Source organism: Ascaphus truei, chromosome 20 (assembly GCF_040206685.1).
Source record: "Ascaphus truei isolate aAscTru1 chromosome 20, aAscTru1.hap1, whole genome shotgun sequence".
Lineage (NCBI taxonomy): Eukaryota > Metazoa > Chordata > Amphibia > Anura > Ascaphidae > Ascaphus > Ascaphus truei.
The window spans coordinates 8,605,090-8,747,037 of NC_134502.1; the positions used below are offsets into that span (position 1 = coordinate 8,605,090).

At 43.8% G+C, this 141,948-nt stretch overlaps 2 protein-coding genes, 2 long non-coding RNA genes and 41 other non-coding genes across 47 annotated transcripts in view; 29 read left to right on the forward strand and 16 right to left on the reverse strand.

Annotated features, from left to right (window-relative positions):
- LOC142471339 (uncharacterized) overlaps nt 1–820 on the forward strand; it is a 60,696-nt gene extending 59,876 nt beyond the window's left edge. The window contains exon 2 of the long non-coding RNA XR_012789408.1: nt 1–820. This exon is cut by the window's left edge and continues 959 nt beyond it. This is a non-coding gene — a long non-coding RNA (uncharacterized LOC142471339).
- Nucleotides 821–11,270: 10,450 nt separating this feature from the next.
- On the reverse strand, nt 11,271–28,903 carry LOC142471281 (zinc finger protein 90-like). Of its 2 annotated transcripts, XM_075578110.1 has the most exons (6): nt 28,501–28,903; nt 24,526–24,578; nt 18,804–18,836; nt 17,755–17,881; nt 17,341–17,454; nt 11,271–13,177 (listed from the first exon to the last, which is right to left on the reverse strand). In XM_075578110.1, the coding sequence occupies exons 3-6, from the start codon at nt 18,804–18,806 to the stop codon at nt 12,147–12,149; spliced, it is 1,275 nt and encodes a 424-aa protein (XP_075434225.1). In that variant the 5' UTR covers nt 18,807–18,836; nt 24,526–24,578; nt 28,501–28,903; the 3' UTR covers nt 11,271–12,146. The 2 variants fall into 2 exon arrangements, with proteins under 2 accessions (XP_075434225.1, XP_075434223.1); XM_075578108.1 differs by lacking the exons at nt 24,526–24,578; nt 28,501–28,903 and adding an exon at nt 22,224–22,745.
- Nucleotides 28,904–31,477: 2,574 nt separating this feature from the next.
- TRNAR-CCU (transfer RNA arginine (anticodon CCU)) lies at nt 31,478–31,550 on the forward strand. Its single transcript has one exon. It is a non-coding gene; the product is annotated as a tRNA-Arg (tRNA).
- Nucleotides 31,551–34,246: 2,696 nt separating this feature from the next.
- On the forward strand, nt 34,247–34,319 carry TRNAR-CCU (transfer RNA arginine (anticodon CCU)). Its single transcript has one exon. It is a non-coding gene; the product is annotated as a tRNA-Arg (tRNA).
- A 2,146-nt stretch (nt 34,320–36,465) lies between these two features.
- TRNAG-UCC (transfer RNA glycine (anticodon UCC)) lies at nt 36,466–36,537 on the reverse strand. Its single transcript has one exon. It is a non-coding gene; the product is annotated as a tRNA-Gly (tRNA).
- Nucleotides 36,538–36,697: 160 nt separating this feature from the next.
- Nucleotides 36,698–36,770, forward strand: TRNAR-CCU (transfer RNA arginine (anticodon CCU)). Its single transcript has one exon. It is a non-coding gene; the product is annotated as a tRNA-Arg (tRNA).
- A 2,147-nt stretch (nt 36,771–38,917) lies between these two features.
- TRNAG-UCC (transfer RNA glycine (anticodon UCC)) lies at nt 38,918–38,989 on the reverse strand. The gene has a single exon. It is a non-coding gene; the product is annotated as a tRNA-Gly (tRNA).
- Nucleotides 38,990–39,149: 160 nt separating this feature from the next.
- On the forward strand, nt 39,150–39,222 carry TRNAR-CCU (transfer RNA arginine (anticodon CCU)). The gene has a single exon. It is a non-coding gene; the product is annotated as a tRNA-Arg (tRNA).
- Nucleotides 39,223–41,601: 2,379 nt separating this feature from the next.
- On the forward strand, nt 41,602–41,674 carry TRNAR-CCU (transfer RNA arginine (anticodon CCU)). The gene has a single exon. It is a non-coding gene; the product is annotated as a tRNA-Arg (tRNA).
- Nucleotides 41,675–43,820: 2,146 nt separating this feature from the next.
- Nucleotides 43,821–43,892, reverse strand: TRNAG-UCC (transfer RNA glycine (anticodon UCC)). The gene has a single exon. It is a non-coding gene; the product is annotated as a tRNA-Gly (tRNA).
- Nucleotides 43,893–44,052: 160 nt separating this feature from the next.
- Nucleotides 44,053–44,125, forward strand: TRNAR-CCU (transfer RNA arginine (anticodon CCU)). Its single transcript has one exon. It is a non-coding gene; the product is annotated as a tRNA-Arg (tRNA).
- Nucleotides 44,126–46,271: 2,146 nt separating this feature from the next.
- On the reverse strand, nt 46,272–46,343 carry TRNAG-UCC (transfer RNA glycine (anticodon UCC)). Its single transcript has one exon. It is a non-coding gene; the product is annotated as a tRNA-Gly (tRNA).
- Nucleotides 46,344–46,503: 160 nt separating this feature from the next.
- Nucleotides 46,504–46,576, forward strand: TRNAR-CCU (transfer RNA arginine (anticodon CCU)). The gene has a single exon. It is a non-coding gene; the product is annotated as a tRNA-Arg (tRNA).
- A 2,146-nt stretch (nt 46,577–48,722) lies between these two features.
- Nucleotides 48,723–48,794, reverse strand: TRNAG-UCC (transfer RNA glycine (anticodon UCC)). The gene has a single exon. It is a non-coding gene; the product is annotated as a tRNA-Gly (tRNA).
- A 160-nt stretch (nt 48,795–48,954) lies between these two features.
- On the forward strand, nt 48,955–49,027 carry TRNAR-CCU (transfer RNA arginine (anticodon CCU)). Its single transcript has one exon. It is a non-coding gene; the product is annotated as a tRNA-Arg (tRNA).
- Nucleotides 49,028–51,404: 2,377 nt separating this feature from the next.
- Nucleotides 51,405–51,477, forward strand: TRNAR-CCU (transfer RNA arginine (anticodon CCU)). The gene has a single exon. It is a non-coding gene; the product is annotated as a tRNA-Arg (tRNA).
- A 2,133-nt stretch (nt 51,478–53,610) lies between these two features.
- On the reverse strand, nt 53,611–53,682 carry TRNAG-UCC (transfer RNA glycine (anticodon UCC)). Its single transcript has one exon. It is a non-coding gene; the product is annotated as a tRNA-Gly (tRNA).
- Nucleotides 53,683–53,842: 160 nt separating this feature from the next.
- Nucleotides 53,843–53,915, forward strand: TRNAR-CCU (transfer RNA arginine (anticodon CCU)). Its single transcript has one exon. It is a non-coding gene; the product is annotated as a tRNA-Arg (tRNA).
- Nucleotides 53,916–56,629: 2,714 nt separating this feature from the next.
- On the reverse strand, nt 56,630–56,701 carry TRNAE-UUC (transfer RNA glutamic acid (anticodon UUC)). The gene has a single exon. It is a non-coding gene; the product is annotated as a tRNA-Glu (tRNA).
- A 160-nt stretch (nt 56,702–56,861) lies between these two features.
- Nucleotides 56,862–56,934, forward strand: TRNAR-CCU (transfer RNA arginine (anticodon CCU)). The gene has a single exon. It is a non-coding gene; the product is annotated as a tRNA-Arg (tRNA).
- A 2,149-nt stretch (nt 56,935–59,083) lies between these two features.
- Nucleotides 59,084–59,155, reverse strand: TRNAG-UCC (transfer RNA glycine (anticodon UCC)). The gene has a single exon. It is a non-coding gene; the product is annotated as a tRNA-Gly (tRNA).
- A 173-nt stretch (nt 59,156–59,328) lies between these two features.
- TRNAR-CCU (transfer RNA arginine (anticodon CCU)) lies at nt 59,329–59,401 on the forward strand. The gene has a single exon. It is a non-coding gene; the product is annotated as a tRNA-Arg (tRNA).
- Nucleotides 59,402–61,778: 2,377 nt separating this feature from the next.
- On the forward strand, nt 61,779–61,851 carry TRNAR-CCU (transfer RNA arginine (anticodon CCU)). Its single transcript has one exon. It is a non-coding gene; the product is annotated as a tRNA-Arg (tRNA).
- Nucleotides 61,852–63,998: 2,147 nt separating this feature from the next.
- TRNAG-UCC (transfer RNA glycine (anticodon UCC)) lies at nt 63,999–64,070 on the reverse strand. Its single transcript has one exon. It is a non-coding gene; the product is annotated as a tRNA-Gly (tRNA).
- Nucleotides 64,071–64,230: 160 nt separating this feature from the next.
- TRNAR-CCU (transfer RNA arginine (anticodon CCU)) lies at nt 64,231–64,303 on the forward strand. Its single transcript has one exon. It is a non-coding gene; the product is annotated as a tRNA-Arg (tRNA).
- A 2,378-nt stretch (nt 64,304–66,681) lies between these two features.
- On the forward strand, nt 66,682–66,754 carry TRNAR-CCU (transfer RNA arginine (anticodon CCU)). Its single transcript has one exon. It is a non-coding gene; the product is annotated as a tRNA-Arg (tRNA).
- Nucleotides 66,755–69,133: 2,379 nt separating this feature from the next.
- TRNAR-CCU (transfer RNA arginine (anticodon CCU)) lies at nt 69,134–69,206 on the forward strand. The gene has a single exon. It is a non-coding gene; the product is annotated as a tRNA-Arg (tRNA).
- Nucleotides 69,207–71,584: 2,378 nt separating this feature from the next.
- TRNAR-CCU (transfer RNA arginine (anticodon CCU)) lies at nt 71,585–71,657 on the forward strand. Its single transcript has one exon. It is a non-coding gene; the product is annotated as a tRNA-Arg (tRNA).
- Nucleotides 71,658–74,036: 2,379 nt separating this feature from the next.
- Nucleotides 74,037–74,109, forward strand: TRNAR-CCU (transfer RNA arginine (anticodon CCU)). Its single transcript has one exon. It is a non-coding gene; the product is annotated as a tRNA-Arg (tRNA).
- A 1,996-nt stretch (nt 74,110–76,105) lies between these two features.
- LOC142471332 (uncharacterized) lies at nt 76,106–84,685 on the forward strand. The gene is made up of 4 exons (XR_012789401.1): nt 76,106–76,858; nt 79,119–79,283; nt 81,570–81,734; nt 84,021–84,685. It is a non-coding gene; the product is annotated as an uncharacterized LOC142471332 (long non-coding RNA).
- On the reverse strand, nt 76,256–76,327 carry TRNAG-UCC (transfer RNA glycine (anticodon UCC)). Its single transcript has one exon. It is a non-coding gene; the product is annotated as a tRNA-Gly (tRNA).
- Nucleotides 76,488–76,560, forward strand: TRNAR-CCU (transfer RNA arginine (anticodon CCU)). The gene has a single exon. It is a non-coding gene; the product is annotated as a tRNA-Arg (tRNA).
- TRNAG-UCC (transfer RNA glycine (anticodon UCC)) lies at nt 78,707–78,778 on the reverse strand. Its single transcript has one exon. It is a non-coding gene; the product is annotated as a tRNA-Gly (tRNA).
- On the forward strand, nt 78,913–78,985 carry TRNAR-CCU (transfer RNA arginine (anticodon CCU)). The gene has a single exon. It is a non-coding gene; the product is annotated as a tRNA-Arg (tRNA).
- Nucleotides 81,132–81,203, reverse strand: TRNAG-UCC (transfer RNA glycine (anticodon UCC)). The gene has a single exon. It is a non-coding gene; the product is annotated as a tRNA-Gly (tRNA).
- On the forward strand, nt 81,364–81,436 carry TRNAR-CCU (transfer RNA arginine (anticodon CCU)). Its single transcript has one exon. It is a non-coding gene; the product is annotated as a tRNA-Arg (tRNA).
- TRNAG-UCC (transfer RNA glycine (anticodon UCC)) lies at nt 83,583–83,654 on the reverse strand. The gene has a single exon. It is a non-coding gene; the product is annotated as a tRNA-Gly (tRNA).
- TRNAR-CCU (transfer RNA arginine (anticodon CCU)) lies at nt 83,815–83,887 on the forward strand. The gene has a single exon. It is a non-coding gene; the product is annotated as a tRNA-Arg (tRNA).
- A 1,580-nt stretch (nt 84,686–86,265) lies between the features above and the next one.
- On the forward strand, nt 86,266–86,338 carry TRNAR-CCU (transfer RNA arginine (anticodon CCU)). Its single transcript has one exon. It is a non-coding gene; the product is annotated as a tRNA-Arg (tRNA).
- A 2,119-nt stretch (nt 86,339–88,457) lies between these two features.
- On the reverse strand, nt 88,458–88,529 carry TRNAG-UCC (transfer RNA glycine (anticodon UCC)). Its single transcript has one exon. It is a non-coding gene; the product is annotated as a tRNA-Gly (tRNA).
- A 173-nt stretch (nt 88,530–88,702) lies between these two features.
- On the forward strand, nt 88,703–88,775 carry TRNAR-CCU (transfer RNA arginine (anticodon CCU)). The gene has a single exon. It is a non-coding gene; the product is annotated as a tRNA-Arg (tRNA).
- Nucleotides 88,776–90,903: 2,128 nt separating this feature from the next.
- TRNAG-UCC (transfer RNA glycine (anticodon UCC)) lies at nt 90,904–90,975 on the reverse strand. The gene has a single exon. It is a non-coding gene; the product is annotated as a tRNA-Gly (tRNA).
- Nucleotides 90,976–91,161: 186 nt separating this feature from the next.
- Nucleotides 91,162–91,234, forward strand: TRNAR-CCU (transfer RNA arginine (anticodon CCU)). The gene has a single exon. It is a non-coding gene; the product is annotated as a tRNA-Arg (tRNA).
- Nucleotides 91,235–92,597: 1,363 nt separating this feature from the next.
- Nucleotides 92,598–92,670, forward strand: TRNAR-CCU (transfer RNA arginine (anticodon CCU)). Its single transcript has one exon. It is a non-coding gene; the product is annotated as a tRNA-Arg (tRNA).
- Nucleotides 92,671–126,004: 33,334 nt separating this feature from the next.
- LOC142471299 (olfactory receptor 6F1-like) lies at nt 126,005–141,684 on the forward strand. Of its 2 annotated transcripts, XM_075578132.1 has the most exons (3): nt 126,005–126,186; nt 137,868–137,964; nt 140,329–141,684. In XM_075578132.1, exons 2-3 carry the CDS (start codon nt 137,900–137,902, stop codon nt 141,311–141,313), a joined length of 1,050 nt encoding a protein of 349 aa, XP_075434247.1. In that variant the 5' UTR covers nt 126,005–126,186; nt 137,868–137,899; the 3' UTR covers nt 141,314–141,684. The 2 variants fall into 2 exon arrangements, with proteins under 2 accessions (XP_075434247.1, XP_075434248.1); XM_075578133.1 differs by lacking the exons at nt 126,005–126,186; nt 137,868–137,964 and adding an exon at nt 138,920–139,596.
- The last annotated feature ends 264 nt before the right edge of the window (nt 141,685–141,948 follow it).

A 141,948-nucleotide genomic window follows, 5' to 3' on the forward strand; every position in this document is an offset into this window, starting at 1 on the left:
CATTAATAATAGTTTGATATTTCTTAATAAAAATGTTTGTTAACTTTTTTATTCAGAAATATAAAAATATTATGTTTGAGGAAGACTCGCCTTGTTACTGAAACATGTTTATTTTTTTTCCTAACTTGGATTTAAAAAGGCAGCGTGTGCTGGGCACGCGCATAGTTAGTGCAACTACTTTGTCTTTTGTCACAGAAACTGTATTTGTGATGGTGAGGTTTCTAATTAAAAATCTAAACACAATTTCAGTTCCAAAACACAAAGACGTTTCAATGTGTGCTTTAGCTATTTGTACGTCTATATTTATAGTCAATGAATTCCTTGTGTTAGTCAGTGTGTGTGTGTGTGTGTGTGTGTGTGTGTGTGTGTGTGTGTTCTCTCTCTGTCCTTCCGCCCCCCTCACCCGCTCTCTCCTGACACCCCCCGGTGGAGCTGTGGACACTGGGGGCTCTGTCTGAGTCTCAGGAGCAGCCCCACAATGAAGGTACATGGCTGGAGCAGCCCCCACTCTTCACCCCGGCAGAGCTGCGGACACGGCTGTTTGTCCTGCTGCAGCCAGCCCCCCGGAGCTATGGGGCCACGTGTGTGTGCACACTATATCGGTGTTGCTGTATGTGCGATTCCGTCATTGTGTCGCTTCCAACTGTGTTTGTGTGTCTGTTATTAATTAATGATGTACCAGTATGTCACCCGCCAATTACTAATGACCTTCCAATTTGTATATTTCACTCCTCAATAACTGAAATGTAAAAAATATGACCATGTTAATTAACGGTACAAACTTTAATTCAAAACTGCAAATAAAACATCATAACAACAATTTTTAATAACTTTTGAAATACAACATTTAAACTGTTAACATAAAACATTATTATTAGCACCAAAAATCAATAGATTGTTACTGTGAAGCCTCAAACTCTTCAAGTGTCTCGTTTACCAGTTGTTGGAATTTTAGATGGAATCTCATTTTAGATTTTGTGTCTAAAGGCGTAATGTAAGGAAGAAAGCTTTTAAAAAAATCTATTCATCAATTGGTGCATAAAACCACATTTCTGCTCTATTTCGACCATTTGACGTCTCAAGTCATTGCTCCTTCTTGCTTTCTTGGACACGGGTTCTGGGGACACCACACGCTCAGGTTGAGGTTCAGCAGCATCTTCCACAAACGACAACTCCAGTATTGTGTCCTCATGGCTCCCTGCTTCCTCAAGGTTGGACTGTGTTTTCGCAGGCAGCATATGGTCCTTCAAAAACCTGCATGTTCATGAAGTAGGGCCACATTGATGTGACTTCAAAGGTGCTTGGCCCGGGGTCCTGCGAGCATGGTACCTTCACCTTTTTAAGTTCCCTACGGTACGCATCACGCAGGTTTTTCCACTTCTTTTAATTACATCTGCTAAAAAACAAACCAGAAATCAGTACGTTAATTTACATTTTTACTATTGACATATATGCATTAATACACAAGTGGGTGATTGCAAGTACGCTAGGACTGGGAAATGTGGACACTAAATAAGGGGCGTGTTGCACACACATACACACATGCCCATGCGGACACAAACAGGGCGTGTTGCACATTCGCCAGCACAGGGATATTGTGCACGCAATAGGGGGTTAAATAAATAAATATATTATGGCAATATATTAAAATACAATATTAGAACTTAAATGATATACAAATATAAAATACTAACTTTTTATGTTAAAAATCAGCCCTATCTCCTTCCGGCAACATGTAGTTCCCGCTGGGCATCTTCCTCTCCCCCCCCCCCCCGGCAACATGTAGTCCCCGCTGGGCATCTTCCTTCCCCCCCCCCGGCAACATGTAGTCCCCGCTGGGCATCTTCCTTCCCCCCCCGGCAACATGTAGTCCCCGCTGGGCATCTTCCTTCACCCCCCCCCGGCAACATGTAGTCCCCGCTGGGTATCTTCCTCTCTCCCCCCCCCCCCGGCAACATGTAGTCCCCGCTGGGCATCTTCCTCTCTCCCCCCCCCCCCCGGCAACATGTAGTCCCCGCTGGGCATCTTCCTCTCTCCCCCCCCCGGCAACATGTAGTCCCCGCTGGGCATCTTCCTCTCTCCCCCCCCCCCCCCGGCAACATGTAGTCCCCGCTGGGCATCTTCCTCTCCCCCCCCCCGGCAACATGTAGTCCCCGCTGGGCATCTTCCTCTCCCCCCCCCCCGGCAACATGTAGTCCCCGCTGGGCATCTTCCTCTCCCCCCCCCCGGCAACATGTAGTCCCCGCTGGGCATCTTCCTTCACCACCCCCCCCGGCAACATGTAGTCCCCGCTGGGCATCTTCCTTCACCCCCCCCCCGGCAACATGTAGTCCCCGCTGGGCATCTTCCTTCACCCTCCCCGGCAAGATGTAGTCCCCGCTGGGCATCTTCCTTCACCCCCCCCCCAGCAACATGTAGTCCCCGCTGGGCATCTTCCTTCACCCCCCCCCCCCCGGCAACATGTAGTCCCCGCTGGGCATCTTCCTCTCTCCCCCCCCCCGGCAACATGTAGTCCCCGCTGGGCATCTTCCTCTCTCCCCCCCCCGGCAACATGTAGTCCCCGCTGGGCATCTTCCTTCTCCCCCCCCTGGCAACATGTAGTCCCCGCTGGGCATCTTCCTTATCCCCCCCCCCGGCAACATGTAGTCCCCGTTGTGCATCTTCCTTCACCCCCCCCCCCCGGCAACATGTAGTCCCCGCTGGGCATCTTCCTCTCCCCCCCCCCCGGCAACATGTAGTCCCCGCTGGGCATCTTCCTTCACCACCCCCCCCGGCAACATGTAGTCCCCGCTGGGCATCTTCCTTCACCCCCCCCCCCCGGCAACATGTAGTCCCCGCTGGGCATCTTCCTTCACCCCCCCCGGCAAGATGTAGTCCCCGCTGGGCATCTTCCTTCACCACCCCCCCCGGCAACATGTAGTCCCCGCTGGGCATCTTCCTTCACCCCCCCCCCCGGCAACATGTAGTCCCCGCTGGGCATCTTCCTTCACCCTCCCCGGCAAGATGTAGTCCCCGCTGGGCATCTTCCTCTCTCCCCCCCCCCCCGGCAACATGTAGTCCCCGCTGGGCATCTTCCTCTCTCCCCCCCCCCGGCAACATGTAGTCCCCGCTGGGCATCTTCCTCTCTCCTCCCCCCCCCCGGCAACATGTAGTCCCCGCTGGGCATCTTCCTCTCTCCCCCCCCCGGCAACATGTAGTCCCCGCTGGGCATCTTCCTCTCCCCCCCCCCGGCAACATGTAGTCCCCGCTGGGCATCTTCCTCTCCCCCCCCCCCGGCAACATGTAGTCCCCGCTGGGCATCTTCCTCTCCCCCCCCCGGCAACATGTAGTCCCCGCTGGGCATCTTCCTTCACCACCCCCCCCGGCAACATGTAGTCCCCGCTGGGCATCTTCCTTCACCCCCCCCCCCGGCAACATGTAGTCCCCGCTGGGCATCTTCCTTCACCCTCCCCGGCAAGATGTAGTCCCCGCTGGGCATCTTCCTTCACCCCCCCCCAGCAACATGTAGTCCCCGCTGGGCATCTTCCTTCACCCCCCCCCCCGGCAACATGTAGTCCCCGCTGGGCATCTTCCTCTCTCCCCCCCCCCGGCAACATGTAGTCCCCGCTGGGCATCTTCCTCTCTCCCCCCCCCGGCAACATGTAGTCCCCGCTGGGCATCTTCCTTCTCCCCCCCCTGGCAACATGTAGTCCCCGCTGGGCATCTTCCTTATCCCCCCCCCCGGCAACATGTAGTCCCCGTTGGGCATCTTCCTTCACCCCCCCCCCCCCGGCAACATGTAGTCCCCGCTGGGCATCTTCCTCTCCCCCCCCCCGGCAACATGTAGTCCCCGCTGGGCATCTTCCTTCACCACCCCCCCCGGCAACATGTAGTCCCCGCTGGGCATCTTCCTTCACCCCCCCCCCCGGCAACATGTAGTCCCCGCTGGGCATCTTCCTTCACCCCCCCCGGCAAGATGTAGTCCCCGCTGGGCATCTTCCTTCACCCCCCCCCCAGCAACATGTAGTCCACTCTGGGCATCTTCTTCACCCCCCCCCCCCTGGCAACATGTAGTCCCGCTGGGCATCTTCCTTCACCCCCCCCGGCAACATGTAGTCCCCGCTGGGCATCTTCCTTCACCCCCCACCCCCCCCCCGGCAACATGTAGTCCCCGCTGGGCATCTTCCTTCACCCCCCACCAGATCTTTCCACCGTAGCACTTTGTCATGCGTTATGTTCATTCCCTTTTGGATCGCAGTAGGCGGCTGGGACAGCCTGCGACTGGCATCCCAATGAGTTTGCCACCCTTAATTCTGAGAAGGCCACTTGGTCGTTGACGATGGCGGCAGTGCCTACACATAGCTCGCACTCCTGGTCCTGAGAGTTCTTCCCATTCCTCATCATCTTGAGTAGCAATTAGCCCTGGCCGTTGGGCGAGGGCGTCATCCCCGACATTCAAGGGTCCCGGCTTATACTTCAGGGAGAAGCGGTAATTGTTCAGAGCGGCCAGCCATCGGTGTCCTGCTGCATCCAATTTGGCCGAGGTATTGATGTACGTGAGGGGATTGTTATCCATCCTTACCTCAAACGTCACCCCGTAAAGGTAATCGTGGAGCTTCTCGGTGATCACCCACTTGAGAGCCAGGAACTCCAACTTGTGGATGGGGTATCTCTGTTCACTGGGTGTCAGACTGCGACTGATGTAGGCGACAGGCCGAAGGCCCTCGGGGTGCTTCTGGTGCAGGATGGCACCTAGTCCGTTGAGACTGGCATCCACATGCAGATCAGCATACGCAAGCACCGGCGCTTCGGTCAGACATTTCTTCAATTTCAGGAAGGCCTGTTCACACTCAGACGTCCATTTATCACCAAAGGGTTGGCGGGGGGATATGGCCTTCCTTCCGGGCTCTTCGGGGGTATATCTTCAACAGATTGTTCAGGGGTATAGCTCTACTGGAGTACCCTTCCACAAAGCGACGGTAATACCCACAGAACCCCAGGAAGGATCGTAGTTCTGTGACATTCTCGGGATGCGGCCAGTTCACGACCGCTTCTACTTTGGCCGGGTCGGTGGCGATCCCTTGAGCAGACACGATGTGCCCCACGTAGGTCACCGAGGTGTGATAAAACCGGCACTTGTCTAGGGACAATTTCAACCCTTCCTTCCCAAGACGGTCTATCACTTTAAGCAGCCTTTCTTCATGCTCTTCCAGAGTTCTTCCGAAGACAATGATGTCATCCAGGTAGACGAGACACTCCCGAGGGTTCATGTCCCCGATAGTCTTTTCCATCAGTCGTTGGAAGGTAGCAGAGGCCCCACATATACCTTGGGGCATACGTGTAAATTGGTAGAACCCCAGGGGACAGACGAAGGCTGTTTTCTCCTGATCCTCTGCATTCATAGGTACCTGATAGTACCCAGATCGTAGATCGAGCACGCTGAACCATTGGCTTCTGTTCAGAGCATTCAGGATCTCTTCAATGCGAGGAAGGTTGTACTGATCCGGTATCGTACGATTGTTCAGGGTTCGATAGTCGACACACAGTCGTACGGATCCGTTCTTTTTCCTCACCACCACTATGGGAGAGGCGTAAGGGCTCTGTGACTCCATCAAAATCCCAGCGGTCTCCATTTCCTGCATGACGTTCCTCACATCGTGCACATCCCGCGGGGCGATGCGACGAGAACGTTCCCGGAATGGGGTGGCATCACTCAGTCAAATGGCATGTTGGGCGTTGCGACTGCACCCCACATCCATCTCACTCGTGGAGAACACAGTCCGTCGTTTATTCAACTGGGTTGTCAGCCGCTCTTTTCACTCAGTGGGCAATGTCGACTCTCCGAAGTTGAAGTTCAGATCGACTAAGCGCTCATTCACTGCCGCCGTATTCACCTGGGGCGTTGTTTCCACAGGGCTGACCGGATATAGGTTACCCAGACTCTGGTCGGCATCAAGTTCCATCGGGAAGGGGGAGATGTTCTGCACATACACGTAGGTTCGTAGAGGGATTTTAGTCGTCCACTCCCTCACCTCGGGTAGTACTCTATACCCTCTCTGAACTTCTTCCTCAGGGGTACTCTCCAGAGAAAAAAGCTGATCGCTCTCATCTCGTTCGGGATAACAGCACCAGACGGCCATCCGTTGCACTCCCCCTGGTAATATGGTCGTCAGTCCGCGTTGACGATTGTAGAGATCCCCGTGACGCTCCAGGGCATATACACGGTTGCACTCCTCTCGTAGGACGGGATCTAGGAGAGAATTGGCCAGCGGCAACTCGTTGGTCTCTTTCAGGTACGCTCTGATTACCGCTTGTACTATATCAGTGTTGGTTCCAAAGATGATCGGATACTTGCTCTGGTCTTGGGGCTCGGGGCATACCATTGCCGCTACATGCATGGGGTGTTTCTAGCCAGTGTTCAGTTGGAGTATTTCCAATTGAACCCTTACAATCCCATCGATGGGGTAGTCTTCATTACTTAACCCCTAACTTTCATATGGTCGGCCGCCCTCAGGGGGCAGTGTCTGAGGTGCTGGTCATAGAACTTGCGTATATGATGATCACTTGTGATCCCGTGTCCAGTAGGGCCTATGCATAGATCCCCTTCCAGTACAACAGGCATGATGGCCGCGGGGCTTACTTGACTGTAAGCTTCCCTTGGTGAGGTGTCCTCACCGGGGTCGGCGTCAGAAGGGGCATCTTTGGTTCCAGGAGGGGGTTCTGAGTCAGACTCGGCCGTTTGTACTCAGCATACCATTGACCGGGCGGGATTTCTTCTATCGGAGGATTTTTCTCCGGAGGGTTCCCCCTCCCTCTCCAGACAATCGTTGGAGAAGTGGCCCTTCTTCCCGCAGTTATAGCAAACTACGTCGCGGCGTTCAGGACGATCCTTGTACGTGGAAGGTGGTATGTCGGCGGGTTTTGGCTTGTACACCTTGGACGGGGCGGCAGGCTCTTCCTTCTTTTCCATAGCGCACTTTCCCTTTGAGACGGAGGGGCTCTTGGGTTTTGCGGGGGAGTGTAACAACGCATGTGCCTCTTCACTTTTCATCTGGCGCAGCAACCCGGGAACGTAGGGGGACTCCCGTCCGTTATTTTGCTGCGGAGCATATTAGCTATGGGATGAGTGGGGCTTGATCCCCGCAGGTACTGTTCACGAAGAGCTTCATCCATCCCTGAGGCAGAAATCAGCTTACGGTTGAGTAGAAGTCCCAAGACCAGTTGCAGTCGGTGTATAAAGGCCGACAAGTCCTCTCCCTCCTTCTGATAGAGATTGTAGTACTTCGTTCAGATCGCTCCTTTATCTTCTGCCAGTCCGTACGCTTCCAGCAGGAATTCCACCATCTCCAACACTGTCAACTCTGGATGTTGGTCCCTGTGGATGGTTACAATGGTAGAAGCGGAGGCCTGAGACACTCCATGATGCACTGCCATTTTATTGTGTCAGTGCACGACCATTCTTCTACGACTTTTAATGCGTTCTCCCTCCAAATGTCTATCCCTTCCTCCCCTTGAGGTATTGGAAGTACTCCCGAGAAGGCTTTGAGTTTCTGGTAGCTTTGAGACTGGGAGGCCATGGTGATGGCTTCTACGAATTGGGGTAGCATCACCCCCATTGCGGAACCTTCATTAGTTACCCTCTCTCTGATAGGCCGGGAGTTCGCCTTGCGGGGTGCGGTGTCTGGTGGAGAGGGCGGACTGTCAGCCCAACTAGGGGCTCCCGTGAGAGCGCTTGGGGTAAAGGAGACTTTGAGTGGGGGACGGTCAACCCGGTTTGGGGTACTTGACACTGGTGCAGTCGGTGTCCAAGTACTGGTGGATGGTTCATCTGGAGCCAGGGGGGAACCCTTGGTGAAAACATCTCCCGTATTACTGGTAAGTCCGAGTATATAAGGGGGTAGCCTTCTGGCGGGCACTCGGGAGCTACTAGAGTGTTCGGGGCCGTCTCTTGGCATATGTCCCGCCCCACCGTGAATAGTATGGCGCTCCAATAAAAATTAGGGTCGAACACCCTGCCCCGGTACCATACTTTATTTGACCCTAGGAGCTCCCTCAGCGAGTCCCGGATGTAAGTCTCTGCTACTAATGCTGGAACGTTCCCTACAGCCACGACGTAACTAGGGGGCTCCAGGACGGAGATGGCCCAAGCATGGACCTCTTGACGTGAGGGAATCACCATGTTGCTGATCTCTTATGATACTGATTTGAATAGGGCACCCCAGGTCTGATCTCTCAGCAGCGCCTCCAAATGTAACGGGTATTCCCCCATACAATCTCATATAATGTGTGTGTGCGGGGAACATAGTGTTACCAGGTGTGGTGCTTTACCTGTTAGGCTCACAGGGGGCCTAAGCCTCTGCCACGGGGAGCCTGGGGCACGACTAATAATGATAGGAGTAACCTCGTACTCGGTGCAGCGCCTCCACCTGCGATGGCTCCCACTCGAGGGGGAGTGATCCTCGCAGGACAATATATATATCACACAACAGCATGTAATATAACCAATGACTTTACTTGGGAGCATAGAACGTATTTGCATATAATATCAACAGGTGTCCCTCCCGAGAGGAGACACTGACTACTGCGTCTCGCAGGACGCTATCCCCCTTTCACCGGGTGATCCCACCCCGTGTCCAGTAACCCCACACAATATCCCGCACTCTACAGAGAGAGGATACGTGTGACTGCGCAGTCACTATAAAGCTAATAGGATTGTTGGTGCACTTGTTGTTACGGATTACCTGCCGAGCACTCCAGTGTTCGGGCCTGCAACTGGCTTCACAAAGGATCCGATGAGAGAAGACACCGGAACCACCATCCAGGGCGATCCCACCCGGATGACTGCTGCAGCCGCAGCGGAGGTCTGAGCCCAAACCTCAGAATGGAAACGCAGCGGTCGCTGTGTCCCTAACTTCCTCTGGATACTGATAAGGGGCAGGGTCCCTAATCTGGGGCCTGTCCCTACAACACTCAGCTACTGTGACTCAGGGCTATCTGGGGCCTAGGGGGCTGCTGGCCTAGTGCAGGGGGTTACTGACTCCTGCACCCTACCTCCTTCCCCTAGCTGCTCCGGTCACCAACTAAACAACGTGCTGCAAGCCTGTGAAATGTATCAATTCTCCCTTGCAGGGAGATGCTGTGGCCCTATTGGCTCCCTGGCATCACGTGGGGTATACAGAGGCTCATGGGATATGTAGTCCCTTCCAAGAGCCCTCTTCCTATTGGCCAGGCCGTTCGCGCTATCACCGCGCATGCGCGAGCTGTCTGTGGGCTCCGGCGCTTCTGGCTCCTGCGCATGCGCAACACAACTCGCAATGGCAGTGCCCTGCACCGCGAGCCGCCGGGACCGCAGCAACGCAACCACGGCCCTAGCAACGGGCCGCGCGTGTCCCCAGCATGCGGCCTGCACGCAACCTGATGCTCCGCTCTCTTCCCCTAGCCGAGAAGGGGCGTACACGTGTACCCGCGCTCGGCCGCAGTGAGTGACAGAAGGGGGAGGGGGGGGGGGTCCGCTTTGCCGAGAGGACCTGGCTACAAGTATTATAGTCCATATAAATAATTTCTGTGCAAAATAGCTGAAACTTGATGGTCTAGAATTTCTTATGTGTTAACGCCTTGGAAACAGTTGTATATACAGAGCCTGATGGAGGTAATTAGAATGCAGGAATAATTGCAGCGATGGAGATTTTTATGAACTGCGATGTAAGGAATGGATGATAATTAAATGTAGGCAATGTTGATGCTGCCTAGGGAAAATATGGTTGGTATTCCCGCCGGGACCAATATATACACAGATTTTGTTCACGGACTCCCGACAGTAAGGACACCAACCTCCTCCGTCGGATCCGGTTTTGCACTAGAGTCTGCTTACGCGTCTGCAGATTTCTCCCAAGTGTAGAGTTACTCTGTGCATGGTTACCTTTTTCTCCTCTGCGTTCTGTTGCGTTATACTCACACCTCAGTAGTTTCCCGCAGCTGCCACTTAATGCTCCATTCTTGCTATTCCTCAACTCCGTCTGCAATTGAATTAGACCCCCGATGGTATTTTCAGACTCCTCACCAAGAGATGCTCCCAATCCGTCTGTTATGATTGTGCTCGCCACAAACCGGGACCGGACCGCGGGGCTGAGGTGGGGTTATATAATTACCGACCTTAGTCCGCACAGACTGATCCGGAGTGTGCAGTTCGTAGTCGTACGTAGCAGGGTCAGGAGTGGAGAAGGCAGCATCGTCGTTATTCAAGCAGGAGTTCAGCAACAGGTAGTCAGGAGTTCCCCGCTTCAGCTTAGGAGCGTGAGCGCGGGAGTGACCTCTTCGTGAGGAGCGGCCTCGGCCCATGACGCCGGTCTCAGCAGGGGGAGACAGCAGGCTGGCCGAAGTACACCGCAGGGCAGCGTCGGGAAACCAACGCTTCAGCACAGAAATCAGGAACGGGCCCCTACATGGAACTAGCAGGCGGCCTCAGGAAACAACGCTTCAGCAGAGAAGTCAGGAACGGGCCCCCGCATGGAACTAGCAGGCGGCCTCAGGAAACAACGCTTCAGCAGAGAAGTCAGGAATGGGCCCCCGCATGGAATTAGCAGGCGGCCTCAGGAACTAGGGACAAGAGCCAGAAAGGTTAGTACACCAGGATACAAGCCAGGGTGGCTTGTGGCAGAGACAGTAACGTGTCCAGGGTAGGAAATTATGCTCGGCACTGTTTCAGTGCCAACGCCCAGGATATAAAGGGTGGAGATCCAATCACAGGAGGAGGGTGTGTGAGTATTCCTCCAATGATGGAGCACAGGGCAGAAGCTGCAATGAGAAGTAGCACATGTGCCATTGATTGCCAGAGGAAGCTTTTGCAGCTCCAGAAGTCTGCAAAAGCTATAATCAAAGCCAGGAGTGGATTCCTTACACCGTCCCGTTCCTAGCACGGATTCACCGGACAGGTAGAGCGTCTTCAACTCGGTGATCTGTTTGGGCTCCACACGTGGACAAACAGGAAATGTTTCCAATCCATCCTGCTCTTAGCACCGATACACTAGGCCTGTATAGCGTCTCCTCCTCTGTGATCTGTTTTGGCGCCAAGCGCGGACAAGCTGGTATGTAGATGTAGTGCGGGTGCTCACAGATCTGTAAGTCACATGTGTCCCACCCTACGCGTTTCACCACAGGTTGGCTTCATCATGGGTATAATTACTGCTATGTGGAACTCCCTTTTATACTGAACATGTTGATTCCTAATTGGTTAAAAATTCTCGGACCAACTTCACTAAATAAAACCTTTATTCCTTATTTTATAACATTAACTTTTTAACTGTAATTTTATCCTCCTTTATGTGTGTCACATAATACAAAAAACATGCTCGAACAATTATTAAACATATTATACTCATCATTACTGTATGCAATTGTTATCATCGGATTGTATATTATTAATACAAATTCACAGTCACTTTATATAACTGTAACTATCTATATTAATACATTTGTGTATAGCATCAAATTTGTAGAGGAATACATTTTAGCATGTATGATTTCAAAAGTTTGTTAATATGTTTAATATTTAGGAGCACTCCACTGCCATCTAGTTGAATAAACGTGAACAACACATCATTAAACTGGGAAAACAGAAAACAGCCTGGATTGTAAATTGCTATATTGACTAAATATTGTAGGCATTAATTAAAAATTCTCCTTCAAAGCATACAAATAGGATACATGTATGTGCAAATCTATGATTCTAGTATGTGATTATCGCAATAAAGATGTGAAACAGAAATAATGCATATGAAAATATTACTCATACTAAATATTTTGTATCCCAAGTTGTAATATTACATTTACCATATATAGATAACAGTAAAGGCAGCTAGCCAAGATCAGTTATAAGCCTTCAAATGATACTGGTTTATAACTAACTTTCTAGAGACAGTCTAATAACAGTAGAAATATGAAAATAGAAATTCTTGATTGTCAGCAGAGTTATAATAATAGACATTATTTCAACTTGAGAATAAATGTAAAGAAATCCAGTCAAACTCAATATTGTGCCCCAGAGGGGCCAGGGTTGTTTTTATGTTTCCATAACAGTTAAGATTTTTTTTTTTTACGAAAATAAAACCAATAATTGTCTGAGTGGTATATTACAAAGTAAACTTGTGTGAGCAAAACATTGTCGACATTTAGAGCAAACATCGTTTTTCTCCTGTGTGAATTCTCTGATGTTTAACAAGACATAACTTATAAGCAAAACATTTCCCACATTCAGAACACACAAATGGTCTTTCTCCTGTGTGTATTATCTGATGTGTAACAAGAGTAGACTTCAGGGTAAAACATTTCCCACACTCAGAACATATAAATGGTCTTTCTCCTGTGTGAATTTTCTGATGTCTAACAAGATCAGAGTTCTGGGTAAAACATTTCCCACATTCAGAACATACAAATGGTCTTTCTCCTGTGTGAATTTTCTGATGTCTAACAAGAGTAGGGTTCTGGGTAAAACATTTCCCACATTCAGAACATACAGGTCTTTCTCCTGTGTGATTTCTCTGATGTTTAACAAGATATGACTTATAAGCAAAACATTTCCCACATTCAGAACATGCACATGGTCTTTCTCCTGTGTGAATTTTCTGATGTCTGACAAGAGTAGAGTTACATGTGAAACATTTCCCACATTGAGAACATGCAAATGGTCTTTCTCCTGTGTGACTTCTCTGATGTGTAACAAGATGAGAGTTAAATGTGAAACATTTCTCACATTCAGAACATACAAAGGGTCTTTCTCCTGTGTGTATCCTCTGATGTGTAACAAGAGCAGAGTTACATGTGAAACATTTCCCACATTCGGAACATACAAATGGTTTTTCTTTTACTGACAAGTTCTTGTGAACGTTCCCTGCATTCATGTTTCCTTTGTTACACGTTGTAATAGGAGTAGATGCATATTCTGTCCCTGTATGTTCTCTGATGGTATAAATGTGGGAGTCTGGGAGATTTCCTTCTTCCTGTGAGGTTGATTCCTTAACCATAATGCTCACAGTTTCTCTCAGACTCTGGTTTGGTATATCTTGACTAATGTGATTTGCTCCGTGATACATTTGGGTAACACTGGTATCTTCCATTACACTGGTATCTTCCATTACACAATCTGGTGAACAGAGCAAAATGTGACATCCTTCAGGGGAATTCCTGCTCACGAATCCATCAGCTGGGGAAAAATATTGGAGTAAAGAAAAGCATTAACATCCAACATAAAAATGATTTTCAAACGGCAGATTTAGTTTAAGGCCGAGTCCACGCTGCCCTGAGCTCGCTCATGTTTGAGAGCGGTGACATCACCAGCTCTCCAAGCATGAGCGATAGGCTGTCCTGCAACTTTTTCGAGCAGGAGCGGGGGTGTGTGGCTATTAGGGGAGGTGGCGTGTCATTGGCTGAATAGGGGCTGTGTGTGTGTGTCCATTTTCTCTCTACCCCCATTGCTCTCTACCCCCCCATTGCTCTCTCTCTCTCCCCCTTCCACCCTCTCTCTCCCCCCCATTGCTCTCTCTCTCTTTCCCCCTTCCACCCTCTCTCTCCCCCTTCCCTCCTCTCTCTCTTTCCTCCTCTCGTTTCTCTCCCCCCTTGCTCTCCCTTCCCCCTCCCGTTTCTCTCCCCCTTGCTCTCCCTTCCCCTCTCTCCATTCTCCCCCCCTCTCCTTTCTCCCCCTATCTCTTTTCCCCCCCTTCTCTCCTTCCCCCCTCACTTCGTTTGCCCCCCCACCACACCACTTTGTTTGCCCCACTACCACACCACCACTTTGTTTGCCCCCCCCACACCACACAAATCCATTTTGCTCCCCCCACCACACCAGTCCATTTTGCCCCCCCACACCACACCAGTCCATTTTGTCCCCCCAACACCGATCCATTTATCCCCCCCCACCACACCAGTCCATTTCCCCCACACCACACCAGTCCCTTTTGCCCCCCCCCACCACACCAGTCCATTTCCCCCCCCGCCCCACACTACACCAGTTCGTTTTGCCCCCCCACCACACCAGTCCGTTTTGCCCCCCTCCCCGCCCCACACCACACCAGTCCATTTCCCCCCCCCACACCACACCAGTCCGTTTTGCACCCATTACCACACCAGTCCATTCCCCCCCCCACACCACACCAGTCCATTCCCCCCCACCCCCACACACCAGTCCATTCCCCCTCATCCCCCCCCCACCACACACCACACCAGTCCATTTCCCCCCCCACACCAGTCCGTTTTGCCCCCCTCCCCACACCACACCACACCAGTCCGTTTTGCCCCCCCACACCAGTCCGTTTTGCCCCCCTCCCCACACCACACCAGTCCGTTTTGCCCTACCACACCAGTCCATTTTGCCCCTCCCACCCCACACCAGACCGTTTTGCCGCACACCACACCGGTCCGTTTTGCCCCCCCACACCAGTCCGTTTTGTCCCCCCACACCACACTAGTCCGTTTCCCCCCCCGCACATCACACCAGTCTGTTTTGCCCCCCACACCAGTCCGTTTTGCCCCCCCCCACCCCACACCAGTCCGTTTTGCCCCCCCCCCCACACACCACACCAGTCCATTTTGACCACCCCACAACACAGCAGTCCGTTTTGCCCCCCCACCACACCAGTCCATTTTGCCCCCCTCCCCACACCACATCAGTCCGTTTTGCCCCCCATCACACCATACCAGTCCGTTTCCCCCCCCCCCCCACACCACAGCAGTCCGTTTTGCTCCACCACACCAGTCCATTTTGCCCATCCCATCCCACACCAGACCGTTTTGACGCATACCACACCAGTCCGTTTTGCCCCCCCCACACCAGTCCGTTTTGCCCCCCCACACCACACCAGTCCGTTCCCCCCCCCCACATCACACCAGTCCGTTTTGCCCCCCACACCAGTCTGTTTTGCCCCCCCACCCCCCACCAATTCCGTTTTGCCCCCCCCCCCCACACCAGTCCGTTCCCCCCCCCACCAGTCCATTTTGCCCCCCCCCCCACACCACACCAGTCCGTTTTGCCCCCCCCCACACCACAGCAGTCCGTTTTGCCACCACACACCACAACAGTCCATTTTGCCCCCCCCCCATACCACACCAGTCTGTTTTGCCCTCCCCCACCCCCCCACACAACACCAGTCCATTACCCCCCCATACCACACCAGTCCGTTTCACCCCCCCCCCCTCCACAAAACCAGTCCGTTTGGCCTTCCCCCCACACCACATTAGTCCGTTTTGCCCCCCCCCACACCACAGCAGTCCGTTTTGCCCCCCCCCCCCCACACCATACCAGTCCGTTTTGCCCCCCCCCCCACACCACAGCAGTCCGTTTTGCCCCCCCCCCACACCATACCTGTCCGTTTTGCCCCCCCCACACACCACACAAGCCTGTTTGACCCCCCTCACCACAACAGTCCAATGTTTGTGTTTGGTGTAGTGACAGGGCATTAGAACACGCCCTCTCTCTACCCATTGGTCAGAGCAGGGTCATGTCCCTGCTCTGAGCCTGAAAGTATCTCTCCAGTGTCTCCTCAAGCACAAAGCTTGGGAGAGCGTGCGGGCACACGCATGAGCGCCCACGCACAGCGCGAGCGTGAGGATTCCCATTCACAGAGGTATGCGCGCTAAGCGCCAAGCGCATAGCGAGCTCAGTGCCAGCTGGGACTCAGCCTAAGAATGTAAAGAGACAGGATACACATGGCAAGATGTGTAACAAATTGCGTATTCAGTAAATGTTTCCAATTAGAAGTGCAGAAAAGCATCCAAAATTGCAATAAACTTAATTTGTGAGGATATTGCCTCCCAGAGAGAGATAGATAGATAGATATATATCTATCTCGCTGGTAGGCAATATCCTCACAAATCAAATATATATACAGAGGCGGCACACTTTATTCTAACTCGGCTCGAGCCGCGCTCGTTTTTTTCCCTCTGCGTGCCGCGCTTCATCGGGAGCGTGCGCGCATGGCGCGCGTGCCCAGGGCTCCCCGAGGGAGCCCTGGGTTCCTCTAATGTGGGGGATGGCAGTGGGGGGCTCCGGGGGACCCAGTGGACCCGGAGAGGGGAGGGCGGTGCCTCGATCGGAGGACCGATCCTCCGAGGCTCCGGCGCGCGCACGGGACCGGTATCTGTCGCGGCCGGCGCGCGCACGGGACCGGTATCTGTCGCGGCCAAGACCGGGCAAATGTTAGAATAAACTCGGCCGCGACAGTATATATACATATATACATACATATATAAAATCAGGAAGCGTGTACCACATACATTTCCACTTTATTATGGGAAAGGTAAAGTTACAAAAGGACATTAGAAATTGATAGATATACTAATTTGTGATCAAGTTTCTTTTTTTTATGAAATATGCTATATAATTATTGTTCCTAGAGCACGCACCACTTGTAAGGAATCGGGGGAACACGTCCCTTGCGACATGTTCCCTCCTTACCTGCCACTGCTGCTGCCTCCGTTCCGGTCCCTGGTCATGTGCGCACCCCCGCTCTAATTACAGAGCGCGTGCACACCCGCAGCTCTTCAGGGCGTGCCACGGAGCTCGAATCCGCCCCCCGGATGTGTCGCGCCTCCCTCACGCGCGGCACGCACACGTGACGACGTGCACCGATACCCAGCTGCGAGTCAACACTGCTAAGTGCCCCTTGTCTCCTGCAGCCTATAATAGCCTCCGCAGAGGCCGCGCCTCCGCTCCTCCTCCCTCCCTACTGGTTCCTGTTTCCTTTAAATACCTGGATCAGTCATTCAGTCCTTGCTCAGTCATTCAGTCCTTGCTCAGTCATTCAGTCCTTGCTCAGTCATTCAGTCCTTGCTCAGTCATTCAGTCCTTGCTCAGTCATTCAGTCCTTGCTCAGTCATTCAGTCCTTGCTCAGTCATTCAGTCCTTGCTCAGTCATTCAGTCCTTGCTCAGTCATTCAGTCCTTGCTCAGCCTTGTTGCTTCCACGTCAGTTGTGCCTTGCCTTCTCCAGTCTTGTTTTGCAGATTAACCTCTTGTGTACCGACCCGGCTTGTAAGTGAACCCCTCTGGATAGTAACCTCGGTTTACCCTCGACTACGGCTCCTTCTCCAACCCTCAATCACGGAACCACGGACTTTGACAATTCTGATATCTACAATCCCAGACCACTTCTTAATGGACTTCTACGATTCTGCTCTCCAACCCAAGGACCCAGCAAGTGTACGGATTAACCCGCTCTCTGCCACCCAGACCGGCAACGCGAAACAATCCGCCTTCCAGGCACGCCTCCGCTGCTGTGAGTGCGTGGTTTCCTACCTTCCCACCTCAGTGCCGGGGTCTTAACTTGTTTGTGGGTAGCGCAAGCGTTACACCACTAAAGTATAAATTACTCACCAGTGCTGATATCTGTAGGACTTTCCTTCTCCTTATACTGCTGGGGACCCCTTAAATATGGCTCTTCTCCGCGCTCAATCATTGATACAATCTCAGGCGTCACATTGACACATCCTGTATATGTCAGGGGAGACACGTATATATTTAATGTGTTTGCACCATAGAAAATTCTTATTCCCATTATCTGCTGTATTATTGTGTCACGGTATTACTGCTGTGCAGTGCTATGTTATATAAAGATATACAGTCAGTTCCTGTAGTTTTGGAAATCAAATTACACACACACACACACACACACACACACACACACACACACACACACACACACACACACACACACACACACACACACACACACACACACACACACACACACACACACACACACACACACACACACACACACTTTCTTACCTAGAGAGCAGAGAGTCTGGTAATTCTCCATCATCACATCCTTGTAAAGTTCCTTCTGTTCTTCTGTTAAATAATCCCACTCGTCCTTGGAGAAGTAAATTGCAACTTTATCAAACTCAACTGGTTCCTGAAAAAGAGAATTCTCCAATTGTTGTTGTTTGTTTGTCAGGAGGAACAAAATCATCAGAGCAGCCTCTGGCATTTCTGAGAGCCTCTTAATGTTCAATAAAGTGTCTTGTGGCATCACTCAGACTCTGCAATCAGTACATAGTGTATTCCCTGCTATATTACATTATCTGTCCTACTATTAGGGGAGTATCTTTTACAGTATGTTACTAAACAGTTATAATGTGAGGCTAAAATATAAAGTAGCATCAACAACAGAATCAGTCTGTATAAAAGCTTATTATTACTACATAATGATCCGTTGTAAGTTGTACATAAATATATGAAAAAACAGTTTACAGAGAAAAATGAATAGAAATATAACAGATATAAAACGGCACAATTTCTGTGCACTTTTGTCTTCTCGTTTTGCATTTTTGATGCTAAATTGTACATTGCTGATTAAATTCTCCCGTTCATTTATTTATGTGAAACATTCATCATTTTGTACTTGCTGGGAGATTATAGTAGGAATGAATGGTCAATTATTGGTTACCTAAAGGCCAATAAAATTGACTGAAATCATTATCCATCAACCTTGCTTTTTTTATCTGTCGATTCTTCTACCTATTAAGTCAATATGTTTGGAAGTTTCAAATGTTTCTCCAAAATCATGTTATTATATGTTGCACAAATCAGATCTCTGAGTAAACACTGATTAATATTTCATTTGCAACAAAATAAGTGAATATAACATTGAAACTATATTGTACAGCAGGAAAATTAACATGAATCAAACATATAAAAATAAACAAGTAAACGTAATTAGTACAAGTTAATTGAAATGCAATCTAACAAACAAGTCGTGCGAAATAAATCTCAATATAAATACAACATCAAAGTATGAATTGTATAAAGTGATATATATTTAGCTAAATACTCACCATCGGGAGCTGGTTCTGGAGCTGGTTCAGGAGCTGGAAGACAAAGGGACATGTTGTAGAAAGATGATCACAAACACACTGATAAGAACTGTATCAGCTCCTGCCTTTTATACCATGACCTGCTGTGTTCTGGTCCCTCCGCCACCTCCTCTGTCCAATAGGGAGCTCTGGTGAAGATCCCTGACCAATCAGAACATTGGAATTGGCCACACTTATTTATATTATACACTGTGATTATTATATGTCCTGCTCTTGACGCCTTAATAGTGTTAGTTGTGTGAGGGAGAGGATAACATTGTGACAATTAATGCTATTCTCACCTAATGATTCAGGACATACAGGATATGTAAGGATTATTTGCACAATAACTGTACAGCTGAGTGTTACGGTGAAACAAGATGGGGGGGGGGGGGGGTGACCTGCCGACTGTGTCACTGTGCATCTGTCACACTCAGTCTGACACACACACATGCACACTCTCTCTGAAACACACACACACACACACACAATGTGGATTGAGAGTAGGGAGGGCTCTGAATAGCTCCGCCCCTCTTAATAGCTCCGCCCCCGGTCACTATCTAGCCCTGCTGCAATTCTCACCCGGCCGGTGCCTCCCGGTCTCCCATCTCCCCTCACTGAGAATCAGGTCATTCACCTCTGTGCACACAGGTGCATGCGGGGGGGACAGGGCACTATAGGCACCCGCTAGTTCCATCCCTGCACTGACTACAATGTTATATATAGAAGTAGTGCGAGTGTATATATAGAGTTTACACTAAGAACTGATAGAACAAACGTCCCAGATGGGGCGATTGGATCAGTGAAAAAAACCCTATTGAACAGCACTCAATCACATAATGTAAGTGTAAAAGTATATTGTAAGGTTCGAGCTAAGATGTCCATAATGTGATATGATGATAATACTAAAAACACTTTTAATAGTAGAAAAAAATAAAACACAGGGTGTTAAATATACCCAAACAGGCAATTAAGCTACAACTAATTGAAGCTTAAACCTAAAAAGGTAGGATGATGACTGAGGCAGGTAAGCCTATCAAAAATAGAACTTGAGCCTACTAAGAGGAAGAGAGTTCCTAAGCAAACTCCCCCCTCCCACGACCACTCTACAACTGGAAACTATATTAAATTGTAAACAGGAACCACAAATAGTGTGTATAGATCAGTACATGGTAACTGTGGGTCACTGCAAACGAGTGCACAGCATGTGCTGTACATATACAGACCAACCCACCAAATACTTGACATATGTATAGGTGGGGACTGATAGTTGTAATCAGTAATGACAAAATCTGTATACTTACAGTATAGGGCAAATAGTGTCCAAGATGTAGTGAACTCTAAGCACACAAAAATAATGATAATGCTAGTGTGATATCCCTGAATAGATAACCAGGAAAAGAGAGATCCATATATAGGCATTAACAAAGTACAATACTTGCATTATGGTGATCTCTCAAAGAAGCGCCTACACATGCTCCCTATGTAGTGCCCATAAGGACGGCCGTTTCGCATAGGCGCTTTGTCCATACAGAGTGTAAGCTCTGTGGGACAGTAACTCTCTCACACTGATTAGACTGTTATATATACAGTAGAGGCAACGCTTATTCTAACATTTGCCTTAAACTAGCCGGGTTACATTCTGGGTATGTGCTGGGTATGTTCTGGGCTAGTTTGAGGCACGTTTAAGGCATTTCTGCATTGACTAACGACCCATAGGATTAACACAGCAGGGATCCCTGGCAGTCCAATTCAGTTTGAATGGGACTGCCAGGGACCCCCGCTGTTAATCTGATAGGCCATTAATCAATGCAGAAATGCTGGGGCTAGTTTAAGGAAATGTATTCAGAATGTACCTGGGTCTTTTGGGGAATTGCCACTGGTTTTTGTTAGAATAATCGCTGCCTCTACTGTACAAGTAGTTTGCGTGTATATACAGTGTAAGCACTGTGGGATAGTAACTCTCTCACACTGATAACAATGTTATATATAGAAGTAGTGTGAGTGTATATATAGAGTGTAAGCTCTGCGGGGCAGTAACTATCTCACACTGATAACAATGTTATATATAGAAGTATTGTGAGTGTATATATAGAATGTAAACTCTGCGGGTCAGTAACTCTCACACTGATTACAATGTTATATGCAGAAGTAGTGTGAGTGTATATATAGCAGTGATTCCCACCCTTTTTTGTTTGGAGGAACCCTTTAAGTATTTCATGAAATGTCGGGGAACCCCTATCTGGAAGACACATTTTCGACAGTGGTAAATCACAAAATCGACGTGTAAAGCAGTAGGGGTAATAAATAATAATGAACTCGTACTTTTGAATAAACAATGTGTACATATTTTGTAATGATTTTGGTTTAAACATCACCCCCCCCTTGCATCTCTCAAAACCCCCATGGATCGATCCCTCTCCCTCCTTTCTCCTCTCCCCCCTTCTCTCTCCTCTCCCTCTCTCCCTTCTCTCCTCTCCATCCTTCTCTCTCCTCTCACTCTCTCCCTCCTCCTCTCCCCCTCATCTTCCTTTCACCCTCCTTCTGACACTCTCTCTCTCACACACGCTCTCCCTTCTCGCGCTCTCTCCCTCCTCGTACTCTCTACCTCCTTGCCCTCTCTCTACCTTCTCGCGCTCTCTCTCTCTCCTCGCGCTCTCTCCCTTCTCGTGCTCTCTCCCTCCTCGCACTCTCTCTCCCTCCTTGCGCTCTCCCTCCTCGCGCTCTCTCTCCCTCATCGCACACTCTCTCCCTCCTCGCGCTCTCTCTCCCTCCTCACACACACATGCAAACAGCGTTTACAGCAGAAGCTGTAGCTCAAATGCAAAGTTACAGCCGACACCACGGATCACCCTCTCCCCCTTCCCCCGGTGCAGCAGTGAGTGCGGGCGGCCAGGCGGAACCCCTGCCACTGCTTCGCGGAGCCCCGGTTAAGAATCACTGATATATAGAGTGTAAGCTCTGTGGGATAGTAACTCTATCACCCTGATTACAATGTTATATATAGAAGCAGTGTAGTGTGTATATCTGTATATATATATAACTGAAACTGTTGTTTGTGAGTCCCTGTAGACCATTTGATTGGTCCGTTGGTCTGCCCCCCACGGCTCATTGGACGGTGTGTTTGGCCCCCCCGTGTGTCCCGCCCCCCCACGCTACACTGCGTGTCCCTCTGAGCGGGAGACAAACGCAGTGCAGCCACAGATTCTCCTCCTCACCTAGCGCTGCCAGCCGCTGCAATCCCCCAGCTCACACCCTACACCCAGCCCGCCACCTCACCTCCATCCGCACCCCCGGCGGATCAGTCCCTCACCCCGCCACCTCACATACACCCGCCCCGCCATCAGTCCCTATCACCGCCGCCTCCAACCTACACCCGGGCCGCCGCATCACCGCACTCACGCTGTCCTGCCCGCCGCCTCTCTCCATGCACGCCATTCTCCCAGTCAGGATCTGGATTGGCAATTCATTCAGGCATCAGGTAACAAGTAGTTGTAGTCACGAAGACTCCACGAAAACACAAACGAAGACAATGGGTATAGGGTTTACACTGGTTTATATGGGATTCCAGCCCTATACATTCACAGAGAGTGTCATGCATTGGACATCAATTACCTCCACCCAACGACCCTTTGCCAGCTAACGTGGGAAGCATTGTTAGATCATGCCCCAGTTAGTTGGTACATGCGCACATCTGGCCCTTGGGGTCTCATTTCTTTAGCCCCACACAAAACTCATGGCGCCTAAAAGTCTACCAGACTTGTATCTGGTCAGGAAATCCTTTGTCTGTAAGTGTGAATCACAGCACTTACAGACCCCTCAAGCCCTGCGTTTCTCCGCCCTAATCTATACAACCAGAGTGGTTGAGTCTTTGATCAGGGGGTCTGTTGTAGACAAATGGGTCGCCCCCCTGAGCATTAACATTACACAGAGCCAGTGACTTTCCGGGCTCTTATACCAGCCTTGCAAAACAGTATATTCTTTAATATCTACACATATTAAAATAATCCATTCGACTGGACTGAGTGGGTTGATAGTTGCCGGACCCTCATGCCGGAGGGGACTCTCCATGGTGGCCAAGTTTCAGCTCGCTGTGACCCACCGAACCGGAGATACACACTTACACACTTACAGGTTTAAAAGCACATTTTCCAAAGAGGCTTTTTTCTACCATGCAAGTCAATGGCAGAAACCCCAAATTTACAATTACCTTGACTCCGTTATGTTGCCCCGAGAGGGTCGGTATTTGCCATGCAATCCTGCCAGAATTAGGACTACATGGTGGCCGAATCTCAGCCCTCTAGGTTGAACAGAACCGGAGTTATGGGTTCAGGGTGCTCATTCCGACTTAGGGGTCTATGCACTAAGCAGCGGAAAAATGCATTAGCCAGGTTTTGAATTCTCCATGTTTTTGGAGTGTTAACCTCGCTGTATGCAGGAAGGGCTTAATCCCTGGTGAATTAATGCGCCACCACCATTTAAAATAATGGCGAATAACCTGTGACTAACCTGGCGAGAAGCTGTCAAGAAGCCGTCCCCTGCCAAGATGTGTTTGCAGCAGAGAGAGATCCGCTGCTCTCTCGGCGCAAACATTGGCACATTAAAAATTATTTTAAATACAATTTTATTCATAGTGTACATGTGCAGGGGGTCTCCGGAGCTGAATCGCATTGGTTTCAGGTCCGGGGACCCCCTGCTTCCTGAGATACAGGCCCCTTTATGAGGTGCCGGTATCCCTCTGCATTTAAATGTCCTGATCACGTGACCGCGGAATGTAAACAAAGCAGAGGGATACCGGCACCCCCTAAAGGGGCCTGTATCTCGGGAAGCAGGGGGTTCCCAGACCTAAAACCAAAGCGGTTCAGCTCCGGAGACCCTCTGCACATCTACAGTATGAATAAAACACAGATATCAATAAACACTCATTCCTTACCTTTGCGGCTATGTGCTATGGTAACGAAGCAGCATGAATGTATTTTTAATAATATTGTACAGTGAGCAGGGGGTCCCCTGAGCTGAACCGCATTGCTTTGTGGACCAGGGACCCCCTGCTTCCTGAATTACAGGCCCCGGTATGTGTCATCGGGTGGCAGTGTCGCCGCCATCTTTATAGCCTCACATGGTACGGTAGCCAACCAGAGCGTGGGAAATACATCCCAACTCTGATTGGCTCTAGTACCATGTGACAGGCTTTCAATGACGTCACATCCGTTCTCCCCCAAGCCTGTGTCACATGGTCTACTAGAGCCAATCAGAGTAGGGATGTAGTTCCCACGCTCTGATTGGCTACCGTACCATGTGAGGCCGGCCATGTTTTTTTTCATGGCATCATCTTAAAGGCAATTGAAGCACAGCCATTCTGATTGGCTGTGCTTTCATTGCCTTTAAATTGACGTCATAATTTTTTTTTGTTCGGCCAAATTCACATGTTTTTCACGGCCCAATCAGGACCGTGGGAAACATTTGAGCAAAATGTGACATCATAGGCCTATAAAAGCCTATGTCACCTCATTTTGAAGCTAGTCGCCGAGGAGGGAACATCTCCCATCCTAAGTAGAGAAGAAGGGCGTGGCCTAAGAAGACGGAAGAAGCCGGAGAAGACCCCAAAAGAAGAAAAGAAGACCCCAAGACAGACGGGAAGGATTACAAATAGAAGAACAAGACACCGTTATGGATTGTAAGGGTTTTTTATTTTATGGTTTACCTGTGGATTGGTTCCTGTGCTTCCGGGCCGCCTGGATTTCGGTGAGTGGACATCTAATGGTGAGTGAACAAAAGAAAAGTTTATTATTTTTACTTTTACAGGTTTTTTTGATTTTTCATTCATGTCTTTTATTTTTTCAGTCCCATTTAATGCCCGTGAATGTAGCTATGTACCTATCTATATACATACATTCACGGACACTGAATGGGTGTATTATATGTGATTTTTGTATGGAAATGCATTGTTTTTTATGCTGTATTATTGCCCCTGTATTTTATGTATATCTATCTATATGGATAGACATACAGGGATAATAATTGATTGGTTTGCTAATGTTTATGTTCTTTTCATGTATGGCTAATGTATGTATCAGCTTTATTTTGTCATTGTTCTGAATAATGTAATTTGTATTTAGTTACAGGTTAATTGTAATGGCTTCTTTATGGTACTTAGATTAGAATGATGGTTGTTACTTTAAATTAGAATTGTTTTGGCAATGGTTTGGCTTTAGGAATTGAATAGGGAATTGTATAATTCAATTGTATTGTATTATAATTGTTTGAGGAAATGGATTAATTGATTGATGCTAATTGTATTGATGTTGCTTAGTTTATATTGGATTCTCCTGATGGCATTGCTGGTTAACCACCCGAGGTCCCTGAGACACCTGTGGGTCTGACCCGGGGCTCCCAGACATCCGCAGGCCTACTGTGGGGACCCAATTGTGGCCCACAGTGACCCGCGGAGACCACCTGGGGGCCATGGCGCTTGGTGGGACCCACCAACAGGCCTCCAGAACCTGTATGAAACAAGTTGCTAGTACCCTGTAGGTCTGACACGTCAGGCCCGCCAGGGACTCGCATGGGGCTGGGGTATGAACCCCGTATGTAAAAGAATAAATCATGTATTTATGGGGGGGCACAGGGGGTGGGTAATGTATTTAATAAATAAAATAATGTTTATTGTGGGTCTGTGTATTGTTTTAATTGTGGGTACTGGGGGTGGGGGGAGGGGGTATTGGCCCCAAGGGTATGTGGGTAGGCCTCCCTTGTGGGTAGTGGGTGAGGGTGGTTAGGCCTCACGGGGTGGGGGGTTAGTGGGGGAGGGTATCTAGGCTTCCCGAGTGGTGGGTGAGGGCGGGTTAACCCCTTAATGACTGTACCGGTTAATAACCGCTATGGTGAGTAAGGGGTTAGGGGACATTACTTTGGATGTTTTTATTCTTGTTTCTGTTTTGCAGCAGCGGAGGGGGCATTAGCAGGATGAAGATGAGGATAGCCTTCATCGTGGCAGCCGGGCAAGGGTGAGTGCTATATGTATTTAATGTATTTTTTGTTCTGTATGTATCTAAAATGGGCACATTCACTGATATCCATTTGTGGATAATAGTAATTGTGCCCATTACTATACTGTATGTGCATATATGTGTATGTTAGGGGGGTATAGGGGTTGTTGGGGTAATTTTATATATATATATATATATATAGATATATATAGATATATTTATTTATTTATATTTATTTATTTATTTAGTGTGGGACTGTTGTGTGTGTTTTCTTTTTATTGTAGGTAGCGGGGGTGGGTGAAAGGGGTATTTAGCCCTTGTTGTTTGTTTAGGGCTTGCGGGTGGGTAGCGGGAGGGCTTAACCCCTTCATGACCGTAGCGGTATTAACCGCTAAGGTCGTGAAGGGGTTAAGTGCACCCGCAACCCCCCCGCAAGCCCTAAACAAACAACAAGGACCAAATACCCCCTTCACCCACCCCTGCTACACACAAAAACCTGGCACGGCGGCTTAACCCCTTCATTGCCTTAGCGGTTAGCCGCTAAGGTAATGAAGTGGCCTTTAAATGCATTTTTCCTGCCTCGGATGCATGCCGGGGGGGTCCGGTGCTGGTATTAATCGTATCAGCTCCGGAGACCCCCGGCATCAATCACAGCCAGGAAAAAGGCCTGAATTTTTTCTAAGTGCCGATCCGTCGCTCATCCGCAGCCTCTCAGCATCAACTTGCCTACTTTTTGTGATGTGCCGGATTCGCCAGAAAAACGCCATTCTAGAGTGGCGAATAGTGGCGCAAAACTACTCGCCACTACTAGAATTGAGCGTGGCGGAAAAAATGGGAAGTTGAGGCGAAAAGTGCCTTTTCGCCCGCGCCGATGGCAGGAAAAAAAAAACGCCAAACACATTGGCGGTTTTTTTGCTTTTCGCCTAGTTTTTTATATATATATATATATATATATATATATATATATATATATATATATCTTATATATATATATATATATATATATATATATCTTAACCCTGGCTGTGCTCAAAGCTGTGACCCAGTATATATATAATGCAAATATACTGTATACTCATTTGCATTTCTTAGGCAGGTCTGCAACCCCGCCTTTCACCGTTATCACCCAGCACACAGCACTTCCACTGCAGCAAGGGATTCTGGGAAATGACATGCAAATGAGCACACAGTGCCACTTTTTGCTTCAAAAACCATTTTATACATGGTTCCCTATAGGCTTAAGCTTGCTGTAGGGTCACAGCTTTGAGCACAGCCAGAGTTAAGATGCATAGCCAGAAAACCCACCCACAGACAGCTGTATCGACCTTAATGGGTCTCATCAGTGTGGGGTTGGTTAACTGGCTATGCAATGAAGTGAAAGGATGGGGTTTACCATACTGAGTTAAGTTATGGTGAGTAAAAAAAGTGACAAAAACCTTCCACAGCAAAGCATATAGCAAATGCAAATATACTTTATGCTCATTTGCATGTCTTAGGCAGGTCTGCAACCCCGCCTTTCACCATTATATATATATGTATATATAAAAACATTTTTGAAACTTAAAGTTTTATTGGGTTTACACAGACTATCCAGATAACATCTCGTTTTTTGAAATTAACAAATAATATCCAATGACCGCAACCCTTCAAAATCTCTGTGGGGAGGGGGGGTAGTAAAGCGGGGAGGGGGGGTAGTAAAGCGGGGAGGGCAAATGTTCTCTTTTATCTTTTGGTCCATGTCTTCAATGTTTTATCTTTCCCTTGTTGCCATCTTGTGCCTTATCCTCTCCCGTGCGGTCTCGAACACCTATTATCGCCACTAGGGTCGGGTATAGACCTCCTAATCTTCTATCTCTTTTTAGACTGTTAATGTAATATTGTTGGAATGAACATACTGTAGAAATTGATGACATGTGGATGACATTGACTGGGGGGGGGGTCTCTGGAGATGAGGGTGTTGATGATGTGCAGAATCTATTCCGTCTCCATTTTGTCTGTCTTTGTCTCACAAGTCTCTGTCTTACTGTGTGTCTCACACTGTGTTCCTGCAATCATTCACATGTGAAAGAATGTGTATGCTGCAAGTGTATCAGGTTGGCTACCAGGAGACTCAAGGACAAAATCGGCCTATGGCTCAATGCCCAGAAATGAGGAGGAAGCTCGTATTCTGCAGCATATTCAGACTCAGAGATACAGATGTATCCTAATATACCGTGTCCATTGAAAAGAAAGATAAAATCACCCGGCTCTCTTGTGAAAAAGCTAATAATGATAAACAATGTATATAATAATAAATAAAAATATCTAAAGTGTATAGTGAAAATATTACCATATGTATACAATAAAGTGGTAATAATGGTTATAAGACAGCTTTAAGAGAAAGCTCTCTATCTGTGCTCGGAAAAGAGCTTACATCATGTAGTGTATCCAAATGTAACATCACACCCACATTAATAACAGGTAATAAGCCTTTATAATGCCTTGCTTGAAGAATCAGTCAGGTGATTCTCCGATTAGAGGGAGGGATGAGTCAAAATTACACATCTAGGTTGACCAAACTATTGAAATGAAATGAACAGCAGGACCCCAGTTACTGTAGCAACTTCATGTACATCAGAGCCCCTCCCCTGGAGCGAGACTGAGGAGCAGTAAAGTACTGTAATGACACCCAGATAAAGGAAAGTACTCACATGTAGCCACTGATCCTGTAGTCTGCGTGCAGCTGCGAGATAGATACTGAGGGTAATGCCCAAGGAAAGGACGTGCAGGCAGAGCACAGCTTGTAGGTAGTGAGAGCAAAACCAGGTGCGACGGTGGCGGGGTCAGTTTAGCAATAAAAATAGCTTCTTTATGAAAGATCTAACACAGTTACATGGCGCTGTGAAGAGGTGCTCTGATGCGTTTCAGGCTCCCCGCCCTTTATCAAAGAGTATAATACTTCTTAATCAAGTGCCGGTATAAGAAGGGAGCCCCCTGCTGCGCGTCCCGTCCACATCGTGACATCACGAAGGTAAAAGCCAATGGGAGGAACGAAGGGGGCGGATGCACCACACACACCAATCAACCCCGCGGCGACGGAGTCTCAGACAGGCACAGGCACCACAAACACAATCTCAGACAGTGAAGAGTATTAGGCAACAACAAGGGGGGAGAGGAGGGGAGAGAAGGTGAGGGAGAGGGGATGAGGGGGGAGAGGAGAGGGGGAAGAGAGAGGGAGGATTGAAGGGGGGGAGAGGGGAGCGGTTCCTGAGATCATCAGCCCTTTGATGCAGCGATCTGAAAGCATTTTACTGATGTGCCTGTTATTTCTGCTACATTGTAAGCAGCCTCTGTTGCTTGCGCAATAATTTTGCTCATAAACGTACTTCACCATATTGGTATTTTTTTCATTAATAGGTATATCTCGTGGTGGAATTCGAATATAGGACTTGTTCCCGTATTTATCCTTCAGGTGTTGTGTATCTATGCACCTGTATCTCTGATTTGCGCCTTTGGGGTATTTTTTGTATTTTGTATTCTCTTTGGGGTGGTGTACACCCATTACATTGGCAGCACTCATAGACATCATTGCAACACTATTTTAAATCAGTTTTGCGCACCTTGCAAATTTTTTCTTTTTATATATATATATATATATATATATATATATATATATATATACATGTGTGTCAAATGACATCGCGTTACTATGGCAACTCAAAGCCATGTGACATTCACGGCGTCATTTGATGCTTCGATTCGCAAGGAGGAGGAAGGCGGCAGCAAGGAGGCGTCTGATCATATATATAGCAAGCATAAACACACACAGCTAAACTTATGCAGCCCCTGCAAGCTCAGATTCCAAAACCAGCACTGCTAAAGCTAACCCAGGCCCTCATTCTCTCCCGTCTCGACTATTGTAACCTCCTGCTGTCTGGCCTTCCTGCCTCTCACCTGTCTCCCCTACAATCTGTAACTGTGCTCTGTATATATTGTATTCTCTCCCGTCTCCTGTAACCTCCTGCTGTCCGGCCTTCCTGCCTCTCACCCGTCTCCCCTACAATCTGTAACTGTGCTCTGTGTATATTGTATTCTCTCCCCTCTCATGTAACCTCCTGCTGTCCGGCCTTCCTGCCACTCACCCGTCTCCCCTACAATCTGTAACTGTACTCTGTATATATTGTATTCTCTCTCGTCTCCTGTAACCTCCTGCTGTCTGGCCTTCCTGCCTCTCACCTGTCTCCCCTCCAATCTGTAACTGTACTCTGTATATATTGTATTCTCTCCCGTCTCCTGTAACCTCCTGCTGTCCGGCCTTCCTGCCTCTCACATGTCTCCCCTACAATCTGTAACTGTGCTCTGTATATATTGTATTCTCTCCCGTCTCCTGTAACCTCCTGCTGTCCGGCCTTCCTGCCTCTCACCTGTCTCCCCTACAATCTGTAACTGTGCTCAATATATATAGTATTCTCTCCCGCCTCCTGTAACCTCCTGCTGTCTGGTCTTCCTGCCTCTCACCTGTCTCCCCTACAATCTGTAACTGTACTCTGTATATATTGTATTCTCTCCCGTCTCCTTATCAAGAAACTCTATCTTTCTCTGTTGAATTACCCAGATACAATTACCATTTCCCCACACGATAAAATGTTATGACATGTGACTTCCACGGCGTCATTTGATGCTGCAATTCGCAAGGAGGAGGAAGGCGGCAGCAAGGAGGCGTCTGATCATATATATAGCAAGCATAAACACACACAGCTAAACTTACGCAGCCCCTGCAAGCTCAGATTCCAAAACCAGCACTGCTAAAGCTAACCCAGGCCCTCATTCTCTCCCGTCTCGACTATTGTAACCTCCTGCTGTCTAGCCTTCCTGCCTCTCACCTGTCTCCCCTACAATTTGTAACTGTGCTCTGTATATATTGTATTCTCTCCCGTCTCCTGTAACCTCCTGCTGTCCGGCCTTCCTGCCTCTCACCCGTCTCCCCTACAATCTGTAACTGTGCTCTGTGTATATTGTATTCTCTCCCCTCTCATGTGACCTCCTGCTGTCCGGCCTTCCTGCCTCTCACCCGTCTTCCCTACAACCTGCAACTGGGCTCTGTATATATCGTATTCTCTCCTGTCTCCTGTAACCTCCTGCTGTCCGGCCTTCCTGCCTCTCACCCGTCTCCCCTACAATCTGTAACTGTACTCTGTATATATCGTATTCTCTCTCGTCTCCTGTAACCTCCTGCTGTCTGGCCTTCCTGCCTCTCACCTGTCTCCCCTCCAATCTGTAACTGTACTCTGTATATATTGTATTCTCTCCCGTCTCCTGTAACCTCCTGCTGTCCGGCCTTCCTGCCTCTCACATGTCTCCCCTACAATCTGTAACTGTGCTCTGTATATATTGTATTCTCTCCCGTCTCCTGTAACCTCCTGCTGTCCGGCCTTCCTGCCTCTCACCTGTCTCCCCTACAATCTGTAACTGTGCTCAATATATATAGTATTCTCTCCCGCCTCCTGTAACCTCCTGCTGTCTGGTCTTCCTGCCTCTCACCTGTCTCCCCTACAATCTGTAACTGTACTCTGTATATATTGTATTCTCTCCCGTCTCCTTATCAAGAAACTCTATCTTTCTCTGTTGAATTACCCAGATACAATTACCATTTCCCCACACGATAAAATGTTATGACATGTGACTTAAGCCCCAGTGGCCTAATGGATAAGGCACTGGCCTCCTAAGCCAGGGATTGTGGGTTCAAGTCCCATCTGGGGTGGTTATATTTCATCCGCAAAACGTTAGTTTTTATTTCAAAACATATTCAGTCCAGTGTTACTTATCATGAATAAATTAGGCAACAATTCCAAATGTTTTCATACAGACCAAGCAATGTGACGTATTTTACCCAGGTACAGACAGGATTGCGGGATCTTATTCACGACATCATGTAGCTTCTCGTTGCCACGTCAACGCGACGCCATTTGACGCAGCGTGGCCATTTTAACTGGAGCTGCAGGGGGTAAAGATGAATTTGTAGGAGAAGACTGGGAGACGCCGGGGGACTCTGTCGCAGGTAAACAGTCGACAGCGGACAAAATGCAGTCGCCCGTGACAACCGATCTAGTGCATTTATCGACCCCTGGCTATAGGTAACCAAGGAAACCTTAAACATGTCATGCACATTGCTCTGGGGAGTTCCTAACACAGCCTACAGGAACACTCATGCACCATTCGCATCACATTCCAAAAAAATTATAAAAACTAAATGCCAAGATATCATTCTAAAGCAAAGAATTCTCACTGAAGAAATCTGATGCCCTGTTATACACTTTTTTCAATGTTTCCACTTCTTGAGTCATTTCTTTCTACTTTTATCGGTGTATACGTTCTTTTCATAGTACATATTAAAAATAGTTGAAGAACAATACACAATAAAGCCTCACAAAGTACAATGATTAAAGGATGCATGGGGAAAAAAATACCCAATACTGACACACTGTAACAGATTTTTTTAAACTTTGCCCCCCAAGCTGAACCTGTCATTACTGACCATTCATGTTCTATCTTTTTAAATTTACCCTTTACCTATTGAGAAACAATTTCTCCTTCTTTTAATTGTTTTTGTAAAACTGGAAGTCAACCTTCTTCTTTCTTAATTTTTACACATAGGAAATTATTCTTTCACTATTTCATTGTTCTCAATACGACCTAAAATGAAGTGTGATTATGAAAGCATGAGTGATAAATAATCTTGGCCTGGTGTGGTAAACAAATTAATTTAGAATTCAAATATAAACAAGCAATAAATTTTACATGTTCAAATCTTGCCGGAATGGTGTAAAAAAAAAAATCAGGACTTTGGAGATTATAAACTAATAAATGAGTATTGCTAATGAGTATTCCTAGCACTGTCTTAGGAAGTAAAACTCGTTCATTTCCTAGTATGGGTATTAAAGAATTAGTTGTACATACATCATTTTTACATCCCAACCACTTATTTACCCATAAATCTGTATGATTTAGAACAAATACACATTTTTCTGGCAAACTTTGTCGTATTCCTAGGATGTCATACACCCTTGTACTTTTTTCCCAATAGTAATAGAAATAATAGATTTTTTGTTCTTTTTCCTAAAAAGTGAAAACATATTTAGTCCCATAGGTGATTCTTTGCTTTAAAACACAATATTTTGACATATTTAGAGCCCAGCTGACTACATACAGGCATACCCCACATTAACGTACACAATGGGACCGGAGCATGTATGTAAAGCGAAAATGTACTTAAAGTGAAGCACTACCTTTTTTCCACTTATCGATGCATGTTCTGTACTGCAATCATCATATACGTGCAGAACTGATGTAAATAACGCATGTGTAACAGGCTCTATAGTCTCCCTGCTTGTGCACAGCTTCGGTAAAGGTAGGGAACCGGTATAGCTGATCAGGACGTGCTGACATGCGTGAGCTGCCGTTTGACTATTGGGCCATATGTACTTAGTCGCGAGTGTACTTAAAGTGAATGTCCTTAAACCGGGGTATGCCTGTATACTGGATATATAATGCAACAGTGCCACCATGTAGGTATTGTTACCAATATTGTCCTGGAACAGGATTGCATATTTTCTGTATTTTTTTCTCGGCTCTCACACTGTCAGCTCTCCCCAGGGAAGTTACATCTTTTTTCCAAGCTCTGAAGAAACCAGAGCTGTGTATATTGCAACATAGTTGTTACAAGTAATCCCCTTTACACAGCCTCTAGTCAGTTGCCCTGGCAACCTCCCAATGCTCATATTTGAGTATGTTTTAGTCCTCTCCCCCTGCTTTATCTGCATATTGTTATGCCCCTTAGTGTGTTTCTGTCTGACAGGAAAGTGTGCTCCCTCTTTTCAACAAGCAGCCAAAGTGAGTAGACACATCTTCCACTGCTCCCTCAGAAAGGAAATCCTTTTAACCTTCCCCTCAGAGAGGCACTTCCACATAGCAGGACACCTTCCTCTCATCAAGCAATTCTCCTCACAAGGGACATCCACTATTACATTCCACATACAAGAACTTATATACTCCTCTTATAACTGTTATAACTCCCTCAATAATGTTGAAGAAAACAGAAGTGTGCTTTAAAAGGGGACGAGTTAAGCTACAGTACATGGACTTACTCATATGCCACATATGAGCCTGGGTCCAGAATAGATATCCTTCTATTTTTCAATAAAACACTTTTTTTGCTAAATAAAACTTGCGTTGGCCGGGAATCGAACCCGGGTCAACTGCTTGGAAGGCAGCTATGCTCGCCACTATACCACCAACGCATAGTGCTGTATTCTGTAGTGCAGCAATACAGTGCTGGAATATAGTGCAGGAATATAGTGCTGGACTATTTATCCAGAAACTCTATCTTTCTCTGTTGAATTACCCAGATACAATTACCATTACCCCACACGATACAATGTTATAAGACATGCGACATAAGCCCCAGTGGCCTAATGGATAAGGCACTGGCCTCCTAAGCCAGGGATTGTGGGTTCAAGTCCCATCTGGGGTGGTTATATTTCATCCGCAAAACGTTAGTTTTTATTTCAAAACATATTCAGTCCGGTGTTAGTTATCATTAATAAATTAGGCAACAATTCCAAATGTTTTCATACAGACCAAGCAATCTGACGTATTTTACCCAGGTACAGACAGGATTGCGGGATCTATTTCACGACACCATGCAGCTTCTCGTTGCCACGTCAACGCGACGTCATTTGAAGCAGCGTGGCCATTTTAACTGGAGCTGCAGGGGGAAAAGATGAATTTGTAGGAGAAAACTGGGAGACGCTGGGGGATTCTGCCGCAGGTAAGCAGTCGACAACGGACAAAATGCAGTCGCCCATGACAACCGGTCGAGTGCATTTGTCGACCCCTGGCTATAGGTAACCAAGGAAACCTTAAACAGGTCATGCACATTGCTCTGGGGAGTTCCTAACACAGCCTACAGGAACACTCATGCACCATTCGCATCACATTCCAAAAAAATTATAAAAACTAAATGCCAAGATATCATTCTAAAGCAAAGAATTCTCACTGAAGAAATCTGATGCCCTGTTATACACTTTTGTCAATGTTTCCACTTCTTGAGTCATTTCTTTCTACTTTTATCGGTGTATACGTTCTTTTCATAGTACATATTAAAAATAGTTGAAGAACAATACACAATAAAGCCTCACAAAGTACAATGATTAAAGGATGCATGGGAAAAAAAATACCCAATACTGACACATTGTAACAGATTTTTTTAAACTTTGCCCCCCAAGCTGAACCTGTCATTACTGACCATTCATGTTCTATCTTTTTAAATGTACCCTTTTCCTATTGAGAAACAATTTCTCCTTCTTTAAATTGTTTTTGTAAAACTGGAAGTCAACCTTCTTCTTTCTTAATTTCTTACACATAGGAAATTATTCTTTCACTATTTCATTATTTTCAATACGACCTAAAATGAAGTGTGATTATGAAAGCATGAGTGATAAATAATCTTGGCCTGGTGTGGTAAACAAATTAATTTAGAATTCAAATATAAACAAGCAATACATTTTACATGTTCAAATCTTGCCAGAATGCTGTAAAAAAAAAAAATCAGGACATTGGAGATTATAAACTAATAAATGAGTATTGCTAATGAGTATTCCTAGCACTGTCATAGGAAGTAAAACTCGTTCATTTCCTAGTATGGGTATTAAAGAATTAGTTGTACATACATCATTTTTACATCCCAACCACTTATTTACCCATAAATCTGTATGATTTAGAACAAATACACATTTTTCTGGCAAACTTTGTCGTATTCCTAGGATGTCATACACCCTTGTACTTTTTTCCCAATAGTAATAGAAATAATAGATTTTTTGTTCTTTTTCCTAAAAAGTGAAAACATATTTAGTCCCATAGGTGATTCTTTGCTTTAAAACACAATATTTTGACATATTTAGAGCCCAGCTGACTACATACACTGGATATATAATGCAACAGTGCCACCATGTGGTAGGTATTGTTACCAATATTGTCCTGGAACAGGATTGCATATTTTCTGTATATTTTTCTCGGCTCTCACACTGTCAGCTCTCCCCAGGGAAGTTACATGTTTTTTCCAAGCCCTGAAGAAGCCAGAGCTGTGTATATTGCAACATAGTTGTTACAAGTAATCCCCTTTACACAGCCTCTAGTCAGTTGCCCTGGCAACCTCCCAATGCTCATATTTGAGTATGTTTTAGTCCTCTCCCCCTGCTTTATCTGCATATTGTTATGCCCCTTAGTGTGTTCCTGTCTGACAGGAAAGTGTGCTCCCTCTTTTCAACAAGCAGTCAAAGTGAGTAGACACATCTTCCACTGCTCCCTCAGAAAGGAAATCCTTTTAACCTTCCCCTCAGAGAGGCACTTCCACATAGCAGGACACCTTCCTCTCATCAAGCAATTCTCCTCACAAGGGACATCCACTATTACATTCCATATACAAGAACTTATATACTCCTCTTATAACTGTTATACTGTAACTCCCTCAATAAAGTTGAAGAAAACAGAAGTGTGCTTTAAAAGGGGACGAGTTAAGCTACAGTACATGGACTTACTCATATGCCACATATGAGCCTGGGTCCAGAATAGATATCCTTCTATTTTTCAATAAAACACTTTTTTTGCTAAATAAAACTTGCGTTGGCCGGGAATCGAACCCGGGTCAACTGCTTGGAAGGCAGCTATGCTCACCACTATACCACCAACGCATAGTGCTGTATTCTGTAGTGCAGCAATACAGTGCTGGAATATAGTGCAGGAATATAGTGCTGGACTATTTATCCAGAAACTCTATCTTTCTGTGTTGAATTACCCAGATACAATTACCATTACCCCACACGATACAATGTTATAAGACATGCGACATAAGCCCCAGTGGCCTAATGGATAAGGCACTGGCCTCCTAAGCCAGGGATTGTGGGTTCAAGTCCCATCTGGGGTGGTTATATTTCATCCGCAAAACGTTAGTTTTTATTTCAAAACATATTCAGTCCGGTGTTAGTTATCATTAATAAATTAGGCAACAATTCCAAATGTTTTCATACAGACCAAGCAATCTGACGTATTTTACCCAGGTACAGACAGGATTGCGGGATCTATTTCACGACATCATGCAGCTTCTCGTTGCCACGTCAACGCGACGTCATTTGAAGCAGCGTGGCCATTTTAACTGGAGCTGCAGGGGGAAAAGATGAATTTGTAGGAGAAAACTGGGAGACGCCGGGGGATTCTGCCGCAGGTAAGCAGTCGACAGCGGACAAAATGCAGTCGCCCATGACAACCGGTCGAGTGCATTTGTCGACCCCTGGCTATAGGTAACCAAGGAAACCTTAAACAGGTCATGCACATTGCTCTGGGGAGTTCCTAACACAGCCTACAGGAACACTCATGCACCATTCGCATCACATTCCAAAAAAATTATAAAAACTAAATGCCAAGATATCATTCTAAAGCAAAGAATTCTCACTTAAAGAAATCTGATGCCCTGTTATACACTTTTGTCAATGTTTCCACTTCTTGAGTAATTTCTTTCTACTTTTATCGGTGTATACGTTCTTTTCATAGTGCATATTAAAAATAGTTGAAGAACAATACACAATAAAGCCTCACAAAGTACAATGATTAAAGGATGCATGGGGAAAAAAATACCCAATACTGACACATTGTAACAGATTTTTTTAAACTTTGCCCCCCAAGCTGAACCTGTCATTACTGACCATTCATGTTCTATCTTTTTAAATGTACCCTTTTCCTATTGAGAAACAATTTCTCCTTCTTTAAATTGTTTTTGTAAAACTGGAAGTCAACCTTCTTCTTTCTTAATTTCTTACACATAGGAAATTATTCTTTCACTATTTCATTATTTTCAATACGACCTAAAATGAAGTGTGATTATGAAAGCATGAGTGATAAATAATCTTGGCCTGGTGTGGTAAACAAATTAATTTAGAATTCAAATATAAACAAGCAATACATTTTACATGTTCAAATCTTGCCAGAATGGTGTAAAAAAAAAAAATCAGGACATTGGAGATTATAAACTAATAAATGAGTATTGCTAATGAGTATTCCTAGCACTGTCATAGGAAGTAAAACTCGTTCATTTCCTAGTATGGGTATTAAAGAATTAGTTGTACATACATCATTTTTACATCCCAACCACTTATTTACCCATAAATCTGTATGATTTAGAACAAATACACATTTTTCTGGCAAACTTTGTCGTATTCCTAGGATGTCATACACCCTTGTACTTTTTTCCCAATAGTAATAGAAATAATAGATTTTTTGTTCTTTTTCCTAAAAAGTGAAAACATATTTAGTCCCATAGGTGATTCTTTGCTTTAAAACACAATATTTTGACATATTTAGAGCCCAGCTGACTACATACACTGGATATATAATGCAACAGTGCCACCATGGGGTAGGTATTGTTACCAATATTGTCCTGGAACAGGATTGCATATTTTCTGTATATTTTTCTCGGCTCTCACACTGTCAGCTCTCCCCAGGGAAGTTACATGTTTTTTCCAAGCCCTGAAGAAGCCAGAGCTGTGTATATTGCAACATAGTTGTTACAAGTAATCCCCTTTACACAGCCTCTAGTCAGTTGCCCTGGCAACCTCCCAATGCTCATATTTGAGTATGTTTTAGTCCTCTCCCCCTGCTTTATCTGCATATTGTTATGCCCCTTAGTGTGTTCCTGTCTGACAGGAAAGTGTGCTCCCTCTTTTCAACAAGCAGCCAAAGTGAGTAGACACATCTTCCACTGCTCCCTCAGAAAGGAAATCCTTTTAACCTTCCCCTCAGAGAGGCACTTCCACATAGCAGGACACCTTCCTCTCATCAAGCAATTCTCCTCACAAGGGACATCCACTATTACATTCCATATACAAGAACTTATATACTCCTCTTATAACTGTTATACTGTAACTCCCTCAATAAAGTTGAAGAAAACAGAAGTGTGCTTTAAAAGGGGACGAGTTAAGCTACAGTACATGGACTTACTCATATGCCACATATGAGCCTGGGTCCAGAATAGATATCCTTCTATTTTTCAATAAAACACTTTTTTTGCTAAATAAAACTTGCGTTGGCCGGGAATCGAACCCGGGTCAACTGCTTGGAAGGCAGCTATGCTCACCACTATACCACCAACGCATAGTGCTGTATTCTGTAGTGCAGCAATACAGTGCTGGAATATAGTGCAGGAATATAGTGCTGGACTATTTATCCAGAAACTCTATCTTTCTGTGTTGAATTACCCAGATACAATTACCATTACCCCACACGATACAATGTTATAAGACATGCGACATAAGCCCCAGTGGCCTAATGGATAAGGCACTGGCCTCCTAAGCCAGGGATTGTGGGTTCAAGTCCCATCTGGGGTGGTTATATTTCATCCGCAAAACGTTAGTTTTTATTTCAAAACATATTCAGTCCGGTGTTAGTTATCATTAATAAATTAGGCAACAATTCCAAATGTTTTCATACAGACCAAGCAATCTGACGTATTTTACCCAGGTACAGACAGGATTGCGGGATCTATTTCACGACATCATGCAGCTTCTCGTTGCCACGTCAACGCGACGTCATTTGAAGCAGCGTGGCCATTTTAACTGGAGCTGCAGGGGGAAAAGATGAATTTGTAGGAGAAAACTGGGAGACGCCGGGGGATTCTGCCGCAGGTAAGCAGTCGACAGCGGACAAAATGCAGTCGCCCATGACAACCGGTCGAGTGCATTTGTCGACCCCTGGCTATAGGTAACCAAGGAAACCTTAAACAGGTCATGCACATTGCTCTGGGGAGTTCCTAACACAGCCTACAGGAACACTCATGCACCATTCGCATCACATTCCAAAAAAATTATAAAAACTAAATGCCAAGATATCATTCTAAAGCAAAGAATTCTCACTTAAAGAAATCTGATGCCCTGTTATACACTTTTGTCAATGTTTCCACTTCTTGAGTAATTTCTTTCTACTTTTATCGGTGTATACGTTCTTTTCATAGTGCATATTAAAAATAGTTGAAGAACAATACACAATAAAGCCTCACAAAGTACAATGATTAAAGGATGCATGGGGAAAAAAATACCCAATACTGACACATTGTAACAGATTTTTTTAAACTTTGCCCCCCAAGCTGAACCTGTCATTACTGACCATTCATGTTCTATCTTTTTAAATGTACCCTTTTCCTATTGAGAAACAATTTCTCCTTCTTTAAATTGTTTTTGTAAAACTGGAAGTCAACCTTCTTCTTTCTTAATTTCTTACACATAGGAAATTATTCTTTCACTATTTCATTATTTTCAATACGACCTAAAATGAAGTGTGATTATGAAAGCATGAGTGATAAATAATCTTGGCCTGGTGTGGTAAACAAATTAATTTAGAATTCAAATATAAACAAGCAATACATTTTACATGTTCAAATCTTGCCAGAATGGTGTAAAAAAAAAAAATCAGGACATTGGAGATTATAAACTAATAAATGAGTATTGCTAATGAGTATTCCTAGCACTGTCATAGGAAGTAAAACTCGTTCATTTCCTAGTATGGGTATTAAAGAATTAGTTGTACATACATCATTTTTACATCCCAACCACTTATTTACCCATAAATCTGTATGATTTAGAACAAATACACATTTTTCTGGCAAACTTTGTCGTATTCCTAGGATGTCATACACCCTTGTACTTTTTTCCCAATAGTAATAGAAATAATAGATTTTTTGTTCTTTTTCCTAAAAAGTGAAAACATATTTAGTCCCATAGGTGATTCTTTGCTTTAAAACACAATATTTTGACATATTTAGAGCCCAGCTGACTACATACACTGGATATATAATGCAACAGTGCCACCATGGGGTAGGTATTGTTACCAATATTGTCCTGGAACAGGATTGCATATTTTCTGTATATTTTTCTCGGCTCTCACACTGTCAGCTCTCCCCAGGGAAGTTACATGTTTTTTCCAAGCCCTGAAGAAGCCAGAGCTGTGTATATTGCAACATAGTTGTTACAAGTAATCCCCTTTACACAGCCTCTAGTCAGTTGCCCTGGCAACCTCCCAATGCTCATATTTGAGTATGTTTTAGTCCTCTCCCCCTGCTTTATCTGCATATTGTTATGCCCCTTAGTGTGTTCCTGTCTGACAGGAAAGTGTGCTCCCTCTTTTCAACAAGCAGCCAAAGTGAGTAGACACATCTTCCACTGCTCCCTCAGAAAGGAAATCCTTTTAACCTTCCCCTCAGAGAGGCACTTCCACATAGCAGGACACCTTCCTCTCATCAAGCAATTCTCCTCACAAGGGACATCCACTATTACATTCCATATACAAGAACTTATATACTCCTCTTATAACTGTTATACTGTAACTCCCTCAATAAAGTTGAAGAAAACAGAAGTGTGCTTTAAAAGGGGACGAGTTAAGCTACAGTACATGGACTTACTCATATGCCACATATGAGCCTGGGTCCAGAATAGATATCCTTCTATTTTTCAATAAAACACTTTTTTTGCTAAATAAAACTTGCGTTGGCCGGGAATCAAACCCGGGTCAACTGCTTGGAAGGCAGCTATGCTCACCACTATACCACCAACGCATAGTGCTGTATTCTGTAGTGCAGCAATACAGTGCTGGAATATAGTGCAGGAATATAGTGCTGGACTATTTATCCAGAAACTCTATCTTTCTCTGTTGAATTACCCAGATACAATTACCATTACCCCACACAATACAATGTTATAAGACATGCGACATAAGCCCTAGTGGCCTAATGGATAAGGCACTGGCCTCCTAAGCCAGGGATTGTGGGTTCAAGTCCCATCTGGGGTGGTTATATTTCATCCGCAAAACGTTAGTTTTTATTTCAAAACATATTCAGTCCGGTGTTAGTTATCATTAATAAATTAGGCAACAATTCCAAATGTTTTCATACAGACCAAGCAATCTGACGTATTTTACCCAGGTACAGACAGGATTGCGGGATCTATTTCACGACATCATGCAGCTTCTCGTTGCCACGTCAACGCGACGTCATTTGAAGCAGCGTGGCCATTTTAACTGGAGCTGCAGGGGGAAAAGATGAATTTGTAGGAGAAAACTGGGAGACGCCGGGGGATTCTGCCGCAGGTAAGCAGTCGACAGCGGACAAAATGCAGTCGCCCATGACAACCGGTCGAGTGCATTTGTCGACCCCTGGCTATAGGTAACCAAGGAAACCTTAAACAGGTCATGCACATTGCTCTTGGGAGTTCCTAACACAGCTTACAGGAACACTCATGCACCATTCGCATCACATTCCAAAAAAATTATAAAAACTAAATGCCAAGATATCATTCTAAAGCAAAGAATTCTCACTGAAGAAATCTGATGCCCTGTTATACACTTTTGTCAATGTTTCCACTTCTTGAGTCATTTCTTTCTACTTTTATCGGTGTATACGTTCTTTTCATAGTACATATTAAAAATAGTTGAAGAACAATACACAATAAAGCCTCACAAAGTACAATGATTAAAGGATGCATGGGAAAAAAAATACCCAATACTGACACATTGTAACAGATTTTTTTAAACTTTGCCCCCCAAGCTGAACCTGTCATTACTGACCATTCATGTTCTATCTTTTTAAATGTACCCTTTTCCTATTGAGAAACAATTTCTCCTTCTTTAAATTGTTTTTGTAAAACTGGAAGTCAACCTTCTTCTTTCTTAATTTCTTACACATAGGAAATTATTCTTTCACTATTTCATTATTTTCAATACGACCTAAAATGAAGTGTGATTATGAAAGCATGAGTGATAAATAATCTTGGCCTGGTGTGGTAAACAAATTAATTTAGAATTCAAATATAAACAAGCAATACATTTTACATGTTCAAATCTTGCCAGAATGGTGTAAAAAACAAAAAATCAGGACATTGGAGATTATAAACTAATAAATGAGTATTGCTAATGAGTATTCCTAGCACTGTCATAGGAAGTAAAACTCGTTCATTTCCTAGTATGGGTATTAAAGAATTAGTTGTACATACATCATTTTTACATCCCAACCACTTATTTACCCATAAATCTGTATGATTTAGAACAAATACACATTTTTCTGGCAAACTTTGTCGTATTCCTAGGATGTCATACACCCTTGTACTTTTTCCCAATAGTAATAGAAATAATAGATTTTTTGTTCTTTTTCCTAAAAAGTGAAAACATATTTAGTCCCATAGGTGATTCTTTGCTTTAAAACACAATATTTTGACATATTTAGAGCCCAGCTGACTACATACACTGGATATATAATGCAACAGTGCCACCATGGGGTAGGTATTGTTACCAATATTGTCCTGGAACAGGATTGCATATTTTCTGTATATTTTTCTCGGCTCTCACACTGTCAGCTCTCCCCAGGGAAGTTACATGTTTTTTCCAAGCCCTGAAGAAGCCAGAGCTGTGTATATTGCAACATAGTTGTTACAAGTAATCCCCTTTACACAGCCTCTAGTCAGTTGCCCTGGCAACCTCCCAATGCTCATATTTGAGTATGTTTTAGTCCTCTCCCCCTGCTTTATCTGCATATTGTTATGCCCCTTAGTGTGTTCCTGTCTGACAGGAAAGTGTGCTCCCTCTTTTCAACAAGCAGCCAAAGTGAGTAGACACATCTTCCACTGCTCCCTCAGAAAGGAAATCCTTTTAACCTTCCCCTCAGAGAGGCACTTCCACATAGCAGGACACCTTCCTCTCATCAAGCAATTCTCCTCACAAGGGACATCCACTATTACATTCCATATACAAGAACTTATATACTCCTCTTATAACTGTTATACTGTAACTCCCTCAATAAAGTTGAAGAAAACAGAAGTGTGCTTTAAAAGGGGACGAGTTAAGCTACAGTACATGGACTTACTCATATGCCACATATGAGCCTGGGTCCAGAATAGATATCCTTCTATTTTTCAATAAAACACTTTTTTTGCTAAATAAAACTTGCGTTGGCCGGGAATCGAACCCGGGTCAACTGCTTGGAAGGCAGCTATGCTCACCACTATACCACCAACGCATAGTGCTGTATTCTGTAGTGCAGCAATACAGTGCTGGAATATAGTGCAGGAATATAGTGCTGGACTATTTATCCAGAAACTCTGTCTTTCTCTGTTGAATTACCCAGATACAATTACCATTACCCCACACGATACAATGTTATAAGACATGCGACATAAGCCCCAGTGGCCTAATGGATAAGGCACTGGCCTCCTAAGCCAGGGATTGTGGGTTCAAGTCCCATCTGGGGTGGTTATATTTCATCCGCAAAACGTTAGTTTTTATTTCAAAACATATTCAGTCCGGTGTTAGTTATCATTAATAAATTAGGCAACAATTCCAAATGTTTTCATACAGACCAAGCAATCTGACGTATTTTACCCAGGTACAGACAGGATTGCGGGATCTATTTCACGACATCATGCAGCTTCTCGTTGCCACGTCAACGCGACGTCATTTGAAGCAGCGTGGCCATTTTAACTGGAGCTGCAGGGGGAAAAGATGAATTTGTAGGAGAAAACTGGGAGACGCCGGGGGATTCTGCCGCAGGTAAGCAGTCGACAGCGGACAAAATGCAGTCGCCCATGACAACCGGTCGAGTGCATTTGTCGACCCCTGGCTATAGGTAACCAAGGAAACCTTAAACAGGTCATGCACATTGCTCTGGGGAGTTCCTAACACAGCCTACAGGAACACTCATGCACCATTCGCATCACATTCCAAAAAAATTATAAAAACTAAATGCCAAGATATCATTCTAAAGCAAAGAATTCTCACTTAAAGAAATCTGATGCCCTGTTATACACTTTTGTCAATGTTTCCACTTCTTGAGTCATTTCTTTCTACTTTTATCAGTGTATACGTTCTTTTCATAGTGCATATTAAAAATAGTTGAAGAACAATACACAATAAAGCCTCACAAAGTACAATGATTAAAGGATGCATGGGAAAAAAAATACCCAATACTGACACATTGTAACAGATTTTTTTAAACTTTGCCCCCCAAGCTGAACCTGTCATTACTGACCATTCATGTTCTATCTTTTTAAATGTACCCTTTTCCTATTGAGAAACAATTTCTCCTTCTTTAAATTGTTTTTGTAAAACTGGAAGTCAACCTTCTTCTTTCTTAATTTCTTACACATAGGAAATTATTCTTTCACTATTTCATTATTTTCAATACGACCTAAAAGGAAGTGTGATTATGAAAGCATGAGTGATAAATAATCTTGGCCTGGTGTGGTAAACAAATTAATTTAGAATTCAAATATAAACAAGCAATACATTTTACATGTTCAAATCTTGCCAGAATGGTGTAAAAAAAAAAATCAGGACATTGGAGATTATAAACTAATAAATGAGTATTGCTAATGAGTATTCCTAGCACTGTCATAGGAAGTAAAACTCGTTCATTTCCTAGTATGGGTATTAAAGAATTAGTTGTACATACATCATTTTTACATCCCAACCACTTATTTACCCATAAATCTGTATGATTTAGAACAAATACACATTTTTCTGGCAAACTTTGTCGTATTCCTAGGATGTCATACACCCTTGTACTTTTTTCCCAATAGTAATAGAAATAATAGATTTTTTGTTCTTTTTCCTAAAAAGTGAAAACATATTTAGTCCCATAGGTGATTCTTTGCTTTAAAACACAATATTTTGACATATTTAGAGCCCAGCTGACTACATACACTGGATATATAATGCAACAGTGCCACCATGGGGTAGGTATTGTTACCAATATTGTCCTGGAACAGGATTGCATATTTTCTGTATATTTTTCTCGGCTCTCACACTGTCAGCTCTCCCCAGGGAAGTTACATGTTTTTTCCAAGCCCTGAAGAAGCCAGAGCTGTGTATATTGCAACATAGTTGTTACAAGTAATCCCCTTTACACAGCCTCTAGTCAGTTGCCCTGGCAACCTCCCAATGCTCATATTTGAGTATGTTTTAGTCCTCTCCCCCTGCTTTATCTGCATATTGTTATGCCCCTTAGTGTGTTCCTGTCTGACAGGAAAGTGTGCTCCCTCTTTTCAACAAGCAGTCAAAGTGAGTAGACACATCTTCCACTGCTCCCTCAGAAAGGAAATCCTTTTAACCTTCCCCTCAGAGAGGCACTTCCACATAGCAGGACACCTTCCTCTCATCAAGCAAATCTCCTCACAAGGGACATCCACTATTACATTCCATATACAAGAACTTATATACTCCTCTTATAACTGTTATACTGTAACTCCCTCAATAAAGTTGAAGAAAACAGAAGTGTGCTTTAAAAGGGGACGAGTTAAGCTACAGTACATGGACTTACTCATATGCCACATATGAGCCTGGGTCCAGAATAGATATCCTTCTATTTTTCAATAAAACACTTTTTTTGCTAAATAAAACTTGCGTTGGCCGGGAATCGAACCCGGGTCAACTGCTTGGAAGGCAGCTATGCTCACCACTATACCACCAACGCATAGTGCTGTATTCTGTAGTGCAGCAATACAGTGCTGGAATATAGTGCAGGAATATAGTGCTGGACTATTTATCCAGAAACTCTGTCTTTCTCTGTTGAATTACCCAGATACAATTACCATTACCCCACACGATACAATGTTATAAGACATGCGACATAAGCCCCAGTGGCCTAATGGATAAGGCACTGGCCTCCTAAGCCAGGGATTGTGGGTTCAAGTCCCATCTGGGGTGGTTATATTTCATCCGCAAAACGTTAGTTTTTATTTCAAAACATATTCAGTCCGGTGTTAGTTATCATTAATAAATTAGGCAACAATTCCAAATGTTTTCATACAGACCAAGCAATCTGACGTATTTTACCCAGGTACAGACAGGATTGCGGGATCTATTTCACGACATCATGCAGCTTCTCGTTGCCACGTCAACGCGACGTCATTTGAAGCAGCGTGGCCATTTTAACTGGAGCTGCAGGGGGAAAAGATGAATTTGTAGGAGAAAACTGGGAGACGCCGGGGGATTCTGCCGCAGGTAAGCAGTCGACAGCGGACAAAATGCAGTCGCCCATGACAACCGGTCGAGTGCATTTGTCGACCCCTGGCTATAGGTAACCAAGGAAACCTTAAACAGGTCATGCACATTGCTCTGGGGAGTTCCTAACACAGCCTACAGGAACACTCATGCACCATTCGCATCACATTCCAAAAAAATTATAAAAACTAAATGCCAAGATATCATTCTAAAGCAAAGAATTCTCACTTAAAGAAATCTGATGCCCTGTTATACACTTTTGTCAATGTTTCCACTTCTTGAGTCATTTCTTTCTACTTTTATCAGTGTATACGTTCTTTTCATAGTGCATATTAAAAATAGTTGAAGAACAATACACAATAAAGCCTCACAAAGTACAATGATTAAAGGATGCATGGGAAAAAAAATACCCAATACTGACACATTGTAACAGATTTTTTTAAACTTTGCCCCCCAAGCTGAACCTGTCATTACTGACCATTCATGTTCTATCTTTTTAAATGTACCCTTTTCCTATTGAGAAACAATTTCTCCTTCTTTAAATTGTTTTTGTAAAACTGGAAGTCAACCTTCTTCTTTCTTAATTTCTTACACATAGGAAATTATTCTTTCACTATTTCATTATTTTCAATACGACCTAAAAGGAAGTGTGATTATGAAAGCATGAGTGATAAATAATCTTGGCCTGGTGTGGTAAACAAATTAATTTAGAATTCAAATATAAACAAGCAATAAATTTTACATGTTCAAATCTTGCCAGAATGGTGTAAAAAAAAAAATCAGGACATTGGAGATTATAAACTAATAAATGAGTATTGCTAATGAGTATTCCTAGCACTGTCATAGGAAGTAAAACTCGTTCATTTCCTAGTATGGGTATTAAAGAATTAGTTGTACATACATCATTTTTACATCCCAACCACTTATTTACCCATAAATCTGTATGATTTAGAACAAATACACATTTTTCTGGCAAACTTTGTCGTATTCCTAGGATGTCATACACCCTTGTACTTTTTTCCCAATAGTAATAGAAATAATAGATTTTTTGTTCTTTTTCCTAAAAAGTGAAAACATATTTAGTCCCATAGGTGATTCTTTGCTTTAAAACACAATATTTTGACATATTTAGAGCCCAGCTGACTACATACACTGGATATATAATGCAACAGTGCCACCATGGGGTAGGTATTGTTACCAATATTGTCCTGGAACAGGATTGCATATTTTCTGTATATTTTTCTCGGCTCTCACACTGTCAGCTCTCCCCAGGGAAGTTACATGTTTTTTCCAAGCCCTGAAGAAGCCAGAGCTGTGTATATTGCAACATAGTTGTTACAAGTAATCCCCTTTACACAGCCTCTAGTCAGTTGCCCTGGCAACCTCCCAATGCTCATATTTGAGTATGTTTTAGTCCTCTCCCCCTGCTTTATCTGCATATTGTTATGCCCCTTAGTGTGTTCCTGTCTGACAGGAAAGTGTGCTCCCTCTTTTCAACAAGCAGTCAAAGTGAGTAGACACATCTTCCACTGCTCCCTCAGAAAGGAAATCCTTTTAACCTTCCCCTCAGAGAGGCACTTCCACATAGCAGGACACCTTCCTCTCATCAAGCAATTCTCCTCACAAGGGACATCCACTATTACATTCCATATACAAGAACTTATATACTCCTCTTATAACTGTTATACTGTAACTCCCTCAATAAAGTTGAAGAAAACAGAAGTGTGCTTTAAAAGGGGACGAGTTAAGCTACAGTACATGGACTTACTCATATGCCACATATGAGCCTGGGTCCAGAATAGATATCCTTCTATTTTTCAATAAAACACTTTTTTTGCTAAATAAAACTTGCGTTGGCCGGGAATCGAACCCGGGTCAACTGCTTGGAAGGCAGCTATGCTCACCACTATACCACCAACGCATAGTGCTGTATTCTGTAGTGCAGCAATACAGTGCTGGAATATAGTGCAGGAATATAGTGCTGGACTATTTATCCAGAAACTCTATCTTTCTCTGTTGAATTACCCAGATACAATTACCATTACCCCACACGATACAATGTTATAAGACATGCGACATAAGCCCCAGTGGCCTAATGGATAAGGCACTGGCCTCCTAAGCCAGGGATTGTGGGTTCAAGTCCCATCTGGGGTGGTTATATTTCATCCGCAAAACGTTAGTTTTTATTTCAAAACATATTCAGTCCGGTGTTAGTTATCATTAATAAATTAGGCAACAATTCCAAATGTTTTCATACAGACCAAGCAATCTGACGTATTTTACCCAGGTACAGACAGGATTGCGGGATCTATTTCACGACATCATGCAGCTTCTCGTTGCCACGTCAACGCGACGTCATTTGAAGCAGCGTGGCCATTTTAACTGGAGCTGCAGGGGGAAAAGATGAATTTGTAGGAGAAAACTGGGAGACGCCGGGGGATTCTGCCGCAGGTAAGCAGTCGACAGCGGACAAAATGCAGTCGCCCATGACAACCGGTCGAGTGCATTTGTCGACCCCTGGCTATAGGTAACCAAGGAAACCTTAAACAGGTCATGCACATTGCTCTGGGGAGTTCCTAACACAGCCTACAGGAACACTCATGCACCATTCGCATCACATTCCAAAAAAATTATAAAAACTAAATGCCAAGATATCATTCTAAAGCAAAGAATTCTCACTGAAGAAATCTGATGCCCTGTTATACACTTTTGTCAATGTTTCCACTTCTTGAGTCATTTCTTTCTACTTTTATCGGTGTATACGTTCTTTTCATAGTACATATTAAAAATAGTTGAAGAACAATACACAATAAAGCCTCACAAAGTACAATGATTAAAGGATGCATGGGAAAAAAAATACTCAATACTGACACATTGTAACAGATTTTTTTAAACTTTGCCCCCCAAGCTGAACCTGTCATTACTGACCATTCATGTTCCATCTTTTTAAATGTACCCTTTTCCTATTGAGAAACAATTTCTCCTTCTTTAAATTGTTTTTGTAAAACTGGAAGTCAACCTTCTTCTTTCTTAATTTCTTACACATAGGAAATTATTCTTTCACTATTTCATTATTTTCAATACGACCTAAAAGGAAGTGTGATTATGAAAGCATGAGTGATAAATAATCTTGGCCTGGTGTGGTAAACAAATTAATTTAGAATTCAAATATAAACAAGCAATAAATTTTACATGTTCAAATCTTGCCAGAATGGTGTAAAAAAAAAAATCAGGACATTGGAGATTATAAACTAATAAATGAGTATTGCTAATGAGTATTCCTAGCACTGTCATAGGAAGTAAAACTCGTTCATTTCCTAGTATGGGTATTAAAGAATTAGTTGTACATACATCATTTTTACATCCCAACCACTTATTTACCCATAAATCTGTATGATTTAGAACAAATACACATTTTTCTGGCAAACTTTGTCGTATTCCTAGGATGTCATACACCCTTGTACTTTTTTCCCAATAGTAATAGAAATAATAGATTTTTTGTTCTTTTTCCTAAAAAGTGAAAACATATTTAGTCCCATAGGTGATTCTTTGCTTTAAAACACAATATTTTGACATATTTAGAGCCCAGCTGACTACATACACTGGATATATAATGCAACAGTGCCACCATGGGGTAGGTATTGTTACCAATATTGTCCTGGAACAGGATTGCATATTTTCTGTATATTTTTCTCGGCTCTCACACTGTCAGCTCTCCCCAGTGAAGTTACATGTTTTTTCCAAGCCCTGAAGAAGCCAGAGCTGTGTATATTGCAACATAGTTGTTACAAGTAATCCCCTTTACACAGCCTCTAGTCAGTTGCCCTGGCAACCTCCCAATGCTCATATTTGAGTATGTTTTAGTCCTCTCCCCCTGCTTTATCTGCATATTGTTATGCCCCTTAGTGTGTTCCTGTCTGACAGGAAAGTGTGCTCCCTCTTTTCAACAAGCAGTCAAAGTGAGTAGACACATCTTCCACTGCTCCCTCAGAAAGGAAATCCTTTTAACCTTCCCCTCAGAGAGGCACTTCCACATAGCAGGACACCTTCCTCTCATCAAGCAATTCTCCTCACAAGGGACATCCACTATTACATTCCATATACAAGAACTTATATACTCCTGTTATAACTGTTATACTGTAACTCCCTCAATAAAGTTGAAGAAAACAGAAGTGTGCTTTAAAAGGGGACGAGTTAAGCTACAGTACATGGACTTACTCATATGCCACATATGAGCCTGGGTCCAGAATAGATATCCTTCTATTTTTCAATAAAACACTTTTTTTGCTAAATAAAACTAGCGTTGGCCGGGAATCGAACCCGGGTCAACTGCTTGGAAGGCAGCTATGCTCACCACTATACCACCAACGCATAGTGCTGTATTCTGTAGTGCAGCAATACAGTGCTGGAATATAGTGCAGGAATATAGTGCTGGACTATTTATCCAGAAACTCTATCTTTCTCTGTTGAATTACCCAGATACAATTACCATTACCCCACACGATACAATGTTATAAGACATGCGACATAAGCCCCAGTGGCCTAATGGATAAGGCACTGGCCTCCTAAGCCAGGGATTGTGGGTTCAAGTCCCATCTGGGGTGGTTATATTTCATCCGCAAAACGTTAGTTTTTATTTCAAAACATATTCAGTCCGGTGTTAGTTATCATTAATAAATTAGGCAACAATTCCAAATGTTTTCATACAGACCAAGCAATCTGACGTATTTTACCCAGGTACAGACAGGATTGCGGGATCTATTTCACGACATCATGCAGCTTCTCGTTGCCACGTCAACGCGACGTCATTTGAAGCAGCGTGGCCATTTTAACTGGAGCTGCAGGGGGAAAAGATGAATTTGTAGGAGAAAACTGGGAGACGCCGGGGGATTCTGCCGCAGGTAAGCAGTCGACAGCGGACAAAATGCAGTCGCCCATGACAACCGGTCGAGTGCATTTGTCGACCCCTGGCTATAGGTAACCAAGGAAACCTTAAACAGGTCATGCACATTGCTCTGGGGAGTTCCTAACACAGCCTACAGGAACACTCATGCACCATTCGCATCACATTCCAAAAAAATTATAAAAACTAAATGCCAAGATATCATTCTAAAGCAAAGAATTCTCACTGAAGATATCTGATGCCCTGTTATACACTTTTGTCAATGTTTCCACTTCTTGAGTCATTTCTTTCTACTTTTATCGGTGTATACGTTCTTTTCATAGTACATATTAAAAATAGTTGAAGAACAATACACAATAAAGCCTCACAAAGTACAATGATTAAAGGATGCATGGGAAAAAAAATACCCAATACTGACACATTGTAACAGATTTTTTTAAACTTTGCCCCCCAAGCTGAACCTGTCATTACTGACCATTCATGTTCTATCTTTTTAAATGTACCCTTTTCCTATTGAGAAACAATTTCTCCTTCTTTAAATTGTTTTTGTAAAACTGGAAGTCAACCTTCTTCTTTCTTAATTTCTTACACATAGGAAATTATTCTTTCACTATTTCATTATTTTCAATACGACCTAAAATGAAGTGTGATTATGAAAGCATGAGTGATAAATAATCTTGGCCTGGTGTGGTAAACAAATTAATTTAGAATTCAAATATAAACAAGCAATACATTTTACATGTTCAAATCTTGCCAGAATGGTGTAAAAAAAAAAATCAGGACATTGGAGATTATAAACTAATAAATGAGTATTGCTAATGAGTATTCCTAGCACTGTCATAGGAAGTAAAACTCGTTCATTTCCTAGTATGGGTATTAAAGAATTAGTTGTACATACATCATTTTTACATCCCAACCACTTATTTACCCATAAATCTGTATGATTTAGAACAAATACACATTTTTCTGGCAAACTTTGTCGTATTCCTAGGATGTCATACACCCTTGTACTTTTTTCCCAATAGTAATAGAAATAATAGATTTTTTGTTCTTTTTCCTAAAAAGTGAAAACATATTTAGTCCCATAGGTGATTCTTTGCTTTAAAACACAATATTTTGACATATTTAGAGCCCAGCTGACTACATACACTGGATATATAATGCAACAGTGCCACCATGGGGTAGGTATTGTTACCAATATTGTCCTGGAACAGGATTGCATATTTTCTGTATATTTTTCTCGGCTCTCACACTGTCAGCTCTCCCCAGGGAAGTTACATGTTTTTTTCCAAGCCCTGAAGAAGCCAGAGCTGTGTATATTGCAACATAGTTGTTACAAGTAATCCCCTTTACACAGCCTCTAGTCAGTTGCCCTGGCAACCTCCCAATGCTCATATTTGAGTATGTTTTAGTCCTCTCCCCCTGCTTTATCTGCATATTGTTATGCCCCTTAGTGTGTTCCTGTCTGACAGGAAAGTGTGCTCCCTCTTTTCAACAAGCAGCCAAAGTGAGTAGACACATCTTCCACTGCTCCCTCAGAAAGGAAATCCTTTTAACCTTCCCCACAGAGAGGAACTTCCACATAGCAGGACACCTTCCTCTCATCAAGCAATTCTCCTCACAAGGGACATCCATATACAAGAACTTATATACTCCTCTTATAACTGTTATACTGTAACTCCCTCAATAAAGTTGAAGAAAACAGAAGTGTGCTTTAAAAGGGGACGAGTTAAGCTACAGTACATGGACTTACTCATATGCCACATATGAGCCTGGGTCCAGAATAGATATCCTTCTATTTTTCAATAAAACACTTTTTTTGCTAAATAAAACTTGCGTTGGCCGGGAATCGAACCCGGGTCAACTGCTTGGAAGGCAGCTATGCTCACCACTATACCACCAACGCATAGTGCTGTATTCTGTAGTGCAGCAATACAGTGCTGGAATATAGTGCAGGAATATAGTGCTGGACTATTTATCCAGAAACTCTATCTTTCTCTGTTGAATTACCCAGATACAATTACAATTACCCCACACGATACAATGTTATAAGACATGCGACATAAGCCCCAGTGGCCTAATGGATAAGGCACTGGCCTCCTAAGCCAGGGATTGTGGGTTCAAGTCCCATCTGGGGTGGTTATATTTCATCCGCAAAACGTTAGTTTTTATTTCAAAACATATTCAGTCCGGTGTTAGTTATCATTAATAAATTAGGCAACAATTCCAAATGTTTTCATACAGACCAAGCAATCTGACGTATTTTACCCAGGTACAGACAGGATTGCGGGATCTATTTCACGACATCATGCAGCTTCTCGTTGCCACGTCAACGCGACGTCATTTGAAGCAGCGTGGCCATTTTAACTGGAGCTGCAGGGGGAAAAGATGAATTTGTAGGAGAAAACTGGGAGACGCCGGGGGATTCTGCCGCAGGTAAGCAGTCGACAGCGGACAAAATGCAGTCGCCCATGACAACCGGTCGAGTGCATTTGTCGACCCCTGGCTATAGGTAACCAAGGAAACCTTAAACAGGTCATGCACATTGCTCTGGGGAGTTCCTAACACAGCCTACAGGAACACTCATGCACCATTCGCATCACATTCCAAAAAAATTATAAAAACTAAATGCCAAGATATCATTCTAAAGCAAAGAATTCTCACTGAAGATATCTGATGCCCTGTTATACACTTTTGTCAATGTTTCCACTTCTTGAGTCATTTCTTTCTACTTTTATCAGTGTATACGTTCTTTTCATAGTGCATATTAAAAATAGTTGAAGAACAATACACAATAAAGCCTCACAAAGTACAATGATTAAAGGATGCATGGGAAAAAAAATACCCAATACTGACACATTGTAACAGATTTTTTTAAACTTTGCCCCCCAAGCTGAACCTGTCATTACTGACCATTCATGTTCTATCTTTTTAAATGTACCCTTTTCCTATTGAGAAACAATTTCTCCTTCTTTAAATTGTTTTTGTAAAACTGGAAGTCAACCTTCTTCTTTCTTAATTTCTTACACATAGGAAATTATTCTTTCACTATTTCATTATTTTCAATACGACCTAAAAGGAAGTGTGATTATGAAAGCATGAGTGATAAATAATCTTGGCCTGGTGTGGTAAACAAATTAATTTAGAATTCAAATATAAACAAGCAATACATTTTACATGTTCAAATCTTGCCAGAATGGTGTAAAAAAAAAAATCAGGACATTGGAGATTATAAACTAATAAATGAGTATTGCTAATGAGTATTCCTAGCACTGTCATAGGAAGTAAAACTCGTTCATTTCCTAGTATGGGTATTAAAGAATTAGTTGTACATACATCATTTTTACATCCCAACCACTTATTTACCCATAAATCTGTATGATTTAGAACAAATACACATTTTTCTGGCAAACTTTGTCGTATACCTAGGATGTCATACACCCTTGTACTTTTTTCCCAATAGTAATAGAAATAATAGATTTTTTGTTCTTTTTCCTAAAAAGTGAAAACATATTTAGTCCCATAGGTGATTCTTTGCTTTAAAACACAATATTTTGACATATTTAGAGCCCAGCTGACTACATACACTGGATATATAATGCAACAGTGCCACCATGGGGTAGGTATTGTTAAACATACTGGACACCTAACAAGCTCCTATTAAACCCCCAAAATACCCACAACATATATATATAAGCATATGAGTATCAGAGGAGTGCTACTGAGCATGGCAATATGCATTAAAACCAGAGACTCACCCCCTCCCACATTTAAATGGTTATGGGCTCACTCCATAGCATCTTCCACTCAGGGGAACTTGCCTGCTTGCAGTTTGGCTGTGACATCTCTAATACAGAGTGCTTTTCCTGGTAATGTACAGGTTAATAAAAGCTTCAGTCAGACAGAACTTTGCAGCTAATATTGACAGATTTACTATAAATCATTCTTCCTGTTATTAAACAGGTTATTAAGAATTTATATTAGCGTTAGGGACCCCTGATATGTGGTCTGCCTTGGCGTTGGCTCAGGGGCTTACAACAATTTTGGCCAAAAATGTCAAACTAAAAGACCATTTACTTATTAGATATTTATCCATATATATTTAGGCACTGTACCGTGTATGAGTTTCACTAGATGTGCTAAAAACTGAGCTTTGTCTGTGTTTTATGTTATGTCTCTGGTTTTAAGGTAGGTATTGTTACCAATATTGTCCTGGAACAGGATTGCATATTTTCTGTATATTTTTCTCGGCTCTCACACTGTCAGCTCTCCCCAGGGAAGTTACATGTTTTTTCCAAGCCCTGAAGAAGCCAGAGCTGTGTATATTGCAACATAGTTGTTACAAGTAATCCCCTTTACACAGCCTCTAGTCAGTTGCCCTGGCAACCTCCCAATGCTCATATTTCAGTATGTTTTAGTCCTCTCCCCCTGCTTTATCTGCATATTGTTATGCCCCTTAGTGTGTTCCTGTCTGACAGGAAAGTGTGCTCCCTCTTTTCAACAAGCAGTCAAAGTGAGTAGACACATCTTCCACTGCTCCCTCAGAAAGGAAATCCTTTTAACCTTCCCCTCAGAGAGGCACTTCCACATAGCAGGACACCTTCCTCTCATCAAGCAATTCTCCTCACAAGGGACATCCACTATTACATTCCATATACAAGAACTTATATACTCCTCTTATAACTGTTATACTGTAACTCCCTCAATAAAGTTGAAGAAAACAGAAGTGTGCTTTAAAAGGGGACGAGTTAAGCTACAGTACATGGACTTACTCATATGCCACATATGAGCCTGGGTCCAGAATAGATATCCTTCTATTTTTCAATAAAACACTTTTTTTGCTAAATAAAACTTGCGTTGGCCGGGAATCAAACCCGGGTCAACTGCTTGAAAGGCAGCTATGCTCACCACTATACCACCAACGCATAGTGCTGTATTCTGTAGTGCAGCAATACAGTGCTGGAATATAGTGCAGGAATATAGTGCTGGACTATTTATCCAGAAACTCTATCTTTCTCTGTTGAATTACCCAGATACAGTTACCATTACCCCACACGATACAATGTTATAAGACATGCGACATAAGCCCCAGTGGCCTAATGGATAAGGCACTGGCCTCCTAAGCCAGGGATTGTGGGTTCAAGTCCCATCTGGGGTGGTTATATTTCATCCGCAAAACGTTAGTTTTTATTTCAAAACATATTCAGTCCGGTGTTAGTTATCATTAATAAATTAGGCAACAATTCCAAATGTTTTCATACAGACCAAGCAATCTGACGTATTTTACCCAGGTACAGACAGGATTGCGGGATCTATTTCACGACATCATGCAGCTTCTCGTTGCCACGTCAACGCGACGTCATTTGAAGCAGCGTGGCCATTTTAACTGGAGCTGCAGGGGGAAAAGATGAATTTGTAGGAGAAAACTGGGAGACGCCGAGGGGGATTCTGCCGCAGGTAAGCAGTCGACAGCGGACAAAATGCAGTCGCCCATGACAACCGGTCGAGTGCATTTGTCGACCCCTGGCTATAGGTAACCAAGGAAACCTTAAACAGGTCATGCACATTGCTCTGGGGAGTTCCTAACACAGCCTACAGGAACACTCATGCACCATTCGCATCACATTCCAAAAAAATTATAAAAACTAAATGCCAAGATATCATTCTAAAGCAAAGAATTCTCACTTAAAGAAATCTGATGCCCTGTTATACACTTTTGTCAATGTTTCCACTTCTTGAGTCATTTCTTTCTACTTTTATCGGTGTATACGTTCTTTTCATAGTACATATTAAAAATAGTTGAAGAACAATACACAATAAAGCCTCACAAAGTACAATGATTAAAGGATGCATGGAAAAAAAAATACCCAATACTGACACATTGTAACAGATTTTTTTAAACTTTGCCCCCCAAGCTGAACCTGTCATTACTGACCATTCATGTTCCATCTTTTTAAATGTACCCTTTTCCTATTGAGAAACAATTTCTCCTTCTTTAAATTGTTTTTGTAAAACTGGAAGTCAACCTTCTTCTTTCTTAATTTCTTACACATAGGAAATTATTCTTTCACTATTTCATTATTTTCAACACGACCTAAAAGGAAGTGTGATTATGAAAGCATGAGTGATAAATAATCTTGGCCTGGTGTGGTAAACAAATTAATTTAGAATTCAAATATAAACAAGCAATACATTTTACATGTTCAAATCTTGCCAGAATGGTGTAAAAAAAAAAAATCAGGACATTGGAGATTATAAACTAATAAATGAGTATTGCTAATGAGTATTCCTAGCACTGTCATAGGAAGTAAAACTCGTTCATTTCCTAGTATGGGTATTAAAGAATTAGTTGTACATACATCATTTTTACATCCCAACCACTTATTTACCCATAAATCTGTATGATTTAGAACAAATACACATTTTTCTGGCAAACTTTGTCGTATTCCTAGGATGTCATACACCCTTGTACTTTTTTCCCAATAGTAATAGAAATAATAGATTTTTTGTTCTTTTTCCTAAAAAGTGAAAACATATTTAGTCCCATAGGTGATTCTTTGCTTTAAAACACAATATTTTGACATATTTAGAGCCCAGCTGACTACATACACTGGATATATAATGCAACAGTGCCACCATGGGGTAGGTATTGTTACCAATATTGTCCTGGAACAGGATTGCATATTTTCTGTATATTTTTCTCGGCTCTCACACTGTCAGCTCTCCCCAGGGAAGTTACATGTTTTTTCCAAGCCCTGAAGAAGCCAGAGCTGTGTATATTGCAACATAGTTGTTACAAGTAATCCCCTTTACACAGCCTCTAGTCAGTTGCCCTGGCAACCTCCCAATGCTCATATTTGAGTATGTTTTAGTCCTCTCCCCCTGCTTTATCTGCATATTGTTATGCCCCTTAGTGTGGTCCTGTCTGACAGGAAAGTGTGCTCCCTCTTTTCAACAAGCAGCCAAAGTGAGTAGACACATCTTCCACTGCTCCCTCAGAAAGGAAATCCTTTTAACCTTCCCCTCAGAGAGGCACTTCCACATAGCAGGACACCTTCCTCTCATCAAGCAATTCTCCTCACAAGGGACATCCACTATTACATTCCATATACAAGAACTTATATACTCCTCTTATAACTGTTATACTGTAACTCCCTCAATAAAGTTGATGAAAACAGAAGTGTGCTTTAAAAGGGGACGAGTTAAGCTACAGTACATGGACTTACTCATATGCCACATATGAGCCTGGGTCCAGAATAGATATCCTTCTATTTTTCAATAAAACACTTTTTTTGCTAAATAAAACTTGCGTTGGCCGGGAATCGAACCCGGGTCAACTGCTTGGAAGGCAGCTATACTCACCACTATACCACCAACGCATAGTGCTGTATTCTTTAGTGCAGCAATACAGTGCTGGAATATAGTGCAGGAATATAGTGCTGGAATATAGTGCTGGACTATTTATCCAGAAACTCTATCTTTCTCTGTTGAATTACCCAGATACAATTACCATTACCCCACACGATACAATGTTATAAGACATGTGACATAAGCCCCAGTGGCCTAATGGATAAGGCACTGGCCTCCTAAGCCAGGGATTGTGGGTTCAAGTCCCATCTGGGGTGGTTATATTTCATCCGCAAAACGTTAGTTTTTATTTCAAAACATATTCAGTCCGGTGTTAGTTATCATTAATAAATTAGGCAACAATTCCAAATGTTTTCATACAGACCAAGCAATCTGACGTATTTTACCCAGGTACAGACAGGATTGCGGGATCTATTTCACGACATCATGCAGCTTCTCGTTGCCACGTCAACGCGACGTCATTTGAAGCAGCGTAGCCATTTTAACTGGAGCTGCAGGGGGAAAAGATGAAAATTGTAGGAGAAAACTGGGAGACGCCGGGGGATTCTGCCGCAGGTAAGCAGTCGACAGCGGACAAAATGCAGTCGCCCATGACAACCGGTCGAGTGCATTTGTCGACCCCTGGCTATAGGTAACCAAGGAAACCTTAAACAGGTCATGCACATTGCTCTGGGGAGTTCCTAACACAGCCTACAGGAACACTCATGCACCATTCGCATCACATTCCAAAAAAATTATAAAAACTAAATGCCAAGATATCATTCTAAAGCAAAGAATTCTCACTGAAGAAATCTGATGCCCTGTTATACACTTTTGTCAATGTTTCCACTTCTTGAGTCATTTCTTTCTACTTTTATCGGTGTATACGTTCTTTTCATAGTACATATTAAAAATAGTTGAAGAACAATACACAATAAAGCCTCACAAAGTACAATGATTAAAGGATGCATGGGAAAAAAAATACCCAATACTGACACATTGTAACAGATTTTTTTAAACTTTGCCCCCCAAGCTGAACCTGTCATTACTGACCATTCATGTTCTATCTTTTTAAATGTACCCTTTTCCTATTGAGAAACAATTTCTCCTTCTTTAAATTGTTTTTGTAAAACTGGAAGTCAACCTTCTTTTTTCTTAATTTCTTACACATAGGAAATTATTCTTTCACTATTTCATTATTTTCAATACGACCTAAAATGAAGTGTGATTATGAAAGCATGAGTGATAAATAATCTTGGCCTGGTGTGGTAAACAAATTAATTTAGAATTCAAATATAAACAAGCAATAAATTTTACATGTTCAAATCTTGCCAGAATGGTGTAAAAAAAAAAATCAGGACATTGGAGATTATAAACTAATAAATGAGTATTGCTAATGAGTATTCCTAGCACTGTCATAGGAAGTAAAACTCGTTCATTTCCTAGTATGGGTATTAAAGAATTAGTTGTACATACATCATTTTTACATCCCAACCACTTATTTACCCATAAATCTGTATGATTTAGAACAAATACATATTTTTCTGGCAAACTTTGTCGTATTCCTAGGATGTCATACACCCTTGTACTTTTTTCCCAATAGTAATAGAAATAATAGATTTTTTGTTCTTTTTCCTAAAAAGTGAAAACATATTTAGTCCCATAGGGGATTCTTTGCTTTAAAACACAATATTTTGACATATTTAGAGCCCAGCTGACTACATACACTGGATATATAATGCAACAGTGCCACCATGTGGTAGGTATTGTTACCAATATTGTCCTGGAACAGGATTGCATATTTTCTGTATATTTTTCTCGGCTCTCACACTGTCAGCTCTCCCCAGGGAAGTTACATGTTTTTTCCAAGCCCTGAAGAAGCCAGAGCTGTGTATATTGCAACATAGTTGTTACAAGTAATCCCCTTTACACAGCCTCTAGTCAGTTGCCCTGGCAACCTCCCAATGCTCATATTTGAGTATGTTTTAGTCCTCTCCCCCTGCTTTATCTGCATATTGTTATGCCCCTTAGTGTGTTCCTGTCTGACAGGAAAGTGTGCTCCCTCTTTTCAACAAGCAGCCAAAGTGAGTAGACACATCTTCCACTGCTCCCTCAGAAAGGAAATCCTTTTAACCTTCCCCTCAGAGAGGCACTTCCACATAGCAGGACACCTTCCTCTCATCAAGCAATTCTCCTCACAAGGGACATCCACTATTACATTCCATATACAAGAACTTATATACTCCTCTTATAACTGTTATACTGTAACTCCCTCAATAAAGTTGAAGAAAACAGAAGTGTGCTTTAAAAGGGGACGAGTTAAGCTACAGTACATGGACTTACTCATATGCCACATATGAGCCTGGGTCCAGAATAGATATCCTTCTATTTTTCAATAAAACACTTTTTTTGCTAAATAAAACTTGCGTTGGCCGGGAATCAAACCCGGGTCAACTGCTTGGAAGGCAGCTATGCTCACCACTATACCACCAACGCATAGTGCTGTATTCTGTAGTGCAGCAATACAGTGCTGGAATATAGTGCAGGAATATAGTGCTGGACTATTATCCAGAAACTCTATCTTTCTCTGTTGAATTACCCAGATACAATTACCATTACCCCACACGATACAATGTTATAAGACATGCGACATAAGCCCCAGTGGCCTAATGGATAAGGCACTGGCCTCCTAAGCCAGGGATTGTGGGTTCAAGTCCCATCTGGGGTGGTTATATTTCATCCGCAAAACGTTAGTTTTTATTTCAAAACATATTCAGTCCGGTGTTAGTTATCATTAATAAATTAGGCAACAATTCCAAATGTTTTCATACAGACCAAGCAATCTGACGTATTTTACCCAGGTACAGACAGGATTGCGGGATCTATTTCACGACATCATGCAGCTTCTCGTTGCCACGTCAACGCGACGTCATTTGAAGCAGCGTGGCCATTTTAACTGGAGCTGCAGGGGGAAAAGATGAATTTGTAGGAGAAAACTGGGAGACGCCGGGGGATTCTGCCGCAGGTAAGCAGTCGACAGCGGACAAAATGCAGTCGCCCATGACAACCGGTCGAGTGCATTTGTCGACCCCTGGCTATAGGTAACCAAGGAAACCTTAAACAGGTCATGCACATTGCTCTGGTGAGTTCCTAACACAGCCTACAGGAACACTCATGCACCATTCGCATCACATTCCAAAAAAATTATAAAAACTAAATGCCAAGATATCATTCTAAAGCAAAGAATTCTCACTGAAGATATCTGATGCCCTGTTATACACTTTTGTCAATGTTTCCACTTCTTGAGTCATTTCTTTCTACTTTTATCGGTGTATACGTTCTTTTCATAGTACATATTAAAAATAGTTGAAGAACAATACACAATAAAGCCTCACAAAGTACAATGATTAAAGGATGCATGGGAAAAAAAATACCCAATACTGACACATTGTAACAGATTTTTTTAAACTTTGCCCCCCAAGCTGAACCTGTCATTACTGACCATTCATGTTCTATCTTTTTAAATGTACCCTTTTCCTATTGAGAAACAATTTCTCCTTCTTTAAATTGTTTTTGTAAAACTGGAAGTCAACCTTCTTCTTTCTTAATTTCTTACACATAGGAAATTATTCTTTCACTATTTCATTATTTTCAATACGACCTAAAATGAAGTGTGATTATGAAAGCATGAGTGATAAATAATCTTGGCCTGGTGTGGTAAACAAATTAATTTAGAATTCAAATATAAACAAGCAATAAATTTTACATGTTCAAATCTTGCCAGAATGGTGTAAAAAAAAAAAAATCAGGACATTGGAGATTATAAACTAATAAATGAGTATTGCTAATGAGTATTCCTAGCACTGTCATAGGAAGTAAAACTCGTTCATTTCCTAGTATGGGTATTAAAGAATTAGTTGTACATACATCATTTTTACATCCCAACCACTTATTTACCCATAAATCTGTATGATTTAGAACAAATACACATTTTTCTGGCAAACTTTGTCGTATTCCTAGGATGTCATACACCCTTGTACTTTTTTCCCAATAGTAATAGAAATAATAGATTTTTTGTTCTTTTTCCTAAAAAGTGAAAACATATTTAGTCCCATAGGTGATTCTTTGCTTTAAAACACAATATTTTGACATATTTAGAGCCCAGCTGACTACATACACTGGATATATAATGCAACAGTGCCACCATGTGGTAGGTATTGTTACCAATATTGTCCTGGAACAGGATTGCATATTTTCTGTATATTTTTCTCGGCTCTCACACTGTCAGCTCTCCCCAGGGAAGTTACATGTTTTTTCCAAGCCCTGAAGAAGCCAGAGCTGTGTATATTGCAACATAGTTGTTACAAGTAATCCCCTTTACACAGCCTCTAGTCAGTTGCCCTGGCAACCTCCCAATGCTCATATTTGAGTATGTTTTAGTCCTCTCCCCCTGCTTTATCTGCATATTGTTATGCCCCTTAGTGTGTTCCTGTCTGACAGGAAAGTGTGCTCCCTCTTTTCAACAAGCAGCCAAAGTGAGTAGACACATCTTCCACTGCTCCCTCAGAAAGGAAATCCTTTTAACCTTCCCCTCAGAGAGGCACTTCCACATAGCAGGACACCTTCCTCTCATCAAGCAATTCTCCTCACAAGGGACATCCACTATTACATTCCATATACAAGAACTTATATACTCCTCTTATAACTGTTATACTGTAACTCCCTCAATAAAGTTGAAGAAAACAGAAGTGTGCTTTAAAAGGGGACGAGTTAAGCTACAGTACATGGACTTACTCATATGCCACATATGAGCCTGGGTCCAGAATAGATATCCTTCTATTTTTCAATAAAACACTTTTTTTGCTAAATAAAACTTGCGTTGGCCGGGAATCGAACCCGGGTCAACTGCTTGGAAGGCAGCTATGCTCACCACTATACCACCAACGCATAGTGCTGTATTCTGTAGTGCAGCAATACAGTGCTGGAATATAGTGCAGGAATATAGTGCTGGACTATTTATCCAGAAACTCTATCTTTCTCTGTTGAATTACCCAGATACAATTACCATTACCCCACACGATACAATGTTATAAGACATGTGACATAAGCCCCAGTGGCCTAATGGATAAGGCACTGGCCTCCTAAGCCAGGGATTGTGGGTTCAAGTCCCATCTGGGGTGGTTATATTTCATCCGCAAAACGTTAGTTTTTATTTCAAAACATATTCAGTCCGGTGTTAGTTATCATTAATAAATTAGGCAACAATTCCAAATGTTTTCATACAGACCAAGCAATCTGACGTATTTTACCCAGGTACAGACAGGATTGCGGGATCTATTTCACGACATCATGCAGCTTCTCGTTGCCACGTCAACGCGACGTCATTTGAAGCAGCGTAGCCATTTTAACTGGAGCTGCAGGGGGAAAAGATGAAAATTGTAGGAGAAAACTGGGAGACGCCGGGGGATTCTGCCGCAGGTAAGCAGTCGACAGCGGACAAAATGCAGTCGCCCATGACAACCGGTCGAGTGCATTTGTCGACCCCTGGCTATAGGTAACCAAGGAAACCTTAAACAGGTCATGCACATTGCTCTGGGGAGTTCCTAACACAGCCTACAGGAACACTCATGCACCATTCGCATCACATTCCAAAAAAATTATAAAAACTAAATGCCAAGATATCATTCTAAAGCAAAGAATTCTCACTGAAGAAATCTGATGCCCTGTTATACACTTTTGTCAATGTTTCCACTTCTTGAGTCATTTCTTTCTACTTTTATCGGTGTATACGTTCTTTTCATAGTACATATTAAAAATAGTTGAAGAACAATACACAATAAAGCCTCACAAAGTACTATGATTAAAGGATGCATGGGAAAAAAAATACCCAATACTGACACATTGTAACAGATTTTTTTAAACTTTGCCCCCCAAGCTGAACCTGTCATTACTGACCATTCATGTTCTATCTTTTTAAATGTACCCTTTTCCTATTGAGAAACAATTTCTCCTTCTTTAAATTGTTTTTGTAAAACTGGAAGTCAACCTTCTTTTTTCTTAATTTCTTACACATAGGAAATTATTCTTTCACTATTTCATTATTTTCAATACGACCTAAAATGAAGTGTGATTATGAAAGCATGAGTGATAAATAATCTTGGCCTGGTGTGGTAAACAAATTAATTTAGAATTCAAATATAAACAAGCAATAAATTTTACATGTTCAAATCTTGCCAGAATGGTGTAAAAAAAAAAATCAGGACATTGGAGATTATAAACTAATAAATGAGTATTGCTAATGAGTATTCCTAGCACTGTCATAGGAAGTAAAACTCGTTCATTTCCTAGTATGGGTATTAAAGAATTAGGTGTACATACATCATTTTTACATCCCAACCACTTATTTACCCATAAATCTGTATGATTTAGAACAAATACATATTTTTCTGGCAAACTTTGTCGTATTCCTAGGATGTCATACACCCTTGTACTTTTTTCCCAATAGTAATAGAAATAATAGATTTTTTGTTCTTTTTCCTAAAAAGTGAAAACATATTTAGTCCCATAGGGGATTCTTTGCTTTAAAACACAATATTTTGACATATTTAGAGCCCAGCTGACTACATACACTGGATATATAATGCAACAGTGCCACCATGTGGTAGGTATTGTTACCAATATTGTCCTGGAACAGGATTGCATATTTTCTGTATATTTTTCTCGGCTCTCACACTGTCAGCTCTCCCCAGGGAAGTTACATGTTTTTTCCAAGCCCTGAAGAAGCCAGAGCTGTGTATATTGCAACATAGTTGTTACAAGTAATCCCCTTTACACAGCCTCTAGTCAGTTGCCCTGGCAACCTCCCAATGCTCATATTTGAGTATGTTTTAGTCCTCTCCCCCTGCTTTATCTGCATATTGTTATGCCCCTTAGTGTGTTCCTGTCTGACAGGAAAGTGTGCTCCCTCTTTTCAACAAGCAGCCAAAGTGAGTAGACACATCTTCCACTGCTCCCTCAGAAAGGAAATCCTTTTAACCTTCCCCTCAGAGAGGCACTTCCACATAGCAGGACACCTTCCTCTCATCAAGCAATTCTCCTCACAAGGGACATCCACTATTACATTCCATATACAAGAACTTATATACTCCTCTTATAACTGTTATACTGTAACTCCCTCAATAAAGTTGAAGAAAACAGAAGTGTGCTTTAAAAGGGGACGAGTTAAGCTACAGTACATGGACTTACTCATATGCCACATATGAGCCTGGGTCCAGAATAGATATCCTTCTATTTTTCAATAAAACACTTTTTTTGCTAAATAAAACTTGCGTTGGCCGGGAATCAAACCCGGGTCAACTGCTTGGAAGGCAGCTATGCTCACCACTATACCACCAACGCATAGTGCTGTATTCTGTAGTGCAGCAATACAGTGCTGGAATATAGTGCAGGAATATAGTGCTGGACTATTTATCCAGAAACTCTATCTTTCTCTGTTGAATTACCCAGATACAATTACCATTACCCCACACGATACAATGTTATAAGACATGCGACATAAGCCCCAGTGGCCTAATGGATAAGGCACTGGCCTCCTAAGCCAGGGATTGTGGGTTCAAGTCCCATCTGGGGTGGTTATATTTCATCCGCAAAACGTTAGTTTTTATTTCAAAACATATTCAGTCCGGTGTTAGTTATCATTAATAAATTAGGCAACAATTCCAAATGTTTTCATACAGACCAAGCAATCTGACGTATTTTACCCAGGTACAGACAGGATTGCGGGATCTATTTCACGACATCATGCAGCTTCTCGTTGCCACGTCAATGCGACGTCATTTGAAGCAGCGTGGCCATTTTAACTGGAGCTGCAGGGGGAAAAGATGAAAATTGTAGGAGAAAACTGGGAGACGCCGGGGGATTCTGCCGCAGGTAAGCAGTCGACAGCGGACAAAATGCAGTCGCCCATGACAACCGGTCGAGTGCATTTGTCGACCCCTGGCTATAGGTAACCAAGGAAACCTTAAACAGGTCATGCACATTGCTCTGGGGAGTTCCTAACACAGCCTACAGGAACACTCATGCACCATTCGCATCACATTCCAAAAAAATTATAAAAACTAAATGCCAAGATATCATTCTAAAGCAAAGAATTCTCACTGAAGAAATCTGATGCCCTGTTATACACTTTTGTCAATGTTTCCACTTCTTGAGTCATTTCTTTCTACTTTTATCGGTGTATACGTTCTTTTCATAGTACATATTAAAAATAGTTGAAGAACAATACACAATAAAGCCTCACAAAGTACAATGATTAAAGGATGCATGGGAAAAAAAATACCCAATACTGACACATTGTAACAGATTTTTTTAAACTTTGCCCCCCAAGCTGAACCTGTCATTACTGACCATTCATGTTCTATCTTTTTAAATGTACCCTTTTCCTATTGAGAAACAATTTCTCCTTCTTTAAATTGTTTTTGTAAAACTGGAAGTCAACCTTCTTCTTTCTTAATTTCTTACACATAGGAAATTATTCTTTCACTATTTCATTATTTTCAATACGACCTAAAATGAAGTGTGATTATGAAAGCATGAGTGATAAATAATCTTGGCCTGGTGTGGTAAACAAATTAATTTAGAATTCAAATATAAACAAGCAATACATTTTACATGTTCAAATCTTGCCAGAATGGTGTAAAAAAAAAAAATCAGGACATTGGAGATTATAAACTAATAAATGAGTATTGCTAATGAGTATTCCTAGCACTGTCATAGGAAGTAAAACTCGTTCATTTCCTAGTATGGGTATTAAAGAATTAGTTGTACATACATCATTTTTACATCCCAACCACTTATTTACCCATAAATCTGTATGATTTAGAACAAATACATATTTTTCTGGCAAACTTTGTCGTATTCCTAGGATGTCATACACCCTTGTACTTTTTTCCCAATAGTAATAGAAATAATAGATTTTTTGTTCTTTTTCCTAAAAAGTGAAAACATATTTAGTCCCATAGGTGATTCTTTGCTTTAAAACACAATATTTTGACATATTTAGAGCCCAGCTGACTACATACACTGGATATATAATGCAACAGTGCCACCATGTGGTAGGTATTGTTACCAATATTGTCCTGGAACAGGATTGCATATTTTCTGTATATTTTTCTCGGCTCTCACACTGTCAGCTCTCCCCAGGGAAGTTACATGTTTTTTCCAAGCCCTGAAGAAGCCAGAGCTGTGTATATTGCAACATAGTTGTTACAAGTAATCCCCTTTACACAGCCTCTAGTCAGTTGCCCTGGCAACCTCCCAATGCTCATATTTGAGTATGTTTTAGTCCTCTCCCCCTGCTTTATCTGCATATTGTTATGCCCCTTAGTGTGTTCCTGTCTGACAGGAAAGTGTGCTCCCTCTTTTCAACAAGCAGCCAAAGTGAGTAGACACATCTTCCACTGCTCCCTCAGAAAGGAAATCCTTTTAACCTTCCCCTCAGAGAGGCACTTCCACATAGCAGGACACCTTCCTCTCATCAAGCAATTCTCCTCACAAGGGACATCCACTATTACATTCCATATACAAGAACTTATATACTCCTCTTATAACTGTTATACTGTAACTCCCTCAATAAAGTTGAAGAAAACAGAAGTGTGCTTTAAAAGGGGACGAGTTAAGCTACAGTACATGGACTTACTCATATGCCACATATGAGCCTGGGTCCAGAATAGATATCCTTCTATTTTTCAATAAAACACTTTTTTTGCTAAATAAAACTTGCGTTGGCCGGGAATCAAACCCGGGTCAACTGCTTGGAAGGCAGCTATGCTCACCACTATACCACCAACGCATAGTGCTGTATTCTGTAGTGCAGCAATACAGTGCTGGAATATAGTGCAGGAATATAGTGCTGGACTATTTATCCAGAAACTCTATCTTTCTCTGTTGAATTACCCAGATACAATTACCATTACCCCACACGATACAATGTTATAAGACATGCGACATAAGCCCCAGTGGCCTAATGGATAAGGCACTGGCCTCCTAAGCCAGGGATTGTGGGTTCAAGTCCCATCTGGGGTGGTTATATTTCATCCGCAAAACGTTAGTTTTTATTTCAAAACATATTCAGTCCGGTGTTAGTTATCATTAATAAATTAGGCAACAATTCCAAATGTTTTCATACAGACCAAGCAATCTGACGTATTTTACCCAGGTACAGACAGGATTGCGGGATCTATTTCACGACATCATGCAGCTTCTCGTTGCCACGTCAACGCGACGTCATTTGAAGCAGCGTGGCCATTTTAACTGGAGCTGCAGGGGGAAAAGATGAATTTGTAGGAGAAAACTGGGAGACGCCGGGGGATTCTGCCGCAGGTAAGCAGTCGACAGCGGACAAAATGCAGTCGCCCATGACAACCGGTCGAGTGCATTTGTCGACCCCTGGCTATAGGTAACCAAGGAAACCTTAAACAGGTCATGCACATTGCTCTGGGGAGTTCCTAACACAGCCTACAGGAACACTCATGCACCATTCGCATCACATTCCAAAAAAATTATAAAAACTAAATGCCAAGATATCATTCTAAAGCAAAGAATTCTCACTTAAAGAAATCTGATGCCCTGTTATACACTTTTGTCAATGTTTCCACTTCTTGAGTCATTTCTTTCTACTTTTATCGGTGTATACGTTCTTTTCATAGTGCATATTAAAAATAGTTGAAGAACAATACACAATAAAGCCTCACAAAGTACAATGATTAAAGGATGCATGGGAAAAAAAATACCCAATACTGACACATTGTAACAGATTTTTTTAAACTTTGCCCCCCAAGCTGAACCTGTCATTACTGACCATTCATGTTCTATCTTTTTAAATGTACCCTTTTCCTATTGAGAAACAATTTCTCCTTCTTTAAATTGTTTTTGTAAAACTGGAAGTCAACCTTCTTCTTTCTTAATTTCTTACACATAGGAAATTATTCTTTCACTATTTCATTATTTTCAATACGACCTAAAAGGAAGTGTGATTATGAAAGCATGAGTGATAAATAATCTTGGCCTGGTGTGGTAAACAAATTAATTTAGAATTCAAATATAAACAAGCAATACATTTTACATGTTCAAATCTTGCCAGAATGGTGTAAAAAAAAAAATCAGGACATTGGAGATTATAAACTAATAAATGAGTATTGCTAATGAGTATTCCTAGCACTGTCATAGGAAGTAAAACTCGTTCATTTCCTAGTATGGGTATTAAAGAATTAGTTGTACATACATCATTTTTACATCCCAACCACTTATTTACCCATAAATCTGTATGATTTAGAACAAATACACATTTTTCTGGCAAACTTTGTCGTATACCTAGGATGTCATACACCCTTGTACTTTTTTCCCAATAGTAATAGAAATAATAGATTTTTTGTTCTTTTTCCTAAAAAGTGAAAACATATTTAGTCCCATAGGTGATTCTTTGCTTTAAAACACAATATTTTGACATATTTAGAGCCCAGCTGACTACATACACTGGATATATAATGCAACAGTGCCACCATGGGGTAGGTATTGTTACCAATATTGTCCTGGAACAGGATTGCATATTTTCTGTATATTTTTCTCGGCTCTCACACTGTCAGCTCTCCCCAGGGAAGTTACATGTTTTTTCCAAGCCCTGAAGAAGCCAGAGCTGTGTATATTGCAACATAGTTGTTACAAGTAATCCCCTTTACACAGCCTCTAGTCAGTTGCCCTGGCAACCTCCCAATGCTCATATTTGAGTATGTTTTAGTCCTCTCCCCCTGCTTTATCTGCATATTGTTATGCCCCTTAGTGTGTTCCTGTCTGACAGGAAAGTGTGCTCCCTCTTTTCAACAAGCAGCCAAAGTGAGTAGACACATCTTCCACTGCTCCCTCAGAAAGGAAATCCTTTTAACCTTCCCCTCAGAGAGGCACTTCCACATAGCAGGACACCTTCCTCTCATCAAGCAATTCTCCTCACAAGGGACATCCACTATTACATTCCATATACAAGAACTTATATACTCCTCTTATAACTGTTATACTGTAACTCCCTCAATAAAGTTGAAGAAAACAGAAGTGTGCTTTAAAAGGGGACGAGTTAAGCTACAGTACATGGACTTACTCATATGCCACATATGAGCCTGGGTCCAGAATAGATATCCTTCTATTTTTCAATAAAACACTTTTTTTGCTAAATAAAACTTGCGTTGGCCGGGAATCAAACCCGGGTCAACTGCTTGGAAGGCAGCTATGCTCACCACTATACCACCAACGCATAGTGCTGTATTCTGTAGTGCAGCAATACAGTGCTGGAATATAGTGCAGGAATATAGTGCTGGACTATTTATCCAGAAACTCTATCTTTCTCTGTTGAATTACCCAGATACAATTACCATTACCCCACACGATACAATGTTATAAGACATGCGACATAAGCCCCAGTGGCCTAATGGATAAGGCACTGGCCTCCTAAGCCAGGGATTGTGGGTTCAAGTCCCATCTGGGGTGGTTATATTTCATCCGCAAAACGTTAGTTTTTATTTCAAAACATATTCAGTCCGGTGTTAGTTATCATTAATAAATTAGGCAACAATTCCAAATGTTTTCATACAGACCAAGCAATCTGACGTATTTTACCCAGGTACAGACAGGATTGCGGGATCTATTTCACGACATCATGCAGCTTCTCGTTGCCACGTCAATGCGACGTCATTTGAAGCAGCGTGGCCATTTTAACTGGAGCTGCAGGGGGAAAAGATGAAAATTGTAGGAGAAAACTGGGAGACGCCGGGGGATTCTGCCGCAGGTAAGCAGTCGACAGCGGACAAAATGCAGTCGCCCATGACAACCGGTCGAGTGCATTTGTCGACCCCTGGCTATAGGTAACCAAGGAAACCTTAAACAGGTCATGCACATTGCTCTGGGGAGTTCCTAACACAGCCTACAGGAACACTCATGCACCATTCGCATCACATTCCAAAAAAATTATAAAAACTAAATGCCAAGATATCATTCTAAAGCAAAGAATTCTCACTGAAGAAATCTGATGCCCTGTTATACACTTTTGTCAATGTTTCCACTTCTTGAGTCATTTCTTTCTACTTTTATCGGTGTATACGTTCTTTTCATAGTACATATTAAAAATAGTTGAAGAACAATACACAATAAAGCCTCACAAAGTACAATGATTAAAGGATGCATGGGAAAAAAAATACCCAATACTGACACATTGTAACAGATTTTTTTAAACTTTGCCCCCCAAGCTGAACCTGTCATTACTGACCATTCATGTTCTATCTTTTTAAATGTACCCTTTTCCTATTGAGAAACAATTTCTCCTTCTTTAAATTGTTTTTGTAAAACTGGAAGTCAACCTTCTTCTTTCTTAATTTCTTACACATAGGAAATTATTCTTTCACTATTTCATTATTTTCAATACGACCTAAAATGAAGTGTGATTATGAAAGCATGAGTGATAAATAATCTTGGCCTGGTGTGGTAAACAAATTAATTTAGAATTCAAATATAAACAAGCAATACATTTTACATGTTCAAATCTTGCCAGAATGGTGTAAAAAAAAAAAATCAGGACATTGGAGATTATAAACTAATAAATGAGTATTGCTAATGAGTATTCCTAGCACTGTCATAGGAAGTAAAACTCGTTCATTTCCTAGTATGGGTATTAAAGAATTAGTTGTACATACATCATTTTTACATCCCAACCACTTATTTACCCATAAATCTGTATGATTTAGAACAAATACATATTTTTCTGGCAAACTTTGTCGTATTCCTAGGATGTCATACACCCTTGTACTTTTTTCCCAATAGTAATAGAAATAATAGATTTTTTGTTCTTTTTCCTAAAAAGTGAAAACATATTTAGTCCCATAGGTGATTCTTTGCTTTAAAACACAATATTTTGACATATTTAGAGCCCAGCTGACTACATACACTGGATATATAATGCAACAGTGCCACCATGTGGTAGGTATTGTTACCAATATTGTCCTGGAACAGGATTGCATATTTTCTGTATATTTTTCTCGGCTCTCACACTGTCAGCTCTCCCCAGGGAAGTTACATGTTTTTTCCAAGCCCTGAAGAAGCCAGAGCTGTGTATATTGCAACATAGTTGTTACAAGTAATCCCCTTTACACAGCCTCTAGTCAGTTGCCCTGGCAACCTCCCAATGCTCATATTTGAGTATGTTTTAGTCCTCTCCCCCTGCTTTATCTGCATATTGTTATGCCCCTTAGTGTGTTCCTGTCTGACAGGAAAGTGTGCTCCCTCTTTTCAACAAGCAGCCAAAGTGAGTAGACACATCTTCCACTGCTCCCTCAGAAAGGAAATCCTTTTAACCTTCCCCTCAGAGAGGCACTTCCACATAGCAGGACACCTTCCTCTCATCAAGCAATTCTCCTCACAAGGGACATCCACTATTACATTCCATATACAAGAACTTATATACTCCTCTTATAACTGTTATACTGTAACTCCCTCAATAAAGTTGAAGAAAACAGAAGTGTGCTTTAAAAGGGGACGAGTTAAGCTACAGTACATGGACTTACTCATATGCCACATATGAGCCTGGGTCCAGAATAGATATCCTTCTATTTTTCAATAAAACACTTTTTTTGCTAAATAAAACTTGCGTTGGCCGGGAATCAAACCCGGGTCAACTGCTTGGAAGGCAGCTATGCTCACCACTATACCACCAACGCATAGTGCTGTATTCTGTAGTGCAGCAATACAGTGCTGGAATATAGTGCAGGAATATAGTGCTGGACTATTTATCCAGAAACTCTATCTTTCTCTGTTGAATTACCCAGATACAATTACCATTACCCCACACGATACAATGTTATAAGACATGCGACATAAGCCCCAGTGGCCTAATGGATAAGGCACTGGCCTCCTAAGCCAGGGATTGTGGGTTCAAGTCCCATCTGGGGTGGTTATATTTCATCCGCAAAACGTTAGTTTTTATTTCAAAACATATTCAGTCCGGTGTTAGTTATCATTAATAAATTAGGCAACAATTCCAAATGTTTTCATACAGACCAAGCAATCTGACGTATTTTACCCAGGTACAGACAGGATTGCGGGATCTATTTCACGACATCATGCAGCTTCTCGTTGCCACGTCAACGCGACGTCATTTGAAGCAGCGTGGCCATTTTAACTGGAGCTGCAGGGGGAAAAGATGAATTTGTAGGAGAAAACTGGGAGACGCCGGGGGATTCTGCCGCAGGTAAGCAGTCGACAGCGGACAAAATGCAGTCGCCCATGACAACCGGTCGAGTGCATTTGTCGACCCCTGGCTATAGGTAACCAAGGAAACCTTAAACAGGTCATGCACATTGCTCTGGGGAGTTCCTAACACAGCCTACAGGAACACTCATGCACCATTCGCATCACATTCCAAAAAAATTATAAAAACTAAATGCCAAGATATCATTCTAAAGCAAAGAATTCTCACTTAAAGAAATCTGATGCCCTGTTATACACTTTTGTCAATGTTTCCACTTCTTGAGTCATTTCTTTCTACTTTTATCGGTGTATACGTTCTTTTCATAGTGCATATTAAAAATAGTTGAAGAACAATACACAATAAAGCCTCACAAAGTACAATGATTAAAGGATGCATGGGAAAAAAAATACCCAATACTGACACATTGTAACAGATTTTTTTAAACTTTGCCCCCCAAGCTGAACCTGTCATTACTGACCATTCATGTTCTATCTTTTTAAATGTACCCTTTTCCTATTGAGAAACAATTTCTCCTTCTTTAAATTGTTTTTGTAAAACTGGAAGTCAACCTTCTTCTTTCTTAATTTCTTACACATAGGAAATTATTCTTTCACTATTTCATTATTTTCAATACGACCTAAAAGGAAGTGTGATTATGAAAGCATGAGTGATAAATAATCTTGGCCTGGTGTGGTAAACAAATTAATTTAGAATTCAAATATAAACAAGCAATACATTTTACATGTTCAAATCTTGCCAGAATGGTGTAAAAAAAAAAATCAGGACATTGGAGATTATAAACTAATAAATGAGTATTGCTAATGAGTATTCCTAGCACTGTCATAGGAAGTAAAACTCGTTCATTTCCTAGTATGGGTATTAAAGAATTAGTTGTACATACATCATTTTTACATCCCAACCACTTATTTACCCATAAATCTGTATGATTTAGAACAAATACACATTTTTCTGGCAAACTTTGTCGTATACCTAGGATGTCATACACCCTTGTACTTTTTTCCCAATAGTAATAGAAATAATAGATTTTTTGTTCTTTTTCCTAAAAAGTGAAAACATATTTAGTCCCATAGGTGATTCTTTGCTTTAAAACACAATATTTTGACATATTTAGAGCCCAGCTGACTACATACACTGGATATATAATGCAACAGTGCCACCATGGGGTAGGTATTGTTACCAATATTGTCCTGGAACAGGATTGCATATTTTCTGTATATTTTTCTCAGCTCTCACACTGTCAGCTCTCCCCAGGGAAGTTACATGTTTTTTCCAAGCCCTGAAGAAGCCAGAGCTGTGTATATTGCAACATAGTTGTTACAAGTAATCCCCTTTACACAGCCTCTAGTCAGTTGCCCTGGCAACCTCCCAATGCTCATATTTGAGTATGTTTTAGTCCTCTCCCCCTGCTTTATCTGCATATTGTTATGCCCCTTAGTGTGTTCCTGTCTGACAGGAAAGTGTGCTCCCTCTTTTCAACAAGCAGCCAAAGTGAGTAGACACATCTTCCACTGCTCCCTCAGAAAGGAAATCCTTTTAACCTTCCCCTCAGAGAGGCACTTCCACATAGCAGGACACCTTTCTCTCATCAAGCAATTCTCCTCACAAGGGACATCCACTATTACATTCCATATACAAGAACTTATATACTCCTCTTATAACTGTTATACTGTAACTCCCTCAATAAAGTTGAAGAAAACAGAAGTGTGCTTTAAAAGGGGACGAGTTAAGCTACAGTACATGGACTTACTCATATGCCACATATGAGCCTGGGTCCAGAATAGATATCCTTCTATTTTTCAATAAAACACTTTTTTTGCTAAATAAAACTTGCGTTGGCCGGGAATCGAACCCGGGTCAACTGCTTGGAAGGCAGCTATGCTCACCACTATACCACCAACGCATAGTGCTGTATTCTGTAGTGCAGCAATACAGTGCTGGAATATAGTGCAGGAATATAGTGCTGGACTATTTATCCAGAAACTCTATCTTTCTCTGTTGAATTACCCAGATACAATTACCATTACCCCACACGATACAATGTTATAAGACATGCGACATAAGCCCCAGTGGCCTAATGGATAAGGCACTGGCCTCCTAAGCCAGGGATTGTGGGTTCAAGTCCCATCTGGGGTGGTTATATTTCATCCGCAAAACGTTAGTTTTTATTTCAAAACATATTCAGTCCGGTGTTAGTTATCATTAATAAATTAGGCAACAATTCCAAATGTTTTCATACAGACCAAGCAATCTGACGTATTTTACCCAGGTACAGACAGGATTGCGGGATCTATTTCACGACATCATGCAGCTTCTCGTTGCCACGTCAACGCGACGTCATTTGAAGCAGCGTGGCCATTTTAACTGGAGCTGCAGGGGGAAAAGATGAAAATTGTAGGAGAAAACTGGGAGACGCCGGGGGATTCTGCCGCAGGTAAGCAGTCGACAGCGGACAAAATGCAGTCGCCCATGACAACCGGTCGAGTGCATTTGTCGACCCCTGGCTATAGGTAACCAAGGAAACCTTAAACAGGTCATGCACATTGCTCTGGGGAGTTCCTAACACAGCCTACAGGAACACTCATGCACCATTCGCATCACATTCCAAAAAAATTATAAAAACTAAATGCCAAGATATCATTCTAAAGCAAAGAATTCTCACTGAAGAAATCTGATGCCCTGTTATACACTTTTGTCAATGTTTCCACTTCTTGAGTCATTTCTTTCTACTTTTATCGGTGTATACGTTCTTTTCATAGTACATATTAAAAATAGTTGAAGAACAATACACAATAAAGCCTCACAAAGTACAATGATTAAAGGATGCATGGGAAAAAAAATACCCAATACTGACACATTGTAACAGATTTTTTTAAACTTTGCCCCCCAAGCTGAACCTGTCATTACTGACCATTCATGTTCTATCTTTTTAAATGTACCCTTTTCCTATTGAGAAACAATTTCTCCTTCTTTAAATTGTTTTTGTAAAACTGGAAGTCAACCTTCTTTTTTCTTAATTTCTTACACATAGGAAATTATTCTTTCACTATTTCATTATTTTCAATACGACCTAAAATGAAGTGTGATTATGAAAGCATGAGTGATAAATAATCTTGGCCTGGTGTGGTAAACAAATTAATTTAGAATTCAAATATAAACAAGCAATACATTTTACATGTTCAAATCTTGCCAGAATGGTGTAAAAAAAAAAATCAGGACATTGGAGATTATAAACTAATAAATGAGTATTGCTAATGAGTATTCCTAGCACTGTCATAGGAAGTAAAACTCGTTCATTTCCTAGTATGGGTATTAAAGAATTAGTTGTACATACATCATTTTTACATCCCAACCACTTATTTACCCATAAATCTGTATGATTTAGAACAAATACATATTTTTCTGGCAAACTTTGTCGTATTCCTAGGATGTCATACACCCTTGTACTTTTTTCCCAATAGTAATAGAAATAATAGATTTTTTGTTCTTTTTCCTAAAAAGTGAAAACATATTTAGTCCCATAGGTGATTCTTTGCTTTAAAACACAATATTTTGACATATTTAGAGCCCAGCTGACTACATACACTGGATATATAATGCAACAGTGCCACCATGTGGTAGGTATTGTTACCAATATTGTCCTGGAACAGGATTGCATATTTTCTGTATATTTTTCTCGGCTCTCACACTGTCAGCTCTCCCCAGGGAAGTTACATGTTTTTTCCAAGCCCTGAAGAAGCCAGAGCTGTGTATATTGCAACATAGTTGTTACAAGTAATCCCCTTTACACAGCCTCTAGTCAGTTGCCCTGGCAACCTCCCAATGCTCATATTTGAGTATGTTTTAGTCCTCTCCCCCTGCTTTATCTGCATATTGTTATGCCCCTTAGTGTGTTCCTGTCTGACAGGAAAGTGTGCTCCCTCTTTTCAACAAGCAGCCAAAGTGAGTAGACACATCTTCCACTGCTCCCTCAGAAAGGAAATCCTTTTAACCTTCCCCTCAGAGAGGCACTTCCACATAGCAGGACACCTTTCTCTCATCAAGCAATTCTCCTCACAAGGGACATCCACTATTACATTCCATATACAAGAACTTATATACTCCTCTTATAACTGTTATACTGTAACTCCCTCAATAAAGTTGAAGAAAACAGAAGTGTGCTTTAAAAGGGGACGAGTTAAGCTACAGTACATGGACTTACTCATATGCCACATATGAGCCTGGGTCCAGAATAGATATCCTTCTATTTTTCAATAAAACACTTTTTTTGCTAAATAAAACTTGCGTTGGCCGGGAATCGAACCCGGGTCAACTGCTTGGAAGGCAGCTATGCTCACCACTATACCACCAACGCATAGTGCTGTATTCTGTAGTGCAGGAATATAGTGCTGGACTATTTATCCAGAAACTCTATCTTTTTCTGTTGAATTACCCAGATACAATTACCATTACCCCACACGATACAATGTTATAAGACATGCGACATAAGCCCCAGTGGCCTAATGGATAAGGCACTGGCCTCCTAAGCCAGGGATTGTGGGTTCAAGTCCCATCTGGGGTGGTTATATTTCATCCGCAAAACGTTAGTTTTTATTTCAAAACATATTCAGTCCGGTGTTAGTTATCATTAATAAATTAGGCAACAATTCCAAATGTTTTCATACAGACCAAGCAGTCTGACGTATTTTACCCAGGTACAGACAGGATTGCGGGATCTATTTCACGACATCATGCAGCTTCTCGTTGCCACGTCAACGCGACGTCATTTGAAGCAGCGTGGCCATTTTAACTGGAGCTGCAGGGGGAAAAGATGAAAATTGTAGGAGAAAACTGGGAGACGCCGGGGGATTCTGCCGCAGGTAAGCAGTCGACAGCGGACAAAATGCAGTCGCCCATGACAACCGGTCGAGTGCATTTGTCGACCCCTGGCTATAGGTAACCAAGGAAACCTTAAACAGGTCATGCACATTGCTCTGGGGAGTTCCTAACACAGCCTACAGGAACACTCATGCACCATTCGCATCACATTCCAAAAAAATTATAAAAACTAAATGCCAAGATATCATTCTAAAGCAAAGAATTCTCACTGAAGAAATCTGATGCCCTGTTATACACTTTTGTCAATGTTTCCACTTCTTGAGTCATTTCTTTCTACTTTTATCGGTGTATACGTTCTTTTCATAGTACATATTAAAAATAGTTGAAGAACAATACACAATAAAGCCTCACAAAGTACAATGATTAAAGGATGCATGGGAAAAAAAATACCCAATACTGACACATTGTAACAGATTTTTTTAAACTTTGCCCCCCAAGCTGAACCTGTCATTACTGACCATTCATGTTCTATCTTTTTAAATGTACCCTTTTCCTATTGAGAAACAATTTCTCCTTCTTTAAATTGTTTTTGTAAAACTGGAAGTCAACCTTCTTTTTTCTTAATTTCTTACACATAGGAAATTATTCTTTCACTATTTCATTATTTTCAATACGACCTAAAATGAAGTGTGATTATGAAAGCATGAGTGATAAATAATCTTGGCCTGGTGTGGTAAACAAATTAATTTAGAATTCAAATATAAACAAGCAATAAATTTTACATGTTCAAATCTTGCCAGAATGGTGTAAAAAAAAAAATCAGGACATTGGAGATTATAAACTAATAAATGAGTATTGCTAATGAGTATTCCTAGCACTGTCATAGGAAGTAAAACTCGTTCATTTCCTAGTATGGGTATTAAAGAATTAGTTGTACATACATCATTTTTACATCCCAACCACTTATTTACCCATAAATCTGTATGATTTAGAACAAATACATATTTTTCTGGCAAACTTTGTCGTATTCCTAGGATGTCATACACCCTTGTACTTTTTTCCCAATAGTAATAGAAATAATAGATTTTTTGTTCTTTTTCCTAAAAAGTGAAAACATATTTAGTCCCATAGGTGATTCTTTGCTTTAAAACACAATATTTTGCCATATTTAGAGCCCAGCTGACTACATACACTGGATATATAATGCAACAGTGCCACCATGTGGTAGGTATTGTTAGCAATATTGTCCTGGAACAGGATTGCATATTTTCTGTATATTTTTCTCGGCTCTCACACTGTCAGCTCTCCCCAGGGAAGTTACATGTTTTTTCCAAGCCCTGAAGAAGCCAGAGCTGTGTATATTGCAACATAGTTGTTACAAGTAATCCCCTTTACACAGCCTCTAGTCAGTTGCCCTGGCAACCTCCCAATGCTCATATTTGAGTATGTTTTAGTCCTCTCCCCCTGCTTTATCTGCATATTGTTATGCCCCTTAGTGTGTTCCTGTCTGACAGGAAAGTGTGCTCCCTCTTTTCAACAAGCAGCCAAAGTGAGTAGACACATCTTCCACTGCTCCCTCAGAAAGGAAATCCTTTTAACCTTCCCCTCAGAGAGGCACTTCCACATAGCAGGACACCTTCCTCTCATCAAGCAATTCTCCTCACAAGGGACATCCACTATTACATTCCATATACAAGAACTTATATACTCCTCTTATAACTGTTATACTGTAACTCCCTCAATAAAGTTGAAGAAAACAGAAGTGTGCTTTAAAAGGGGACGAGTTAAGCTACAGTACATGGACTTACTCATATGCCACATATGAGCCTGGGTCCAGAATAGATATCCTTCTATTTTTCAATAAAACACTTTTTTTGCTAAATAAAACTTGCGTTGGCCGGGAATCGAACCCGGGTCAACTGCTTGGAAGGCAGCTATGCTCACCACTATACCACCAACGCATAGTGCTGTATTCTGTAGTGCAGCAATACAGTGCTGGAATATAGTGCAGGAATATAGTGCTGGACTATTTATCCAGAAACTCTATCTTTCTCTGTTGAATTACCCAGATACAATTACCATTACCCCACACGATACAATGTTATAAGACATGCGACATAAGCCCCAGTGGCCTAATGGATAAGGCACTGGCCTCCTAAGCCAGGGATTGTGGGTTCAAGTCCCATCTGGGGTGGTTATATTTCATCCGCAAAACGTTAGTTTTTATTTCAAAACATATTCAGTCCGGTGTTAGTTATCATTAATAAATTAGGCAACAATTCCAAATGTTTTCATACAGACCAAGCAATCTGACGTATTTTACCCAGGTACAGACAGGATTGCGGGATCTATTTCACGACATCATGCAGCTTCTCGTTGCCACGTCAACGCGACGTCATTTGAAGCAGCGTGGCCATTTTAACTGGAGCTGCAGGGGGAAAAGATGAAAATTGTAGGAGAAAACTGGGAGACGCCGGGGGATTCTGCCGCAGGTAAGCAGTCGACAGCGGACAAAATGCAGTCGCCCATGACAACCGGTCGAGTGCATTTGTCGACCCCTGGCTATAGGTAACCAAGGAAACCTTAAACAGGTCATGCACATTGCTCTGGGGAGTTCCTAACACAGCCTACAGGAACACTCATGCACCATTCGCATCACATTCCAAAAAAATTATAAAAACTAAATGCCAAGATATCATTCTAAAGCAAAGAATTCTCACTGAAGAAATCTGATGCCCTGTTATACACTTTTGTCAATGTTTCCACTTCTTGAGTCATTTCTTTCTACTTTTATCGGTGTATACGTTCTTTTCATAGTACATATTAAAAATAGTTGAAGAACAATACACAATAAAGCCTCACAAAGTACAATGATTAAAGGATGCATGGGAAAAAAAATACCCAATACTGACACATTGTAACAGATTTTTTTAAACTTTGCCCCCCAAGCTGAACCTGTCATTACTGACCATTCATGTTCTATCTTTTTAAATGTACCCTTTTCCTATTGAGAAACAATTTCTCCTTCTTTAAATTGTTTTTGTAAAACTGGAAGTCAACCTTCTTTTTTCTTAATTTCTTACACATAGGAAATTATTCTTTCACTATTTCATTATTTTCAATACGACCTAAAATGAAGTGTGATTATGAAAGCATGAGTGATAAATAATCTTGGCCTGGTGTGGTAAACAAATTAATTTAGAATTCAAATATAAACAAGCAATACATTTTACATGTTCAAATCTTGCCAGAATGGTGTAAAAAAAAAAATCAGGACATTGGAGATTATAAACTAATAAATGAGTATTGCTAATGAGTATTCCTAGCACTGTCATAGGAAGTAAAACTCGTTCATTTCCTAGTATGGGTATTAAAGAATTAGTTGTACATACATCATTTTTACATCCCAACCACTTATTTACCCATAAATCTGTATGATTTAGAACAAATACATATTTTTCTGGCAAACTTTGTCGTATTCCTAGGATGTCATACACCCTTGTACTTTTTTCCCAATAGTAATAGAAATAATAGATTTTTTGTTCTTTTTCCTAAAAAGTGAAAACATATTTAGTCCCATAGGGGATTCTTTGCTTTAAAACACAATATTTTGACATATTTAGAGCCCAGCTGACTACATACACTGGATATATAATGCAACAGTGCCACCATGTGGTAGGTATTGTTACCAATATTGTCCTGGAACAGGATTGCATATTTTCTGTATATTTTTCTCGGCTCTCACACTGTCAGCTCTCCCCAGGGAAGTTACATGTTTTTTCCAAGCCCTGAAGAAGCCAGAGCTGTGTATATTGCAACATAGTTGTTACAAGTAATCCCCTTTACACAGCCTCTAGTCAGTTGCCCTGGCAACCTCCCAATGCTCATATTTGAGTATGTTTTAGTCCTCTCCCCCTGCTTTATCTGCATATTGTTATGCCCCTTAGTGTGTTCCTGTCTGACAGGAAAGTGTGCTCCCTCTTTTCAACAAGCAGCCAAAGTGAGTAGACACATCTTCCACTGCTCCCTCAGAAAGGAAATCCTTTTAACCTTCCCCTCAGAGAGGCACTTCCACATAGCAGGACACCTTCCTCTCATCAAGCAATTCTCCTCACAAGGGACATCCACTATTACATTCCATATACAAGAACTTATATACTCCTCTTATAACTGTTATACTGTAACTCCCTCAATAAAGTTGAAGAAAACAGAAGTGTGCTTTAAAAGGGGACGAGTTAAGCTACAGTACATGGACTTACTCATATGCCACATATGAGCCTGGGTCCAGAATAGATATCCTTCTATTTTTCAATAAAACACTTTTTTTGCTAAATAAAACTTGCGTTGGCCGGGAATCGAACCCGGGTCAACTGCTTGGAAGGCAGCTATGCTCACCACTATACCACCAACGCATAGTGCTGTATTCTGTAGTGCAGCAATACAGTGCTGGAATATAGTGCAGGAATATAGTGCTGGACTATTTATCCAGAAACTCTATCTTTCTCTGTTGAATTACCCAGATACAATTACCATTACCCCACACGATACAATGTTATAAGACATGCGACATAAGCCCCAGTGGCCTAATGGATAAGGCACTGGCCTCCTAAGCCAGGGATTGTGGGTTCAAGTCCTATCTGGGGTGGTTATATTTCATCCGCAAAACGTTAGTTTTTATTTCAAAACATATTCAGTCCGGTGTTAGTTATCATTAATAAATTAGGCAACAATTCCAAATGTTTTCATACAGACCAAGCAATCTGACGTATTTTACCCAGGTACAGACAGGATTGCGGGATCTATTTCACGACATCATGCAGCTTCTCGTTGCCACGTCAACGCGACGTCATTTGAAGCAGCGTGGCCATTTTAACTGGAGCTGCAGGGGGAAAAGATGAAAATTGTAGGAGAAAACTGGGAGACGCCGGGGGATTCTGCCGCAGGTAAGCAGTCGACAGCGGACAAAATGCAGTCGCCCATGACAACCGGTCGAGTGCATTTGTCGACCCCTGGCTATAGGTAACCAAGGAAACCTTAAACAGGTCATGCACATTGCTCTGGGGAGTTCCTAACACAGCCTACAGGAACACTCATGCACCATTCGCATCACATTCCAAAAAAATTATAAAAACTAAATGCCAAGATATCATTCTAAAGCAAAGAATTCTCACTGAAGAAATCTGATGCCCTGTTATACACTTTTGTCAATGTTTCCACTTCTTGAGTCATTTCTTTCTACTTTTATCGGTGTATACGTTCTTTTCATAGTACATATTAAAAATAGTTGAAGAACAATACACAATAAAGCCTCACAAAGTACAATGATTAAAGGATGCATGGGAAAAAAAATACCCAATACTGACACATTGTAACAGATTTTTTTAAACTTTGCCCCCCAAGCTGAACCTGTCATTACTGACCATTCATGTTCTATCTTTTTAAATGTACCCTTTTCCTATTGAGAAACAATTTCTCCTTCTTTAAATTGTTTTTGTAAAACTGGAAGTCAACCTTCTTTTTTCTTAATTTCTTACACATAGGAAATTATTCTTTCACTATTTCATTATTTTCAATACGACCTAAAATGAAGTGTGATTATGAAAGCATGAGTGATAAATAATCTTGGCCTGGTGTGGTAAACAAATTAATTTAGAATTCAAATATAAACAAGCAATAAATTTTACATGTTCAAATCTTGCCAGAATGGTGTAAAAAAAAAAATCAGGACATTGGAGATTATAAACTAATAAATGAGTATTGCTAATGAGTATTCCTAGCACTGTCATAGGAAGTAAAACTCGTTCATTTCCTAGTATGGGTATTAAAGAATTAGTTGTACATACATCATTTTTACATCCCAACCACTTATTTACCCATAAATCTGTATGATTTAGAACAAATACATATTTTTCTGGCAAACTTTGTCGTATTCCTAGGATGTCATACACCCTTGTACTTTTTTCCCAATAGTAATAGAAATAATAGATTTTTTGTTCTTTTTCCTAAAAAGTGAAAACATATTTAGTCCCATAGGTGATTCTTTGCTTTAAAACACAATATTTTGACATATTTAGAGCCCAGCTGACTACATACACTGGATATATAATGCAACAGTGCCACCATGTGGTAGGTATTGTTACCAATATTGTCCTGGAACAGGATTGCATATTTTCTGTATATTTTTCTCGGCTCTCACACTGTCAGCTCTCCCCAGGGAAGTTACATGTTTTTTCCAAGCCCTGAAGAAGCCAGAGCTGTGTATATTGCAACATAGTTGTTACAAGTAATCCCCTTTACACAGCCTCTAGTCAGTTGCCCTGGCAACCTCCCAATGCTCATATTTGAGTATGTTTTAGTCCTCTCCCCCTGCTTTATCTGCATATTGTTATGCCCCTTAGTGTGTTCCTGTCTGACAGGAAAGTGTGCTCCCTCTTTTCAACAAGCAGCCAAAGTGAGTAGACACATCTTCCACTGCTCCCTCAGAAAGGAAATCCTTTTAACCTTCCCCTCAGAGAGGCACTTCCACATAGCAGGACACCTTCCTCTCATCAAGCAATTCTCCTCACAAGGGACATCCACTATTACATTCCATATACAAGAACTTATATACTCCTCTTATAACTGTTATACTGTAACTCCCTCAATAAAGTTGAAGAAAACAGAAGTGTGCTTTAAAAGGGGACGAGTTAAGCTACAGTACATGGACTTACTCATATGCCACATATGAGCCTGGGTCCAGAATAGATATCCTTCTATTTTTCAATAAAACACTTTTTTTGCTAAATAAAACTTGCGTTGGCCGGGAATCGAACCCGGGTTAACTGCTTGGAAGGCAGCTATGCTCACCACTATACCACCAACGCATAGTGCTGTATTCTGTAGTGCAGCTATACAGTGCTGGAATATAGTGCAGGAATATAGTGCTGGACTATTTATCCAGAAACTCTATCTTTCTCTGTTGAATTACCCAGATACAATTACCATTACCCCACACGATACAATGTTATAAGACATGCGACATAAGCCCCAGTGGCCTAATGGATAAGGCACTGGCCTCCTAAGCCAGGGATTGTGGGTTCAAGTCCCATCTGGGGTGGTTATATTTCATCCGCAAAACGTTAGTTTTTATTTCAAAACATATTCAGTCCGGTGTTAGTTATCATTAATAAATTAGGCAACAATTCCAAATGTTTTCATACAGACCAAGCAATCTGACGTATTTTACCCAGGTACAGACAGGATTGCGGGATCTTATTCACGACATCATGCAGCTTCTCGTTGCGACGTCATTTGAAGCAGCGTGGCCATTTTAACTGGAGCTGCAGGGGGAAAAGATGAATTTGTAGGAGAAGACTGGGAGACGCCGGGGACTCTGCCGCAGGTAAGCAGTCGACAGCGGACAAAATGCAGTCGCCCGTGACAACCGGTCGAGTGACTATAGGTAACCAAGGAAACCTTAAACAGGTCATGCACATTGCTCTGGGGAGTTCCTAACACAGCCTACAGGAACACTCATGCACCATTCGCATCACATTCCAAAAAAATTATAAAAACTAAATGCCAAGATATCATTCTAAAGCAAAGAATTCTCACTGAAGAAATCTGATGCCCTGTTATACACTTTTTTCAATGTTTCCACTTCTTGAGTCATTTCTTTCTACTTTTATCGGTGTATACGTTCTTTTCATAGTACATATTAAAAATAGTTGAAGAACAATACACAATAAAGCCTCACAAAGTACAATGATTAAAGGATGCATGGGAAAAAAAATACCCAATACTGACACATTGTAACAGATTTTTTTAAACTTTGCCCCCCAAGCTGAACCTGTCAATACTGACCATTCATGTTCCATCTTTTTAAATGTACCCTTTTCCTATTGAGAAACAATTTCTCCTTCTTTTAATTGTTTTTGTAAAACTGGAAGTCAACCTTCTTCTTTCTTAATTTCTTACACATAGGAAATTATTCTTTCACTATTTCATTATTCTCAATACGACCTAAAATGAAGTGTGATTATGAAAGCATGAGTGATAAATAATCTTGGCCTGGTGTGGTAAACAAATTAATTTAGAATTCAAATATAAACAAGCAATAAAATTTACATGTTCAAATCTTGCCAGAATGGTGTAAAAAAAAAAAAATCAGGACATTGGAGATTATAAAATAATAAATGAGTATTGCTAATGAGTATTCCTAGCACTGTCATAGGAAGTAAAACTCGTTCATTTCCTAGTATGGGTATTAAAGAATTAGTTTTACATACATCATTTTTACATCCCAACCACTTATTTACCCATAAATCTGTATGATTTAGAACAAATACACATTTTTCTGGCAAACTTTTTCGTATTCCTAGGATGTCATACACCCTTGTACTTTTTTCCCAATAGTAATAGAAATAATAGATTTTTTGTTCTTTTTCCTAAAGAGTGAAAACATATTTAGTCCCATAGGTGATTCTTTGCTTTAAAACACAATATTTTGACATATTTAGAGCCCAGCTGACTACATACACTGGATATATAATGCAACAGTGCCACCATGTGGTAGGTATTGTTACCAATATTGTCCTGGAACAGGATTGCATATTTTCTGTATATTTTTCTCGGCTCTCACACTGTCAGCTCTCCCCAGGGAAGTTACATGTTTTTTCCAAGCCCTGAAGAAGCCAGAGCTGTGTATATTGCAACATAGTTGTTACAAGTAATCCCCTTTACACAGCCTCTAGTCAGTTGCCCTGGCAACCTCCCAATGCTCATATTTGAGTATGTTTTAGTCCTCTCCCCCTGCTTTATCTGCATATTGTTATGCCCCTTAGTGTGTTCCTGTCTGACAGGAAAGTGTGCTCCCTCTTTTCAACAAGCAGCCAAAGTGAGTAGACACATCTTCCTCTGCTCCCTCAGAAAGGAAATCCTTTTAACCTTCCCCTCAGAGAGGCACTTCCACATAGCAGGACACCTTCCTCTCATCAAGCAATTCTCCTCACAAGGGACATCCACTATTACATTCCATATACAAGAACTTATATACTCCTCTTATAACTGTTATACTGTAACTCCCTCAATAAAGTTGAAGAAAACAGAAGTGTGCTTTAAAAGGGGACGAGTTAAGCTACAGTACATGGACTTACTCATATGCCACATATGAGCCTGGGTCCAGAATAGATATCCTTCTATTTTTCAATAAAACACTTTTTTTGCTAAATAAAACTTGCGTTGGCCGGGAATCGAACCCGGGTCAACTGCTTGGAAGGCAGCTATGCTCACCACTATACCACCAACGCATAGTGCTGTGTTCTGTAGTGCAGCCATACAGTGCAGGAATATAGTGCAGGAATATAGTGCTGGAATATAGTGCTGGACTATTTATCAAGAAACTCTATCTTTCTCTGTTGAATTACCCAGATACAATTACCATTACCCCACACGATACAATGTTATAAGACATGTGACATAAGCCCCAGTGGCCTAATGGATAAGGCACTGGCCTCCTAAGCCAGGGATTGTGGGTTCAAGTCCCATCTGGGGTGGTTATATTTCATCCGCAAAACGTTAGTTTTTATTTCAAAACATATTCAGTCCGGTGTTAGTTATCATTAATAAATTAGGCAATAATTCCAAATGTTTTCATACAGACCAAGCAATCTGACGTATTTTACCCAGGTACAGACAGGATTGCGGGATCTTATTCACGACATCATGCAGCTTCTCGTTGCCACGTCAACGCGACGTCATTTGAAGCAGCGTGGCCATTTTAACTGGAGCTGCAGGGGGAAAAGATGAATTTGTAGGAGAAGACTGGGAGACGCCGGGGACTCTGCCGCAGGTAAGCAGTCGACAGCGGACAAAATGCAGTCGCCCGTGACAACCGGTCGAGTGACTATAGGTAACCAAGGAAACCTTAAACAGGTCATGCACATTGCTCTGGGGAGTTCCTAACACAGCCTACAGGAACACTCATGCACCATTCGCATCACATTCCAAAAAAATTATAAAAACTAAATGCCAAGATATCATTCTAAAGCAAAGAATTCTCACTGAAGAAATCTGATGCCCTGTTATACACTTTTGTCAATGTTTCCACTTCTTGAGTCATTTCTTTCTACTTTTATCGGTGTATACGTTCTTTTCATAGTACATATTAAAAATAGTTGAAGAACAATACACAATAAAGCCTCACAAAGTACAATGATTAAAGGATGCATGGGAAAAAAAATACCCAATACTGACACATTGTAACAGATTTTTTTAAACTTTGCCCCCCAAGCTGAACCTGTCATTACTGACCATTCATGTTCTATCTTTTTAAATGTACCCTTTTCCTATTGAGAAACAATTTCTCCTTCTTTAAATTGTTTTTGTAAAACTGGAAGTCAACCTTCTTCTTTCTTAATTTCTTACACATAGGAAATTATTCTTTCACTATTTCATTATTTTCAATACGACCTAAAATGAAGTGTGATTATGAAAGCATGAGTGATAAATAATCTTGGCCTGGTGTGGTAAACAAATTAATTTAGAATTCAAATATAAACAAGCAATACATTTTACATGTTCAAATCTTGCCAGAATGGTGTAAAAAAAAAAATCAGGACATTGGAGATTATAAACTAATAAATGAGTATTGCTAATGAGTATTCCTAGCACTGTCATAGGAAGTAAAACTCATTCATTTCCTAGTATGGGTATTAAAGAATTAGTTGTACATACATCATTTTTACATCCCAACCACTTATTTACCCATAAATCTGTATGATTTAGAACAAATACATATTTTTCTGGCAAACTTTGTCGTATTCCTAGGATGTCATACACCCTTGTACTTTTTTCCCAATAGTAATAGAAATAATAGATTTTTTGTTCTTTTTCCTAAAAAGTGAAAACATATTTAGTCCCATAGGTGATTCTTTGCTTTAAAACACAATATTTTGACATATTTAGAGCCCAGCTGACTACATACACTGGATATATAATGCAACAGTGCCACCATGTGGTAGGTATTGTTACCAATATTGTCCTGGAACAGGATTGCATATTTTCTGTATATTTTTCTCGGCTCTCACACTGTCAGCTCTCCCCAGGGAAGTTACATGTTTTTTCCAAGCCCTGAAGAAGCCAGAGCTGTGTATATTGCAACATAGTTGTTACAAGTAATCCCCTTTACACAGCCTCTAGTCAGTTGCCCTGGCAACCTCCCAATGCTCATATTTGAGTATGTTTTAGTCCTCTCCCCCTGCTTTATCTGCATATTGTTATGCCCCTTAGTGTGTTCCTGTCTGACAGGAAAGTGTGCTCCCTCTTTTCAACAAGCAGCCAAAGTGAGTAGACACATCTTCCACTGCTCCCTCAGAAAGGAAATCCTTTTAACCTTCCCCTCAGAGAGGCACTTCCACATAGCAGGACACCTTCCTCTCATCAAGCAATTCTCCTCACAAGGGACATCCACTATTACATTCCATATACAAGAACTTATATACTCCTCTTATAACTGTTATACTGTAACTCCCTCAATAAAGTTGAAGAAAACAGAAGTGTGCTTTAAAAGGGGACGAGTTAAGCTACAGTACATGGACTTACTCATATGCCACATATGAGCCTGGGTCCAGAATAGATATCCTTCTATTTTTCAATAAAACACTTTTTTTGCTAAATAAAACTTGCGTTGGCCGGGAATCGAACCCGGGTCAACTGCTTGGAAGGCAGCTATGCTCACCACTATACCACCAACGCATAGTGCTGTATTCTGTAGTGCAGCAATACAGTGCAGCAATACAGTGCTGGAATACAGTGCTGGAATATAGTGCAGGAATATAGTGCTGGACTATTTATCAAGAAACTCTATCTTTCTCTGTTGAATTACCCAGATACAATTACCATTACCCCACACGCTACAATGTTATAAGACATGTGACATAAGCCCCAGTGGCCTAATGGATAAGGCACTGGCCTCCTAAGCCAGGGATTGTGGGTTCAAGTCCCATCTGGGGTGGTTATATTTCATCCGCAAAACGTTAGTTTTTATTTCAAAACATATTCAGTCCGGTGTAAGTTATCATTAATAAATTAGGCAACAATTCCAAATGTTTTTATACAGACCAAGCAGACCATTCATGTTCTTTTATACAGACTATTCATGTTCTATCTTTTTAAATGTACCCTTTTCCTATTGAGAAACAATTTCTCCTTCTTTTAATTGTTTTTGTAAAACTGGAAGTCAACCTTCTTCTTTCTTAATTTCTTACACATAGGAAATTATTCTTTCACTATTTCATTATTCTCAATACGACCTAAAATGAAGTGTGATTATGAAAGCATGAGTGATAAATAATCTTGGCCTGGTGTGGTAAACAAATTAATTTGGAATTCAAATATAAACAAGCAATAAAATTTACATGTTCAAATCTTGCCAGAATGGTGTAAAAAAAAAAAAAATCAGGACATTGGAGATTATAAAATAATAAATGAGTATTGCTAATGAGTATTCCTAGCACTGTCATAGGAAGTAAAACTCGTTCATTTCCTAGTATGGGTATTAAAGAATTAGTTGTACAGTAGAGGCAACGTTTATTCTAACATTTGCTGTAAACTAGCCGGGTTACATTCTGGGTATGTGCTGGGTATGTGCTGGGTATGTTCTGGGCTAGTTTGAGGCACGTTTAAGGCATTTCTGCATTGACTAACGACCCATAGGATTAACACAGCAGGGATCCCTGGCAGTCCAATTCAGTTTGAATGGGACTGCCAGGGACCCCCGCTGTTAATCTGATAGGCCATTAATCAATGCAGAAATGCTGGGGCTAGTTTAAGGAAAGTTTAAGGCATGTATTCAGAATGTACCTGGGTGTTTCCTGGTTTTTTTGGGGAATTGCCACTGGTTTTTGTTCGAATAAGAGTTGCCTCTACTGTACATACATCATTTTTACATCCCAACCACTTATTTACCCATAAATCTGTATGATTTAGAACAAATACACATTTTTCTGGCAAAATTTGTCGTATTCCTAGGATGTCATAAACCCTTGTACTTTTTTCCCAATAGTAATAGAAATAATAGACTTTTTGTTCTTTTTCCTAAAAAGTGAAAACATTTCTCTGTACAATTACCCAGATATAATTACCATTATCCCACACGATACAATGTTATAAGACATTGGAGTCAGGAAGGAATACATTTTTCCCCTTAATGGGGTTTTTTGTTTGCCTTCCTCTGGATCAATAAGTAATTATAGATATAGAATAAAGTATCTGTTGTCTAAATTTAGCATAGGTTGAACTTGATGGACGTACGTCTTTTTTCAACCTCATCTACTATGTAACTATGTAACTATGTAACTATATCACCTGTGACATAAGCCCCAGTGGCCTAATGGATAAGGCACTGGCCTCCTAAGCCAGGGATTGTGGGTTCAAGTCCCATCTGGGGTTGTTATATTTCATCCGTATAACGTTAGTTTTTTATTTCAAAACATATTCAGTCCGGAGACTTCCGGTGACGTCACCGCTGATGGAAGCTTGAGGAGAGAGCTCCGGAGCACTCCATTGAATAAACTTGCCAAATAGCCCCAATCAAAAGATTGCACCCCCAGAAAACAACACAGAAGGCCAGGTGAAGCTATACAGCATGAGCAGCAAGAACAAAAAAGCAGGCCAACAGTCTGTGTCGAGCTATTTCCCTCTTAGTCAGCGGATCACGGGTAGCTGCGAGGCCTCCCAAGATGGCAGCCTGACCAACACGCGGGAGGGCCCGAGCAGAGCGCAGGAACAAGACATGGCAAACATCGAAATAAATAAAGATTATCTGGAAAACCTCTTCACCAGAATGAGGAGAGAGTTCCAGTAAGATCTGGCCAAAGCGGTCAACACTCTAAGGGCTGATATGAACTTACTAGTGGCCAAAACAGACACCCTGAGTCATAAAGTGGAAGCCCTAGAACAGGCCCAATCCTCCGCGGAGGACGAAATCAATCACCTGCATTGGGAAATAAGGGGGCTCAAAGAAAGTGCAGAGGGCCAGGAAAATCGTGATCGGCGACAAAACCTAAGGCTAAGGTATGTCCCAGAATCAGTTGAAACCGAGCAGCTGCGCACGTACCTGGTAGACCTATTCACACATCTAGTACCTGATTTTCACCCTGATAAAATTGAGATGGACCGAGCCCACAGAGCCCCGGGACCCAAGTCAATGGACCCCAGGACGGCCAGGGAGATCCTAATCAGATTCCACTATTATTCTACGAAAGAAAGAATACTAACGGCTAGCAGAGAGAAAGGAAACCTGCAATTTCGTAATGCACGTATTGAAATTTACAGCGACCTCTCGAGGGCTACTGCGGAGAGGAGAAAGGAGCTCAAACCCCTCACACAGCAATTAAGGGACAACAAGATAAAATACAGCTGGGGATTCCCCTTTAAAATTGTGGTCCACGCGGGGGGTAAATTCCACACCCTATCCTACCCGGAAGAGGCGCCGCGATTCCTGAGAGGCCTGGGCATCCCGCAAGCGAATGGAGGATCTGCCCCTGAAGATGCGGATGAGGACCGGAACCAAAGGCCGACAGAGAGGGTGCCACGGGCCTCCCAGAGAATAGCCACCCAGCGGGACCAAGCGGGAGGGGAATGAGAGGCACGACCCATAAAAATGACCTGGCCTGGCGGGGCCCACAAGTCTGGGACCTCCGCTCCCCTCTCGCCCCCCCCCTCCTGAAGGTCTGGAGGCGATGACTCACCTATCTACCCTACCCAGCGATTTCCCTCTTACCTGCTGCCTGAAGAGGACATTTGTTGCTGGAACCTTGGCGTCTCCCATCTCTCATCGGACCAACGAAAAACACCCCAAGTTGAGAGCACGGAGCAACGAGACAGAGCCTCGCAACCGGCAGAGAGCTACTGAATCACCGATTGAACGCGGGGAGGGATGAGGGGGGGAGTGCTTTTTGCTGATGGGGGGGGGGGGCGGCTGGCAGGAGGAAGGGAGAGTCGCTCCGTCTGCCCCCCCTCTCCCCGTCGAGTTAGCGGTCACACCTGCAGAGCCCAACAAGGCGGGTTCAGATATGACCCCTGGAGAGTAAAGGAAAGTCCAAAAGAGAGACACTTGTGGACTCAGGTTGTACAGTGGGTTATTTTGTTTTCAACGCATAACATGTAAGAGTTCTATTGGAATCTTTAAAGTAACTAGTGGCTCAACAAGTTAATACCAGCTAAATGATATATCTCCTTATGATTTGTGTGGCCTTAAGGTTGCGGCAAGCCTACTCAAGGCAACAGACGCTCCACCTAGAGGGGGAAAAGCTACAAATGAAGAAAAGGCGCCATCTAGTGCCACATTTAATAACTGACTAGTGCAGTCAAATGGCTCCTGCAATGGCAAGAGATAGGATTAAGATACCTTTAATTGTGGAACTCCTGAGGAGGCTATTGTTAGAATTATAGAGTTGCAGGTTTTAAATGTAAACCAACTCGGTAATAATCAAATGGACCCTTCCCCCCCCTACCCTCTCTCCCCACACCCATATCCCGCTTCCCCCCACCCCCTACCCCTCCACCCCCCTCCACCCAGACCCCTCACCCCCCTTCTCCCTTCTCCCTGCCCCTCACGCCTCTCCCTCCCTTCCCCCCTGGAGAGCTCTAAAACAACAGAACTAAGAGGCTCTCGTTCCTCCCCCCCCCTCTATGTACAGACAACCTCCCCATCTTCACTGCCAAATAAGAGGTCTCCATACCATTTAAGTAAGATGACGTAGGAAAGGTAGACAGGAAATTCAAAATGAACAACCCTGAAGTTTTAAGGTTAAATAAGTTATGTGTGTTTTAATATGATTGGCTTCACTGTTTTTTATGTAGGAGGGCTCTCCAACCTCCCTGATGGCTTTCAGGATGCGGTATTTGGGGAAGTCTCCCAGAGGCAATATGCCCACCACCCTCATCCTTAGAGAGATGAGGATTCCTAATACTGGGCTCTCCGACAGCCCACTTTCTTCTCTTTTTCCATCTTACTCTCACCTTCTCTCTCCTTTGCCCTCTCCCCAGCTTTCCCACGCTCCCCCAACCACTTCCGCCCACAAAAGGAAAACACGAGGCTTCCATAAAACTGACGCCCATGTATACCAGACATTGCCTATGAAAATGTCTGAGATAAAAGTTAATATAAACTTACCTTTTTGTCCATGCATACCCAACTGGGATAAACACAGAAGCAGTCGAGCTGAATGGCCAGCAGCAAAGACTCCGCAAAAACACCACACTGACCCCATGACAAGATATGGCTGTAGACATCCCCCCCACCTTGGAAAAGTGGAGGGAAAGGCAGACTCCCTGGGACACCAAAAAATAAAAAATGACCCTTAAAACAACACTCAAACTAGTGTCTTCAAATGTTAGAGGATTAAATTCGGTAATCAAAAGAAAGCTTGCGCTACAGGAGCTCAAAAAAACGAAGGGGGATATACTCAATACATTCCTTTATTTTCTATTGTAATATTACGAGGTGTAATGGGTGAGATCGTTCTGGTGTAGTGGAGAGCGGGTTGTTTTGGTTTGTTGCGCTGGATGTATTTGGTTTGTTATACCTGACTGCTCATTAGAGTGTTTTCAGCATACAACACGCAGTTTGGATGCTTGAACATAGCGTCCGTTTTTCGTAATATTACTCATCTATCATGATTATTGATATCATTAGACTGCGGATACACATACATCTTGCCTCACACCCACACCCCACCCAGATATATTAAGCTCTATTAAGAGTTTGGTGGGCACTTATGTGATAACTGGGTGTACATACCTGCCCGGTGATATATCTATTCAGATTTACACATTGTTATTCCACATTAGATCTAGTCACCTACCTAGGTAATAAATCCCCCTTCTTGGTATCACCCACACTTTGCGTTTTAATTGTTTTTAACCAGAATTAGAGCATATATCACCAATTACGCGTTATTATTTTGTTATTAATAACATTTTATTGTTTTGGCTATTATAGGCTTTCTTGGTAGCTGTCCTCCCACAGTGTTGGGAGCGGTTACTTACCTGTACCTCTTGCAGCTTATATTCAACAATCGTTGGGGGGTATTTGAACCCCTGTTACATATATCAGCCTTGCTGTGCAGTTAACTGGGATCTTGCAGGAGACTCCTTTTGTCTCCTTATGTGTTTTTGTCTGTCATCACTTTCCCTTTGCACCGGCTGTATCTATTAATGACTTCATTAGGATTAATTGTTCATTGGTGAGCGGTATCTCACAAGTTATCTATATCTATATAATTGAAAATCTTGTTTGTGAGTCTCTGTAGACCATTTGATTGGTCCATCGGTCCGCCCGCCCTTCCACAGCTCTCATTGGCTGGTGTGTCTCCCCCACCCCGTATATCCCGCCCCCCCAAGGCTCTCATTGGCCGGTGCGCTCTAACCCAGAGGTCCCCACCACACTGCTGCTGCTTCCTGAAGTGACAAAATGCTCCATGGTGCTGCCGGCTGTTGCTGCTACTGCTGGGGGGAGGCTTAACTGAGACATGTGAGTATTTCCCCCCCCCATCCCCCCAGCTCTGTTTTTGACCCGACCCCAGCTGTTTTTGACCCCCCAGCTCTGTTGTTGACCCCCCAGCTCCGTTTGTGACCCCCCCAGATCTGTTTTTGACCCCCCCAGCTCCGTTTTTGACCCCCCCAACTCCGTTTTTGACCCCCCCAGCTCCGTTTTTGACCCCCCCCCCAGCTCCATTTTTGACCCCCCGGCTCCATTTTTGCCCCCCCCCCGACACAGTGACACACACACATACAGTGACACACACACACACACAGTGACAAACACATTACACACACACACAACAGACACAAACACACACGACAGACACACATGACAGACACACACACACAAACATGACACACACACACGACAGACAGACAGACACACAAACACACATGACAGACACACACGTGACAGACACATACACACATGACAACACACACACACACATGACAGACACACATGACAGACACACACAAGACACACACACACACACACGACACACACACACAGACAGACACACACACGACAGACACACACACATACACAGACACACACAGACACACACACATGACAGACACACATGACAGACACACATGACAGACACACATGACAGAGACACATGACACACAGTGACGCCTTGCCGCCCCCCTGCCTTCACCTGCCCCTACCTTCACCCGCCCCTGCCTTCCCCCCCCTCCCGCCTTGCCGCCCCTGCCTTCCTTCTCCCCACCGCCGCCCCTGCCTTTCCCCACCGCCCCTGCCTAACCCACCCCCCGCCCCTGCCTTTCCCACCCCCCTCCCCCCGCCCCTGTCTTTCCCACCCCCCCGCCCGCACTCAACACACACCTGCCGCCTCCCGCACTTATGCATTGACATCACTGACCAGCTGCCGCACTCACCCAGCGCCTCCTGCCTCACACCTACCCGCCGCACTCACACCCCTACGCACGGACATCACTGACCAGCCGCCACCCGCACTCACCACACACTCACCGCCTCACACCCTTGCGGTAGACCCACCCAAAGCCATCATTCACTACCCACCCGCCACCCGTACTCAACACCCACCCGATGCCTCACACCCTAGCGGGACACACACCTCACATTTTACATCATTTATGTCACCAAAATATACATTGTACTGTGGTGTGTTTACAATAAACCATTTTTTAAACAATATCGTATTAGATTTTCTTCCATGTTTCTTTTCAACATCATTATACAACCTTTCCACCAAATAGTCATCCTATTGTTCCTCTATTTATAAATAATACTACCTATTACGCATTTACATCCCGGGCAACGCCGGCTATATCAGCTAGTATAATTATAAATGTTTAAAAGAATACCATAGTGGTCCAATGTAAATTGGCCTTGGGACTGAAGAAGTTACAATAATGTATCAATTTAGGCATTTTCATATTTAAAAATACAAGCACAGTCCTGACATGAGTGCACAACTGCAGTCCGTGTTCCAAAACCCCGACAGAACGTACGCTTGTTTAATATGGGCCGCGATTAATGCCACAGATGATAAGATGGCAACAGTTGTTCAAATTTATGAGTATTTTATCGAAAACTATGACTTTTACAAATTTTCGCGAGATGCTCATGTGTGGAAGCGTGCAATAAGGAAAAAGTTATATATCGATCCATGTTTTTTTCGTATTGATCCCGAAGTTATTGGAGGGTATTGGTGTGTATCACCGGGTTTTTCCCGTATCTATGACCATGGAGACTTCAAAAGGCGAAAGGTCATGTTAAAACCAACTAAGAAACGTCAGTCGCTGGCAAGCAATGCACCAGCACCAGCACCGGCTTCCAATAACGGTCTGACCGTCAGTGAAAAGCTGGTGACCGACAACCCTTGCTGTCTGTCCCCGCCCGGATACCTGCAGCCTGAGCCGGATTTCGCATACAGATTCCAGCAAGCTTGCATGTACCTGAGCGATTTCCAGCCTCTTCAGCTGACTACAGGTGTAGTAGTCCCGCTGTCACCTGTCAACTATGTGTATGATCAAGAATACGGGACTGGCAGTGGCTCGGCGCCAGCTGATTGGCAAAGTCTATGGTGAGTAATGTTGCCGTATTTTATTCTGTTTTTGAAATATCTATCAATATCAATGCACAGTCAAGTGAGTCTCCTTTAAGCAATATCATTGGCTGAGCAGCTTCTACAGTAGATACTGCACAATTGGTGGAAAGCTAGGCGCATGCGCATTGTAACCTTCTTGAAACGCATATGTGTGTGATCACATCGCCAGTAGGCGCATGCGCATGTGAACAGGAGACGCCCCCCTAGAAAATTATTGGTGGGACTGACTGTGGGAACTTCTTTAGGGGACTGACTGACCATTACAGTAAAACTTTGACTTTTGTTTTTCCTCAGAAAAGAAAACTGTCATCTCATGCGGAAAACGGCAAATGGAGGGATTTCGATGGATAATATCGCTTTGTGTTACAATGCCTGCACATTGCTGAATCGGATTTTAAAAAACACGTACCGGAGTCTACAGTTTAGTGACCGTTGTTATTGATTAGGATAGAATACTGTAACTGAGAGCTTCATAGAAAACCTGAAACAGTATGCTGTTGTTTTCAGAACGTATACAATACATTTTTATATATACTGTATAATAAACCTGAAAAATAAAAAGTATGCATTTATTCTACATGTATTCCAGTACATATGTGTATTCTAAACCCGTACAGCATGTATTGTTTTAATACTCTTGTGATGTACAGTACTGAGCATGCCTACAGTATACAGTACAGTACTGTACAGTATTCCTGGATAGTACTGTACAGTGAAACACTGTATTTTGTTACAGTATAAAAGGAGACAATGGAACAATATAAAACAAATCAACATTTTCTTTTATTGGTGGAGTAAGTACAAAAACATTTATTTACATTTTAAATATTTTAAGTGTACAGCAATTCAAAACATTAACAGGTGTATGGTTTACTGCTAGTGAATGCAATAAAACATGTAAAGCCGCACACCATAAGAAATGTGTAAAGATACTTGCTAAGACCGGTGCTCCTGGTTCAGGGATATATGCCTGGAGCATCCAACATAGAGGAAAGCAGAAAGATCCAGGGCAACTTCGGATTTCTTTAGAAAACTTTAATCAGCACAAAAACACAACATTTCATAAAAACGTTGTGTTTTTGTGCTGATTAAATTTTTCTAAAGAAATCCTAAGTTGCTCTGGTTCTTTCTGCTTTCCTTACTGCTAGTGGAAACATTTATGTACAGAAAGTCAAAACATTTACAGTAGGATGGTGTACAGAACAGTCAGTCAGGCCTGCACATCTTCAGTCCTCGAGGGCCGCAAACAGGCCCGGTTTTAAGGATAACATTGAAAACTGGGACTGTTTGCGGCCCTCGGGGACTGTAATTGTGCAGGTCTTGTGTACAGTAAGTAAAAACATTTCTTTATTAATACAAGTTAAAACACGCAACATCTCCTTTATTAAAGTACAGAAAGTCAAAACATTTACAAAAACATTTACAAAAAATAAACAACTTTTGAACAGTCACACAAATTCAATCCCCACCAGATTGTCCTTCCAGGGCTGATGCCTTGTATGGCGCAAAATGCCATTAATGGAGTCTCGAATGATTTTCATTAAAGGATCTGAAATGTAAAATTAGCGCCGCAATTCCTCCACAATAGTCCTTCTTAAATTTTCAGGAAGTGCCCTTTTTTCGCGATTTCCTTTGTAGTTGACATTTTTGGCCCACCCGCAGTACACCAAGTAGGACACGTGGTGCTTAAAAATGAACAGGCCATACTTCTGGGGTAAACCAGCACTCATCACCCTATACTTCTCCCTGAGTGCCGATGGCAGCTCGCACAGGATGATGTAGGGCACCGTATCGATGCAAGCGTATGAAAGTTGGGTTCTGGGAGCAGGTGTGCTTCTGGGAGCGGGTGTGCTTGTGGCGGTGGGCGAGGGTAGGTTGTCTGGGAGGAAGCTTTCTTCCTGTCTTGGTCTCCATGTTGTCTCCTGGCGTGGTCTTGACGGGGTTGTCATGTTATCCTATTCCTCAACGGCATACATGTACACAAATTCTTCTGGTGGAGGGGGTGCGCTTGGTGTTGGAAGGCTGTCGAAGGTCCCATTCATCACATCCATGCCACCCTCCTGCTCCGGCGTTGGGGATACAGGGGCATGAACACCAAGCAAATTATGTATCCACGCTATGTCAGTCTCTATCTTCTCCATCCATCGATCCATCTTCTCCATCCGTTGATTCATAGTTAGCATGGTCTCTAGAAGCAGATCTATCTTTACCAGCATAGTAGAGTTCCCGGGGATATCCACACTTAATCCATTCAGCATGCGGTCTAACGAGCTGGTTCTTGTGCATGGTGTGCTGTGAACATCTGGGTGGATGGGTGCTACGGAGGATGAGATGGGGGTTCCATGGAGAGAAGCGGCAGCGTTGTCGAAGAAGGATGGAGAAAGCGACCTGTGGATTTCCGGGAGAGAAGCGGCAGAGTCATCTAAGCATAATGGAGAATGTGACCCGTGGATTTCAGGGACACCAGCGGCAAAGTCGTCGAAGAGCAGTGGAGAAGATGGGCTGTGGGTTTCCGGGAGAGCGGCGGCAGCGTCGTGGACGAGAAGTGGAGAAGATGGGCTGGCTGGCTTCCATTTGTTTTGCCTTTAGTGTACATCACTGAATTTCTTCTTGACATACACTACCGACCAACTTTATTCTTACTTGGCTAGCTCCGCGAATTTCAGAGTATCCCGGTTATCTGCGGTTTTGTGTCGTTTTCTCCCGCGGTATATAGCGTTATATCGCGCCCGTGATTTAAGCATTTTATTCCCGCTGGCTGCAATACTGCAATGCCGTGTAAAAACGCATGGGGGCGTGTTTTTCACTGGGACTTGCATGTATATTTTCATTGGCCAACAAAACATATTTATATTGTCTCTTTTTGTTCTCTGTATCCATTCTTTATTATTTTTGTCTGCAGACCCACAACCTCTAATGGCAATTTTTGAGAACTTTGGTCTCCCATTATTCTCCTTCTATAGTAATCAAATTGAATTGACCTGTACAATATTCCTGATACAATAATCAGCGCAAGCTGATTACGTACAACTCTTTTGGCATGTTATTGTTCTGAATAGTGTAAATATGCAAATAAGGACCTGTCACGAGACTGTTCCCCAATCATATTTTTTCACCATAACTATACCAAAGAAAAAACTTGAATTACTTCAGCGGGTCCAACCCAGTCCTGATAAACCTTATACTTTTATAACATGGATACAGATAAGACCTTCTAAACAGATATCCATGAATAAACCCACTTGGTATGTTAATGACAAGACAGAGCAACTGTACAATCAGGGACCCGTCTTGCTCAGACAACAAAAATATTTATCACAACCCAGAACGGTCTGAAAACAATCCCTTAAGCATACAAACACTCACCTTCATCACCAAAACACCAAAACTTTTAACGGGACTCTCACCGTAGTCCCTAACAAAATATTACAACTCTTACACTTTAAAATGGATACAGGAGCAGAGATTAATAAACTCATTTGAAACTGCTAGGTAACCAGTCAACCAGATTGAGACACCCTCCAAAATACATCTCACTACACATCACTCAAAAAAACTTTTTAAACTCAGGCTTTCCTCAAAAGGTGCCTTTTACCTTGATTCTTATGAGTGCTCAGGTTTGAGTGACTGAGAAGTGTTTTTTTCAGGTGCTCAGCTTCCGGTATATTTGGGTTCCTATTTGGAGCGCCATCTGGGAAAAGCGTGAATAAAGAAACCACATCTGAGGATTATTGCAGGATAACAAATTAGTTTATTTAGTGTACGTGTGCACACATAGAAGGAAGTTTCAAAATAAAACTTCCCCAATGACATACTGGCCTACAGGCCATATTTACCCAAAATACTGAGCCCACGCCCCCTCTATGAGGTTGCGTGTGCGTCATTACATAAGCATATAAGATAAACAAAATATGAATATGAGCACATTGAGTTAATAGCATAACTATGAGATTCATATTAAAAATGAACTGACTCGAGAGCGCATGCGCGAGGTTGGAGAGCATGGATGCATAATCCTGTAGCTCTGTGCCCCTCTCCAACATAAATACGCACAAAGAACGAATAACTGATCAAAATTAAACCAAAAAAGCACAAACGCTGCACAATAACCCCAGGATGTCAAAGAAGTCGACGAAAACCCCAGGAAAGAGGGGTTTGCCGGAGTATTTTGGCGAAAGTCGATCCCGCAGGGCGGCCTCAGCAATGGCCCCCGCATCCAGAACAGGCTCCAAGTCGGAGGGGGAAGGGAACCCAGATGACCAGGGACTTTTACCGGTCAGACGCTGCGATATTGAGCGGCTCTACCAAGATTTAAAAGATGTTCTGCAAGCAGAGATAAGAGCCTTGGCCAAAGAAGTGGGAGGTCTGGGGACCCGGACACAGGAGTTGGAAGTGAGGGTCGACACAAACTCCAAAGCGATCCAAAAAGGCACTAAAACAACGGCGGATCTACAGTCCCAGATTAATGAATTGCGAGACCGGCAAGAGGACGCCGAAAACAGAGATCGCCGCAACAATGTGCGCCTTCGCGGAATCCCTGAGGATATAGTGGATTGTGAGGAGTTTGTGGGGCGCTGGATGGAGCATATCTGCCCAGAGTCCCCAAAGGATAGGCTCTTGATGGACCGGTGCCACCGGGCACTGCGCTCTCGGCCCCAGCCCAGCGAACTCCCCAGGGACATTATAGTGCGCTTACATCATTACCGCACACGAGAAGAGATCCTGCAAAAATCAAGAAATACTCCCTTCATGGAGTTTGAGGGAGCCAAGATCGCGGTGTACCAAGATCTGTCACCCATCACGCTGGCTAGACGGAGGGACCTGTGGCCTATTACCAGGGTGCTAAGGGAGAAAGCGGTCCGATACCGGTGGACGTTCCCCTTCGGCCTCGTGGTGATCCGAAATGGTCGTGCTATACACCTAAAAGCTCCAGAGGAAGGGAACAAATTCCTCCAGAAACTTGGGCTCGGAACAGCACCCAGCGCTACCACCGAGGAGCCTGAAGCTCCGGCAATGGATCCAGCGTGGAACACAGTAGGAAGCCCAGCCAGAGGAGGGAACGCCTAAGGTGGAGACTACCCATTTGTTACAGTTAAATAAAACCCCCAAGTTGCAAAAGTTTCCAAAGTTTCTCGTTTTTGATGCTGCACCAGCCCCAGCGAATATGCTGATAAACTCTATATATACCGGTGCTCCCCACGTCACGGGACCGGTAGAGGACAGTCACCTGCAATAATCTACACGGCACTGAGCAGGAGGGGGGGGGGGGAAATAAGACATTAAGAATTCCCGCTCACCTCGTGGTCCAGTTATGGCGGCCGGGGTAGCGATGGTGGGTCTCCCAGCTTGGAACGCAGGACGCGGAAGAGGAGAGGGCGGGAAGATCTCACCAAGTGGGAAAACAGACCAGGCAGGAGGAGCGACTTCGGCTGCGTCTTCCTCGAGGGACCGCCTATTCCAAAATGGCGGAGGAGGAGAGACGTCACAGGAAGGGGCGTCCCCAAAGGCGGCCATCTTGAGTGGGGCGGAATAAGGAGGATCAACCAAGGGCACAGCGCACGGAAGTCGACGCGGTTCCTGCAGCGACAGCAGAACGGCAGGGGAGACTGACAGCACACTGCGGAGGGAGCGGACCGGAGAGAGGAGCGCAGCCGCGGAGAGGAGGCAGGACTGCAGCTAATCGAGCCCAAAGCAAGATCGGCTCAACAGCAGTTAGACGGAGGGAGGGGGAGAAAAAGTCAATTAAAGAGAGAGCGGGCCCTTATAGTTAATTAGCGAGGGGAGTAAGAGGGGCAGGAGTAACCAGACGGTGAGTAGGTAGATTAGCTGGTAGCGAGTGGAAGTCAGGAAGAGAGGAAAAAGAAAAGGCAGAAGTAATGAGATGATAGGGGGAGGTGATTGTAAGTGATAGGAAGAGTTCAGAGTCGTGAGCGTAAGAGAAAAGAAAAGAGGGGGGAAGTGTACACAGAAGGGGAGGAGTAGGTGAAGCAGAGGAAGTGGTCAAGAAGGTAAAGTAGGTGAAAATAAGAAGGGAATGGGCGAATGTAGGGGGAGGAGGCAAGTTGTAGGACGCGGTAAGTTTAGGGAGGAGAGGCGGGAGGAGGAGAGATGGGAGGTGGAGCCCAGTAGCGGCGGAACACAGAGGTAGACATAAGAAAGGAGAGAAGAGAGGGGTAGCTAGGGGAAAACAGGGAGCCCACGGAAGCCATCTGCAGATGAGCATAATACCTTTGGGGATTGCGGTACAGCACACGCTGGAATAGGACGGCAAAGAAGAAGGGGAGGGTCGAGCTAGTGGAAGCGGAGTTAGCTAAGAGGTGGCGAGAGGTCCTCATAGGTCGAAGGAGGAGTGGGGAGGGAAAGACAGAGGACAGCGCAAGAGTCTGGGGGAGAGGTGCAAATCGGGGTTACTAGTTATAGTTAAAGTTGAAGTTATTCGTTTATTCATGGATAATGTGAAGCAACCGGAGAGGGGCGGTGGGGTATAGACCTGCTCTGATCTCCACATGTGCTCCGAGTCGGGACTGGCCGGAATTAGGCTAGTGGGTACCGACAAAGTCCCTTGGGAGGGTTGGGCAGCATGGGAGGGGGAGGGACGCCAAGAGGGAGTGCGGGAAACCCCCCCCCCCACCGATCACCCAGGGGCAAGGATCACTGGACTGCGGTACGGGTACCAATGTCATGTGACCAATGTTTTGATATCTGTTTTTTCTTTGTTGTTTGTCTATATGTTCCCCTCCCCACCCCTCTTCTGTGTCAGCCCCCCCTGGATTTCAATCACAGATACAAACGCTGTGACTCCGGAGAGAGAAAGGCGGGAGACTGGTCAGCGAAGGAGACAACAGGAGACAAGATCCCAACTCGTCCAACAACAGCTGTTACGTAGATTGTCCACGATATACCGCTCAGATGAGTAATGATATTATTATGATTTCACATAATGTGAAGGGGTTCAACAGCCCCGCTAAACGGAGAATTGCCTTTAGGGAATACAACCGTCGGAAAGCCGACATTATTTTCCTACAGGAAACTCATTTTTCCCGCATAAACCATCCAAAATTTCTAGATAAGAGCTATAAAAGATTTCATCTAGCATCTGCGAATGTCAAAAAAAGGGGCGTGGCAATAATCACACATAACAGGCTTGCCCTGACCATAGACAAACAATACTCTGACCTACAAGGTAGATTCCTAATCTTAACGGGCACAATACAAAGCCAACAGGTAACTTTAGCGTCAGTATATGCCCCGTGTGAACAAAACCCCACTTTTTTTGAGCAATTTTTTGCCATATTACATAAAATGGCTAAGGGAAATATCTTCTTCGCGGGAGACCTAAACCGCACATTGGACCCCGACCTGGACAGATGCACCCAACTTAACACAGCCCACAGACAGGACATACTAACCCTACGCAATGGCCTTCAGGATTGTCAGCTGACAGATGTATGGAGAGAACAACACCCAGTGACCCGAGAATACACTTTTTACTCACACCCCCATGACAGATATAGCCAAATAGACTACTTCCTAGTGTCAAACAGAGTGGTTCCAGTGGTAGGCCATACAGAGATCCACGAGATCTCGTTGTCCGACCATGCGCCTATAGAGCTGAGGTGCACGATAGTAGGGCTAGACAGACCCGGAGCAAACTGGAAGCTTAACGAGCTTCTTCTTAAGGCCCCCGCTACTGAAAGGGCGATACGAGACCGGATAAAGGACTTCTTTAGAGAAAATAAGGGAAGCGTGCAGTCGCAGGCCACGCTCTGGGAAGCCCATAAGGCCACTCTCAGGGGATTCCTTATGAACATAGCTGGTAAGCGGAAACAAGAGAAAGCGTCTAAAATACAAGAGCTGCAGGCGAAATTAACACTCCTCACTGCACAGCATTCCGCAGACAAAAAACAAAACACGTGGCAAGAATTGATAGATACTAAGGCGGCCCTTAATTTGGTGTTATCATCCCAGGCCGAGAAGGAGTTAGCTTGGTCCAAACGCAGATTTTATGAAAAAGCCAACAAGCCAGATACCTTACTAGCCAACAAGCTCCGAAACAAGCTTCCAAACTTCCGGATAGCGGCAATTAGGATGCAGCAGGGTGCCCTTACATCCGATCCGAGACAGATAGTGGAAGCATTTCGGAAATATTATGCTACACTATATGATGGAGATAAGGTCACCCACAACCAAAAAACCTCAGCTACCTTAAAAAGGTTTCTGTCTGAGGCGCAGCTTCCGACCCTGGGCAGGGTTGAGAAGGAGGCCCTACAGGGTGATTTCACCTTGGAAGAGATAACAGAGGTAATTAAGTCCCTCAAACCAGCTAAGGCCCCAGGCCCTGATGGATACTCTAATTTGTACTACAAAATTTTTTGTAAGACCCTAGCCCCTCATCTTTTGAAATTATTTAACGGGATCCTGGAGGGGGAGCCCTTCCCGACCCAGATGCTCCAGGCGTCTATCTCGGTGATCCACAAACCCGGTAAGGACCCGGCAGACTACAAGAGCTACCGGCCAATCTCCCTGATTAATTCGGACATAAAAATCTTTTCCAAATTATTAGCAAACAGGGTGGGTAGTGTCCTTCCGGGCCTGATACACCCGGATCAAGTAGGCTTTATTGCAGGCAGACAGGCAGCAGATAACACCAGACGGATAATTGATCTGATAGATTTGGCAAAAAAGAAACACATTCCGTCCATGGTGTTGAGTCTGGATGCCGAGAAGGCATTCGATCGTATCGATTGGTCTTACCTCCGAGAGACGCTGGGGGTGTTTGGGTTTGGAGGCCGCCTTCTAGAGGCAATAATGGCCCTATACTCAGGACCCACAGCGAGAGTACGGCACCAGGGTTTCCCTTCTGAGCTATTTAATATTCGGAGTGGGACTCGTCAGGGTTGCCCGCTGTCCCCATTACTTTTTGCCCTCTGTATCGAACCCCTCGCAGCCCACATTAGATTAAGCCCTAATATAACAGGAATCCAAATGGGGGGGCAGCATCACAAAGCTGCGCTATATGCAGAAGACGTGATTCTAACTATCTTTAAAACGCTGACAACCCTGCCCAATGTCTTTGAGATCTTGGGCACCTTTGGCATGGTTTCAGGGTTTAAAATTAACCAGGCCAAGTCTGAGGCGCTCAACATTTTAATTAAGAATACAGAAAAATCCAGAGCACCAATCTACCATTGGTATATAGAGAAATATTCAAAATAAATATTGGGTAATATATCCACATATGTAAAAATTGGAAAATAAATAAATACAGCTAAACCCCGTTATAACGCGGGTCTCGGGGTCCACCCCGAGACCACCGCGTTACTAACGGGGTCGCGAGAAAAAAAAATGGCCGCCGCGCTTTAGCGCATATTCATCCCGCGGGACAGGAGATGGGAGCGGGCATGTCCCTCCGCTCCCCGCTTCCCCCTGTCACCGCGGGACAGGCCGCGGGGCAGGAGATGGGAGCGGGGATGTCCCTCCTGTCCCCGCTTCCCCCTGTCACCGCGGGACAGGCCGCGGGGCAGGAGATGGGAGCGGGGATGTCCCTCCTGTCCCCGCTTCCCCCTGTCACCGCGGGACAGGCCGCGGGGCAGGAGATGGGAGCGGGGATGTCCCTCCTGTCCCCGCTTCACCCTGTCACCGCGGGACAGCCCGCGGGGCAGGAGATGGGAGCGGGGATGTCCCTCAGGTCGCCGCTTACCTCAGATCCCGCTGCCTGCATGGAGGTGGTAGCGGGGGGTTTCTTCTCCCCACCGCTGTCCCCGGTGCTCCCGCTGCCTGCGCGGGAGGAGGGGGGGGGAGCGGGTGGTGGTGCTGGTCGCGGCCTTTCCTCTGCTCCGACCCCATCCCCCGTCTGTGTAGAGTGAGAGAGTGTGTGTGTATGTATATATGGGAGAGAAAGTGTGTGTGTGTGTATATGGGTGTGTGAGTGTGTGTAAGTGTCTGTGAGTGTGTGTAAGTGTCTGAGTGTGTGTGTAAGTGTGTGTAAGTGTGTGTGAGTGTCTGTGAGTGTCTGTGAGTGTCTAAGTGTGTGTAAGTGTCTGTGAGTGTGTGTAAGTGTCTGTGAGTGTGTGTAAGTGTCTGAGTGTGTGTGTAAGTGTGTGTAAGTGTGTGTGAGTGTCTGTGAGTGTCTGTGAGTGTCTAAGTGTGTCTAAGTGTGTCTAAGTGTGTCTAAGTGTGTGTGAGTGTGTGTAAGTGTCTGTGAGTGTGTGTAAGTGTCTGAGTGTGTGTGTAAGTGTGTGTGAGTGTGTGTGAGTGTCTGTGAGTGTCTGTGAGTGTCTAAGTGTGTCTAAGTGTGTGTGAGTGTGTGTAAGTGTCTGTGAGTGTGTGTAAGTGTCTGAGTGTGTGTGTAAGTGTGTGTAAGTGTGTATAAGTGTGTGTAAGTGTGTGTGAGTGTCTGTGAGTGTCTGTGAGTGTCTAAGTGTGTCTAAGTGTATGTGAGTGTGTGTGAGTGTGTGTGAGTGTGTGTAAGTGTGTGTGAGTGTCTGTGAGTGTCTAAGTGTGTGTAAGTGTGTGTGTGTGTGTGTGAGTGTGTGTGAGTGTCTGTAAGTGTGCGTGAGTGTGCGTAAGTGTGCGTAAGTGTGTGTGGGTGTGTGTGAGTGTGTGTGAGTGTGTGTGAGTGTGCGTGAGTGTGTGCAGTGTGTGTGCAGTGTGTCAGTGTGTGTGCAGTGTGTCAGTGTGAGCAATGAGCAGTGTGTGTGCAGTGTGCAGTGTGTGTGCAGTGTGGCAGTGTGAGCAATGAGCAGTGTGTGTGCAGTGAGTGTGTGCAGTGTGTCAGTGTGAGCAATGAGCAGTGTGTGTGCAGTGTGCAGTGTGTGTGCAGTGTGGCAGTGTGAGCAATGAGCAGTGTGTGTGCAGTGAGTGTGTGCAGTGTGCAAAAAAAAAAATGTAAAAAATTTTTTTTTTTAAAAATGTAAAAAATTTTTTTTTTTTTTTTTTTTTTTTTTAAAAACGGGAGCCACGGGAAAACCGCGTTATAACCGAATCGCGGTATAACGAGGCGCGTTATAACGGGGTTTAGCTGTATATATATATATATATATATATATATACAGTAATACAGTCTCACTCGCAGCGCTACAGATGTAATTGGGCTGTTTGAAGAAGATGAATTCTTATGGCCTTCAGGATTAGAAGAAGAACAACAACAAATAAAGTATCATACTGTGTTTACTGATAAAAAGCTAGAATGGTATCAAAACCAAAAAATGAGATATCATTGGATAATGTGTCACTGGGGGTTTGTGTTTGCCTTCCTTTGGATCAATATACTGTAAGTATGGATATAGGAGAACGTATCTGTAGTCTAAATTGAGCATAGGTAGCACTTGATGGACATAGAGTATGTCATTATCCAACGTCATTTGTTATGTAATTCTGAAACTACGATGTAATGATGTAACAATGTAATGCTGTAACTATGTAACTACTATATAACTATGAACCAACAAACGATGCTACAATGTAACACTGTAACTATGTAACAATGTACAGCTGTTACGATGTAACTACATAATGCTGAAACTATGTAACTACTATGTAACTATGTAACGATGTAAAGCTGTAACTATGTAACTACTATGTAACTACCATGTACCTATGTGACTATGCAACAATGTAACACTGTAACTATGTAACGATGTACAGCCGGTACGATGTAATGCTGTAACTATGTAACTACCATGTAACTATGAAACAATGTACAGACGTTACAATGTAACAATGTAACCAAGTAACACATGGGCAGGTTATAGTTTCAACTTTAAACGAAACTGTACTCTTTAAATAAAAAAAAACACTGTTGTTTCAAATGGAGGAATTCCTTTCCCTTGATACAGTAAATAGCTACATAATATGTCCCCCGGTTTTGAAGCCCTCCTGTGCTACGTTGAGCCCCTCCCGTAATGAGAGAGAGAGACAGGGAGAGAGAGAGACTCTTAGTTAGAGCTGTTTACCCATGATGAAGGGCATAGATCCCATGAACTTTAAGCCATCAATGCATCTACATAATAATATTAAACTTATTATGCATAAGTTAAAGTAACTTGATTGTTCTTGTGGGATGGGTCACACCAAGCTCCATTAAGGAAATTGAAAGACCATGGCATCCTTCTCTGCAATCAATATCACTCTGACCGGAACTGGTGCCCAGTGACTTTCCAGGTTCCATTCAAGTTGGCTGTAATGACCTTTAAACTCTTGCAAGGCCAAGGGCCTGGCTATCTGTAGTCTCGCTTGAAGCCACGGTGGGAAACTGGCAATGACCTCAGGTCCTATGGTAGTGTCTGCCTCTCCAGGCCAAGGTTACTGCACCCTAAGCGGGCTGGGTGTGCTGCTGATTCCCACCGAGGCGAGAAGAGAACCTGTACATACATAGCAACAATATGCTTGGAGATGTCTGCACAATAGAACGGCTGCACCACGTGTTGGGAGGAGGGATACGCCCACAGGAGGACGTCGCACATCACCGGACGAGGTGATTGGACGTATGGAAGGATCGCCACTCCCATCAAATGACGCCATGCACCCAAGAACGGAGGATTTTCATGGGATCCAGAGGGACGGGGCAGCAACGCAATAAAGTCACGCACCAACCATGCGCGCGGAGGTCAGAGCTCCATGATGACATTGGATGCCAACCAAAAGATGGCAGAACCCACAGATGCAGCACGGTGGACAGCTGGAGTTTGATTGGGAAGGAGGAACACCTGGAGACATTGGGGGATATAAAGCAGAGACACTGGTGTGGTGTTAGCATGCCAGTCAATTTTGAGAAAGGCAGCTGTGCTTGCTGAATCGTCACGTCGTTTATGTAATGCACAACCTTTTTGACCTGAAATGTTTCACTAGAAAAGCTGCACGATACAGTTCCCCTAAATAGTACCAGAATGAGCTGAATGCGAAAGGCTTGTTTCCATTTGGTCACTGACGTCTCCCAATGAATGGGCCGAAGAAATGATTTATCTGTTTTTATGCTGGAGCCAGGGAGCTCATATGTGTTTATTTGTTTGTTTCCCTCTAGGTTATTAATGAAACTGTTGTGCTCCCTTTACATGTCACGCGTGTCTTGTCTGTAGAACAGTGTAGCACAAACGTAAGTAAGAAAGCTGTGTAAATTCTGCTGAGTCTGGACAGAGGTGGACAAGGAGAGCCTACACAGTGGGGAGAATAGGGTCTACCATCAGCCAGGTCTTCAGCATTAGATGTCTGCTGTTACATACTCTAGTCTTGGCTATTGCCCCATGTAGATATTCCCTGCAAGTATTAAATCCCATCACCTGAATGTTCTTAATGTATTCCACTAAAAAAGAAAGGGGGTGGCGGGGCTGGGCCAGAGCGAGTAGCTTTTTTGGTCTGGCGAGTCATATTTTTGTAATTTGTCGAGCCCTGGGAGAGAGTAAAAAATCCGGACAGGGCCGGCCTTAGGGCTGGGACCCGCTGCGCCCGGCGGTGCGGGCGGCTGCACGGGCTTTCCCCACCAGCAGGGGAATCCTCCCGAGCCGGTCCCAGTCCCCCCTGGCTGCACAGCTCACGACACGCTGTGACGCATCAGCCGCCAGGGGATACAAGAGAATTGTAATCCCTAGCTTCGACGCGTCACGTGGTGTGGCTGTGAGCCAATGAGGAGGGGAGGCTTAGGGAGGAGGAGAGGCTTCGGGGAGCGGGGAGGAGTGTGGAGGGAAAGTAGCGTGAGTGCTTGTCTGTGTTTGTGTCTGAGTGCCTATCTGTGTTTGTGTATGTGTGTGCCTGAGTGCGTGAGTGCCTGCCTGTGTGTGTGTGTGTATGAGTGCGTGTGTGTGTATGAGTGCCTGCCTGTGTGTGTGTGTGTGTGTGAGAGTGCCTGCGTGTGTGTATGAGTGCCTGCGTGTGTGTTTGAGTGTGTGTTGCTTGTGATTACATTGTGATCAGCAGCTCCAGCCCGAGCCCGTGGAGGGAGGGAGAGGGGGAGAGTAGCGGGTCCCTCCGCTCAAGCCACGCCCCCCCTCCCGCTCAAGCCTCCCACTCCCGCCCACCTCCCGCTCCGGCTCCCGCTCCCTACAGACCGCATATCGCGGTTTGTGTATGTCAGAGCCCCGCCTGTCTGCAGTGCGGGAGTGCTGACGGAGGGAACGGGGCCTTAGCCTTAGGATTCGCGTGGGCCCAAGTCTGCTGCTGGCAGCGGGACTTACCTAGACAAGAAGCCCTCCTCTACCAGCATCACAGCATCATGTGATGTCACAGTGCCATGGCAACACGACATCATGTGATGCCGTGATGGCGACTGGGCAGGAGGCGTGCTCGCTGCGGAGAGGGAACAGGCATGCGCACGCACTACCGCACCACACCCCACACTCACCTATCTGTTGGTCTGGGGGCCCCACGCTCCCTCCTCTCTCTCCTCATGTCGGCGCCCAGATCCCACTTCCAACTGGAGGAGGGCCACGCACTCCCTCCTCCAGCTCCTCCCTCCAGTCAGATGAAAGTTGGATCCCGGTGCCGACAGGAGGGAGAAGAGGTGGATAAGAATACGTGATAGAACTTGATAATGTAAATCATAAGATACACTGTGTGGCAATGTAACAGCAAATACATCAACGCGTTTCACACGCTTAACAGATAAATTTGCTCATCTCAATTCTAACTCTGGCGGATCAGTATTTAGACATGTAGTAGGTCGTATTAAAATTGTCTTTTTTTTATTTATTGATAAAAGAGCATTCTAAAAATGTTATCTGGCCAGCAAATTTTTATTTTTTCTCTCTCTCCTTTTATTTGTGTGAGCTTTCGAGATCTCTTCTTCCAACAATGTTACAATGAATAAAGCAAGAAAGGGTTTTACTTTAAAACAGTGCATCCTGGAATGTATCTAACTGAAGCCTATCCCTCCTCCTGGGTGTTACGCCGGTGCTGCCCGCAGACCACACCCGTCCCTTATACTGAGGTGGGGACGTATATGTGCACGCACCCGCAGCAGAAGGAGCGTGTCCATAGTGTGGTGTTTTGGTGTTGCCTGGCCAGGTGGAAATAGCTGTAGCAATACTTGCCAGTCTGGTAAAAGAAGTGACGTGGTTGTTGCCGTTAGCCAAGGTCAGGGATAGGAGAGATCCGGAAGGTCGGGGTTCGAGCTGAGATCGAGGGATGTGAGAAGCCATGTAGTCAAGTGGGAACCGGGGTCGAAAGCCAGAAAGTGTAGTCCGCCAAGCCGAGTCGTAACCTGAATAAGCGAAGACGAGAGAGCCAGAATAGACATCCACAAAGATACTATGTCGAGCAATGTGAAAGAGGTAAGACAGGTATTATATACTGCGTCTGACCAATAGGAAGTGGAGGCAGGCCTTGAGGAGCACAAGGAGCTGTCCTGGATTGGTTCCTATGATAGGCAGCCAGGTGGGAAGCTTTGGGGTTAAGTTGTAGCCAGCACGTGGGCAGAGGGCGTGGCTTCACTGCAAGAGCAGTGAATAAATTATCTTGGTCCATTGCGTGCTCCGTAACGAGGGGAGGCACGTGCGCAGAGGCAATGGCAGCCGCCTGAGCACCAGCTGCCCGCGGAGCAGCAGCCGCCCACCGGGGATGACTGGGAAGCCCCCCAACCACGGGAGCCAGGCGGGAGCGGCGAGGAAGGAGCCCCACAGTAGTGGTAGCAAAAAGAGGTGAGGGGGGTCATGCTGCGACCGCCGTGATCCCTGAATTCTCAGAGTAACCCCTTCAGGGTCAGCCTCAGGATGATCCTTCCATGGTTTGGATGGAAATTTTTTCCGGAAGCATTTGAGAAGTCCTGGTGAGTGAATGTCCCTTAGGAAGCTGTGGACCCAAATCCGTCTCTCCTTCCCGAGGGTGGATGAACAGCGATCTCATCGTTTTCCAGGGTTTCAGGAGGTTCACGTGGTAGATTTGTTTACCCTTCCTGGACCCTGGTTGAGAGACCTCATAGTTCACCTCCCCGGTGCGGCGGAGAACTTGGAAAGGACCCTGCCACTTCGCAAGGAGTTTACTCTCTGATGTCGGTAGTAGTAGCATCACTTGGTCCCCAGGTTGGAAGACCCTCAAGCGAGCATTTTGGTTATACTGCCTCTCTTGACGTTCTTGAGCAGATTTGAGGTTTTCCTTAGCAAACCGACCTATCATGTCTAGGCGGTTTCTAAGGTCTATGACATACTGAAGGGTATTCTTGGAGGGGGAGGGCTCCTCCTCCCACGATTCCTTCAGTAGGTCAAGAATACCCCGAGGTTGGCGTCCATATAGGAGCTCAAACGGGGAGAAGCCTGTGGATGATTGGGGAACTTCTCATACCGCAAACAACAGGAAAGGGAGAAGTTCATCCCAAGCTCGCTTTTCAGTGTCCACAAACTTCCTAAGCATGGTTTTTAAAGTACGGTTAAACCTCTCTACCAATCCATCAGTCTGAGGATGGTAGACTGAGGTCCGGACGGATTTTACCTCCAATAACTTCAGGACATCCTGCATTAACTTTGCCATGAAATTTGTTCCCTGGTCATTTAACATTACTTGGGGAAGTCCTACCCTAGAACAGTTCTAACAGCCTGTGAGCAACCTGTTTAGCAGTGGCTGATCTCAGAGGGAAGGCCTCAGGATATCTGGTGGCATAATCTACAACAACGATATAAATTTATGTCCCTTCGCAGAGGGTTCTAAAGGTCCGACCAGAACTACCCCAATTCTCTCGAACGGGACGGCTACCAAGGGCAGAGGGACCAAGGGAGCCGGCTTCTGTCCTTTTGGCTAGTTAACTGGCATTCAGGACATGTCTCACATAGTTTCATGATGTCACCATGTATGCCTGGCCAGTAAAACCGGGACGAGATGCGGTCCGCGGTCTTATCTCTGCCCAAATGACCACCCCATGGGAGAGTATGGGCTAGGGTGAACACTGTTTTAATCAAACGTTTAGGAACTAGCATCTGTCGAATGACCTCCCCTGTTTGTGTAACCTTATTCACACGATATAGGATGTCATTCAACAGTTCAAAATGTGGAAACACTTTTACACCTTGTTCATCCATTATCTTGTTGTTGACCTGTGCCATCTTCTTATATTGTCTAGCCAGAGCTGGGTCTTCCCTCTGCCTCTGACGGAAGTCAGGAAGATCCAGGTCTGGCAAAATTCCCGTATCTATCTGTTCCCCACCCTGGTCATCCCCGGCCATGACCTGCAGTCCTTTGGGCTGACTAATGTTACCAAGAGTCCCAGCCTTTCTTAACCAGTCCTCTTTTTCCGCATGTCTCTGTTTACGTGTCTTTGGGACGTGGTGTCTACGGGGGAAAATCTCTGGGGAAAAAGGAAACAAGTCTCCGGGCTTCTCCGGTACCAGAGAAGTAGGCTCCGTAGGAGTAGGGGCCAACAATGTTTCAAAGTAGGGCCAGTCTCGCCCAAGTAGAACAGGAGCAGGTAGCCAGGGAGCAACTCCCACTAGTAGGCTAGCCTCTTGATCCTTGATACGCAGTAAAACGTTTGCCGTCGGGTATCTCTTTGTATCCCCATGGATACATTCGATATTCCAAGGAGAGTCATAGGATAGTCTGTTGCTTGGAATTAGGCCCTCTAGGATCAGGGTTTTTCCAGACCCTGAGTCCAGCATGGCTTTTACTATTTTCCCCTCCAGAGATGCTGCGACTACCCACGGATTGTGGTAGCCTCGGAAACAAGCTGTGGCAGTGGTTCTGCCATATGAACAGTCCATCTCCTCATCTCCTGAGTCCGCAAACTCGGTCGGCAGCGGAAGCTCTCGACGGGGCTCGGTGTTTGGACCTCTCCGCTGTTGGATGGGATCCTCCCTTCTGGTTGGTGGGGGTACCTTCTCCACCGGATGGGTGACAGGAGTCCAGGTTCTTGGGGAATACTGTGGGTGGCGGCCTCCCTTGAGTGATCCAATGACCTCGGACCCGGGATGGGCGTCTCTGAGGGTGTTTGTACCAGGAACCCTCCGAGATGGGAAAGGGTCTTCCGATCGGGTTGATAGGATAGATAGAGAGTTGGGGTGCTCAAACCCGCATCAACTACATTGACTCCCTGGCTGTGCGCCATTCGTTTTTTCTACTGGACTCTTCCGATCGGGTTGACTGAATCTCCCGAGCTGGCAGGTTGAAGACCCCTTGATTGTCTTCTCTCCTGCCTCTAGCATCACCGGAAGCAACTGGTGTTTGTACGGACCGTTCCCAGCTATCCTGTTGGGTGTCGTCGCCAAGGAAGTTTTCCACCAAGCGGATCGCTGAATCCAGGGAAAATGCAGCGTGTCTTTTTACCCAGGAGCGGGAGGAGGGGGGCAGTATCTGTATGAACTGCTCGAGCACAAACTGTTCAAGGATCTCTGCCTTGGTATGCTTCTCCGGTTGTATCCACCTGGTACATAAGTCTACAAAGCGGTGGGCTACGACCCGGGTTCTGTCTTTGTTTGCATATTTGACTGTCTGGAACCGCTGTTGGTAGGTCTCTGGAGTGAGGCCTAGGCGATCCAGAATAGCAGCCTTTAGTCGCTGATAGTCCATGGCCTCGTCTGCTGGAAGAGCCTGGTAGGCTGCCTGAGCTTCTCCTATAAGAAGTGGAGCCAGAGTCGTTACCCAGCGATCAACTGTCCAGCCGTGGGCCGTGGCTACCCTTTCGAAAGGGAGGAGAAATGCCTCCGGGTCTTCGGTTGGCTTCATTTTAGGCAGCATCACCGGTGGGTTATTTGGAATCGCTGGTCTGCCTTCAACTAGCAGTTGGAGTAGCTTTTCCTCCCGCCAGGCCTGTTGCTCATCTTGCTGGGCCTGTCGCTCAGCTTGCTGGGCTTGTCGCTCAGCTTGCTGGGCTTGATGTTCTGCTTGCTTGGCCTGCCATTCTATTTGCTGGGCCTGTTGCTCAGCTTATTTCTCTGCTAGCTGGAACTGTTGCTCAAGGAACTGAGAAAAAAATTTCTCCATTTTTTTTTCTGTGTGGCCCTTCAGATACAGGGGCTGTCCGACATCCCACTTCTGACACCACCTGTGGCAGGACGGCCTGTAGCTGAGGTCAGGGAACAGTTCACACGTATAGTTTCAGGATAAATGAAATCGTTCAGTGGCTTTATTTCTCCACAGCAACATCACAGGCGGGTACACTGTCCCTTTAAACAAATAAATCATGCTCCACATTGGGAGAAAAACTGACTAAGACAGCAGGCCTATCTAGCAGGCTTGCTGGCTAAAACAGAACCAAACCATAAGGGTACTTTAAGCAGTCAGTAAAACAAATGAACAATCCTTACTTTGGTTGAAGTAGTCTTTGGTGAAATCCCTCTGGCTAAGAGCTCACGTAGCAGTGTGCTCCTCTCTAAGGCAGGGCAGCTACTGCCAGTAACAAGATCATTTTTCTACCTTGCTGGCTCTCAGGTGTCAGCTTACATCCTGATTTACCTAGCTTCCACCTGAGTTAACCCTTATGAGTGCTGGATGAAGCACTCAGACATATGTCTCCCAGGTATAATTGATAGGGGTTGACTTCACCCTGTCACATCCAGATAAACAATTACAAAATGGTTAAGGACATCCCAAAAAATGTAATTCATAAAGTCCTGAAAGACCGCTGGAGCGTTGTATAAGCCGAAGGGCATCACGAGATATTCGTAGTGGCCGCTACGGGTGTTGAAGGCGGTCTTCAATTCTTCATCCTCCCGGATGCGAATGAGATTATATGCCCCGCGAAGGTCTAGCTTGATAAACAGGTTTGCACCTTGAAGTCTATCGAAGAGTTCAGAGATGAGTGGGAGTGGGTAACGGTTCTTCACCGTAATGCGGTTCAGACCCCGTTTGTTTATACACGATCTGAGAGTACCGTCTTTCTTCTTAATGAAAAAGAATCCAGCCCCCGCGGGCGAATTGGAATGCCGTATAAAGCCCCGTTTCAAGTTCTCGCTAATATATTCGTTCATGGCTTCTGTCCCAGGCAGAGAGAGGGGGTAGGATTTGAATTTGAGCAATGTATATCCAGGTACCTAGTCTATCGGACAATCGTATGATCTGTGAGGGGGTAGTAGCTCGGATTGAGTCTTGCTGAAGACATCCAGAAAATCTGCGAATGGGGCGGGTAAATCTCCCTTATGGTTGGATGTATTAGCCAGCAGTTGAGGCGGAAGTACAGCTGGTGGGGAAGACTCCTCTGACCTTGACTTCCACACAATGGGATCTTGAGATGTCCAATTGATGTACGGATTGTGCTTCTGAAACCAAGGTAAGCCAAAGGTGACCGGAGTTCTAGGAGCATGGATTACAACAAAGGCCAGGGTCTTCTTGTGGGAATGAGAAGAAAGGGTGAGGGGGCAGGTCTCCAAGGAGATGTATGCCGGGGTTAGCGGACAGCCGTCGATCCCTACAAAGGCAACGGGAGATTTCTTCCTAATGAGTGGAATCTGGTTCTGTTCAGAGAATGTCTGGTCCACGAAATTTCCTCCCGCGCCGGAATCGATAAATGCCTCTGTGGAGGTGCGGAAAGTAGGACCAGAGAGTGAGATGGGAATTGTCAACTTTTTGGGAAGTTCCTTTTTGGAAAGGGTACAAGGAGAGTTAGCACCCAGGGAGAGCCCCTTCGTACTCACTGGGCTTGGTCGTTTCCAGGACATAGTGGACAATCACAGACCAGATGGTCGGAAGATCCGCAGTAGTAGCATAACCCACCGGCCCGGGGATGCTGGACTCCGAGTTGCATTGGCTCCAGAGCAAGCAGCGGGGAGACGACAGGCCCCGTGGTTGAAGAGAACCTGGGAAAAGGGGCATGGAAAGGCATAAATCGGGGGTGTTGGCGCTCAGCTCGACGTACCTGAAGACGTCGATCTACTCGAATGGCCTGGGAGATGAGTTCCTCCAGAAGTCCTGGCCTGGGTTGTGAGGCGAGTTCGTCCTTCACAGAATCCGTTAGGCGTTGCCAGAAGACTGAGACTTAGGCCTTCTGGTCTAATCGTGTCTCAGCTGCTATGGTCCTGAACTCCAAGGCGTACTGGGCCACGGACCGACGTCCCTGTGAAAGCTGAAGCAAAAAGTCAGAGGCAGTTTCTTGGCATGCGGGGGTATTGAAGACCTGTCGAAAGTCTCGTCTAAGGGCAGTGTAATCGCGGGTGATTTCGGGACGTAGTTCCAAATCGGGGAGGCCCATGCCAGTGCATTTCCCGTGAGTAGGCTGTAAACGTACGCCACTTTCTTACGACTAGTGGAATACTGCTGCGGGGCAATCTCAAACTGGATCTCGCATTGATTGAGAAATCCACGACAGGCGTGCGGGTCCCCCGTGTACGGCTTTGGTGCCGGAATCTTGGGCCTGGTGCCGCGGTGGACACCAGTTCTGCCTGCGCTGGCGGTGCGGACACAGGTGGTGCCTGAAAAGAAAGATCTTCTACCTGTTGAGTGAGGAATGCCATCTGATCAGTTAAGGCATGTATTTGTTGATACAAAGCCGTCATCATAGAGCCCAGATCAGTCTGGTCTGAGTCTTGTGGGCTCGACATAATGTTACACCGGTGCTGCCCGCAGACCAGACCCGTCCCTTATACTGAGGTGGGGACGTATATGTGCATGCACCCGCAGCAGAAGGAGCGTGTCCGGAGTGTGGTGTTTTGGTGTTGCCTGGCCAGGTAGAAATAGCTGTAGCAATACTTGCCGGTCTGGTAAAAGTAGAGACGTAGTAGTTGCCGTTAGCCAAGGTCAGGAATAGGAGAGATCCGAAGGTCGGGTCCGAGCTGAGATCAAGGGACGTGAGAAGCCACGTAGTCAATAGGGAGCCGGGGTCGAGAGCCAGAGAGTGTAGTCCGCCAAGCCGAGTCGTAACCTGAATAAGCGAGATACTATGTCGAGCAATGTGAAAGAGGTAAGACAGGTACTATATACTGCGGCTGACCAATAGGAAGCGGAGGCAGGCCTGGAGGAGCACGAGGAGCTGTCCTGGATTGGTTCCTATGATAGGCAGCCAGGTGGGAAGCTTTGGGGTTAAGTTGTAGCCGGCGCGTGGGCGGAGGGCGTTGCTTCACTGCAAGAGCAGTGAATAAATTATCTTGGTCCGGCGCGCATGCCGTAACGAGGGGAGCCGCCTGAGCACCAGCTGCCCGTGGTGCAGCGTCTGCCCGCCGGAGTCGACCGGGAAGCCCCCCAACCACAGGGGCCATGCAGGAGCAGCGAGGAAGGAGCACCACAGTAGTGGGAGCAAAAAGAGGTGAGGGGGGGGTCATGCTGCGACCACCGTGACCCCTGAATCCTCAAACTGAGTAGTATGCAATTTATGACTTAAGGCATTAAATGGTCCCTGTGTGTGTATGTATGTATGTATGTATGTATGTGTGTATATATATATATATATATATATATATATATATGTATATACTGACAGCAAATAAGGACCACTTCATGCATTTAAACTGGATATTACCCTCACTTAGCATAGCCATAAGGTGACAAAGTAAGTTGTTTAGGGTAAGGAATTAGGGTAAGGTGTTTAGGGTAGGGTGTTAGGGTAAGGTGTTTAGGGTGAGGTGTCTTGTCAGTGGCAGCGAGAGTTTCCCGGCGGCGAGGTGAGTGGCAGCTAAACACCGGCAGTGATTTTCTCACCGGCAAAATAGTCGCGACCAAATGTACTGGACAGCCCCACCATGAACCAATCAATATCACCAATGACAACAGCAGCTGTAATACCTTATCCTCACTCCGCTGTTCCCAGAGCAATTAGTGCAGCACCCCCAGTGGTAGCCATTGGAAACCAGAGTCAGGATCATAAGCTTTGTGATCCACTTCGTGGGGGTGGAAGATATTATTGTTTCGAACAGAACTTAAGTCAGGTAGTGAGCTAACAACACAATGAATTGCACCTTATATTTACATATGTTCTCCTGGATCTGTCTGCTCCGGCACAGGTGGAACATGGCCAAGGGGTAGGGGGGGCTCAGAGGAAGGACCGGCACTGGTGTCTAACAAAGAGGGGAGTGTTAGTAACCAGGAGAGTGGTGGTCTTCAAGCTAAGGATGATGGTGTTGAGCAAGGTGAGGAAGAGGCAGCAGCAATGGCTCTAGCAGAAGAAGCACCTTATCCAGGGGTTTCACACACTAAAGTACCCAATGTTCAGTCATAGTTTACATTGCCTCTTCCAATCATTGTGCCGAATTCTGTCGTACTGTCACCCTACATGTGCAGCCACAACATGACAAGGGAAAGAAGAGAACAGATTTAGCTAAGCTAACTAACTTCGGTGGCACTACCATCAATGGTCACATAACCATGGTAGGCACTGACCCGGAGGATAAGGATGCGGTCAGTCCCATTAGGTAGCATGGACCCCCACATAGTATGATCGTGGCAGACATTGTCTCTAGAGCCGAGGACATCTGCTTCTTCTACTGCTTCGCCGGAGACAGTGAGTCTGGCTCCATCTGTATGACATCACTGTACACAGAATGCAACTACGGATAAGTCAAGTGACCAAAATTCCTCCTCCCCCCCCAATTATACATGTTGCCCTGGAATCTTATAAAACCATGCCACACGTAAATATACTTATTATACGTATTATGCGTTCATCTAAAGGGAATATGAACTCATAGTTGGTCGGTCGACTTTAGGGTTACATGGTGTTATATGACTTCAGATGTCGCCACCGGCATCCCGGTCCTAGTCCCTTCCATTATAGGAATATAGCAGTGGTCAATAGGACACCGAAATGGAACTACTGTACTGTGTAAAGGCCGCTTTAGCAGAAAAGCAATACTTATGGGAAAGAGGACGGGACTAGGTCATCACGTTTAATCATTTTTAATTATTCATTTTCTTATTTGTTGTTTTTTTTCATTTGGTTACTAATTAAAGCTCATTTGGATTTATGGCACCCCCGTCCTTCAGCCCTGGGACATCTTTCTGAGCCTTCTTCTCTAGTCTGTTTTTCGCTAACCCTACTGTAAATCTTTCTTTTTTTTACAACCATACACAATTTTGATACACTGAACAAGTAGAACGAGTTTGCTGTCTAATATACAGTAGTTATTGTTTATTATTTGCCAAAACTTCAATTGAAACTCAAACAAACGGTGATATTTGGATTTAAGCTGGAGTATGTTGGGATATCTGGTGTGACAATGTACTGTAACGTGCTATTTCTGTATAACAGCTCTACTGATTTTTGAGAATAATGGCACTATTAGTTCATTTGTTGTTCTTTCTCTCGTTCCTCTGCTGTTTCTTGGTGCTACTTATGTTTTGTGTGCCTGTGTTGCCAAGAAGTCAGGGAGCGCAGTACACCAGTGGAAACATGCCGGGAAAGAGCGCACACAAATAATAGTGCAATACTGTACAGTAAGATGATGATTATCATAAAACTGCAAGTAGAACAGCATAAAAGAAACAAGAGTCCATGAAGCTAATGAGATGCACACTTCTGGACATCCACATATAATTCAAACATGTTTGGACCCCGTATAGGTGCGAAGTTTGTTATTATCAGGAAGAATCCAATAGGATCCTCAGTGATCAGATTACATATAAAAAATTGAAAAAAAATCCTACAGATCAGTTCAAACAAGAACTTTCAATTTTAATAAATAAAGGATTGGAGGATGAAGTGACAACTAAGAAAGAACTGGAGTTCCTCATGGTAGAGGAACCCAAAATACCAGTTTTTTACTTCATCCCCAAACTGCACAACGATCCCATCAGACCCCCGGGAAGACCAATCATTTCAGGGATCGGTTCCCTAACGTCAAACCTTTCTCAATTCCTAGATCATATACTACAAAAAATATGTTACACAAGTTCCATCATACCTAAGGGACACCACACACGTGTTGAACTTAATTCAAAATCTCACTTGGGATAGTGACCTCATTTGGGTCACATGTGATGTGGTGTCCCTATACACCATCATTGAGGATGAAACAGGTCTGAGAGCGGTAAAAATGGCATTGGAACAGGACACTGAAGTCAGTGTAGCATTAATGGAGTTTGTTCTTAATGGTATTCGATATATTCTCAACACAATTATTTTTGTCACGATGGGGAGTTCTTTCTCCAGACGTGCGGCACCGCAATGGGCCCCAGGTTTGCACCGAGCTATGCCAATCTGTTCATGGCCATGTGGGAATGGGAACGGATTTGGAGTAATAACCCGTTTGGTGCAAACCTGGTGCTCTGGAGAAGATACATCGACGATGTGCTGTGCGTCTGGAGAGGTACACAAGATGAACTAACCCAGTTCCAAAAACATTTAAACGCCAATTCCTGTAACATTAGATTCACTTTTAATAGTGATCCAGTGTCCATTAATTTTCTAGACCTTACCTTATATATAGAGAACAACTTAGTGCACACGAAAACTTATTTCAAAGAGGTGAATGCCAACACATATCTTTTGGCATCCAGCCATCATCACCCGAGATGGTAGACAACATCCCACAGGGACAAGCTTTGAGATTAAAAAGAAACTATTCTCAAAAGCATATTTATGAGGAACAAGTAGGAGAATTGAAGCACAAATTTTTGGCACGGAATTATAACAAGAAAAAAGTGGAATTGGCTATTGAAAAAGTTAATCAGGTAGATAGAACAACATTAGTGGATATAGACCGTAAGAAGATTAAAAAAGAAAGAGAGGGAGAATTCATACCTTTTATCACAAAATATAATAGTATGGCCCCTGAAATAGTGAAAACACTTAGGAAACACTGGGGAATTCTCCAACGAGACCACATTTTACAGTCATTTCTACCACCACAGCCTCAAATCATATATAAAAAAGCCAATAATTTGAAGGCCTCATTGGCACCGAGTTGTCCTAATGATAGATCAAAGCGTAAAACAATCACATGGCTATCTGATTTTAAAGGTTATTTTGTGTGTGGAAAGTGTGTGGCCTGCAATTACAGTGAAAAATGTGATAAGTTTCATTCTACTGTTACGAACAGAACTTATGAAATTGACTCATTTATTAACTGCAAAAGCAAGTTCTGTGTATATCTCCTACAATGTCCGTGTGGACTTCAATATGTTGGAAGAACGGGAAGACCACTGACATGTAGATTAGCAGAACACATTTATAACATTAAAAGAGGTTTGGAGACACATACTGTAGTGTCTCCAGCCATTTCAGATTGGTCCATAATCAGAATCCCAATGGTTTAGTATGTAAAGGAATAGATTGTCCCAAGCCTAATTGGAGGGGAGGTGATAGGTTAAACAATCTATCTAAGAAAGAAAGTTTTTGGATCTACACTTTAAAAACTCTTGCCCCTAAGGGTTTAAATATAGAGTTTGACCTGGCTTCATTTTTAAAAGATTAACATTTGTTGCATATATATTTAGCTTGGCTTCGTTTTAAAAGATTAACATTTGTTGTGCATATATATTTATCTAACAGCATATAAGGTTGGTCTGATGTTTATGTATGTTTTTATTGTAACAGTCATCACTATAGGGGTAAGTTTGTTGTTAAATGTGCCTCTGAATCCCAGGGTGTTGGCATCCTCAGATACATATCGTTATGTAACAGACAGGAATGCACCTGTATGTGATTAACATGTAATTATCACTTAAGGGGGTAATCATCTCTTGGGGGGTATATAGTAAGAGATTGCCAGTAGCTTCTTATTCCTTTGAGAAAGTGGCGTCCCTACGTCACGAAACGCGTTAGGGTGGGAGGAGCTAGATTTTCTGTCAGCAGTAGACTCGCTGTGACTGCAGAGGTGCGCAGTCTGTCAGACCTGTTGGTTGTATACCAGAACGCAGCCAAGTGGGGGGAGAGACGCAGACGCACCAAACCGGATGAGACAAGCAGTGAGAGAGCACATCTTAACCGGAGCAGGCCCAGGAGTTGCATTACAAGCTGTGGACGGCATTCTCGTGTCGTTTTAAATCGCATGTATTCATGTGAGTACATGTGAGTGATTTTTTATCGTTTAAGGCTTGTTTTAGCCGTTCTGTTAGGCTTGTTGAAGCCGATTTTATTAAATTTGTGATCACCTTTTGCAATTGTTCATTCCCCTTCTCTGGGGGTCCGTGTATTTTGGGTGATTCTGGAATCACGGAGTTTCAAGAGGTTAAGGAATTACCCGGGGGATTCGTGGCACAGGTGGACGTTGAAGGGATTAAAGCACAGATTGTCTCCACTGTATCCGGAAAGAGACACTCCTGTAAGTAGACTCAGTCTACATTGGGAACGTTATATGTAAGGGAAAACCATTAGAAATCAGTAGTACTGCACAATGGTGTGCCCTTCTATCATTTCCAGGTAAATTGGGAAGTTGCAGCAGTGAAGAAAAACCACAGATATCCACTTCAAGTTTTGGACTCTGGGAGATTTTATAAAGACTGGTTTTGTTTCTTATGGACACAGTGTTATTCTAAGCGCCAGGTATCCTTTTTCCATCATCGTATCATTGTATGCAGGTTTGAGATAATTTGCATTGTGGGAAGCCTTTGGCAGCTTTGGCCTCTTGTTATCACAACTGGTTTTTATTATTGCTTATTATTGCACATTTTTTGTTTCACGTGTAATTCACACATTATAGGTTAAGCGCTATAGTTAGGGTTAATTCCAATTTACAGCTCATTAAACCTGGTTAGAACTGGCCTCAAACAACTCTGAATAGATACTTGGTATACCCTATCACTGGGAATGTGGGCGTTAACTACAGACACAGTCGTAAATCTACTTAGGAGCGAAACCCCCATCTATACCAGACACACATTCCTACACACAAAATGGAAACTGAAGACAACAGTGTGACGGTAAGGGGAAATATGGCTGCTGTTTATAAAGGTTAAGTCTGCCATTACCCCTACCTGTCAGTAATACATTGGTATTGTATTGTATGTTATGTATATATATATATATATATATATATATATATATATATATATATATATATATATAAACATACGACTATTAAGGTTATGGTGGGTAAAAAAAGTGACTAAAACCCTCCACAGTAAAACATAAAGCAACTGTAAATATTCCTGTATATTCATTTGCATGTCTTAGACAGGTCTTAAACCCTGTCTTTCACCATTATCACCCAGCAAACAGCACTTCCACTGCAGCAAAGGATTCTGGGAAATGACATGCAAATGAGCACACAGTGCCACTTTTTATTTCATGCTCACTTTACATGAGCAACCCTTAGCCAATGCATGCTGCTTTAAACACAGCTTTTAAGCAAGGACTTGGGAGATGCAAAGTCAGTTAACCCACTCACAGACATGTTTCAACCTTGATGGGTATCATCAGTGTGAGGTTGGCTTGCTGACATTTGCTCAAATGAGATACGAGTAGGTAATCACCACGACTATTAAGGTTATGGTGGGTAAAAAAAAGTGACTAAAACCCTCCACAGTAAAGCATAAAGCAACTGTAAATATTCCTGTATATTCATTTGCATGTCTTAGACAGGTCTGCAACCCTGTCTTTCACCATTATCACCCAGCAAACAGCACTTCCACTGCACATGATGGATCCCGTCTGAACCGTACCCAGAAACGTCTCTTCCCGTTAAACATGCCATACGGGTTTTTAAGTTCTTCACCTCCTCTGATCATTTCACAATACCTTTTCAAAAAAGTCACAATCTCCTCTTTCCTTGTATACGGATTGTACATGTGAATTACAAGTGGTCTCTCCTCCAGCATAAAATTTGGAATTACCTTGATGCCATATAAGACCGGATCACCAGACTTCTCCTTGCACTTTTCAAAAGTGCACCAAACATCCGCTTCTTGATGACAGGTCAGGTCATAAATCCCCTGTGCAGGGAAATCCTGAAGGCAGAAGATCCTCTCAGCATCCAGACCAATCAATTGCTTCAGCACCTTCTCCACTATCCACTGCAGGTTTACTCGACATCTCTCGGTCTCCTCGATCAGGAACCGGATGGAATTGCGCATTCCAGCTTGCGACGTCATCTCCGCTCTCCCAAGCTCAGGTGCGGCACCCCAAAAGCAGCAAGGGACTTTAGCCAGTAAAGGCGATGTCCCAGGGCAAAGGTGCCGGCCCCTCACTTCCGCATCTGCTCGCTCAGAACCGCTTGCTCAGGATCACTCCTAGATAATCCAAGAATGGGGAGGGGGGGGAGGGAGGGGTAAGGGATGCTCCCGCATCAGCAGGTAAAGAGTGTATAAGTAATAAGGTGTCGAGCCAAATACCGGTGCAAAAGAGGAAAAGTATAACTAAAGCGGAAAAGAGAAAAAGTTCCTCCTTGAATGCACTCGGATGAGCCAGTATTGATAGTAATGAGTGTGTTAAAAACCTTTTAATCACAAGAGAAGGTTAAAAAAGAATTGTACAGAGGGGCATGGTATATATAATCCAAGGCCAGCCCCTAAAAGGCAAACCAGCAGAATCGTCCTCACTCTTGAGGAGATATGGGTATAACAACACCTAAATGTGGAACTGTGTCGCTCAGATAGTACCCTTTCCTATAATACCAGATTAGAGGGTCCATAAACCATATGGAAATCCTTATGTCAATAATTCAATGAACCTAAAATGATATAGGTCATTGAAGCTAAGTCTGGAGGGTAATTATCTTACACCGACTGGACAGATGGTATATATCTGGGTGATGTCCCTAGTCCACTTAAGCGGTGTGTATAATAGAAAAACAAGACATGGTGAAAACAATAACAACGCAACAAAGATTATAGTCAAAAAAAGAAAAAACTCAACCACCATGTACATATAGTAGTGAGATGTGTAGCTAAATAGTGTGTGAGCTCTGCAAAGGGCAAGCACAAAGTGTGCTAACGGAGACGCCCTGAGGCACGGTTCAAAGACCGTATCCAGTTATAGCCTCTATATACTCGTTGATGTTTAGTGCAGAGATCAAAATCACAAAAAGCCTCTAACAAAGATTATAATCAAAAAAAGAAAAAACTCAACCACCATGTACATATAGTAGTGAGATGTGTAGCTAAATAGTGTGTGAGCTCTGCAAAGGGCAAGCACAAAGTGTGCTAACGGAGACGCCCTGAGGCACGGTTCAAAGACCGTATCCAGTTATAGCCTCTATATACTCGTTGATGTTTAGTGCAGAGATCAAAATCACAAAAAGCCTCTCTAGAGTCCAGTAGTTAGCACTAATCAGGCCCAGTAGTTATAGGGTGCTGATAAGTACATGGGGTGAGGAACAAACTAACTCATAAATCAGATTAAGTCTCCCTCTAAGCAGGTAAATATAATATATACACAGCTAGGGCTGATGATGGTCAGTTAACAGAACCCCTGATTACATCCCCCTCTCTTATTTGCACATATTATGCTGGTAACCTGAATGGTAGCTATGATAGAGTGAAAACATAGCAGACATAACAATTCACAGTAGATTGTCAGGACAGGATAGTATCTTCAGTCCTAATAAGGGTGCTACTTAGCTCTTGTGTGCACTCAACAGCCGCTGCACCATCGTTGGTAGAGGGGAACGGCAGCATAATACCAGGGGAGGGGTATTCTGGTCTCGAGGCAGCAGCTACAGCCGCGGAGGCGCCATCTTGGGTGCGGTGACGTCACCACGCTCGTAGTCACCTGACGCACGTTTTGCGCGGGATCGCGCTTTTTCAAAGGTATGTGCACGCTCTCAGAGTGCACTTTAAGTAACTAGCGGTTGCCACAGCGACCGCTGGGGGCGTGTCTCCCCTCAGTCGCTTACTTGCCTGAACTGCTGCACTGTCTGTTTCGCAGGGCCGGCTGCGAAACAGACAGTGCAGCAGTTCAGGCAAGTAAGCGTCTGTAGCTGCTGCCTCGAGACCAGAATACCCCTCCCCTGGTATTATGCTGCCGTTCCCCTCTACCAACGATGGTGCAGCGGCTGTTGAGTGCACACAAGAGCTAAGTAGCACCCTTATTAGGACTGAAGATACTATCCTGTCCTGACAATCTACTGTGAATTGTTATGTCTGCTATGTTTTCACTCTATCATAGCTACCATTCAGGTTACCAGCATAATATGTGCAAATAAGAGAGGGGGATGTAATCAGGGGTTCTGTTAACTGACCATCATCAGCCCTAGCTGTGTATATATTATATTTACCTGCTTAGAGGGAGACTTAATCTGATTTATGAGTTAGTTTGTTCCTCACCCCATGTACTTATCAGCACCCTATAACTACTGGGCCTGATTAGTGCTAACTACTGGACTCTAGAGAGGCTTTTTGTGATTTTGATCTCTGCACTAAACATCAACGAGTATATAGAGGCTATAACTGGATACGGTCTTTGAACCGTGCCTCAGGGCGTCTCCGTTAGCACACTTTGTGCTTGCCCTTTGCAGAGCTCACACACTATTTCGCTACACATCTCACTACTATATGTACATGGTGGTTGAGTTTTTTCTTTTTTTGATTATAATCTTTGTTAGAGGCTTTTTGTGATTTTGATCTCTGCACTAAACATCAACGAGTATATAGAGGCTATAACTGGATACGGTCTTTGAACCGTGCCTCAGGGCGTCTCCGTTAGCACACTTTGTGCTTGCCCTTTGCAGAGCTCACACACTATTTAGCTACACATCTCACTACTATATGTACATGGTGGTTGAGTTTTTTCTTTTTTTGACTATAATCTTTGTTGCGTTGTTATTGTTTTCACCATGTCTTGTTTTTCTATTATACACACCGCTTAAGTGGACTAGGGACATCACCCAGATATATACCATCTGTCCAGTCGGTGTAAGATAATTACCCTCCAGACTTAGCTTCAATGACCTATATCATTTTAGGTTCATTGAATTATTGACATAAGGATTTCCATATGGTTTATGGACCCTCTAATCTGGTATTATAGGAAAGGGTACTATCTGAGCGACACAGTTCCACATTTAGGTGTTGTTATACCCATATCTCCTCAAGAGTGAGGACGATTCTGCTGGTTTGCCTTTTAGGGGCTGGCCTTGGATTATATATACCATGCCCCTCTGTACAATTCTTTTTTAACCTTCTCTTGTGATTAAAAGGTTTTTAACACACTCATTACTATCAATACTGGCTCATCCGAGTGCATTCAAGGAGGAACTTTTTCTCTTTTCCGCTTCAGGATCACTCCTCTCAGCTCGAGATGGCGTGCCCCCCAAAAGCAGCAGGAGTCTTTAGTCCCCGAAGGGACGATGACTCAAGGCCAAGGGGACACAGTCTCAGCTACACAGCTGTTTCGACCTTGATGGGTCTCATCAGTGTGGGGTTGATTTTAACTGGATATGCATAAGAGGCCATGGGATAGGCTATACCATAATACTGAGTTAAGTTATGGTGAGTAAAAAAAGTGACAAAAACCCTCCACAGGAAAGCAAATATGCAAATACAACTGTATGCTCATCTGCATGTCTTAGGCAGGTCTGCAAACCCGCCTTTCCCCATTATCACCCAGGATACAGCACTTCCACTGCAGCAAGGGATTCTGGGAAATGACATGCAAATGATACACAGTGTCACCTTTTGCCTCAAAAACCATTTTTAATATGGTTCCCTATAGGCTTAAGCTTGCTGCATGGTCACAGCTTTGAGCACAGCCAGGGTTAAGGTGCATACCCAGAAAACCACCCACAGACAGCTGTTTCGACCTTGATGGGTCTCATCAGTGTGGGGTTGATTTTAACTGTGTGCTCATTTGCATGTCATTTCCCAGAATCCCTTGCTGCAGTGGAAGTGCTGTATGCTGGGTGATAATGGGGAAAGGCGGGGTTGCAGACCTGCCTAAGACATGCAGATGAGCATACAGTTGTATTTGCATATTTGTTTTCCTGTGGAGGGTTTTTGTCACTTTTTTTACTCACCATAACTTAACTCAGTATTATGGTGTATGTATGTATGTATGTATGTATGTATGTATGTATGTATGTATGTATGTATGTATGTATGTATGTATGTATGTATGTATGTATGTATGTATGTATGTATGTATGTATGTATGTATGTATGTATGTATGTATGTATGTATGTATGTATGTATGTAGCTATGTAGCTATGTATGTGTGCGTGCGTGCGTGCATGCATGCATGCATGTATGCATGCATGTATGCATGCATGCATGTATGTATGTCTTTGCTTGGTTCCAGCACCAGGGGTTAATAGGTTTGCATAGAATTGTTGCAAATGTTATGCTGTAGTTCAACCCACCAATCAGGGCCTGGGCAGGTAGGCAGCTCCTGGCCCTGAGTGTTGCAATGTATGTTTTAAGTGTATAAAAAGGTGGGAGGGAAACCCTAGCAGACAGAGCCCGCAGAGAGTTACAGAGGTGTTGCTGTAACAGGGAGAAACTGCAGTGTCCAAGCCAGTGCTGGTCTCAGGCCTCAAAAACAGTCCTGTAGGCACTGGGCAAAGATATGTAACGGGTTTATCCCCCCCCCCCCCCCCAATCTCACATTGGCCCGGGTACTCTTGATAACCAACTCCCATTACGTGTGTGTGATGGTGCACCTGTAGGCAACAGAACTCCTGAGTCTCCCGCTTGATGGTAGTAGGGGATTATCAACAGACATAGGTGACGCACCACCGGGCCCTTAGATTAAACTGTGACTGCGCAGTCACCCATTGACTCTCTGCAAGAGTGCGGGACATTGGGTGGGGTTTCTCTGGACACTGGGTGGGCTCACTTAGTGTTGGGGAAGCGTCCTGCGTGACGCAGTAGGTGTCTCCTCTATAGAGGGACACAGGTTATGTTATGCATGTGTATGGTATTACATGTCAGTAAAGTCCTTAGTTAGTATAATCACTGTGTATGTGTTTATTGAGATTGTCCTGCGAGGAACCACTCCCCCTCTGGTGGGAGCCATCGCAGGTGGAGGCGCTGCATCATTCGTTATTGTAAGTATTATCCCTAGTGTAATTGCCCCAGGTTTCCCCGTGGCGGAAGCTCAGCCCTCCTGTGAGCCAACAGGTATGCACCACACCGAGTAACAATATATGTTCCTGCACCCACACAGTAGAATCTGCGATTGGGGGGGTGGGGATATACCCGTTACATTTGGAGGCGCTGCTGAGAGACTTAGACCTGGGGTGCCCTGTGTTTTTTTTTCCAATTGTTCCATTCCTATTTTTGTGTTCACCATGCCTGTAATATCCGGACATGAGGTCATCGCCTGGGCCTTGAGGAAGGACCAAAATCCCCGCCGTGTGGTGGCTGTAGAAGGCTTTCCCCGCACTGTTCCACTGCGGGAGCTCTATGAGCATATGTATAGAATCCCCGGGTGGCATAACGCCTTTACGATGGATGTAGGTCTAGGCTCCCCGTCCACGTGGGGAGCGCTGGTTATTACAGTGTCATTCGATGAAGATATTTGCCTGGCAGAGGCACCATCCACAGTGTTTATACCTGGCTGCCCTCCTGAGGGCTGCCCTTTAGTCTATGCTGACCCAGCGCCATGGCAACTTTCTCCAAGTCGGCAGAAGGCACGTGGTGCCGCGTGCGAGGCACAGAAGGAAAGTATTGCAGAGCCCTGTCCGGGACTGGCGGGAAACCCTAAGCCCCGCCCCCTGCAATGCGAGTGAGTCAGTGCAGAGTCAGACCCACTCCCGTGTAGAAAGTGCCCCTCCTTCAGATTCCACCAGGGGGAGCAAGCACTGTGATTTTCCACCAAACATGAATGAGACAGACAGTAAGGGGATACACCCCTATGTGGCTTGGTATGTGCCAGGAGTGAAAGCCCTAACACTAATGTGCACTTGCCTGCAGAAAGTTTATGTCCAGGGAGCCGACCTGTTTCAGCTACCGCTGGAGTGCAAGACCAGCACCGTGGACGGAGAGCGGAGCATATAGTATTGTAGCCCTAACTGTGACTGTTCTAGGGAGGCCTTGGCGTGGGCGCCTAAGTTTGACTGTTGCGGTGCCCAGTTCTTGAAGCCAATTGTGCCCCAGGCGGCAGAACCCGCAGAGGAAGCCAGGGTTGACGTTAATACTGAGCCGGTCAGTATAGCTAACCCCTCTACCTCTCTCATAGACATTTTGGAGGGCCCGTGTGCCCTCGTGAACATTTCAGATCCGGTTCCTGAGCGGGACGAGGTTGAAGTCCCATCGGTGGCGATGCGCCTACCGGCGAACCACCCCAGCGAAGATACAGAGGAATCACAGGGTAAGGTGTGTATACCCCCACCTTCTTCTAGTGAATCCAGTGACCCAGCACTTGTGGTGATGCGCCTGCCGGCGGACCACTCTAGTGAACCCCATAAACACACTATCTCGGCGGATACAGAGTCTGCTGTGGGCCCGTGTGCCCTAGAGGAAGTGTATCCCGATGTTGCGGACCCTGCTGTGGGCCCGTGTGCCCTACAACGGTCAGTCCGGCCTACTACAGAGGTACCATCGGTCCTAGAAGAATGACCAGTACCTACCAACGACAAGGGTGAGTCGACTGCCCCAGGGGTGTCGGGGGTGAGCCTCCAGGTGACTGCGGAGCACGATGGCTCCTTAAGTCTGGTCGCCTGGGCGAAGGGTTCCTCTCTGCATCGCGTCCTGGCGGAGGTGTCCTCCTTGGAAGAGAATTCTCCAGATGAAGAGAAAACCATCACTAGCCAGCCGAATGGTAAGGAACCCCCTTGCTCCCCACAGGCTCCGATGGAGGTGGCCGTGAAGAAGGCCAGAGTCACGGCTCCTGAGCGGAGTGTGAGCCCGTGCGCTCAGACCCAAATGGTCCCAGGACTGGGATCCAACGCCCCCGAGTTCCAAGTCAGTGAGTGGACTGTCCCAGAAGTGTTGTGGACAGGTCCCGATACAGCCGAGGTGGGAACTGACAGCGTCCCCGAGGACCTGTTGGCCACCGGGAATCACCGCAGTGATAAGGTATCAACCCTTTACCCCCTGCCGGGTGAACCAGAGACTTTGCGAACGGAGACATTGTTCAGTTTTCGCTTCCCAGTGGAAGCCTCACAGGACTGTGCAGTAAACATTTTCTCCTTGGAGCCCAAAGAGGAACGCTCCATCCACCAGGTAGTGGATCGCGGGAAAAGTCCTGGCCTCCTGGTCTACCGCATCCAGACCGCGGATGACCGGGTAAAGGCCTGCTTAAAAGATGTTGTGCTACTCTTTCCACCAGGGGGAGGAAGTAGCGAAGAGCCAGTAACTGTTGCCCTCCGGTGTGCTCTCCAAGAAATTTTTCTGGGGGAAGCTCACGGACGCAAAAGTGAGGTACCCCCACATGATCTGTTAGGGGCACCCCACGAATGGTCTCAGCTAGCCTCGGGTATAGTGTGTAATCTGTCCTGTAACCCGAGATGTAAAGTCGGAATGTGTTGTGTATTCTGTGTACTGCATTTTCACTATGTAATGTTTGTGCATGGTTACATCTGTTATCCAAGCGAGGACGTTGGAGTTCCACCAGGGGGAGAATATAGCCTGGAGCTCCCGTGGCTCCTGGAGACCCCCCTCCCCTGGTGCAGCTCGATCGCGGGTGCTGAAAGACCCGACGGCTGCTTCCAAGGGTGGGGGCTGGAGCAGGGAGCAGCACGGCTTCCCCTACCTGCGGCCGGTTGCCGGGGACGCGATCGGGCCATTGCTAAGGCCGCGATCGCGTCTCTAAGGTCCCGGCGGCCGGTGAAGCAGGGCGCCGCCATTGCGCTGCGGCTTGCGCATGCGCAGGGCCCCGATAGTGTAGGGAGAGCCCCAGAGACAGGGATAGCTCACGCGAGAGCAGGGAGAGCCGAGAGAAGGTACAGAGAGCCCGGGAAAGCTTGCGCAAGCGCAGGGCAGGGTAGGAAAAGCCCGCAAACCCCTAGCCTACCAGGGAAGGCTCTGAGCTGGGACTACATATCCCAAGAGCCTCTGCGCGCCCCCCGTGACACCAGGGAGCCAATAGGGCTTAGGGAGACCAGGAGAAATAGATACATTTGGCGGGCTTACGGCAGACAGCAGTCAGAGAGAAATGGGAGTCAGAGGCAGAGCAGTGAGAGACCGGAGCAGCCCAAGGAAGGAGGTAGAGTACAGGAGTTCTGGACTCGCTGTACTAGGCCAGCACCCCCTGGGACTGAGGTAGCTTAATACTCTGTTATAGAGAGAGTGTTGCCAGGGACTACTCTAGAGAGAGGGACCCTGTCACTCAGGAGTTATAGTTGGAGCAGGGGATCTGTGAGGGAAGGCAGAGCGCGGGGAGCGAGTACAGCTCCTGCGGCCCTATAGGTACCCGCACCCCAGATAGGCCCCAACCCCCCAAGGTAGTGGGATAATTGCTGAGGGAGGCCCAAGATAGGGACGCTGCCCTAAGTTTAGAGTGCTGCCTTGTCAGAGTCACAGCGGTCAGTGCGGTGAGGTCTGACAGGCAGGCACCTAGTTGACAGCACGTTGGCTGTCAGCATTAGTGAGGCTGTAGGGACTTGGGTAGTTAGGGGAGTGGGACAGGTCCTTACCCCTTTAGGCCCATAGGAGTTTCCCAAGCCACCACAGGTTGCTGCACTATAGGGACGGCCTATAGTGTAGCACGTGCCCCTTAGGAAGATAGGGACACAGTGAAGAGTGCTGTTCCGTGAAGCGGTTGGACCCATGTTGGGGTCCACAGAGACTGTTCCGGAGTGGGACCGCTCTAGCGGTCCACGTGCAAGGAGTTCGGTTGGAGGATCAGAAGGAGGCATCGCCCGACTGATCCTTTGCGAAGTATTGCTGACCCAAGCACCGGAGTGCTTGGCAGGTATTATCTACATACATAGATGATGCACCACCGGGCCCTTAGATTAAACTGTGACTGCGCAGTCACCCATTGACTCTCTGCAAGAGTGCGGGACATTGGGTGGGGTTTCTCTGGACACTGGGTGGGCTCACTTAGTGTTGGGGAAGCGTCCTGCATGATGCAGTAGGTGTCTCCTCTAGAGAGGGACACAGGTTATGTTATGCATGTGTATGGTATTACATGTCAATAAAGTCCTTAGATAGTATAATCACTGTGTATGTGTTTATTGAGATTGTCCTGCGAGGAACCACTCCCCCTCTGGTGGGAGCCATCGCAGGTGGAGGCGCTGCATCGTTCGTTATTGTAAGTATTATCCCTAGTGTAATTGCCCCAGGTTTCCCCGTGGCGGAAGCTCAGCCCTCCTGTGAGCCAACAGGTATGCACCACACCGAGTAACAATATATGTTCCTGCACCCACACAGTAGAATCTGCGATTGGGGGGGGGATATACCCGTTACATTTGGAGGCGCTGCTGAGAGACTTAGACCTGGGGTGCCCTGTGTTTTTTTTTCTAATTGTTCCAATCCTATTTTTGTGTTCACCATGCCTGTAATATCCGGACATGAGGTCCTCGCCTGGGCCTTGAGGAAGGACATCTCTGCAAGTAGGTCCCTGCGACTAGTTAGGCAGAGTACTCCCCAGTTTCCCCAGTTGGGTATGTGTGATGTTTGTGTATTTGTATAGTTGTGGATATGTTTTTCCAATAAATTAATTTTATAAACTCTTGTGTTCTGTCTGGCGATATTGATCCCTGGTATTAGTCCTGGTTTCCCGTGACAAAGAGATTTTACAAAATGTAAACTGAACATTGCTTTGAATCCTTCTCCAGAGACCCCCTCCAGTCCATTTCAGTAATATCTTCATTTCAGCAATATTATTTCATCACGACAAAAAGGCTTAGTGCTGCATCTAACAATATATTACATAGTTACAGTAAATACTTATCTATATATCTTCTCATAAGCAAGGGTCATTTTGTTTAATTCTTTGGCCAAGGTATTTTAGCTTGCAAACAACACCAAGGTGTGGCCCATATGTAAGTCCTACATCTGTAGGTTCTAGTTTCCCATACTGCAGTGTAAAAGTTAAACCTCATTACAGATTAGCAGACTAATAAGGAAAGTTTTCATCAAACTTTTAATTGGAGAGGAATTGTGAATCCAATTGAGAATTCCAATTCTTGTTATTGCACACCTGAGAGCTTCGTGGAATTCTCTACACAGATGCAGTATGATCCCCCAAGGACTCATTTTCAGGCGGCACAAGGATAAATTGGTATCCTCGTACAGTCTTGTGGCAGACTTCATGCTTAATATTAAAGATGAAGGGTCGACACATGTGACAATGACAAATAACTGTCTCTTTGACCTACAGTTTGCTGTGTTCCTTTTTGTAGAGAGCCTAGAAAATGTTGATCACATCCTCCGTATGAAACCTGCCCTGGAAACTTCTGTATTCTCCACATTTGGCTTCATTATTCTGAATCTATTGAGGTAAGTTAAACCAGTCGACTTATTTCATAGCCAAGGTGTATGCATTCAGCTGAATGTGGATGTGTGGAGTTGTGTGGTATGGGATCAGAGATAGGATCATTTGGGTTTTTGTTACAGCCACGCATTTATATAAGTGATGGTGGGTAAAAACAAGTGACACAATCCCTCCACCATTAGCATGTAGCAAATAAAAATATCACTTGTGAGCACATTCACATGTCTCAGGCAGGTCTGCAGCCCTGCCCCTCCCCATTATCTTGTTACAAAAGTCATGTTTAATGTTCGTTGGAATGTATTTTCCTGCATGAATCTATGTAACTATGTATACTGCCTCTGTCAGCTTGTGATTTGGGGCTTACAGTTTGTGATTGCAAGAGATGGGGGAGTTATTCACAAATATTCGCATTTGCTTTCAATATGCCCAAAACCTGCCTTAGTATACAGCCCTGAGTGTGCCCAAAACCTGCCTTAGTACACAGCCCTGAGTGTGCCCAAATCCTGCCTTAGTACACAGGCCTGAGTATCCCCAAAACCTGCCTTAGTACACTGTGATGGTAGGGCGTAGCCGGCCTTCATTAATAAAGGTGGAGCCCGGCTGGCTGCCCCTGAAACCATATGGCAGGGCTGAGAGTGCCAGCTCTTGGGTTTAATATTGTACCATAGGGTTATAAGCTAGGAACCGTGTGTGGGGTTAACTAGGTAAGCCCAGTGTGCCAGTTAATGCATTATCTGTGTATTCCTTTTGACTCATGGGCACGCAGCTGCCTGTGCAAGCTTATAAGTGGATTGCCTTGTATGGGTGGCCTCTTATGAGAAATAGCTGCAGGGCACAGACTTCTGGAACATGATGGAAAAGGGGGGATATTTGGGGGCAAACAGGGTTAACCTGTATTGCCTGTCAGCAAGGTACTAGAGCTGGTGTCTTAGAGCAGGTTTTAGAGCCCCGTTCGCAGACCCCACATTTTAGGTCCAAGTGGTAGAGTGCAAGCTCTAGGGACCAAATTTTAGTTTTTCTGGGTTTTAAAACTGCATTTTGTGTTTGTGCTGTGAGCTGGACTGCATACAGGACAAAAGGCAGCCACATGTGAATTAGCATTTCAATGCCTCCAGCTCAGGTATAGGGATTCCCTGTGTTAATTGAAAAAGATATATGCAGGTTTTGGCACAGGGTGAGGGGAAAGGGCTGTGAACAGGATATCTAGATTAGAAAGTCTTTGTTTCACGTAGACACAGCAGAGCCAGGTAAAAAGGTTGTTGGAGTTCAAACTCCTAAGCACGATTCTATTGGCAAGTTTTGAATTTTGCCCTCCTATGAGTGAATGCACAATCACAATCCATGCTCTAACTAGCTGCCAGCCCCCTCAGTGTATTAGATAGGCATCAAGTCTTATATAAGGAAGAGCAGTAAAGCAGCTCTCTCTTTTTCCTGTTGGAGATGTGAAGACAAGCAGCTGCTGGTGGGCCTCTCAAAGGTGCTTCTGAAGTGAAAGAGGTTTTCACACAGGGAAGCATGGAGGGGTCCAGCCAGCAGGCTGGATTCTGGTCCAGGAGTCCAGGACAAGGGTCCTATCAAGGTTAGCCTTTGCTGAAGCAGGCACCTTGCAACTAGGAAAGTCTAGTCATCAAACCCCAGTAAGTGTGTATATTCCCTGTATTTTGTATTTCTGTGTGTTTCCGAGGTCTTATCCAAATAAACCTAATTTTATTTCATTATTGTGTTTTGCCTATTGACTGATCCCTTAAATATAAATGGTGTTAAAAGTCCTGGGCTACCGTGACATACACATCCCTGAGTATGCCCAAAACCTGCCTTAGTACACATCCCCAAGTATGCCCAAATCCTGCCTTAGTACACATCCCTGAGTATGCCCAAAACCTGTCTTAGTACACATCCCTGAGTATGCCCAAAACCTGCCTTAGTACACGTCCCTGAGTGTGCCCAAAACCTGCCTTAGTACACATCCCTGAGTATGCCCACAACCTGCCTTAGTACACATCCCTGAGTATGCCCAAAACCTGCCTTAGTACATAGCCCTGAGGGTGCCCAAAACCTGCCTTAGTACACATCCCTGAGTATGCCCAAAACCTGCCTCAGTACACATCCCTGAGTATGCCCAAAACCTGCCTTAGTACACGTCCGAGTATGCCCAAAACCTGTCTTAGTACACATCCCTGAGTATGTCCAAAACCTGCCTTAGTACACATCCCTGAGTGTGTTCACATTCGTTCCTTCTAAGCTTTCCTCATACGTTTTTCAATGTCAACCATAAACCGTTTTGTTTGTTTCTGTTTGGACAACCTTTTAGTTTTTTTTAAAATTATGTTAACATATAAAACATTGATCTTTTCCCCTTTGAATTACAGGAGAATATTATCCCGTCCTGGGCGACTTTGTTCTATTTCTCCTCCCAACATGTGTGAGATGAACCAAACCCAAGTGTCAGAATTCCTTCTTCTTGGATTTCAAGGTCTCCATAAACAGAAGTTTTTACTCTTCATTCTGTTTCTCGTGATTTATATAATGACAGTAACTGGAAACCTCCTGATCATTGTGTTGGTGTCAACCAGTCACAAACTCCACTCTCCCATGTACTTCTTCCTCAGCCATGTATCTTTCACTGATATCTTGATCACAACAGACATTGTTCCCAACATGCTTCGTGTTATACTGGAAGAAGGTAGTACCATCACTGTTGCTTGCTGTATTACTCAGCTTTATTTGTTTGGTACAATAACAATTGCAGAGTGCCTCCTTCTTTCGGTGATGTCTTATGATAGATACCTGGCCATTTGCAGTCCACTGCATTATATGGCTATTATGCACTTCAAGTTTCAATATTATCTGGTTATTTGGTCTTGGTTACTGGGATTTATTGCTATGCCAAGCATAGGTATTCTGATATGGAAGTTGCAGTTCTGTGGTTCCAATGTCATTGACCATTTCTTCTGCGATGTTGATCCTCTTCTTGAGCTGTCTTCCTCAGACACCTCATTGGTGAAAATTGAAAACTTTGCCATAAGCACCCCTGTCACTCTCTTCCCATTTCTGTTCATCGTTGTAACTTATGTCTGTATCTTCCACACAATCCTAAAGATTCCCTCCACCACTGGGAAACAGAAAACCTTCTCTACCTGCAGCTCACATCTGACTGTTGTGTGCTTATATTATGGGTCTCTAATCATCATATATGTGGCCCCAAGGAAGAAAGGCTCGCTCAGTGTGAACAAGGTTCTATCACTGCTGTACTCTGTGGTGACTCCGTTGTTCAATCCTATAATATACAGCCTACGGAGTCAGCAAATCCGTTCAGCCCTACGTAAACAGGTCTCCATGAGATGGAGAGGTTGAGAAGAACACAACACAATATATTGGCGCCTAGATACAAAACTTAAATCACACTAAGTGATCACTGACCCAATGGCAGTCTAGCCCTTACTCTCCAGGCATATTCAAAAAGGTCTTGATAGATGTCTCATGAAGAACAACAACAAATAGCGGTGAAAGAAAAAAAAATAACATTGGTTTAAACAAAAAATATTGTAATCACCGTGGATCTGAAGAAGACACACTTACATTTTCATCCCCAAAGCTACACGATGAAGCAGATAAAACTGTTTGTCCTTCCAATAAACTACACCGAAACAATGTAAGAAAAAAAATCGTTATTTTCAATTGTATAATTTAAATGATACGAAATCGAGAGGTTATTCCTATGTATTTTTTGTCAGGATAAAGGTTTTAGATCTTCCCGCACTCCGTTTGGATAATTATTGTGGGTGTCGTTTTTCTTTGTAAGGCGCAGGCAGTTGAAGCATGGCCGGGATCCTACTTCAGCCACTTACTGCCGCGCCAGCCTTTATTGTAAAACTTCTCTAAGCCGTTGTCATTGGATCTGCTGTATTCCACGCGCTATAAATTTTGCATCCCCCGTGTTCATGCCGCATTCGCGCCGCCTGGCACACATGGTTGATCTGTTTAATTAT

Bases quoted from the DNA above. Each gene is read 5' to 3' on its own strand.
- LOC142471281 (XM_075578108.1), bottom strand. From the start codon at position 22,259: ATGGCGTGCATGGAGAGAGGCGGCGGGCAGGACAGC. The intron at 18,837-22,223 runs GTGAGTGCGGTG...TTTGTCTTCCAG, and splicing joins GAGGCGGCGGGCAGGACAGC to CTCCTGAACCAGCTCCAGAA. The intron at 17,882-18,803 runs GTGAGTATTTAG...TCTCTTTTTCAG, and splicing joins TCCAGAACCAGCTCCCGATG to GAACCAGTTGAGTTTGATAA.
- LOC142471299 (XM_075578132.1), top strand. From the start codon at position 137,900: ATGAAACCTGCCCTGGAAACTTCTGTATTCTCCACATTTGGCTTCATT. The intron at 137,965-140,328 runs GTAAGTTAAACC...TTTGAATTACAG, and splicing joins ATTATTCTGAATCTATTGAG to GAGAATATTATCCCGTCCTG.